The 138,491-nt window shown below is 39.8% G+C and overlaps 4 protein-coding genes and 1 long non-coding RNA gene across 9 annotated transcripts; all 5 read right to left on the bottom strand.

Annotated features, from left to right (window-relative positions):
* Nucleotides 1–26,403: 26,403 nt before the first annotated feature.
* Nucleotides 26,404–73,542, bottom strand: mrc2 (mannose receptor, C-type 2). The gene is made up of 28 exons (XM_077495456.1): nt 73,264–73,542; nt 57,241–57,654; nt 55,324–55,497; nt 54,973–55,137; nt 54,567–54,680; nt 53,215–53,358; nt 52,950–53,144; nt 51,062–51,216; nt 50,837–50,941; nt 40,116–40,231; nt 39,897–40,045; nt 39,608–39,831; nt 38,860–39,002; nt 38,682–38,778; nt 38,452–38,581; nt 37,641–37,673; nt 37,384–37,550; nt 37,121–37,289; nt 36,691–36,833; nt 33,989–34,100; nt 33,747–33,913; nt 33,564–33,672; nt 31,543–31,781; nt 31,182–31,344; nt 30,851–31,000; nt 30,654–30,767; nt 28,803–28,982; nt 26,404–28,732 (listed from the first exon to the last, which is right to left on the bottom strand). Exons 1-28 carry the CDS (start codon nt 73,406–73,408, stop codon nt 28,485–28,487), a joined length of 4,464 nt encoding a protein of 1,487 aa, XP_077351582.1. The 5' UTR covers nt 73,409–73,542; the 3' UTR covers nt 26,404–28,484.
* Nucleotides 73,543–74,825: 1,283 nt separating this feature from the next.
* Nucleotides 74,826–90,504, bottom strand: tlk2 (tousled-like kinase 2). Of its 4 annotated transcripts, none has more exons than XM_077495394.1 (21): nt 89,802–90,504; nt 88,737–88,819; nt 87,630–87,707; nt 87,468–87,537; nt 85,534–85,577; nt 85,333–85,431; nt 84,237–84,338; nt 84,048–84,140; nt 83,836–83,946; nt 83,616–83,752; nt 83,284–83,436; nt 83,134–83,200; nt 82,953–83,050; nt 82,781–82,862; nt 80,743–80,834; nt 80,565–80,654; nt 80,310–80,479; nt 79,133–79,271; nt 78,937–79,048; nt 75,852–75,959; nt 74,826–75,777 (listed from the first exon to the last, which is right to left on the bottom strand). In XM_077495394.1, exons 2-21 carry the CDS (start codon nt 88,815–88,817, stop codon nt 75,604–75,606), a joined length of 2,100 nt encoding a protein of 699 aa, XP_077351520.1. In that variant the 5' UTR covers nt 88,818–88,819; nt 89,802–90,504; the 3' UTR covers nt 74,826–75,603. The 4 variants fall into 4 exon arrangements, with proteins under 4 accessions (XP_077351520.1, XP_077351513.1, XP_077351502.1 ...); XM_077495387.1 differs by lacking the exon at nt 89,802–90,504 and adding an exon at nt 88,975–89,046 and having other exon boundaries at nt 84,237–84,332; XM_077495376.1 differs by lacking the exon at nt 89,802–90,504 and adding an exon at nt 88,975–89,045.
* A 145-nt stretch (nt 90,505–90,649) lies between these two features.
* On the bottom strand, nt 90,650–102,406 carry mettl2a (methyltransferase 2A, methylcytidine). 2 transcript variants are annotated; one of them, XM_077495415.1, is made up of 9 exons: nt 102,217–102,406; nt 101,975–102,063; nt 94,608–94,864; nt 94,421–94,470; nt 92,840–92,900; nt 92,617–92,756; nt 92,170–92,276; nt 91,780–91,845; nt 90,650–90,966 (listed from the first exon to the last, which is right to left on the bottom strand). In XM_077495415.1, exons 1-9 carry the CDS (start codon nt 102,357–102,359, stop codon nt 90,806–90,808), a joined length of 1,074 nt encoding a protein of 357 aa, XP_077351541.1. In that variant the 5' UTR covers nt 102,360–102,406; the 3' UTR covers nt 90,650–90,805. The 2 variants fall into 2 exon arrangements, with proteins under 2 accessions (XP_077351541.1, XP_077351550.1); XM_077495424.1 differs by lacking the exons at nt 101,975–102,063; nt 102,217–102,406 and adding an exon at nt 101,700–101,729 and having other exon boundaries at nt 94,608–94,889.
* A 1,251-nt stretch (nt 102,407–103,657) lies between these two features.
* LOC144001224 (integrin beta-3-like) lies at nt 103,658–128,761 on the bottom strand. Its single transcript, XM_077495360.1, has 15 exons — nt 128,486–128,761; nt 127,756–127,844; nt 126,801–127,005; nt 126,474–126,726; nt 126,230–126,392; nt 126,005–126,166; nt 125,007–125,102; nt 124,849–124,938; nt 124,649–124,783; nt 124,159–124,588; nt 107,540–107,762; nt 106,315–106,415; nt 105,512–105,631; nt 104,462–104,628; nt 103,658–104,217 (listed from the first exon to the last, which is right to left on the bottom strand). The coding sequence occupies exons 1-15, from the start codon at nt 128,541–128,543 to the stop codon at nt 104,143–104,145; spliced, it is 2,367 nt and encodes a 788-aa protein (XP_077351486.1). The 5' UTR covers nt 128,544–128,761; the 3' UTR covers nt 103,658–104,142.
* On the bottom strand, nt 112,062–116,565 carry LOC144001259 (uncharacterized). The gene is made up of 8 exons (XR_013278420.1): nt 115,583–116,565; nt 114,832–114,973; nt 114,629–114,706; nt 114,485–114,555; nt 114,319–114,370; nt 114,142–114,204; nt 113,534–113,713; nt 112,062–112,349 (listed from the first exon to the last, which is right to left on the bottom strand). It is a non-coding gene; the product is annotated as an uncharacterized LOC144001259 (long non-coding RNA).
* Nucleotides 128,762–138,491: the final 9,730 nt, after the last annotated feature.

Raw genomic sequence — 138,491 nt, 5'->3', positions numbered from 1 at the left:
CACAATTAGGATGGAAACTGATGAAAACAAAGAGAGGCTGGCTTCAAGCACAGCCCAAACTCCAATTCAGGCTCCAAGAAAGCCGAAAAAAAAAAAGTTTATTCGAGCGCCCATGCTTGCACATACACCAGTGCTGCACCATGCACTAGTTTGATCCTGAGGCTTCAGTTGCGCTTCAGGCCAGAGGTGGCTGTTGTGAGTAAAAAAAAAAGTGACAAACCGCAATACACCTTGAATATGAATTGAATTCATCCATCCATCCATTTTCTGAACTGCTTATTCCTCACAAGGGTCACAGGAGCCTATCCTAGTTGGCTTCAGGCAGTGAACTGGTTGCCAGCCAGTTCACGGCACACAGACGAACACACCATTCACACTCATTCAATTCAATTCAATTAACCCTCCATGCATGTCCTTGGAATGTGGGAGGAAACCAGAGTACCCGGAGAAAAGCCACGCAGGCACAGGGAGAACATACAAACTCCTCCCAGGAAGGCCAAAGCCCAGACTCGATCTCACGTCTTCTGCATTGGGAACGGACGTGCTAACCAGTCATCCACCGTGCCGTTAATTGGATTCAAGTTTTCATAATATTCACAATATTATCTGTGAACATAGATTTTTTTTTTTTTTTTTTTTACAAAAAGTTTCTGTGGAAAAAAAAATCTGCCTTTTTCTCACAAAAAATAACTCATCAGGAAAAAGTCATCTTAATAAAATTTTATCAAAAGCACAACTTTTCTTGTAATATTACAACTTTTTTTTTTTTTTTAAACAAGTTTTACACCTTTTTCATTAAAAATGTTCTTCTGTTTTAGATGTTTTTGCTTATGTTGAAAATGTTTTCTGGAAAAAGTAAAGAACTAAATATATATATATATATATATACATATATATATATATATATATATATATATATATATATATATATATATATATATATATATATATATATATATATATATATATATATATATATATATATATTAATCTAATTATCAAAATATTTTTTCTCTTAATATATCAAGTATTTAAAATAAGATGTGAAAGTTGACGTGAAAAATATTTTGTCATATCATATTTTACAACTTTTTTCATAGAATTACAACTAAGTATGCCTGTTGTAGCAAACTGTGCTATTTTTTGTTTTTTTTTTAATTCTCAAAATTAACACCATTTAACCACTGTTAACATTATAAGTTTTTCTCATGAAAATATATTTCTTATTTTTTTCCTTGTAATATTACAAATTTTCGCTATATTTAATCTTGAGTTAAGTATTGACAAAGTAATAAATAAATTAAAACTAGGGATGGGCAAGTATCATTACCTGGTATCGGGCCAATACCAAGCCTTATTTTTTACCCAAACATTGTGGTATTTTATAAATAGATTGGACATGTTTTATGTCTTTCTTTCTTTCTTTTTTTTAATGACCATGTAAGAAGAAACACATGCATAAAAAAAATCACACACTAAACACACCCTCCTGCAGCGGGTGTTGCCTTTAGCAGTGCATTAAATCTAACGACCTTTCCCTCGTTGACACTTCTCAGCTATTATTGCGTTCGACTGCTTTGTCTGGCTCCGCTGTATAGATTCATCAACCTACACACTTTTTTTAAGTGCTTCTCATTTGAATATGTGAGCAATTTACTTGATGCGGGACATTGCTTTTAAGTGTATTTTGAGGCAGCTTAACTGCTATGTAACTGATGCTGGTGTTTTTCCAGGTAGATGCATACGCACACGCGCACGCACACGCTTTCCCCGAAAGGATGCTAGGTTGTGTGATAAGAGGGGAAAGCGGCGGCACGTTTTGCCAGTTATATCAACTCTCCATGTTTCTGAAGTGCAGTCGTGAGAGTGATAGACAAGCTGGAAGGGGATGAAACAGCTGTTGGCGGGCTTGTCGGCATGTTCATTCGGCACGCTTCATGTCAAGGTCAAACTGATGCAGAACAGCGTCATAGAGGCGCAATTACGATGGCAGTAGTTATTTGATTGCTTCTTCCATTTGCCGAAATAGAAACATTCCGGAGAGACACTTCCTGCATGCAGGTTTGATGTGCAGAAGAATTTTCAAGTAATCATTGCTTACATACACCACACACTAGTAGTGGGATGACTTCAGTTTTTTTTTTTTTTTTTTTTTTTAAAGTTTTTTTTTACTATAGATTTGTCAGCTTAAAAGCTTTTTGTTCGTGTTTACGTCCTTGTGCCATCAGTCATGGCCCGAGTTCTGTTCCAATTGAAAGTACGCATAAAGCAAGAACGCACAGTTTTGTTTTGTTTTTGTTTTTTTTGCAAGTTTAAACCAAGGATATGCTTTGGTTGGATTTCTAGCTGCTGTCACAGAAATTATATCAGAGTCTGGGGGGGAGTTCACAAGTACACAGCAGCCATTCCAATTTACAAAGAGACATAAGCAATCCTAGGAAGTACATTCTCGAATACGTTCTTATGAAGACCGTATTTGGCGAGTTCATGAGACCGTACTCTGTGTTCTCGATATGAAGAAACGGCCGCTGATGGCTACAAGAAAAAGGTTGATGGTTGAGAGAATTGTTGTTCAGATGTTTTCTTTGGTTACATCAACTGCGTATACAAGAAAGTGGCTTTGATCGCCCACTTCTCGATTTCGTTTCATTTTCTATGCAGACTCAAGTTATATCGTTTGTCTTTTCATTGTTACGGAAGGTGAATTTCCTGAAGTGAGCGTTTGAGGTTTCTTGTCAACTAGCTTTAGCAGTTGCTGTTTTAGTTGAATGTGCATAGCACTTGTGCTGTGATCATCAAAATATTTCACAAATATCAATACGCAGTTGTACATTAAAAACTAAAAATTATCAAAGAGACTTTTGAACAAATAAAAAAGAAATAAACAGATAAATCATGATTACATTTGTTTTTATTAATTTGTAATTACAGTATTAAAGAACCAATAAAATATATTTTCTTTCCTGCAGTGGTAGACATTAGAAAACCTTTCCTAAAAAACAACAGCTTGGTGCAATACATGGTACACTGTCAAAAATTAAAAAAACAAACATACATTTCTTTGCAAGTCTTTATTTCCATTATTTTCTTTATAAAAATGTAATTGCCCAAACATAATTTCCAAGCAAGGAACAAGCATGAACTTTGCAGAAGTGTTCGGCTGACATCATTGACTTGCAAATAGAGACAGAAAAGACACATTCTGCTGCTTTTTTGATACCGTGCATTTAAAGACTGGATGCTCTTTCACACTAACAATTGAAACACTTAACATCACTGATGCGAAAATGGAACAAAATCTGTCTTTGTTTGTTTTGTTTTGTTTCTTTTCCCAAGCTAAGAAATGTGAAACGAAATGCTGTGCAGTGTGCCTTTGAAGCTTACATGCACCATGGCAAAGGAAGCGATGTATGTAGCTAATATAAGCTAATGCAGCATACCAGAAAATTCTGTTGAAGAGAAACAATACTGTGCATCACATCAGTAGCATAGCATGAGCCTTTGGAGCAAACAAAAACATAGCATGGCAATATTTTATGTACAATACATGACTTACCCTGGAGCAGACAGAAGGAATGCCTGTTGATTTTTGAGGGATTCAAATGACTACAAAGTCAACTGCATAGCTTTATCTATTAGCAAGCTAACATAGGTTAGCATTATTGTATGACCTATCCAACTAGTACAGAGGGGATGGATGGATGGATGGATGGATGGATGGATAGATGGATGGATGGATGGATGGATGGACGGACGGACGGATGGACTGATAGCCTTATTGGCCTAGCTTACTTGTGTTAACTTTATGTTAGTAGCATAAGGAAAGCATTTTGCCAATGTTGCCAATGCAACATACAAGTATGTTGCTTAACTTGGAGCTGATTTAAAAAAAAAAAAAAAAAAAAAAAAAATGTGACGTTCATTCTGAGGATCACCACCACATAGCTTTATCCGGATTTAGTTGGGTTAACAACAAAAATTCCCTCCAACCTCTGTGGAGTATTCCGCTAACACACCATCAATAGTAGCTGAACTAAGATTAGTAGCTTATTGTAATTATTTTTTGTTTTTGCAAGTAACATTGACCTGATTTTTTTTTTCTTGTTTTGTTTGTTTTACGAATAATGCAGTGCATTGCAAGGTGTCTGTTGACATATGATTGGTACAATTGACTATACAAACGTCCACATAGCTTTATTTTAGAGAGTATGATTTTGGAAAGAATTAAAAACTGCAGCCTGAGTTTTCTTGAGCATGTTGTTAGCTCCTTAGCAGCACAGACAGCAGATTCACATTAGTAGCATAACGTTACGTTTATTTGGTGTTTTGACAACAGAGCAGAAAATTGCTCTCGCCGACCTCTGGTGCTAGCCTTGTGAACTTCAAGGCCTAGATACACCAATCCGATGTCGCCTACCCTCTGTGGCGTCGGCGCAGACGTCGGCACGTCGGGTAGAAAAATGACGTATATACACACCGCACCGACCCCGACTATTACGTACTTTCAGCGCATGCACGAGAAGTAATTCCCCTCCCGACCATCGCTGGGATATAAAAACGTAAACAATGCATACCGGTTACTTTACTCTCACGATGTCCTACCACGTATGCACAGTATCGTATATAAAAGTAAATGCTACCTGCAATATCCAGTTGCATCACCATGTCATGCTATAGTTTGGCTTTCATACCTTTGTTGGCAAACCTTTTAACAGTAATATCATACAATGCCGGTCTCTCTTGAACCAAAGAGACAGTCATCTTCCCGGTCTTCTGTCCAGACAGACATTGTACGTCCCAGTGTTCGAGCATGTTTGTGAGAACATGTTGCCCCCGCTCCTGGCTGACATTCCGGCTGACCTCTTCATTCACGCGCTTCCTCCACGGTGGAAGCGGTGGCGCTGGGGTAAACACGGCGGCCAGTTGGTGGAGCAAAATCAGGCGCTGGAACAAGCTGCGTCCGGTGCTCGTTCCCGAGATCATGGATGTACTCCATTGCGGGGTATCCTGGACCCTGTCGACTCCTGGCTGCTACGGATCATCAGGTCACCTGAAAAGCTTCGGCCGTGCTGCCCTCCGGGTTTTGAACGCAGTGCAGATCTCCAGCTTCGGAAGGAGCTCCTCGAGACGGACGGAAGCGCCATGTACCCCTGCTGCTCCCACAAGCATCGCGCTGTTAAATGCGCGGTCATTGACAAACAAAACGTTTATTTTGAGGGCATTTTTCCTTTCCAACAACTTGGATTTCCCCTGCCTGACAGATCTGGACTGCCGCCGGTGAGTCCACCGCTATGATTGAATTACTACTGCCTGGCTGTGCTTACTTAGACACTCCAAGGATGTTGGGCCGAGGTGGAGGAACGGCGACTATTTTTAAAAACAAATTTAAATGTAAACTATGTCTATTTACCACATTGATCAACAACTTTGAAGCTTCCTTCTTTCAAGTCGGCCAAACTGTCTGTGCTGTGCTGTGTCATTTACCAACCTCCAAAATACAATACGGACTTTTTAAACGACATTGCAAATCCCAACGTATTCCAACTCGTTCCGACGGTAACTTATACACTGATCAGACGGTGCATGCCGTCGGCCCAACGATGTCATACTCCCGACGTCGGATTTGTGTATCTAGGCCTTTATAGTAACGTGGCCTCTACATTATCATTTTGAACTAACTACATATTATTGCATTACCGTACATTTATTGGCTCACCTTAGAACAGACAAAATGTGTGCCTGTAGACTGATTTAAATGACTATGACTAGGACTGTATAGCTACTAGCTAGCCTTGTTATATTGCCAGTAGCACAGGCCCTTCAGCAGAATCTAGTCTTATTTGACAGATAACACAAACATTTACATAGCTTTATGCAGAGCCTGCATGTATCTGGGTTTTGTCTACTTTTAGCTTGCTAGGGGCATGGATTTTAGCTTCACAATAATGTACATTTTGAGTTAAACACGGCATGGCGTTATTTTACAGAAAATACAACTATACAGCTTTGAGCAGTCATATGTCTGCATTGCTTTATTCTTTTTTTTTTTATGCAGATTAAACATGATTACCTTTTTAAAAAAGTGAAGACTAACTACTTGACATAACATTAGCTGTTGTAGCCCATAACAACAATGCATAATTGCTGTAATTGGAACTTGTGTAGACAACTAAGCCAATTATGTTGCTTTGCCACTCATATTGATGGCGGGATGCGCTTTATTATTGTGTATTGCGCCACTTCATGATTACGGCCTTGTTCTCCAGTCGGATGCCAGTCTCTGCGGAGGAGGAGATCATAAAAGCGTAATAAAAGTGCGCTCAGCTCTCTCTTGTGCTTTGTCAGCTTGACTAATGGGATGCAGGATTTCCCACTTGGTCTTCCTGCACTCCAAGCTAACGCTATAAGCCTGTTCTCTGCCGGCTGGACGGAGAAATCCAAGGCGCATAAGCAGACTGTGTGAATGAGCAGTCGCAAGAATGTGATTTCTCACCCCCACCTTCCCATCTCCAGTCCTGAATTAGTCACTGACGTCATGGCAACAGCAGTGGCAGCTGTGCTTCAGAATGCTAATGAGCTCCTGGTGGTCACTGAGACGTGTTGTCACTTACCTGCCACCACAATGAAAGAGGGTAGAGCCAGATACAGAGTATAATTTCCCTAATCCCACTGCGTAGCGCAATGGACTAGCGGTTGGCACATCTGCCTCATAGTGCTGAAGTTCAGCATTCAAATCTCAGCTCCAACGCATCCGTGACCCTAATGAGGAAAAGCGCTGTAGAAAATGGATGAATGGATAATCCAATTGTCTAAAATTCACCCGCTGCACACTTTCTACTGCAAGCAACTCAAATGCATTCACGCTGCTTCTTACAACACAGAAACTTTGAGATTCACCATGCCGTTCCGAACTGCTTGAAAGCCAAAATTGAGATCACAATTGTTATGTTTTGGTTCTGTGTAGTTTTTTTTTGTTGTCTTTTTTTTCTATAATTTTGGGGGTTATTGTTGTTGTTGTTTTTTTGTCTGTGGTTGGTGTTTTCATGTGGTCCTGATTTCTCCCCTCTCTCTTTATGGTTACTCTACGTTTGTGATTACTGTATGTATACGAGTAATTTACCACCTTAGGCTTCGATAAAATTTACCATTCCATTCAACCGGATTAGAAGGTTTTGTTGTTTTTGTTGTTTCACCTAAGATGGAGTGTGCCCATCGCCCATCCATCCATCCATCCATTTTGTTGACCGCTTATTCCTCGCAAGGGTCGTGTGGGGTGCTGGAGCCTATCTCAACTGGCTTTGGACAGTAGGACTGGACTGGTTGCCAGCCAATCGCAGGGCACACAGAGACGAACAACCGTCCACACTTACAAACACACTTAGGGACAATTCGGAGCACCCGATTAACCTGCCATGCATGTCTTTGGAATGTGGGAGGAGACCGGAGTACCTGGAGAAGACCCACGCAAGCACGGGGAGAACATGCAAACTCCACCCAGGAAGGCCGGAGCCTGGACTCGAATCCGAGTCCTCAGAACTGGGAGGCGGACGTGCTAACTACTCATCCACAGTGCTGCCCCCATTGCTCAATGATGTGATATATTTTTTTCCATGGTTATTTGCACCACTTGGTAAAATCAAGCTTCCAAGACTTTCCTGGCGACTAAGTCATCCTTTTGTGTTTTTTGTTCACATTTTGGTGCAGAAATTAGCAGTAGCTGGCATGGTTGATGACAGTAAATATGGGCTATATGCCATGTTTTTGTTCTGTGGGGTTGGGATTTTGTTTTCTTTTGGTGTTTTTGGGTGCGTTTGTCTGTGGTTGGTGTTTTTATCATGTGTTCCTCGTTTCTTCCCTTGTCTCATTATGTCAAACCATGTCCACCTGAGTGTGTCTTCTCTTCCCAGTGTGTGACCAATCACTGCCCTCAGCCACTTGTGTTTTCCCCCAGGTGTGTCTCCTTAGCTCATTAGTGTTGGTGTATTTAGCCTGTTGTGTTTGTCCAGTCAGTGTGCATTGATGGTGTTACTTGGGTCGTGCTGGGTGTATTGTCTACCAAGTTAAGTTCTGTCAAGTCCTGTTCGTTCACGTCAAGTCTAATTTTGGTTTTCTTGCCCTGTTGTGAATAAATCACCCTAAATTGCCCATTCCAGTCGTCTCATCTGTCTCCTTAATTTGGGTCCACATCATCTACAATCTCCTACATACCGTAACACTATTGGCTTGGTCGTGTTTTGATTCACTGGCAGTGCAATTGTAATAAACATCCTTGCCAATTTTAAAGAGGTGGATGTCAACATGACATCCTAAAGAAGTGCCTGCTTGGCTAGCAAACAAATCAACTTGCCGTCTGAAGGTCAACAAAAAAGATTCACCCAAAAAAGGAGAAAATTATGTGCGTACCTGGGATATGAACAAAGCAATTCGCATTCCGGGAACATATCGAGTGCAGCTGATGTCTTTTCTGCGTCCGGTGCCATCGTGTCATCCAAATAAATCCAAGCTGGCCTCCAGGCAGGCCTGCGGCAACGCTCAGGCTCTGGCACCTCAAGAGAGAGCCAGCTCGGTTCAGCAATGGCTCATCACAGAACTGAACACTCTGGCCAAAACAATACAAGTGGCTTCAAACTGGCTTCCATGTGGACGAATGGGACACATTTTTATAGCAGACGGACAGAGGTGGCAGAACTACTCTATACTTAAAGCTACTGAATGCAGAAAATTGAATTTCAAATCGCTGCTGCCATCTATACTAAATGAAACAGCATTTCCCTCCTTCACCTACACAACGCGCAAATGATGTCGCATCTGCAGACAGAGAGCGATTCAAATCCGAATCCTGTCTAGAAACTATTGGCCAGAGGCTTACAGGAGTTCCCATTATGAACAGCTAAGGTGTTAATAGGCTATATAAATTAAAAAAAATGTTCCAATCATAAATGGTCAAATTAAAAGGCTATTGTAAAGATATTTGGGCAAATTGTCACAAAGTCCAGCTTTAAGTAAAAGTACAGATATTTCAATTCCTGTTTTTACTGTCGGACATGTGGAGCCTTTAGCCAGAACAGGCCACATATTAGCTTGTGACTGTTATATTGTCTGTCTACAACTGTAAACATAAGAGGACATGTTGCTGTGTGTTTGTGTTCAGTATGTTGCCTAAAGGATTATAGCATAGCGTATTTTAGCATTAAACTAGCGAACTGAAAGGCTAAGCTTTGTGGTTGTTTTAAATACATGACGTGCAATTCTCTTTCGTTTGTTTAGTTTGGCGGGAAACTTCAACTGGAACAGGTGAAGCAGAAAACAGCATCGCTACACACAACATCAATTCATTGACTTTTTATCCGTGAGCTGTGAAAATGAAGCATTTTACAAAAATTGATCTTTTTTGCAGATGTTGTGGTGCTTTGCTCCGCCTCTGAGGCTGCACATAATCACAGTGTTCCTTGTCTGATGGCTGCAGACAAGGAAGGAAGTAAGGGTGTGGCGCAATCATCGGAGACGAGGGCTTAATTTTGTCCTCTGTGTAATTTCATTATTTTGGCTCTGGAGTTAGACACAAAGTATAACTCAACGTTGCTAAAAATCTGTGTATAAAGTTTCAGCTTTAAGGGTGTCACAACATAAGGGGAAAAAGGTATAATAATGTGTAATATACACTACTGTGCACCCACCAATGTTATTATTGTTAAAGAGACAGTGTGTAGATTTTTTTTTTTTTTTCAATAATATGCCCAAAAAAAAAATAAAAAATTCTATCGTAGCAATTTACCGTAATTGCCAGACTGTAAGCCACAACTTTTTTCACACGCTTTCAACCCTGCGTCTTTATACAATGATGCGGCTAATATATGAATTTTTCATCCTGAACCGTAACAAGCATTTGTAGTCATAAAATTAATTAAATTAACACTAGAAGTGAGAGAATATTTGATCTTTTTCTCTTTCTGTGTGGGAGGATTTCCCATCAACAAATTGATTTATTTTCACATTGCTATCTTTGGGGATCTATTTTTTACTGTGAATGAGGCCATCGGCGGAAGGATACATGAAAAGAAGTGGGGAACTTCTGCCATTAAGTTAAAGCGTGCAGGTTCAGTGAGCATGTGTCCTCTTTTTGTTTTTTTCCTTTTTTTGCTTGTTTTAGAGCTTAATGAGCCACTTAAAGTTAATTGTTTGATTGATACTATTATGCGAAGATGACGCGATCAGCGAGCGTGTGGAGGGAGAGAGAGAGGGGACGGTGACATTCAACGAGGAAGGAACTTCAACTACTGGACATCGGGAGCTCTGGACGACACATACAGCTATACATACAGATATACCCAAACTAGGAGGCAGTGCCGTGAGAGTTACGCCACAATTTATCAATGGATCGTGAATGCTTGGGCGAACGCAAAAGCCGGCATGATTTCCGAGGAACGCACGTCAACGAGACTGACTGACAATGAGATGAAGCCTGATGTGTTTGATGGAGAACTGCCCAGTTTGTTTTGGATACAGAATAGGAGGACTTTGAGGGATTTGTGATTGATCAAAAGCAACCTGAGTACATTGTTTTTGCTCTCGGCCTTAAAAACTAGCGCTAGCATGTGCTAGCGTAATTTTTAGCATACTGCTAATGGCATGCTACCATATGTAGCGTCTCTGAGAGCTTGGAGGCGCTCCCAGCATGCTTTGTGGCACTGGCAATTGAAAGGGTGTTTAAAATGCATGTTCTGTGATAATTATTCTGCTAGTTAGTGGTCTAGTTGTATTGGTTTTGGTAATGCTTTCTAGTTTGTTGCTACATTGTGATTTAATTTTTCCGTAACACCGTGATTGTACATGCCATGTGAGTTGAAAGTGGGTAAGCGAGATCTTCTGCTTACAATAATGAAAGTGGTCACTGGTCCTCACTTACATAGTACCGTCTTTCTTTGTAAATATCTCATTTTCAATGTAGGCACATGCGGCTTATAGTCAGATGCGGCTTATGTATGGACAAAATGCTTTTTCCTTTAGAAATGTAGTGGGTGCGGCTTATAGTCAGGCGCGCCCTATAGCCCAGCAATTACGGTATATTTGTAATACAATCAGAGGTATAGTAATCACTAGGGGTGTTAAAAAAAAAAATCGATTCGGCGATATATCGCGATACTACATCGCGCGATTCTCGAATCGATTTTTTTATTTTTTTTTTATTTTATTTTTTTTAAGAGCTCAGAATTGTTCATTCGGTAGTCTTACCGATTCAACGTCTTATCATCATTGCCTTTTTTGTGTGTGTGTGTGTGTGAATCGATTTTTAAACTTCCATTTTTAATGGAAAAATATTCAACAAAACGTCTGACTTCGGGTTAGGATTCACACCTTGAGCATGGAAGAATGTTATATGAACGGAACATTAAGCCTTAATATTTTATTTTAATGCTGTTCAAACATGAAACATATTACAACCTCTATAAGACTGAAATTTCAGATAAATAAATAATACATTTTCATATAAATCTTACACTCTACAAGCTTACTGATTAGTATTTTCTAAATTTGAATGAAAAAACATCTCAACAATCGACTTATAAATTCGTATCGGGATTAATCGGTATCGAATCGAATCGTGACCTGTGAATCGTGATACGAATCGAATCGTCAGGTACTAGGCAATTCACACCCCTAGTAATCACTAATTATAATACATGGGTCACGCCGCGCCTTACTGAGTGGCTGGCACGTTTCGCTGTGAGCTTTCTGCTACAGAAACCCGAAGGAGACAAACTTCGTGAATGTAGTAATTTACCTTACCGTTTCTCGCCCCTCCCCGCCCACTAAATGTGACAAGCATCAACCTCTGAAATTTACCAGTCGAGATGAGCTGAAGTGCATTCACAGTAATGCAAAAGTTTTCAAGTCGTCCTTGTGATATCTCGGTCAGGTATTTTCAGGATGCTGATGTTTCTCTTCCAAGCAAGCAAATTAAATTATTTTTTTTTTGTGCAGGGTGCCTTCACTCCCTTACCATGCAATCTTGCCCCAAAACGAAAGGAAATACGCATCGCTGTCTTCTGCAGTAGAAGTCAGGAAAAGACAAGAGTCGCCTCACTCACTTCGATCGATTGTCAGCAAAACTGAAGTTTGTGGCCATTGTTCCCGTCAAGCAGGGTAAGAATGAAATTATATTACCTCATCGTTTCAATGTTTTGTTGGCATTTATAGTCATTAGTAAGTCAACAAACGCGTGGACGGTTAGCTACCCAGGAGTTATCGTTAGCCTTTCGCTAAAAACAACAATAGAGAACATTACCTTAGTGCAGATGCAGTATTTTCTGGTGATTTTGGAGGGATTTAACTGGTTGTGTGTGTGGTCTTCCACAAAGTTTGATCCAGCACAGACATTTTTCGTAGTTGTTTGAGGGTTTAGGGCATGGTTTACGGTCAGGTCAATTGGTGGTAGGCTTGCGAAGTGTGGCCTCTGAGGCAATGTAGTGTGTGCTTCAAAATGCATGCACTACCAACTTAGGCTGTTGCATTCTATTAGTTCACCAAACATGGCAAACATTTTTACACACTCTCCCTTTAACGATTAATAGCAGCAGAACAGCTCAACGAATGGGACTCAACCATAGTTCAAAATGTGCGTCTGGTGCCATATGTAGGTGCTATGATATTTCCTAACCCAAATATGTATTGATTCCAAAATATCTGACTTTTGCTAACAGCTCAAAGATAATCAAAGCACATCTACTGTGAATGCCATGACGTCATTGTCGATACTGTTGACAGCCGCTAGGTGCTGTGTTGCAGTGAATGAATTGCCATTCCTATTCAAACCACTGCCAAGCTAAAGAAAAGCCAACATGGCGGTAGAACGTCACGCTGCCTGGCTGTGGTCGTCGTGGCGACACGAGCCAGAAGACTTCAAAGCCTCAGTGCGTCCATCTGTCTGTCCATATGTCTGTCTGTCTGTGAATCATGTGACTCCATTCCAGGTGCACCCTTGGAAGCGCTAGTGAGGTCACTGCCCACCTCAGGCCTCGGCCTCTCGGGACCAATTTGAAAGTAATTTGAAAATGTGAATATTGTTATATGACCAATTTACATGTTTTGTGCCTGTGTTCAAATACAAGCAATGGATGCTTGCATGCTGATGTCACCACAGCACAAATGCTATTCGTTAGCCTGTCTATAGAGTTTTGCATTGTGTGTTAGTACATGTTAATCACCATTGTATTTATAATTCATCTAATTATACAGTATATGGATCTGGTATAACACATCCAATATGCCCATCCGCTTCCTGCTGTGCCACAACAGGCCTCTTATTCACACACACACACACACACACACCCTGCCTTAATCTCCTCGTGCCAGGGCGCCAGGTGGGTTCAAACACATGCCTGCTGTCTTGCAAAGTGCCAGGAAGTGGCAGTGTTGCCTGCCGAGCTGCTAGGACGATGAAAGGATGCAATCAAACAAAAGGAGACAAGACGACAGTGCGGAAGCAGCTGGCGAGCAGGCACACCAATGGCATCAAGGAAAGACATCAGTGGTGGCTTTATTAGATGGTGGGCACCCAGCGCGACCACATACCAGGAACGCTTCTCCTCTTGTACTGCATCTGCCAGATCCTTTTTACAACCACTTTTCAATGTTGGTCACAGACAATAAATTCTTTTTCCTGATCACTTGTTACTAGGCAGAATGTAATCAAACAATTGGCACTCGACCGAGAAGAAAAAGGAAGAACTTTGACAAAACAGAAAAGCCCAATAGGAAAAGATAAGAGCCTGCCCTGCTCAAAAATAACCTGGCTCCATACACACACATTCCACTTCAACCAATCCAAACCAAGAAATAGCTTTTTCCCCCCCAATGGTTTGCTATTACTAAAATGCAGAGGTGGGTAGTAAGAAGTTACATTTACTCCGTTACATGTACTTGAGTAACCTTTTTTTTTTTTTTTTTTTTTTTTAAATGTACTTCTAAGAGTAGTTTTACCACACAATACTTTTTACTTTTACTTGAGTAGATGTGTGAAGAAGGATCGCTACTCTTACTCCACTATATTTGACCACACTAAAGTCGTTACTTTTTCTCCTTTTTTTATTCATTATCTTTACCAGAGCGCCAACAGCGATTCTGCCACATGCGTTTCACCAATCAGACGTAGCAACAATAATCACATGACGACTCCTTCTCTTAACATTCTACCAATCAGACGTAACAATGCAGTCACGTGACCACAGGCAGCGGAAACGCTGCCGCCATTTGGAACATGGCAGCGGGAGAGGACGAAGCCGAACACCCATGGCCTCATATAATAAGCTTATGTGTCTGCCGAAACAAACGGACATTTTCTCATATAAAAATTCCACGTCGAACCTGAGTTAACATGTCGCGGTAAGTTTGACCTAAATTCGCCTTTTGCTGTATTTAGGCAGGTATTTGTCTTAAGTGTTGAAAAGGACATTTACACTCTTTTGCAAACACTTTGTTTACTGTAAACGAAACAGATGACGATACATGTTATATGGAGGCATGAATTGGCGGTAGCCAAGTGTCACAAATTATTAACTGTAAAGAAGTTTTGGGAACAGATAAACATTTGACTCCATGTAATGCCAGAACCTGGTAAGAAAACATAGCAACGTTAAGCCATTCTTATTCAATGTAACATATTTAAACAAAAAAGATTTAGGCTAAAAAGTTTCTAATTGTTTCTAATCATCAGAAATCATACTCTAAGTAGTTAACTTAATTTAACTTTGCAAATTGAACTGAATGTTTGATTTCAATGGCTTACTCGCCTGTAAACTCACAGCCTGATATTTTTTATGTCAACAAAGGGTTCACCCCAACAGAATGAATGTTTTTGTCTGTCTGATTACATTGTTTTTAAAAAATAAATCAGACATTGTTCAAGCAGTTACTCAGTACTTGAGTATTCTTTTTAGAGAATACTTTTTTACTTCTACTTGAGTAATTTTTTTAATGACTACTTTTTACTTTTACTTGAGTAATATTATTTTGAAGTAGTGCTACTCTTAACTCGAGTACAATTTTTGGCTACTCTACCCACCTCTGTAAAAATGAATGACGTCACATCAGTAACCACTTCATTAAGTAGGTACACCTGCACAATCCAGTGAGAAACACTGCCAGGCTGCTGTTAATTAGGAATAAAAACAGAGGCACACGTTTGCTAATAGACTTGTTTGTTTTAAATGCAAATCCATTAGCAGCTCATTAGAATAGCAGGGAGGTTTATTTATTTATTTATTTTTGCCTGGGCTCATCCCTGGAGGCCCGCAATGCTCGTCAACATGAACGGCGATAAAAGGGCAACAAGCTTGATTATGAGGCTAATGACGTGTTTGACGATTCATTGTGATGAGCACTTGGGAGAATTTTTCATCCGTCGCGATAAGAGCTCCCTCCCTGTCTATATTTTGGTACTCTTGTCGCTTGTGTACGGGAGCAGGTCGCTTTTGGAGCCGGGCAAATGGTGTTCTGTTGTTGACTGGGAGCAGACACCCTGTTTGCTCTTTGTCTTTCACACACACAGACAAACAAACACACGCATACACACGCAAGCTCATTTCTGGAACGTCTGACATCGCCAATTTCCACCGCCTGGCTCCATCCATCCTTCCATCATTCTCCCTGGAGACCAGGGGAAGAGGGGAGAGAAAGACAGGTAAAATATTGGATGGTAGAAATATAATGGAAGAGATTGATTTTTTTTTTTTTACATGTTTATTTCAATTTCATTTAAATATACATTCATACAAATAAACATTTTCAGCACATTTTCATGTATACACATCTACAGCATATGTGCAAACAATATGTAGTTATATATATTAGAAAATGGTCTTGGCAAATGGCATTAGTGAGACCGTGGGAGCCCTCTGTGCAAACACATATTAAAACACGAAAGCATCTAAAGGAAACATTCTCACCACGTTTGAATAATTTGCTTTCATATTTATTCCTCACTGACTCCCATTGGCTGGTCACTAAATAGACTATTTATTTCACATTGTGTTACGGACACTAAAATAAAAGTGCACGTTCTTTAGTGCTGTTAGAAATTTTGTGCCACTATTGCGTGTGTGGGCAACTTATAATTTTAATGTTTTATATTACCATTAGAAGCATATATGCATGCAGATTAGAATCCCAATTACTGTCCCAGGGAAAGGCCCCTATGGACACCCACACACCTGGTAAATATTTACCTTACACCATGCGTGTTCGTTTTTCTTCAAAGAAAGAAAGTCTCTCAATAAATCAAACAAAAGCAGAATATTTGGTTCATCCGTTGTTAAAGCTCTGGAGTTTAGGAAAATACAGACAATCGGATCCGGGCTGCTTTTCTTATCTCGCGATTGCTCGCACCCGTAAACAGGTCGACAAGAAAAGGAGCGCGGTCTAAAATGCAGCCCTTACATTTATAGTGTTCAAGACCAAGAGCACCAAGTTCGTGTGCTGCACAATCCAAAACAGTCCTTATAAAAAAATACCTTAGCTTGTTGAAAAACACGTCTGATGCCTAAACTATGTGTTGAACCATGTGTATGGAGGTTACTGTGACCTTAGCTTGCTGAAGAACACGACTGGTACCTAAACTATGTGTTGGGCTATGCGTGTAGAGGCTAATGTGACCTTAGCTTGAAGGAAAACCCGACTGATAATATTCTCCTTGCCCAAAAACACCGGGTGCAGATATGCAGCCGTGTCAAATTAAAGTTAGTAACAATAGCATGAATACATACAGACATAAATAGAATAGATTTAAGTTAACCAAACTAATTATATATTCATGTCAAATCACTAACTTACATAATAAATATTCATGGCAATGTGAAACATAACTTCAAACCAAGATAGTTACCCTCTCAGTGCAAAAGCACAGATGTCAGACTCCACCATCCCCATTTGCTGCCTGTGATTTGACTCCTTTCTGATGCCGGCGTTTGTCTATTTCTATGTAAATGCTCTGCTCTGAGCAGCCGAGGATGCTTTCATCCTGCTGAATATAAATCATGACTTGGCAGAGAAAAGAGAAGAAATTATGACTGGAAAATTATTAATTTTTTTAAATCCTATTTTAAAAAACATTATTATAGAAATATACAGCTCTTAATACATGTATAGGATCAGCAAACAATAATACTTTTAAATATATATATTTTAAAAAGGTTAAAACAAAGTAAACATATTATTGTTTACTTATCAAAATACAGTTAAATTATACTTTACGATTTGAGACATACATGAATCCTGTACCAGATGTCGCTCGTTTGTCAACTAGCTTATTGCTAATGCTAAGACATTCTGGGAAACACCATACGCAACAATTAACATCTATGTGGTGGTGTCTCTGAATATATTTGAACATAAATGGTACAGAAAACCCAAAGATCCAAAATATAACATTATTCAGACATTTATTCTTTATCCTCTGCAAAGAATTACTGATTTTTACTGCTGAGGAGTGGTGTCTCCTCTGTCTCTGTGGATTTAATTTAGTTTACTTAATTTTGATCGTCATGATCAAAAGGAAAATATGTAATATTTAAAATCGTGTTAATTGTTATTTAGGCTCTTTTAAATAATCTTTATTATGGGGAAATTTTAGAAATAGTTTTAAATTGACTTTTTGATAAATTTCTATCAGGTTTCCAACCAAGTGCTAAATGCTATAAGACTGAACAGTGACTCAAGGAGTCACTTCTTATCTTAGCTCTGAGTGCGATGTTTGCTACTTTCAATCCTAATATATTTTTGAACAGTTTGCAAACTTGGGAATGACTAAATGGAACAATCGGTCATGCAGGTTTAAATCCTACTTGGAGTAAATGACTTATTCTGTGACCATCTGAAGTTTAATCTGATCGAATGGCCAAGACATTAAGGGGTCCCTCAAGGGTCAGTGCTTGGACCCCTTTTGTTCAATCTGTATATGTTGCGCTTTGGTCAAATTCTTCAGAACTCTTATGTTGGCTGTCATACAGCTACAGTGTCAATATCTTGTAATGTCCCCAAATGAAAAGAGTTCAATGACAATGTTGTGTGTCAAAAACAAACAACTGGATGAAGTGAAATTTCCTTCAACCACACTAGGGGTGGGACAAAAAACCGATTCGACCGAACCATTGGTCGTCAAGGGGAGCTAAACGACCGTATCGGTAGCAGACTTGTCAACCGATACAAAATCCGCCGGGAATCCTTAGATACATTGCTTGTAAAGCTGTGGACCGGATATCGCGTGGCTGTGAATCGGTTGCGAGTGAGGCTTTATGGTTTTCATAACAATAGCAAGAGTTCTGCGCCGTGCTCTACTTGTTTTGTTTACATTTCAGTAGCATCACTATTCAAGCTACTTCCCTGTTTACAGAGAGCGAGCAAAGTAGCGCTCAGAGACGCTTCATTCCCCGGATGTTGTAAACATAATGCAAAGACGTTACGCACCTTGGGGAGGAGCCTACCGTCAACGCCGTGCTCGCGACACGGCGCGCGCGCGCACAACGAGTGACAACATGCAACAGTTAGCAGAAGCCGGTGCCGTACATCTCGGTATTTCCCATTGCTATCGAGTCCTCTCGGTGCACTTGTATGTCCCGGGCCGGCGTTGGTACTGCGCGCGAGCCAAAAAGAATAACTCCCGTGACGATCCAATGCATGGATTCAAACGAAACAGGTATGTCCCACAGCCAACACACCAGCTAAGCTAAAAGCACACTGCAAGTATCTCATTTCTCAGTTTGTGGCTCCCTGTCAATGTACACAACTAGCATGAGCAGCAGATAGGAGAACTGAGACGTGCCCGCGATTACGTCATCAAACTCAAAATGAACGACAGCCCAAAAAAACAAAACATAAACAGTAGTGATTCCGTGGTCATCATCTTGTCTCAGATTAAAAAAAACAAAACAAAAAGATGTCATACATTAACCAAAAATGAATATGATGGCAAAAGAAAAACAAATATTGTTAAAAACAAAAAATTTTAATAAAAAGGGAAGGGCACTTTTGGAAATATTTTTGGATATATTAAGTGGTTAAAATGTGTTTGATAGATTTATTGTTCCATAAGGTGGCTTCATATTTCTTTTGGCTGGACGGTAGGTTTATTTCATGTCTTAAATTTATGTTTCTGAAATACTTCACAATGTGCACATATTCTGTTTAATTGTGTTGGTGTCTGTCTAAAGGTTAAATATTTATATTTCAAATTGAATTATCAGCCTTTTTTTCCTGATCCTTATTTTGAATTAAAAAAAACAAAAAAAACAACAATTATAACTCTCAATAACGACTAATAAGTATTTAACCTGATACATTTTTCAGTCTTTGTTGTTGTAGCCTTTGTTACGGTCTAATTAAACAATTGATTCAATATATAAAAATATAGAAGACATTTTTGTTGTTGTTTTTTTTTTTTTACAAATTTGTAGATACTGTAAAAATTTGTGGTGTTTTAAGATTAATGTTTACAAGCAACAAATGTCACTATAAGTTTTGAATATTGAAATGAATCGTATCGAATCGAAAATCGTATCGTTCCCAAACTTAATCGAACCGCATCGAACCGTTCTGTTCTGAAAGATAATCGTTTTTCAATCGAATCGCAACCTGTGTATCGAGATACATATCGAATCGGCCTCATGTCAGAGATTCCCACCCCTAAACCACACCAAAAGAAAAGTTGGCAGTAAGACAAGAAGATTGCTGTTAGTAAACACTTGAAGTCAATGCCTTTAAAAAACAACAAAAAACAAACAAACGAAGAGTAAGTCTGAAACTTGCTGTGCAGATAGATTCGGATCGGACTTTCTGGAAAGCAGCTATATCAAATCAGTCACTAAAATTGCCTTCTGTCAGCTGAAAAACATCTCCAGCCTTAAAGGTTGCATGCGCCAAGTAGATCAGGAGAAGCTTATCCTGCTTTTATCTCCAGTAGACTTGATATTTGTAACACTCTTCTGACGGGACTGACAGACTGTTGCAGTTCGGGTTCTGACCAAAACATAGAGTTCAAAACCTATTATGCCAGATCCAAGACTTATAACTCATTTTCCAGTATTGGATTAGGCATTGTGTACAACGAATAAAAGTGCAAATATATCTGGCATATTATTCCCTGAATTTTCTTTTAAACCCATTAAGTATCAAAATAAGAACGCACCGTGGTGAATGCCATTATCCTGGTCATGTGATTGTGATGACGTATCCTGTGCGTAAATGGAAGCCCCCCCTTTGCCCATTTCAATGGGAGTTTGCTGACGTAATGGGCAAGAAAAGACCGTGTTCGATCCCAAATACTGCACCAATTCTATTCAGTCAATTCCTCAATACGTAAGGTTGCATGTCATTCCATGTGGGGCTGGGGCGGTGGGGGGTGGCCGCTCCTAATGTGGGCTAAAGTGTGCTTTGCACACGACATGTCGCAGAGTGAAAGTCACCCCGATGTTTACTGTCCACTTCGACTCACCAGTTGGCTGGATCTGGCAGTTTCATCCGGCTGTCGGCTGCAAACAAATCCTTGGCGAGTCCTCCGTGTCTGTGCTGCTTTTGAAGAAGTGCTTCTTTGCTGTAAGCAGGCGTAATTCCACCTTTGATGTCCGCCACGAGTCATGATAATTCCTCGTGAGCAGTGTTTTAAGTGGGAAAAAAAAAAAGTGTCTGTACTTTCCTAATAAGTAAATAACACCCCCCCCACCACCACCACCACCACCACCACCACACACACACACACACACACACACACACAGAAAACATGGGATAATGAGCGCGAAGGAAGAACTTCATTGTTTGCATCAACCATTCAGTGTTATCTCAGTATTGTGGGTCGGGACTTTCAAAAGTTAGGTTTACATTACACAGTGATTGTTTTTTTTGTTTTGTTTGATTTTGATTTTTCTTAAGTGCTTTGCTTTCTATTTCATTGTTGATGTTTCTGATCACTGGTTCTGATGATGTAGACCAATCTGAGTAGCACTCGTAAAAATACAGTATGAGAGAAAATTTATATTCACATTCTTACAGACTACGATTGGCTAGCAACCAGTCCAGGGTGTCCCCCGCCTAATGCCCAGAGCCAGCTGAAATGGGCGCCAGCACCCCGCGCGACCCTTGTGAGGAATAAGCGGTCAAGAAAATGGATGGATGAATGGACATTCTTACAGATGAAATCTGCGATTAGAGCTTCTCCCACACTTATTTTATACTTATTGGTACAACCGTACGCCACACACAGTGATATTTTCCTTATAATGGGAAGAACATAACATGAAAAGTACGCAGCGGAAAAGTCACTAACGTGTTCAACTTACACTAGGTCAGATAGGTGTGGCAACGCAAGATGACCGCGTTGGCCATCTTGCGTTGCCACACCTATCTGACCTACTGTATGGCTTCACTTCTCGCTACAGCATGAGCAGCCGTTTATTTTTACGTCTGTGCTGTATCAGCTTGCGAATCCCCCTTTTGACCGTAGTCTTTTTGAAGATTTGAGCTGGGACAGCATGGTAGCGTTTTTATTTCATTTTTTTAACTCAAGAAGGTTCAACACATGCATTCGGGTTCGCAAGCATCACATTTACAGCGGCCGACTTGAATGATGTAAGCGCGCTTGTCTCACACACCAGAGATCTGTAAAAGTTATGGAGTATGCGTGCGCATGTTAATGTGATGAGTGCAGGACTTCCATACTATATGCAAATCCGCGGATGAGCGGCACTCGCTGGACCAGCTTCTGAGGATAAAAACATGCATTGTCCAGCCTACCGGAACGCTGATAGTAGTACATTCTTTGTATGTTGAGAAGTACCTGAACGCTCAAGTGAGACTTTTAGAAGTGCCGGCGGTCCGTACCGATGCGTTCCGGCCCACTTAATACACTGCTCGTGAGTCTTTTTGTTGTCACTGGCAGCCATGTCATTCAATGGGATATTTTACGCACACGATAGGTCACGATGATCACATGACTGTCCAGAATGGCCTATACAAGACTTTATGCAAAAATATTCATAGAAAGTGCTATGAGCATACTCGCTCAACATGAATTGACATATTTTTTCAGGAAAGAGTTGATAATTAACCATTTTACAGACTAGCTGGTTAGTTTTTTATTTTTATTTTTTTTAAGTATTGTGTTCTTTGAAGGCTTTACACTGGCTCCCAGTCAACTGTAAAATAGACTAAAAAGTTCTGCTTCTGGCTCTTGAATGCTGAAAGGGACAATGAATTTAGCACTGCTGCACATTGCAAGAAAACAAAAGTAATAATGTTTGGAAGTTCTTGTGAGAAAATATTGGTGATAAAATGTATATTATTTGTAATCACAAGTATACAGCTAACCTGGTAGGCTAACCCATTTGATGGTATATTTAACTCATTAGAATGAGTGGTGGGCGGCACGGTATGTGAGTGGTTAGCACATCCGCCTCCCAGTACTGAGGACTCGGGTTCGAGTCCAGGCACACATTCCAAAGACATGCATGGCAGGTCAATTGGGCGCTCCGAATTGTCCCTTGGTGTGCTTGTGTGTGTGGATGGTTGTTCGTTTCTGTGTGCCCTGCGATTGGCTGGCAACCAGTCCAGGGTTTACCCCGCCTACTGCCCAAAGCTAAATAAGATAGGCTCCAGCAACCCTTGTGAGGAATAAGTGGTCAAGAAAATGGATGGATGGATGGATGGATGGATGGATGGAGAATGAGTGGTTTTTCAAATCTGGTCACTACGTCCTGGGTCAAATCCTCCAACCAATGCACTAAATAACGTCGGCTCGGTCCTTTTTGGACCAAGCGCTGAATTTCATGCAACTTTAAACCAGTAGTGTTTGAGTGTATGTCAAAGTAACAACAATCCCATCATGCAATGTGCCGTAAACAACACAACACCATTTTAGTCAACATGCCGCCGCTGTCATCCAGTCCGGAAAAATCAGAAAAGCGAGCACCAGCATTGCTGAGTGACCTCCCCCGCCCCTCGCGTCTCCCTAAAAAACAGCCACCCGCCCGCCGGACCCTCACTCGTTCCCAAACACAGAGAAACTCATTACGGGCGAGGATTACATCGATCGCTGTGAGGCGGAGATGCCCGCTGGAGAGGCTGCTGCATGCCTTCCTGGCCCAGCCAATTTGTGCCAACAATGGAGCTCATCTGTGTGTGCATGTGTGTGGAGTGTGTGTGACACAAGAGCTTCACACACACACATACACGGCAACTATTACGACTCATAATCAGAAGAGGCGTTCCATAATGTGTCCGTAAGGGGGATGTTATCATTTTGAAATAAATGCACACGCACACTCTCACTAAGGGGGCTTTGCCGCCTGTCGTTGCCATGGAAACGGGAGAGTAAACAGTAACACACTGAAATTGGCTTGTTTCTGAGCCATGCACACACACATACACACATCAGGCCTATCTTTATTTCCCAGCAGGCTTGATGTTGTTGAAGAGTGATGATCGTCAGCTCTTCAAGGTGTATCTGCAAGTTTGGGCTTGAAGCGGCGGGGGGTGAGTTAGGGAGGGTGGGGTGTTAATAAAGGATTAAGCATCAAAGCAGTGAGCGCAGCAGCAGTCGAGCTTTCCATAAATTAGGTTTCTTTTTTGGTCCGCATGGCCTTGTCCTTATTGTTGTGTTTAAACGTGGTCAGTGCACGCGTGTCAAATTGAGCCCCTGGTGAGGTGTGATAAAGAATCCTTTTATGATTTTGTTGGGATTAGCATGAGGAACACTTGTCGTGGGATGTGCTCATATTTCATGATTAAGATTTGTTTGAATTTCAAAAGGTACAAATATGATGTTTTCCATGCAAAAGAGTTGTCAGCAAATTTGCATTGTTTATTGATGACATTGAATATGGCCACCCCAGAATTTCTGTATTCTTGCAGTATTATTGAACAATATATATTTAAAGATTTGCAATAAAATTGATTTTACTGTTGTAGGTTGTTTGAAAATGTCAACCATTGTAATTGAAAATGCACTGTATAGTATTTTCTTTTACACTTTATTTTGAAGCAATATGTCTCCAAGATAAACAAGCATTCCTACATTTGCTCCAAGGTAAGAGCCTGTAAAATAGCTACCAATGACTGCGGTCTTGGTAAAGCATTATCGCTAACTAGCAACCAGACGAGCGCTGTTGTCAAATTCACTTTAGCTCTAGAGGAAAGATCATCCACAATACTGGGCATCAGTTATACTTTTTTTTTTTTTTTTAATGTTGTTATAGTTTTAATATTGTTATTAAACATGACAATTATTTTGTGGTATTACAATTTCTATGCAGAGAGAACGATGCTATTGTTGTTTACTTCAGACTTTTCATGAGACCTGCGCTTTAGCCTTGATAGTTGTGAAGTCCGCTTTTCTGTATTATATTATGAATACATACTTTAACTGTATACTGTAGACCAGGGATGGGCAAACTCGGTCCGAGAGGGCCGGAGTCCTGCAGGTTTTGGAGGTGTCCCTCTGCCAATACAAGCTGATTCCAATCAACAGGATCGTTATCAGGTTTAAGCCCTGTTTACACAGAAGTAAAACCGGCTTCGTTCCTCAAACAAATCTTGTACAGGCAGAACCGTCTCCAGATATGCGAGTGTCCAAAAGAAGATGCCTTGGCCGTTTTACGGCTGTAATATATATGGTAAGTCTGGAGTGGCGCTGTAGCACTGCCATAGGGAGTTAACGGAAAGCGCAGAAGAAGAATCAGTGAAGAATAGCTGATTTTGAAGCCACAAGGCCGCCATATTACTCCTCCCAAGAAACGTTTCTCGGCATACGATCCTATATCGAAACTAGAGAACATTTGAGACAGTACTTAGTGGAAACAACAGGGGTCTAGCAACTGAGCGATAAAAGAAAAGGGGTCATCAAAGTAGTATAAACATCAGTCTGCTCGCGAGATGGGAGGACTAAGATGGCTGCCCAGTCGCTTTAACGGCTTGCACAGACGGGCATATGTGGCTTTATCTGGGATTTATCTGGTTCCAGTAGTATATACAGACCAGTGAGACGAATACAACACAGGAGAAGTGACACTGCCGGGTAATTCAAGTAGAAAATCACGCAAAACATTTTGCTGTAAAAGAATAAACAAGCTAAGGAGGTTGCACAAAATGAGGAAGACACAGCTATCCGCCATTGTTGTTGACAGAGTGATGGTTCGTGCGCGTGAAGTTACTTATTTTGAATAACTAAATTAATGGCAAAATGGAGATAGTCTTTGTCGCTGGGTCGCCATTGTCTTTGGTGATGTCAGGGTCCTTTTTTTTTTTTTTCTTTTTCTGACTTTGAAACTCGGATCTCAGACTTCATGGGGGAACTAAGTTGTTGACCTACTCCAACTTTTACTTGTCCTGGAATCGTAATTGTTCCCAAGGTGGAAATATAGCCCCAAGTGTCCCAATACTTTTGGCCAGAGTGATCACACAAATTGACTTTCCTCCCGTGTCCGCAGCCAACATGTGTTTCTCCTCTGGACTGTGTCCACTTAAATGACTGATGAGGATGAATCGCTTTTTAATTTCACTTGTTTAGCGCCTGCCAGCCGACACGGACCAAACAGCCGCTAGATGAGGAAGCCATTCGTTTCAAAGTAGGGCTTTAAGCCTAGACCAGGGTTTTAACTAAAGATTTATCGGATTCCAAACCAGGATTAGGGATTAAAATATGGTTTCAAGGCTGGGTTCAGGTTTCAACTGACACTTTATAGTTAAGTTTTGGACATTGTTAGGGCGTCAAACAAAGCTTATGGTTAAAAAATAGGGTTACAAGACAGAGTTATGGTTTCAAATTAGGGGTTCAAGACAGGATTAGAGTTTCCAAGTAGGATTTGAAATCAGGGTTAAAGTTAAGTAAACCTATTTTAATCTTTAAAGTTACCTTTGGGGTTTGAAGTGAAAATTTTAAGCCTGGGTTCAGGTGGCAAAGTAGAGTTTCATTTTAGGGGACAGCAGGTTTTTTAAACAAGGATTAGGGTTTCAAGTCAGTGTTTGGGTTCCACTGGAGGTTTGTGTCTAGGTTTTGGAGGTTCAGACATTGTAATGTTATCAAAATGTGACTTCAAGCCTGAATTAGGTTTAAAAGTAAGGTTTAAAGGCAGGTGTTTTAAAGTGGATTTTCAAACAAATTGAGTTTCAAAGTAAGGTTTAAAGGGTGGGAAATTATTTCAAACAAAGGTTTAGAAGGTAGGGTTTTAAGACAAGGCTTGAGTTTCGAGGAAGGTGTCAGGGCTTCAAATTAGAGAAGGAATATACGACAGGTGAGTGACTCCATCTACTGGAAAAATCTGAGCATTACCATTGCAGTCTGTCACCTCGCAACATTCAAGCAATGTGAACTGTTTCTTCTGTAGAAAACTATTTTCAAAAGTTATCAACAATGGAAACCAAATCTCAGAGAACATATATACCTTTTTATTCATCATTTCATTAAAAAAAAAAAAAAAAAAAAAAAGAAAGAAAGAAAAAAAGAAACAGACAACACTTTTGCCCACATTGGGACTTCCGGTCTTATTCACATGGCCTGATTGACAGACTTAATGGCGGGAAGAGGATTGTCACGCGCACACAAAAGTCCACTCACACGCGACATGATTGCGTAACATTTTGATTGACGGCTCACAATGGAAGTGCAGTACAACGAACGGCCACCAGAGGGCGGACGATCTCTTCCAACTTCTTACATCCTGGACTCTTCACCCCCCTCCTCTTCTTCCCTCTTTTGTTCCCTTCTTCACCTCCACTGCTTTGCCTCCTTTTTTCACCCCCTCACGTCCCTGATCCCCAGCTATCCTCCCCACCCGGCCCCACCGATTCCACTTAACTCTTTTCTCTTCTCTGATTGGTTCCAGACGTGCCACTGGGCTCTTCTTGCCGACTCAACATTCCACAGCTGGAGACAGCGCGCGCGCGCGCACACTCAGACACACACGCACGCAGCACGCACACACCTTCTCTTCCCTCCCCTTTCCATATAAGTCCAAATCCATGCAGCAGCACAAAAAAAAAACAAAAAAAACATTCCTGCAGGCGGGGGGAAGACGGGGAAATGATCCTAAATCTGCTTTGGGGGGTAAAAACAGCACTCTTGTATTTACATTGGTGTCGGGAGGGGGAACACGGTTGTTGGCGAAAGTCCCAAAACAAACAAACACACACACAAAAGAAAAGAAGCGGGAAAAAAAAAGTCTCCAAACATCATGAAGCAAAAAAGAAAGAAAGAAAGCCACGAAGACAGAGAAAGAAAATAATGACAAATTAGAGTCATTAGGTTTCAAAGTTGGGTTTACAATAGAAATAAAGGTTCCAAGTATGGTTAAGGGTTCAAGTAAGGTTTCAAGATAGTGTCAGGGTTTACAATTACAGTCTGGGTTAGACTTTCAAAGTAGGCTTTCAGTCTTAAGTCTGGTTTAGGTGTTCAAAGTAGGGTTTCAAATCAGGGTTTGTGTGCCAAACAACTAGTTTTACGGTTTCAAAGTAGGTCTCAAGCCTGGGTTAGACTTGCAAAGTAGGATTTCAAGTCAGGGTTAATGTTTTTAGAGTTTATAGCTTCCAAATGAGGGTTTAAGTACTGGGTTAGGATTTCAAGCCACAGTGGGAAGAAAATGAGAAAATCATCCGAAAGCTTTTGTGTGTGGAACAAACACCAGTCTTGTCTTCAATGTTTGAAGAAGTGTGAAAGTCTCAAAATCTGTTACCTAAGCCACATAGGAAGCGAGGAAAACATAACCAGCCGTGACGAAGTGTGGGGCTGGGGCGCTGTGTAAAAAGAGGAAAAATTGCTGACTCAGCTCCAGGTGGGGGCACGGGGGTGCCAAAACACACAACACTGCAACACTTGGAAGCAAAGGAAAGTGCAAGAACTGAGCAGGAGGTCACGTCACTGGAAATTTGGACACCTCCTCCTTCTTTGGATGCTGACGTGTCCAACGGGAAGGAGGCGGGATCATGATGATGACATCACGGTTGTGGTTGACTTGCCTTGGTTTTAAGCGAGAAGAAAAAGGGAATTTGGCAGCAGAGGAGTAAGTGGCTCTGGTATTTCAGGACTTAAAGGGGACATATTATGCAAAATTGCACTTGTGTACAAATCGTTTACAGCTATGTCATTAAACAAGCAAGTCACTCTTTCATGGTCTTCCTATTTTTTGTGTCTGTGAGCAAGGTATTGTAATTCACATAATCTCACCCCCTTGCACCGAGTTTAGCTGTGGCTCATTTGCATGAAAAAACAGGCTGATTTCATTTGTTCTGTTAAAAGTGTGCTGTAATTGTTAATCCGTTGTGTATTTTGACGAAAGCATGTCACAGACACACTTGAGAACAGTTGTGGGGCGTGAAGAATGCATAATATGTGGCCTTTAAATTGAGATGCTGCTGCGCTCTACACAGCCTTTCACTTTTGAGGGGATTCTTTTTTCTCAGGATGATTTTGGTTCGGCTGCAGTCTGGCCCAAGTCTGAAGTGTCGCGGGACTACTCGGGCTGCTCGTTGAGCTCCATGTCCGACACCAGGATGTTCTTCTCCACCTGTTCGCCGTGGCCCGAGTGTGTGCGGCTGTAGCGGGCGCCGTCGTAGGACCCGCGCGCACCCACCCCGCCGCGCCGCCGGTACAGGTAGATGACGCCCACGATGAGAACCACCAGCACCACACCCGTCACCAGGACCACGATCAGCGTGGGCAGGTGGTCGCCGCTCAGCAACTCGGTGGAGGACTCCATGACTGCAAAAAATTATTCAAAGATGTCAAACCGAATTGAATCATTCCACTTCCAAAAAAGGCCAGCGCTTACTTCTGGGCCGCTTGCAGATGACGCCGTGTGTTCGATTCCGGCACGATCCGGGCTTCCAGAGGCCGCTGTTGCTCTGGATCCAGAAGCAGGAGTTGGGCGACAGCACGGAGAAGGCCACGTCGTGAGACTCCCAGTTGGTGTACGACATCTCCGTCTCCTCGCTCCACACCAGACCTCGACCTAAATCACACGCACACAAGCAAAACTGTATTTAAATAAATGTTCATAAATAGATATGGAGAATTAAATGTATAAACATTGTACCGTACTTATAAAATGTAGCTTAAAAAAAAAAAATGGATTAGGCCCCGACCAATAGACCCTTCTAGCTGACGTCACTGCTTAGCTATTGCTCCGCCTCCCGGGGCCCCCCCCCTAACAAATTAATGGAAAGAGCTTGATTTTCTGTGAGCGTTTTTGTTAAAAGGTGGGAAATATGTCAAGTGTCACAAAAACCGTTTGGATCTGCTAACAAAAAAATTGAGTTTGTTGGAGAGCAAAGTGGAAGTGGAAGCCTAAGGTATGATGTTATTGGTTGAAACAGTATGTCGAGCACTACTTCCATGGTGTAAATTGTCATTCATGAAATCATTTGTGTCCGGATATACTCGTCTTGCTGTATATCAAAGTCTTCGAGCTATCTTAGCTTGCTAGCTGCTAACAAACAGAGCGCACGTTTACAACACATTCCTCAGCAGAGATCAAACCTGAGTTAAAGTGTTAGTTGTGAAATCGTGTTAATTTGTTAGCTCTTTGTTCAAAATTACTTGAATACTTATGCAAAAAAGTATGATGTTTCAGTAAAGATAATATAGCACATTCATCACATCTGCCTCGAATTTACAATCAGAGGTTAATGTTATGACCAACTGTATATAAACAAGGCCAATGTTGTTTCTGATACTTTACACAATAAAATTCAGATAACTGATTAATGTAAACAAAAATATATATAATAAATAAAAGAATGCCAACAACAATACAGAGATGAATTAAAGGCAGAAACTTCGACTGCTTTATAAAACTTTGTCCTTGAGCATTTGTTGAATTTTACAACAGAAAGATTAGCAAACATTGGCCGATTTATTTAGTTTTTATTTTTTGTATTTTTATTTTTTTTAATTTAAATGTCGTTATATTTGTCTTATATTGTAAAGTGTTAATGTGTAAAAAATATATCAGCCGATTTTTGCTGAATATAAAGGGCTATTTAATCAATTGGTCGTTAATCGGTCAGACCCTAGAATATAAGTACAAAAAAAGCAAGCTTTTATTGTAATATGCTTGATTATAATGAATGTTATAAATATTGTCAATTCATTTGTATTTAATTCAGTGATTCTATCGCATACCACTAGCAGGAGCCCGAGTACCACTAGTTGTAGGCCTACTCATACCACACTTTGAGAATCATGGATCATGGATGAGTGGCTACTTCTGCATTGAGGACAGCTTGAGCAATACCCTAAAATGTAGAATACCGATTCAATATGAAAATGATAGTCCTATCAATGATTCTTATAAAGAGGACTTCCTTACGTTAGTTAGTGAGGTAGTGAGTTAGTTAGTTAGTTAGCTAGTTAGTTAGTTAGTTAGTTAGTTCCCCATAATAAACTTGATAAACTGTCACAAAAAAAAAAAAAAAAAAAAAAAAACATTTCTCTCCAGTAAATAGATTCAAAGATTGATATTTTGGTGGAAAATGGATTTAAAATCAAAAGTCAATGAGCTATTGATATCTGAAAATAATTTTGCAGACATCTTCTTATGTAAGAAAACTGTAATGAAAGCAGAGCGACACTGATCCGCAGCAAGCTAGAGGAAGAAAAGGAGGAAAAAGAGATTTGGGACCTTTGACGCTGACTCCCAGCCAAGCTCCGTGGGCCTGCTCGGCCGAACTCTGGATGTGCTCCCACACAAACGAGTTCTCAGTCTCGTCCAAGATGGACAGAAGCTCGGCTCCGACTAGCAAAAAAACAAAAGAAGGCCATACGTTATGTCAGGGAAGCCTTCACGACATTCGGTATCAGACAAAAAGGGGTCCCGACCTTTCTGGCAGGACACGCGTGCGTCTTGCTGCAGTTTGAGTCTTTGCAGGTTGAAGGCGTAACAGTGGTTCCTGAAGGACACCCAGGCCCAGTCGCCCACAGAGCGGGGGCAACTTCCCGGGTACAGCCACTGGTGAGTGTCTGGCGCATCTGCTTGACAAACAGCAGCATTTGATGCAACGATCAACTAATCTTGTGTGCTACACAGTGGAGGTGTCCCGAATGAAGTGGCTCCAAGTGTATAGAATACAAATAATGGCAAATTTGCATTTATGATGTGCTCTTTGCATTGAACTAACTTAATCAACGCACCGTACATGGTGATACCCACCACTAATTTGACAGATGGCAGCCTCCAGTTTGGCATCGCAGGGGGTCATGGTCCACAGGCCGCTGGTGGTCATGTGACCACAGCCTGACAGCTGACTGGGCTGCCCGTCCACCCAGTTGGAATAGGGCAAATCTTCTTCGCCAAGCCAGGTGAAGCTTCGGTCCTGAGGGGTTAAAATGAAGCACTCCACTTACGACAACTTTCGATTTTTTTGTTATAACTCATTCAGTGCCATTGACAACTCTAGAAGTCAAATAAACTGTACATTTTAAGTGGTAGTGCTATATTATTACAAATGACACAATATTCGGTGCATATTCTACAATAGATTCCAGTTTGCAAAGAGAGTGAGTGGACTCACCCCATACTTGTAGAGTGCGATCCACGCCGGCTTCCGCAAGCTGTTGATGAGCAACGTTAGGTATGCCTGCTGGACGGCATCTTTGGGCGCTGCCAAGGTCCCGTTTAAGGAGTTACACAGGTGGAGGGCGCCGGTCCAGTCCAGTTTTTTCTGCACCACCTGGTATGTGATACCACCCAGTTCCAAGCGCTTGGACAGCGAGGCGGGAATCAGGGTAGGTGCCACGGGCATGCCTGGATCTGAACAACAGGTGGCGTGACGTCACTAGATTAAAGATGTTGTGTACAGTGGTACCTTGAGTACATTGTATTTGATATTTGATATTGGGTGACATGTTACAAATGAAGACAATGGTAAAATGATCCTACTCAAACATTGTGAAATCTCACCTGCAGTGCCACATTGGGTAGGTTGGGTTTAGACTAGGGGTGTGAATTGCCTAATACCTGACGATTCGATTCGTATCACGATTCACAGGTCACGATTCGATTCGATACCGATTAATCCCGGTACGAATTTATAAGTCGATTGTTGCGATTTTTTTCATTCAAATTTAGAAAATACTAATCAGTAAGCTTGTAGAGTGTAAGATTTATATGAAAATGTATTATTTATTTATCTGAAATTTCAGTCTTATAGAGGTTGTAATCTGTTTCATGTTTGAACAGCATTAAAATAAAATATTAAGGCTTAATGTTCCGTTCATATAACATTCTTCCATGCTCAAGGTGTGAATCCTAACCCGAAGTCAGACGTATTGTTGAATATTTTTCCATTAAAAATGGAAGTTTAAAAATCGATTCACACACACACACACACACACACAAAAAAAAAGGCAATGATGATAAGACGTTGAATCGGTAAGACTACCGAATGAACAATTCTGAGCTCTTTAAAAAAAATAAAAAATAAAAAAATCGATTCAGCCGCCTATTGAATCGATTCGAGAATTGCGCGATGTAGTATCGCGATATATTGCCGAATCGATTTTTTTTTAACACCCCTAGTTTAGACTGTTCAATAAATGTGACCCGCCAGGGCAAAAATAAGTCATTCAGGTAGGTTTCCAAATATGAACCAATAATGATTCAGTAGGTCAAACCCCTACGCCTCTTGTTGATTATTTCAAAGTTTCATTTTCATGAAATAAACATCTCCATTTGTCCAAAAATCTCATTATGTAAAAGCTACTCAACAAACAAGTCAATAATGATGTCAAAATGTAGCAAAACAATCACTTATTACCTTGTTGTTGTCGTAGATACCCACGCGGAGAATTCCCAATATGGTTCCCTTGTGCTAATTCAGTACTCATTTGAATAATTCTACATTATTATGAGCTAAAATTAGGCCTGGAACCACCATGAACTCAAGCATAGCAATAGTTGCTATACTAGAGTTCATGACCCCAAAATCCTGGCCTCTTATTGGATTATTGCTGATTATTATTTGAGTTATAATCACAGCCTGCTAATGGCGGCCATGTTGGCAGGGGCAACTTCCCCTTCGAAGGCAATGCACGGCAATTGAAAATAAGTCAGAACTTTATGATTTTGCAACTGATAATCATGATGTTTACGTTTTATAAGTCCCAAAGTATGAGCTAACTATTTGGTAAAAACAGCCCCCCAAATATTTTGACCTTTGAAAGGTAGAGTTTCCTTGTAGTAATTGTACACAACTGTATGTAGCACACAGCCATACACATGCATGCGTGCCTCTCCGAGCTTCGTGTCACTATGGACGGCGCATGTGGTGTTGATGTACTGAGTAGTGTATGACATATTATTGGAAAGCTGACATCATCTTTTTGATTATGCTAGAACCTCATTTTTGAAATACACTGTGGCTCTTTTTTACCCATTTAACTGAAGTGGCGTCATAGATTGCTGGTAAATACAATTTTAGCTTGTCACACAAAGCCAACCAAAAAAAAAAAAAAGAAAGATTCATTGTAACTGTAAAAACTGGCAGCTTGGGGTATTCACAAGTTAAGCTAGCTGTAATTTGGAATTGCACACCTTGTTGTCTCTGGCAGAGGTAGCCGATGCTTTCCGTCTCGCAAGCTCGTGAGGCCCACATGCCTTTATTCTTCTGTGGGTTTCCATGAATCGTGGCCACGCAGTTTCCCTGGTAGGACATAGTGAGACCATCAAAACTGGGAGGAAAAAAAGGGGTGAACGTGTATCGAATGCGGTCAGTACCGGGTTTTTGTCATGATGTGGCCCGTTGTTGTCGACCGGCTGTCCTGGAGCCCAGTTGGTGTAGCTGAGCAGGCCCGGCTGCGCCCACTGGAAGTGACCTTTGGCGTCAGAGCTGAGGCCGAGCCAAAGGTCGACGGTGGCGTTAGACAGAAGGGTGGTGACGAAGGCTGCGAGGAGGAGAGCCGACGCCGCAATTAAATGTTGCACGTTTGTAAAATGAAATGATAACACAATTGGATTACCTTGCTCTAAATAATTGGACAGCACGGCCAGGACGCCTCCTTGCAGCTCACATTTTATTTTGGCCGCGGACCACGTGGCCCTCTGGGACTGCAGCTCAAATACTCGAAAACACTAGCAAAAAAGCAAAAGAACAGACATTTCACACATATACTCAATACTTAGTAGACCGGACTGGTTTGGAAGCTAAACCTGCAAATACTCTTGGAAGAATTAAGAAGAAAATTATATAAATTTATAACCCCCCCCCAAAAAAAAAATGTTTTCCACAGTAATATTACAAAAACATTCTATCTATCTATCTATCTATCTATCTATTGATCCATCCATCCAGTATAATATATATTTGATAACAAATCAAATGTGTGTGGATTTTTTTTAATATTAATTCCTGGAAAATTCTCATGAGGCCATAACAAACTGAATGTAATAAAATTCAGTTTAATTCAATTCAGTTTTATACAGTGACCCAAATGTAGGCATGTATGTAACTAATTACAGTGCGGATTTTTTTGTTTCTTATAAAATTGAAAAAAAAAAAAAAAAGTTTCTAATTACAGTGTGATACATTTTGTACAAAAGCTCTCAAAAATTATTTTATTTAATTAGTTAATTAATTTGTTAAAATTTATTTTGGTTGTTTTTTTTTAGATAAAAAAAAGTCAATATTAACTCTTTGACCGCCATAAACGTTTAAAGACGTTCAGTATAAACCTAGAATTGGCCGCCATAGACGTTAATTGACGTCTACTATGTTTTTTTATGGAAACGGGTGGAGGAAAGCCTTGGGCAGCTGTGCTCCAAGTATCAAGCCGATCGGGTTACTATAATGAGTATTCCTGGCCACTAGATGGCTGTGATGAGTCTTTTGGACAAGATCGGGTAGGAGACAACAGTAGAAGAATAGAGGCGGAGCTAGAGTGTTGAGGGGGAGCGAATGGCTAACTTGGCTAAGGGAGTCAAAAAGGCTACAGATGGCAATCAGCTCACGCTTGATCCTTATTTTCAAAGCTCAAAAGCATTGACCAGTGCTCAAGAGCACAGTGATGACGGAGTTAAGTCATAGTTGAAGCGGTGACGCGGCCGTTTCGACCACGTCCTAAGGCCCCACCGGCTAGCGATGCTAATAACGTCCTAAGGCCCCACCGGCTAGCGATGCTAACACCGGAGAAAAGTGGTGCACAACCGAGCACGTCTGCACAGATGACGTTTCATCGGACGATGACGACTACTATGGGTCCGATGCAAGACAGTCTTGGACAGTCTTCCAAAGAACGTGAAGGTAAGCGCTAACATGCTAAGAGATTGCTAGTAAGATTACTTTTCTAACTTTTCGGGCGATCTGCTAGCAGCGTGTGTAAATGTGCTGATATACACTAAAACATCTATTACCTATACAAACGTGAATGTATATTTTATAGATCGTGCTCACAGCAACGTCCGACCACTGGTTCTACGACAAAGAAAGGCAATCAAAAAACATTTTTTATTGTTGGGGTAGTGTTTTATAGAAGTTTAGGTGTTTGTAGAATCACTCATGCAAAAAAAAAAGTGCCAAATTCACTAGAGTGCATGAAATAACATCGTTTCACAAAAAGCTTGATTTCTCCGTATTTTGGAAGAAAATAGAGGATTTGGGTGAAACGAAGGTGTTTTCTATTGTTGATTACTGAAGATCCGAATAAGGTAGAAACAAACTTTTTTTTAGATGAAAGATGAGACTTCAATCTTTCATTTGGTAGTATCCGCGTTTCCATAGTCCTAACACAACATTTTCTGTGGAGCTTGAAAGATCGGTAAAATTCTGTAAATCAGCTGGCAGTATAGGGTTACCTTTTCCGAAACTGGCTGGCAGTCAAATGATTACAGGGCATGCATTTTCACAAAATCTTGTTTTAAGTTTTTAAGAACAATTTATTTTGATTTTAGGAAAACATTTTTCAGTGACTCCAAAAAATAATAATAATTAAGAATTCTACTAATTCCAACAGTGAACCAGCGTTATTTGCGTGAAATCACGAAAATTTGTAAATTGCAGTACGGAAAAAAATGATACAGGCCTATACATTTTTTAAACCCAAAAGTACTTGAATAGGCAAAGCTATATATATATATATATATATATATATATATATATATATATATATATATATATATATGTATATAATTTTTTTTTCTACAAAATGTCATAATGTAAAGAAAACAAGATTTTTGCAAAATACTGTGTGTCAGGCAAATAATTCAATGCCAGAAAATCCAATAATTTTCCACAGAATAATATTAGGTGGCGTGAAACTACAAAATTATACCATATAATTTCATGTCTTGCCACAATTGCTCAATATTCTGCCACAAAATGTTGCATATAAAATCACAAAACTGTTATATTTGCCATGAAAACTGAAATTTAAAACCATAGATGTGATAATCAGCCTGACAAACATAATTTCATACTACTATATATATATATATATATATATATATATATATATATATATATATATATATATATATATATATATATATATATACATAATGATGCAGGTTGGCTCCTTCCTCTCTCCAAAAAGTCAAAACATCCCGTGAATAGGTGATTCAAGGGGTATGTAGGAGTCTACTATACAGCATTTTTGCAGAATATCCTACAGAACAACAAGCTTTCAAAAAGCGCAAAATCGTCCCACAATTAAGGCCTCTTGTGTACCTTGCGCTGATACGAGGCCCAACCTTCGGGACAGCCTGACGGCGGGTGCGGGGATGATGGCGTCGGGGGGGCGGTGCCAGTAACGTTGACCCTCTTGCAGATGTACGGCAGGTCAGAGTGGCACTTCTGCTCAGCCCATTCGGCTGACGAACAACCACAAATACAAATGTTTTGCAGTACAGCAAACACTTGCCAACATTTGAACACGCATAACACAAAAGGATACATTTTCTTTCGAAAACTTACAAATGTCACAATATCTTGAAAATGTAAACGTAAAGTCATGTAGTTCAAGTCTCATGGATACCAAGTAAACTCAATTGGCAACTCAATTGGATGAGTATTAGCCAAACAAGTCCCAAGAGGAGTCATTTGAATCAACTTCACTGTACATAATGATACAAGACCTCGACAGTGTGACTCGTCTCACCTTTGCTCGCAGTCAAGTGCACACATCTGCGGTCACGACTGAGGGGGCGTGGCCTTCCGGCAGCCCAGGACACGTAATTGAGCACAGAGTGGTCGGACCAGCGGAAGCGTCCGTCGCTGTCGAAAGTATGAAGTCCCATCCACCAGTTATCGCCCTCAACCTTTGTCATCTAGAATATGTTAAAGAACAAACAAACAAACAAAAATCAGAATCTTGGGACGTGATGACACCCCCAACAAACTTTTTAGTGGTGTTTTCTTTGCCTGGTTGAGTGTGCCGGCCAGGAATTTCTCCTCCTGCGCCGAGTGGACGGAAGCCAGAAATGAATCAAACCATGAGCAAATTCTCTGGGCCTGATCCCACGTGGTGCGGTGGTCGAAAAACTTGTACTCGGCCTCCTGAAAGCCGATCCATTCCGGTGAAGTGGTGCCTAACAAGCGAACACGATTGCGTTATATTATCAGACTGATGACTTTCATGTGCTGCGAGGTCACATAAAAGCTAATGCAATAACACCGACCTTCAGCGGCTTCTGGTTCCTTCTCCACCCTGCCTAAAATGATAGAAAATCAAAGAAGTGAACATCAGTTCTGTTTAGTATGGTTTGACCATTTATTATATAGTAGCAGGACCAACAGTCTTAAAAATGTGCTAATCAATCATAGGAAATTATGTGATGGAATATGCTGTTCTACTCCAGTCCTGTAGGTGGCGGTAATGAGCATGGGAAAAGTAGGTTATTTCCCCTCCTTGGCCTCAATGCAAGCAAGCATACTGCAAACCTTAAAATCCACTGACAGTAATGACATACTAAAAATGATGCTCCCTCAGTCTTGTGGCAGCAATGCACATTATGAACGTGGGAGTTACATCAGTACTACTAATGCTCTTGCATGTGGGCAATGAAAGCCACAGTTTCAACCATTTGTTGAATGTGACAATCAGTCTAACTCACAAATACAAAATGAGAACACTCGCTAGGAGAAGATGCGAGCATTGAATTAGCTGGCCAAGCCAAATTAATCCAGCTCCTGATGTCACTCGCTAGGCCACGCCCCTTAAAGGCACACATGCAACACATTAATACTACAGTGACCAAAAAGTTTTGTTTTTTTCAGGGCATTAAAAATAATAATAATAATAATAAATGAAAACTAGTATTGGCCAATTAAATCAGCCAGCCGATTAATAGTGGCCCAATTAATATCATTTTAATTCATGTCAATGGGAAAAATTGATTTGCTATATGTGAAGTACAGTAAATAGATTTTTTCCCCAGAAAACTTGTAAGTGAAGGTAGAACTTCCTAAAAATATGTGATGTGCTTGTACCTCGAGGGATCTTGCATATCCAGTCCAGTTGAGAGTCACAATGCATGGCCAGCCAGGTCATGGAGCCCAAGTCTGCTGCAGCGCACTGACGGACGTTATAGTAGTAGCGGCCAAAATTCTGGTACGTGACCTAGTGATCAGATTTCAGCATGAGCAACACATTATTATTATTATTATTATTATTATTATTATTTCTTATTATTATTTTTTAAATAAGTGTCAGCACGCACAGCCAACCCGTCACTCCACTTCCAGCTGCCGTTATCCATCGGGTTCCTGCGGTTCAGACCGATCCAAAACCAGTGCTGCTCGTGGTCCTCAGACTCCCTGTGGGTCACATTGCCATCACTACCACCGTCATCATCATCATCATCGTTGTCATCATCATCATCATCATGGTTCACAAACCCAAAGGCCTCGTGCAAGACTTGGAGTACAAAGTGCTCCTCTTCCGGGCTGCCGATGCTCAGCAGGTCGGCGCCGTGTTTGCGGCAGAACAAGTGAGCCTGCAGCCAGCTCAGCTTCTGATCCAGTTGCGACCAATGAAACACCTGCACATACAACACCGTCACTTATGTGTGACGGACTAGAATGGAGGATGGTATGTCTGATGGGGAGTTGGGCATGTTGGGGCAACAGCTGTGTTGGTGTGTTGGCCATTTTGGATTGGGAACTGTTCTGGGGAACTACAGCATCGACCATTTTGGGGCATTTGCTATCTTGGAGTTTTGGTCGTGGAAAGGAGCAAACCAATTGTAGGCATAGGCCATGTTAGCTTGTCGGCCATATTGATACAACGGCCGCAGTGGCCATTTTGGAGTGCCAACCATTTTTGGACATTGACCATTTTGTGTTATTGAGTATTATTGGAAATGTTGAAAAGGTTCACCATTTTGGGAATTTGGTCACTTTGGGACATTATGGGTTATGTTGGGGCATTGTCAGGCATGGGTCATGATGACTCATTGGCTATGTTGGGACGTTTGACCATTTATCAATATTGGGGTGCTGACACATTGGGGGCAATGGCCATGTTGGGGTATAAGGTCCATTGGGGCACATTGGAATGCAAAGAACATCCATCATAAATAAAAGGCCAAGCTGACTCAAAACAGTGTAAAGGCAGATAAACAGCCCTGGTTTAACGAGCCGCTACCTTGTAACAGTGGCGCAGGTTGCTGTCGCTCTTCCAGCCGTTGGGGCAGGAACCACTGAGGCTGGGCGTGGGCTGGGCGGCAGGTACGGAAGGCTCAGGGTTCAGGGTGGCATCCTGCTTCTGGCGGCAGATGTATTTGGCCTTGGACGTTGCACATTCTCTCACCTCCCACAGGCCGGTTGCCGAGCCGGTCGCCATAGAGACGCAGCCTCCTCGGACGCTGACTGAAAGACAGTAAGTTTACTGTGAGAGGTGGACGCTTGACCTGCGCCACCCACATGTGACCCACCTGGCTGGTCTCGGTTCCAGTTGGTGTAGGACACTTGGTCCCCGCTCTGCCAGTGGAACGAGCCGGGGCTGCCCTGGTCGTGCAAGCCGATCCAGAAGAAATCATCGGAACGACCAAACACCAGACTGTTGGCGAAGGCCTGCTCAAACCTTGCGGGGGCAATTTCAAAGAACATTAGGGGGCAATTCAGGGGAAATTCCTAGATTTAGTGGCTGCTACCTGTTGGTGATGGTTAGGAGCGACGCCTTGTTTTCCTCGCATGACTTCCTGGCCTCGTCAAATGTCAACAGATCCTCCGACACCCAGAAGCATGACGGACTGTGCCACTTCCAGCCCTAATGGGTGGGGGGAACACATACCACTGTCAATACATCAGTCTGATATGATTTGTATATGTTATAAAGCGTTCTTTTACTCTTTGCGAGGGATAGAGACTGAGTCCAGTCGCAAATAACAAACATCAACAGGTCCACCACTTTCGTCTAAATGAAGCTCTTCTTCTTATTTCAACATAGTTCTTTGGCACCTGTGACCACTGTGATTGGCTAATATATGAAGAGGCAAATCTTAGTTTTATGTCGATTCTACCTAATTCTTGTAAGCAATGAACAATGGGGAAGAGCACTATCAGTGCTTACTTTTCTTCCTAACATATGAGTCAAATCTTGATAATGAAAAAAGGCTGGAAATCCTACTAATTCAAAGAACTGCAAAATCTGCTGTTGATACAAACAACCTGTGAGGAGCATAACATTTGCTGATAAACATTAACTTGTTTACGTTTTTTAGTATTTTTATTTTAATTTGCAAGCCAATTTACAGTATCTGCCAACAAAGTGCACTTTCAAGTTAGCAAGTTTGAACCTCCTCATTAAAAACAAAAAACAAAAAAACAAAAAAAAAACAGTCTGGAGCCTTGTTTAATTTGGTACTCTGTTAGATCCAACATGGAATCCAATTATGGAATTAATTTACCCATGTTTATCACATCAAGCTCAGAACTGTTTCTATTATTCTGACCCTCTCATTTAGAGCTTACTAAAATATAAAGAGTCCGAACATTGGACTGAAACCGTAAGCGATAAATAAAATTGAGAAGATAAAAGGCACCACAGTAAATTAAATTCCATTTTGGGTCTTTAACACAGGATTTACCTGCCCAGACCTTAGAGGGCACAGTTCTGGGTATAACAGATAGTGTATATGAGACTTTTCTTTTTTTTTTTTTTTTTTTTTTTTAAATACCCACAAAATATGAATTGTTTAAAAAAAAATAATTTAAACTATATTTTACATTTATAAAACTAACAATAATTATTGCAAAAATTTCCTTCATTTTCATCTTTGTCATCTTAAATGGATTAATTTAGGTATTTCTGTACAGAAGAATAATATATATATATATATATATATATATATATATATATATATATATATATATATATATATATATATATATATATATAAACAATTTTTCAAAAACATAAAAATGAATAAAACAACCTCACATTACCAATTAATTGAAACTAACAAAAAAAAAAAGACTAAATAAATATTCACTATGATATAATGAAAAATCCAAAACTATTATAATCCTGGTTGAGGCAAACTATACTGTATAAGGTAAATGTAGTAGTACCATCACCACAAGGTACAAGAAAAAAAGTGACCAGAAATAAACTCTCCTACCATCCTAAACAATATGAATTGTAATGCTACAAAAATAAAGAAAGAATGCATATTCAAAACTATGCCCCAAAACACGCAACACAAAAGCGAGCACGTGTGTACAGAAATGAGTAGGGTTGCTGGCGTGTATGCGCGCAGGCGCAGCATCCAGCCAGTGACGGGGGGTCATCGGGGGTGAGACAAACGACGCTTCTTCACGCCAGAGCGAAAAATCCAAAAAGCAAAAACCACCACCTCCTTTTAGCATGTGCACGCAAACCTCAAACCTTCAAGCTATGACAATGCATTCTTTGTGTCTCTTGCACTACCCTTGCACTTGAGGCTGTGACGTGCTCAGTGAAATGTAACACCCGTTTTCACCGCCAGCTGAACAATAACATCATGCAAATGCGGCGCTAGCTAGTGACTGTAGAACTGAAAACACATGTACAGGTTATCAACACAAAATTAAAAAGAAACTCTTTGAATAAAAAAATGTATTCAAGTGTATGTTTTTAAAATAATAAAAAAATTAAAAGACAGATGAAATATGCTATAACTTTATATACAGTACGACCACTGCAAAGTCATAATTTCCCCTGATGTAGCTATTTGACAGGTACAGTGGTACCCCAAAAACCTTTGTAGTGTGTATTTTAATGAGGAAAAATAGCACTCTATAATGTAGTATTTTATAAAAATATACAGTAATGACACAATTAAACTCTTTTTATCACACTTTTTTTTTTGCTGCAATACAATTAACATTAGGCTGTTCCTTCAGGTGTTCATGCTTTGCTAATGGGGTCAGTATAATAAAGACAGAGATATGCATAGAGCTCGTCAAAATGACATTTGTTTTAAGTTTAGTTTGTCAGTAAAGCTCATCTTGGAGTGGCATTACAGAGCTTGAAGCCTTTTTTTTTTGTTTACACGAAGCTTGTTCTTGAATGCTCATATTGGAAAAAAAAAAAAAGTCACAAGCCAAGTCACTCATATCGCAAGGCACCACGTGTTTGAGTAAACTGAACATTTTTGTTTTATTCTATAGTCTAACCAATAATATATCTACAAAATTCCAAATACTGTATTAAAAAAAAAATCAGAGCATTTATTAACAACAAATGAAAAATGGCCCAAAAAACAAAAAAAAGGTCAAATGTTATGTTTTCTCTTATCTTATGTTGTCAAGCTATGTTATGCTATGCTGTGCTGTGCTGTCAACGGTATGTTATAGTGTTGATTCGATTTTGATTTCATTGCATTATCAATTACACTAAAACAGAACAAAGTAAAAGTAAACTGTAAAATATTAACTATGAAATATGAATGACAAAATGGTTACAAATTCATGAATATTTGTACACGAAATCCAGGAGTGAAACTTTACTGTTTAATAAACTAATACTTTTATTAGGATAAGGGTTCAGGAATCCAACAGGAAGTCCTCCAAATTTGTTTCAAATGTCAAATGTTTCTTCCAGACGACACAGATCACGTTCACGCCGCATGAGGGATGCGTCTTGGAAAGTCATCAGCTCTTTTTACTTCTCCTCGGATCCCTGAAAACCTTCTGTTTCCACGTGAGGCTTTATTATTATTTTTTATTTACAACAGGAAGTGTTGAAGAGGAAGCAGCGTAATGTTACAGTACTCACAGCACCACCGTCACGCAACTAAATGTGTTGAGGGGAAAAGAACTTGAGAGTCCAATACAGCCTTTTGGGGAATTTAATTACAGAATAAAAATTATATAATTTCTGGTCATCTATAAGGACATTTCAAGTCACTTTTATTTAATTAGTATCAAATTTGAAGCACAAATCCTCTTTATTTGTGTCATGCTGCTGCTCCCTGAACAGCAACAAACACTGAAAACAGCTTTGTTAGCTTAACCATCACGTGGCACTTTCATTTGTTGATTCACATGTTGAGCTCAGTTGGAGACAAACTAGGCCGCGGGGTGAACCCCTGTCACATGACCACCCGTGATGCCCACCACCATCAAACAAACAAACCATCCGCAACTTGTGAACCACGGGTGAGACAGTGATAAAGAGCCACATTTGATTTTTAAAATGGATATAAATGGGCCACATTAATAGATGAGGTAAAAAAAAAAAAAAAAAATCTCAGATGAGGTATTTTTATTTTAGCAAAAGAATGCAGTTTATATACAAATTGTATCTGAATGCTGAATTGAAGTGAACTGAAATGAATTGATTGAAATATATATTTACCTCATCAAATTAATTATAATTACTTAAATAATCAATTCTGAAATGTTATAAATATTAATTTTATTATTAAAGTTTTTAAAATGTATTAATAGCCATCCATCCATTAGCAAGCGGTTAACCGCTTGCTCCTAAACAAGGGTTGCAGGGGGTGCTGGAGCCTATCCCAGCTGGCTTTGGGCAATAGGCGGGGTACACCCTGAACTGGTTGCCAGCCAATTGCAGAATGTATTAGTAATTAGGTTATATTTATTTAACAATTACTTTCAAAAACTGTGTTTTTTTCTTGTTTTCGCTTGTATTTAAAATAAATCAGTTAACCCATTCTATGATATGTGAGTAAAGAAAATAAATACAAAATTAATAAATACACAAATTCAGGTGGAAACAAACGGATAAGTTAATGACAGACTCTTCATAATGTGAATACACGGTGAGCCGGATTAGAGAACAAACTTCCAAATGATTACTTTGTCCACGCATGCCTTAATTAAACAGTAACCTTTTGCAACTTACAAATCATGCTTACACGTTTCCGAGAAATGCGCCTGAGTTGGACTATTTCGGGCCCGTCAAGTCAGCAATGGGAGCGTTTTGTATGGGTCGCACATGTGGACGTGATTACGGGGATGCGAAATCAAAGACAGATGTCTGTGCGAATTCCGCCCACGTGGGATTTGATTCACACACTGTATTCACGCTGTCCTCACTGACTGTGTATAAGGATCACTTTTAAAAAGATACCGTAAAGGTTTGACGGGGCTGGTGATATAGGGGGGAGGGGACGTTTGCAGGGGAAAATGAGGTCCAAGGTGAACGAACAGCTGGAACATGTGTAACAATATTCTGGCTCCCAACAGGCCTGCAGCCTGTCAGTAGCTGCACACGGCAATAAAAGGCTCAATTGGGACTTAATAGACATGGACACAGCTATGCTGAACATACACACTGAACCCACTGTGTGCCGTGAACAATTTTTTCCAAAAAGTGTCTGTTTATTGCTACTCCCAGTTGAAGTTTACTGCTAATCTAAAAACCAAAGAGAATTACACCTTCTGCATCTAAAACAACCACACAACTTTGCCTTCTGCTACAACTTGATAGATTCATGTTAACACAAAAACTAAATGCCAGAAACCGGCAAACAAATAGCATCGATAGTCACAGTGCTATAATTCAACAGCAAGCGGCATTTGAACACAAACGGTGCACTAACACATGCAGACAGATTATTACATTACTCACAGGCATATATTATTTATCCCCTGCAAAAAATAACAAACATTACAGCTACTTGCTGAGTCACTTATAGCAGTTGTTGAAACTATTCTTCTTCATTTATTTCTCTGCTATACTGCCCCTTGAGGCCAATTTGTGCACACAACTGGAAGCCATAATGAATTAATTATGATGCACAAAGTGTTTAATTCTTCACATAATTTTAAGGGAAGTCAACCCCAAAACTTTTTTTTATATGTCAATGCAGCCCCATTAGTCGAAACATGGTATTCTTATTAATATTATGTTTGTGGAATATAAATAAAGAAGCAAATTCCACCCGTTTTCCTCCATCTCAAGGGGTGGCCATTTTGCAACTTGCTGTTGACTGAAAATGACATCACAGGTGCTCAGGGCTCAGGTAACAGCCAATCACGGATCAGCTGAAGCTGGTTATTATTTGAGCCCTGAGCAACTGTGATTTCATTTTCAATTTCATTTTCAGTGACAAAATGGCTGCCTCCTGAGTTGGATAAAAACAGGTGGATTTTTTGTGGAACTCATATTCTACAAATGCGATACTAATTAGAATGTGGCCTTTAGAATAGTAGGGGGCCATATATTATTAATTATAAATAACATGTTTGAGTTGACTTCTCCTTTAATTATGATATTATTATATGTATGTATTATAGAGTACCAAAAAAATGAAAACAAAATGAATCAATTCATGTGCGTTTATGCATATTGCTACTGTACATTTTCAATGGCTCAACACTTTCTAGGGCATTTATTTAAAAAATGAAAATGTGATATTACAAAATAAATGTAATACAAAGTAATACAGAAAACAAAGATAAAATGTAAGTATAATTGTATTGTTTTAATTCATTGGTTTATTTGTATATGATTATACTTGATTGGGGGAATTGAATTCACACTACTATATTACTAATTCCCTTTTTGTTGAAAAATAGACAATTTTCATTTTTATTATGACTATTATTCTTATTTTTATTAATATTAACAGCTTTATTAATCCAATTGTGATTTTTATTCCGCAATTGCCTTTACTGCCTTCTTCAGGTACATATCAATGAATTAGACTATCGTAGAAAATTTTAACCATTTCAGACAAAATGTGAATGATTTATTAAACATGTAGGAATGCCAATTCTTACCCATTTTTATATAATACTGTAATCGCTTGAGATGTTGAATTTTGTGTTTTCATTAGCTATAAGTTAATTAAATCCAGTTTTCCCCAAAATTCTTTTTTTTTTTTGTGTGTGTGTATGTGTGCGTGCGTTTGCGTGCGTTTGCGTGTGTGCGTTTGCGTGTGTGCGTTTGCGTGCGTGCGTGCGCGTGTGTGCGCGTGCAAATACGTATAAAGTTCACGTAAACATTACTTTCCCACGGTAAACAGTCTTTTTCGTCTCACTTTAGTGGCCGCGCAAATTTTCCCTACCACTCTTCGTTTGCAGAGATGTAGAGAAAAACGAAACCGGCCCCTTTCTCTTCGTTGCGTTTTTTTTTCTCTTTGTGTAACCTACAGAAGTTGTGCGAAAAAAGTTAAGTCCGAAATCGCCAAGGAGGCCTTGGGAGGGCGACAAGGGAAAAGGGACCGGGAGGCAGAGGAGGATGGGCGGGGGGAGGCGAGGAGGGAGAGGCGACGGGGGGGAGGAAGGGGGAGGGGAGAGGGAACCACGGGGCACACCAGAGGCCCACCCGCCCCGAACCGCGTCGCCGGGCACGGAGCAGCGGACCGCGCCGGGACGGCACCGCCCCGGGCACCAGGGAAAGCACCCCAACACCGCACCCCACAGGGGGCCCAGGGAGCGGCCAAGACGCAACCGCTACCGAGCAGACAACGGGGGGGGGGCAGAGCTACCCCCGTCCGACCACGGGGGACGGCGTCAAGAAAATTGACTAATTAGCATGCAGTAACACCAAGTGTTGATGCTTAGTGCCCACTAGAAATAAATCTTAAGGAGTTAGTGAGTATAGTGTCGCATAGTGTGGTGTGCTCGAGCCCACTAGCAGCAACTAGGTTCCTGACTATATAAAAATAAAAACAATCAGATACAAAATACCAAATACAGAAGCAGCGAAAACAGAAGTTGAAACGATGTGGTGGCTCTCGTTAACAGGCAGAATCTTGGCAGGATTAAGTTGCCAAATTAAGATGAAAATATTCTATGTACATAGACCATATTTGTTTAAATCTTGATACTTGATTTTTATTTAAGGCAGAGATTTTTTCCATTGAGATATAATTTATTAGTAAGTTTAACCAGTGGTCGATATTTAGAGATTGTTTATTTTTCCAATTGACAAGGATTATTTTTTTAGCAATAGTAAGGGCTATAAATATAGATTGGGATTGTTTACATGGTAGCTCAGTTATTGTTAAGTCACCTAGTAAACACAATCTTGGAGATAAAGGAAGCCTACAGTTTAATATATCAGCGAGCTTTTCCAAGATTTTAGTCCAGAAATGCAGCACTGGAGTACATGACCATAAAGCATGAAGATAAGTATCGGCAGTGTTTTGTGAGCACTGGAGACAAATGTCGGAGTCAGAGAGTCCCATTTTTTTCATCATATATTGTGTAATATATGTTCTATGAAGTATCTTATATTGGATAAGTTGCAAATTTGTCTGTTTGGTCATTTTAAATACATTCTCACAGATTTGGGTCCAAAAGTCTGGTTCCGGAACTATAGACAAGTCTTTTTCCCATTTTAAAGTCAGTAAATACGTTTTATTTGTGTATAAAAAATAACTTATATATTTTTGATATTTTCTTTATTGTTGTTGGAGAAAGCTTTATAATATCTTTAGCTAAGACAGGCAGTTGGAACGTATCCTGAAGTGTTGGGATTTGTTTCTTAACCATATTTTTAACTTGCAGATAATGTAAGAAATTTCCATTTTTTATTTCATATTTCTGGACCAAGTTTGTATACGATATAAACTTATTATCTGAGAAAAGATGATGAAGGTGTGTAATTCCTTTCTGCTCCCATAAGCTTAAATGGAACGACTGATTATTAAGTTGAAAGTCGGGGTTATGCCAAATGGGAGAGAGCCCACAGGGCGCCAATTGGGAGTTTGTAATTTCTAATGCCTTCCACCAGGCAGTCAGGGTGGCGGCTATCATTGGGTTTTTAAAACAATTATGTCGTTTTATTGATTTTGTAATAAAGAGTAAATCTAACAGTCTAAGATTATTACAATCCTTCTGCTCCAATTCCAACCAACAGTTAGTATCTCTGTTGGGTTGTGTCCATAGCACAAGATATTGTAGTTGATTAGCTATATAATAGTACATAAAGTTTGGTGCCTCTAGACCTCCTTTAGATTTACTTTCCTGAAGAGTAGATAGACTAATTTTGGCTTTTTTTTTATTCCAATAGAATTTTATGATAGCAGAGTCCAGCGATTGGAACCAGTTAGACGTAGGTTTAAATGGAATCATTGAAAATAAATCATTAATCTTTGGTAAAACTTTCATTTTTATAGTAGCTATCCGTCCTATTAAAGAGATCGGAAGATTATTCCAGCGCTCCAGGTCACTACGGATACTATCCAATAATGGTGAAAAATTTAAAGAAGTTAATTCAGTTAACTTCGGTGAAATTTTAACACCTAAGTATTTTAAATTACCTGTAGGAAAGGAGTAGTGTGGATCCTGACTTGTAGGATTCCATGAATTTTCTGTAATAGGTAATAATGTTGATTTTGTCCAGTTAATAGAGTAATCTGATAAGTGAGAGAATTTAGTTATTAATTTAAATGCTTCCCCTAGCGAGATAGCAGGTTCTTCTAAATAGAGTAATATATCATCGGCATATAGATTAATTTTATGTTCTATTGTCCCGGAGTGGATTCCTTGGATCCGTCTATCCTGACGTATAGCTAATGCAAGCGGCTCAATAAATATAGCAAATAATAAAGGAGAAATTGGGCACCCTTGTCTTGTTCCCCTTTGTAAAGTAAAACTCTGTGATGTAATCCCATTAGTAGTAACTGTAGCTTTAGGAGAATCATATAATATTGAGACCCATTGAATGAATGACTCCCCGAAGCCGAATTTATTTAAGACAGCAAAGAGGAAGGACCAGTTAACTTTATCGAATGCTTTTTCTGCATCCAGCGAAATAACAACTGCCTTTTTATCATACCGCTGTGACATACTAATCAAGTTAAAGAGTCTCCTAATATTATTAGTAGAATGACGACCTTTAATAAAACCTGTTTGATCACTATGAATAATTGTCGAGATTACCGTCTCTAATCGAGATGCCAAGGCCTTAGCGATACTTTTAATATCGGTATTAATTAGTGATATCGGTCGGTAACTTGACGGGAGGGTAGGGTCTTTTTCTGGCTTTAATAAAAGTTTAATTGCTGCTATATTCATATCTTGACGTATATCACCCTTAGTTTTAATTTCAATTACTACTCTTAGAAATAATGGAGCAAACATTAACCAGAAATGTTTAAAAAATATAGCCGGATAGCCATCTGGACCAGGTGCTCTGCCATTAGGCATACTGTCTAAAGCACGATACAACTCATCTATAGTAAGCGGGGCATCTAGAATATCTTTATGTTCAGTAGATAACGGAGGTATATTTAAGCTATTTAGGAATACCTCAATATGTTCAGGGTTAGGTCTATTAATTTCTGAGTATAGATTTCGATAATAGTTATAAAAAATATGGTTAATTTCTTCTGGTGATTGTGTGCATTCACCATTTATATCTTTAATAGCCGTTATAAGAGATTTTTCCCGATTCCGTTGAAGTTGATTTGCCAGAAATTTACCTGATTTATTATTATGTTCAAAATTATTATATCTCAACTGTTGTATTATAAACTCTGTCTTTTTAGATAACATGTTATCTAACTGTATTTTTATATTCTGTAGTTCTGTCCATATTTGATTATTTGGGTTTATTGCATATTCATCCGTTAGTTGTTTAATTTTATCTTCCAGGTATTTTTCTAATTTTTGATCCTGTTTCTTTTTATAAGTTGAATATGATATAATTTTCCCTCTAATTACCGCTTTCCCTGCTTCCCGGAGAAGAGATGGAGATATTCACCTAAAACCTAATAAAAATCATTTCACTTCACTTGCTTCACTTTAACCGGATACTTCAGTCTCGCCAGAGTCGTGAAGTTCAGAAGGTCAGGAGACCAGAGGAAAGGTCAAAGAAAAGAAAGATAAATCAAAGTGAAATCCAGTACCAACCAAACACTTCCTGCCTTCCCCATGGTTAGAAAATCAAAGTCTTACGCCAACCCCAGAAGCCTCTAAATTCCAACAAATTAAGGAGATCTCAAGAGACCAGAGGAAGAACTAAAGAGAGGAAGGAGGGAAGGATAGATGAGGCAGAGTGAGATCCACAGAAACCAGCACATCCAGTCCATCAAAGTGAAATCCAGCACCAACCAAAAACTTCCTGCCATCCACATAGTTACAAAACCAGACTCTTACGCAAACCCCAGAAGCCTCTAAATTCCAACAAATTAAGGAGATCTCAAGAGACCAGAGGAAAAACTAAAGAGAGGAAGGAGGGAAGGATAGATAAAGCAGAGTGAGATCCACAGACGCCAGCACCCACTGACTCAACGAGCAGTGGGAGGGAGAGGCGAATTCTGTTTAAATTTGAATTTGAATTTCCCCCAAATTCTAATGTATTGATATGCATATCTGTACTACTTGAAAGTCTGAGATACCAAATATGGTCAGTTGTCCTAAAAAGTGTTTGAATTTAAAGTGGAAATAACAACAAGTATCATACTTGTTTGCAGTCTTGATGCTGAGGTTTGCCTTCACGCTTGGTAGCGGCCTTCTTGCAGATGGCGGGCAGAGTCAGATTACATGGGTTGTCGTCCCAGCGGCCCTCCTGCACGTGGAAGCGACACACACACACACACACACACACACACATAGCTGCTGAGTGTGTACAAACAAACACACACGTGAAGACTGGAATCAGCGGGCGATCGTGGTTCGGGTCACTCACGGCTCCCCACATGGACACGCAGTCCTCCTGAGTGTTGCGGAAGTTGTTGGGTTCGAATGGGTGCCAGTAGGTGAAGATGACGGGCGTGTGGTCGCTCCAGTGGAAGTCCATCTGCAAGGCAATGTCGTGGAGGCCCAGCCACAGCTGCTCCGTGTCTGAACACCCACACACATCATCGTTAGGAACACACACATACACAAACAGCAATGTGGCGCTCGGAGGGAATGTTAATGAAACGCAGAAAGTTTGGACGGCGGATGTTTGAGTTCAAGAGAAATGGAACGGAGGATGACGGGAAATGTGGGGGATGTGTGGTTACCGCAGCAACCAGAATGGAATGACCTGCAGTCTTCTCAAGTGACAATGAAACTGACAATCATGTTTGGAAATACATTTGACGCAAATGGCTCAAAACATTTGCACCAGTGTTCTGAATTCTCCATCCCTGGTTATGTTCTCGTTCAGTGGTCGCTCATTCTATCTTTTTTGTCCGAGCAATATACATGCATGGACCACGAACCGACGTGAACCATGATGAAACGTAATATGAATGGAGCCACATGCCGGTCTGCGGTCCACATGCAAGTGCAAAGCCTTCTGCGGACGAGCAATGCTGAAACTAGGGAAGAGCCTCGAGCATGTGTGCCTGTCCCCGTGGCTTTCTGGTGTTCTGCGACAACACCTAAATATGAGTTCCCCATCCAGCTTCCTGTGGATTACGGAGCATTACATTACAGGTCATGGCCCCAAACAGCAAACCCCTTACCATTTGTCAAAGACTGGACATTATGTACTTTTAGCAAATTTTTGTGGGAAAATATGCTTTGAAAAGTCAACTAAGTTTGATCTTTTATTATAACTGTGGTTAACATCGAGAGGCGTAGAACAAACTTGACTCGACGAGAAACAATAAGAAACAATGAGAATGTATCGAGAATCATGAGATGCCAAGACCCTTGGGCTGTGGAAATGCACAGAGGAACAGAGGCAATAATCCGACAAAACACAAATTTCTCAGACAGTTTATATAGACAGTGAATCGATATGATTGGTTGTGGCTAGACATGTGGGTAACAGTACTGACTAGGGCTGGGAATCTTTGACTGTCTCACGATTCGATTCGATTACGATTTTTGGGTCTTCGATTCGATTCAGAATCGATTTTCGATTCTCGATTCCACCGATTTTCGATTCAAAATGATTTGATTGACAAATGATTTCTGCTTCAATTTACAGATATGCACAACATTGTCATGATCTACTCCAGTCTGCTTTGCAAGACAAAATGAAAAATAGAGACATTAAAGTGTCTTTTTTTGTTTTTGTTTAAACATTTATTAATTTTATATTATAAGTGCCTTTTTCCACAAAAATAGCATGTGGGCTACAACTACCTTTTCCCCTTCTTCTTCATTTCAAATTTAAATAAAATTGATTTTTGGATATTAAATATCAATTCGATTCGATTAATAAATGAGAATCTCGATTCTTTTATGAATTGATTTTTTGGCACACCCCTAGTATGACATGGAATTATATGGTTGGCTGTTGCCCAGATACAGAGATGGAAGATTCTTGACATCACATAGCGTATCACCAGTTGAAACCAGATGCTGTTACATCAGTTCAAAACAGACACTTGACCACACAGTCATGACCCAAACATTACCCTTGCATGACCCAAGTCATGAGTCAAGACCCAAACATTACCCCTGCATGACCCTAGCCATGACAAATACAAGTGTAAAAGTTTTATGATGCTGAAACTTGAAACAACACAATTGATATAATTTCCTATTGGAAAAAATGAAGATGAAAATATGACAAAAATGAAAAATAATGAAAATAAACAGAGTCAAAAAAAGAAGGCTGGTGGAAAGCACCTGACCTTTCTTGATGTTGCGCAGGATGAACTCCATCTCGGGCAACGTGTGAATGCTGACCAAGTTGGACTCCATCTTCTGGCAAGCCCTCAGCCCTGCGTCCCAGTCGCCTTTTTCCGGCACCAGCTTGTAGCAGCCCGCCTGGAAGGACTGCCAGCCCACTTCGCACTCGTACTTGCCGTCGTCCGCCCACGAGTCTGCTGAGACACCAGAGATGCGATTACATTCGGGTTCCTGAGACTCTTATAGTCACCCTGATAGTGGGCTCACCGGTAGTAAAAGGATCCAGAGTGGCGTTGGGTCTCTTCTCGCAGACATAAGGACGACCGTCGGAACAATCGCGATTTTGCCAACGACCCGCCGTCTCGGTCCTGATCACAACGCAGTTCTCCTCGTCTTCGTGGTTCGGTTGGTCTGCAGAAGGAAAAGATGACGCTAACCCAGGTTGGACTTTCGGGATAGACCTTTTCACCATGACGTCACACATTCTTCAAGGCTGATAGCATTACTAGTAAACAAACCCTTCCACGTCATTTGACCAAAGCAGATTGATTGACAAAAAATATATAGCCACGCCCCTCCTACTTGCTCACATGAGCAGGGACCAGACAAAATTTGTCAATTCAAAATCATTGCACATACATTGCTATAAATTTCCAAAACTCACAAACATTTAAGTGGTCAAAGAATCCCTGTAAGAAGCTAGCCAGTAAGAAGTTGATTTCTCCTGCTAACATCGTTAGCAGCCAAATGCAAATTGCTGACTCAAACAGCTGTGTGTTGTTAGCAAGGAGAGCTAGCTTCTTGCCGGCCTACATGGCTAACAAAACTTTAGCTTTTTGCTGCATCTCTAAAATGGGTCTAAAATGGCACCAAAATTCATACGCACATTCCTACTCTCGTCCACGTCAACCTGTAGAAGTAAAAAAATAAAAATACAAAAAAATAATAATAATAAAAAACAACAGCAACAATCTACACAATATTTTCAACTTCGTGGAGCTCATAGGAGCTCACATTATGTCAATAAAATGACAAATACTGTACCAATCACTTTATATTATTACAGGTTGAGGTGGACAAGAGTAGAAATATGCATATTTTTGTGACGATTGATCACTGCTTTCAGGCAACAGAACAGGTGACAACAGAGCATGACCAAACAAGCCAGGAAACAATACAATGCTTGCCTCCTTCCAGCGATGATGTTGACAGGTTGAGATGGGGTGATTTGGGGGAAGCAGGCCATAAGATGTATGAAATGTAGTCATATAAAACGCATTACATCACTACTGAGTTTTTCAGAGGGTGAATTTTAGTGTTGACATCATTTTTTACATACAGATATAGGTGCCAATGTTCATTCCAGTCCAATGTCCCCTGAATTTCTATTTATTTATTTATTTATTTATTTATTTATTTCAAGAAATCTAAAAAAAAAATGTAAAAAAAATTGGGGGACTCTGTTGGCGCAATCCCAAACAAAAAAAATTTTTCATCGATTTCATTTTCAGTTCATTTCAGTGATATTCACTTGTTTTTCCAACACACAGAAGTACAGTATCCTGCTGCCTATCCTGTTGACAAACATCCTGACAAAGTCTGCTTTTCAACAAGCTAACCTTGCTCCCAGTTAAGGTAATTCAGCGGCGATGAGTCAGCCCACTGCCAGCCACCGTTGATATCCAGATCGTTGAGGCCGATCCACAAAGAGGCACTGTAGCCGCTCAACAGGCCTTTCAAAATAAGCACAAGAACAACTTTAGGACCAAGGAGCATAAATCCCAAATACGTTTTTATTTTGAATACAGTACAGTAAAATGAAATGAAATATCAATGCACGTAGACTGTGGGTGGCTGGAATTTCACTAGCGCTCATGATTTCTGTCATAAATGGGTGGGTGGAGGTGTGGAGACTCTGAGTCATCTGAGTGGCGTCAGTAGGAGTCAGGGAAGACGCAGGGGTAGGTGTTATCCTCCTTCCTAAATGTTATTTGTGCGTAAAAATGTCAAAGCTTGTCAACAAACCATTGATGTAGGTCTGCTCGTGCAGCTTGGTGATGCTGAGCAGGTCGGCTCCCTGCTGCTGACAACTGATGCGGGCCTCGCTCCACGACAGCGAGGCCTGGAAGTTGAATTGGTAGCAGCTGTCCGTCAATGGGTCCGTGTCCCAGAAAGTCTCGCAGCCACCGTCTACCCCGACAAAACATACCGATTAAGTGACAGAAAATTGGACATGCAAGATAAAAAAAGAATTGAACAAGAGTTGGAACACTTTGGTGCTCAAAGGGTCTCAAGGGGGATCCCTCCTTCTACAATACTTCTCAAGGCTTCCTCATTGGTTTCTTATGAAGTGGGTTTTCTCCGTGTTTAACTCACTGTTGACAGGACAGAAGCCCCAGCGCTCATCTTGGGCGTAGTCGTACGTGGTGGCGCACCACAGGTGGCCGTCCTCGCGCCCGATGCTGGTGCAGTTGTGAAACCACTGGCCGTCGTACAGGAAGGGCAGGTAGCATGGCCGCCCGTTGGAGTTGCCCTGGATAGTGTAGATATCTGAGGAGCACACGATCAAGAGAACGACAGGTCGGTTAAAGGTGGAGTTTGCCGTTTTCAAGTTGCGATTTGAATGTAGACTCACTTCACTCCGAGCCACAGATGCTACTTTGATCACTTAGCTTATTCATGTTGCAAAGTTGCCAAAGTTAAGGACTCTAATTTCGTGACGGAGAAAATGCTGCAACTCTGCGCAGAGGCGGGTTCGACTCAATGTTGGTAATTTTGCAAATGCGCTCAGGCCGGCAGATCTGCAAGTGGGAGCGCTGCACCTCTGTGGGAGTGGTCACAGCTGATTTCAGTCATGACCAATTAATGTACATCATTTTATTGCCTTTAAATACAGTCACCCACTAGACTCTAGAGAGAAGCAAAGCTACATTATGAAGGGGAAACTTGGAGCACAAACAAAATAGGGTTTTTAATACATTAATTTTAATTAGATGTATATCATTAAACTTTCAATCACAAGATTGATAACTGAAACCTGTGGCCACAACTGTAATGAATACAGTGTATCATTTCAACAGAAGTTTTCCTTGTGCACACATTTTTCTGCGCAGTGTGAGGAAAAGGGCACGAGAGGGAGAACGCACTTGAAAGACCAAAAAGTAGGGCAGACATATTTAGCGAGAGCGAGTGAGAGCAAAGATTTCCTCTGGGCTCCGACACTGACTGGCATTCTTCCTCGTCTGACTAACATCCCGCGTGACCTTGCTCAAGTCTGACACTTCCAATTGTCTACGTAAACACGGAGGAAAGGAGAACACGCGTGTGGCTCGAACTGAACGAAAGAAAACAAATAAATTGAACTCTGCAGGTGTAACCAACGTTAAAGCCCACCACAGATGATTTTGAATTGTGGCATATATACTGCATATTGACACTTTCTTAAAATAATCGCCAAAGTCATTTTTTCGGATTTTTCAGGTAACACAAAAAAATTTAACCATTTGCATCATGAGGAGATGATTTAGGCAAAATAATATATTTTTGCAAAAAAATGACTTAAGCAATTATTTTACCTCATTTGCGCCCAAAAACGTATAAATACGTTCTATTTTAAATGTTTTAAGCATCCCAAAGACGCATTTATTCGTTTTTTATGTTTTTTTTATGCTAGAGCATACAGAAGGCTTTGATGCAGCCTCTCAACTGCTAAGAACGGTTGAAAAAAACAAAACAAACGGTAAATATTACACAAACGGCCACCAGGTGGTAGCAGAGCAAAGGAGATCAACCAAGGTCATATTGAAAAAAGCTCAATTGCTCAAAATTCTAAATAGATTTGTGAATAATTATGAAACTTAGCTATATTCTAATGCTAATGGCAATTTCTGCAAAATGGAAAAAGATAGAAATGTACTTTTTTCTTGGTGAAAGAAGAGAATTTTCTTTTGGTAAGTTCCATAATTTTATAGCAATAGAACACAATATTCTGTGGGCCGTGCCAAATTGGTCAAAATCCAGTAAAACAGCTGGGAGTGAAGGGGGTTGCTTCTGTGAAAATGTGTGGGAGTAAATTAAAAGGGTGACAATATATTTTTTAGCATGAATTATTTTTCAAAATAAAGATAACAATTCCAATGGCAAAAAACTGTTTTGAAATCCCTGCATTAAATAAAAGAACGGAAGGTCAACCAAGATGGGAATAAAAAATGCAGTACAATATTTGTATTCGTTTTTTTCTTTTTTTTCCCTTTTCCAATTTGTGTTGCACCTTCGAGTCTGTATCGTACTCACCACGATACGTTTTGGCGCACAGGTCCTGTTTTTGGCCATGCACACTCCATTTGGAGCTCGACGTGGAGGGCGTGGACGCGTTGGAGAACGACGGCCAGGGCAGGTATTTGCTGAGGTCTTCCAGCACTTGGCTGCAGCTCCACGTCCAGCGCACCTTGGGGGGCTGCCGGTCGCACGTGTACACGCTCAGAGGGGTGCGCCCCGGCCCTGAGGTGACAGAGGCGGTGTCGTTGCCGGCGGTCACACCCAGACACAGCGAGGAGTCCAGGTTGAAGAGACGACCGCGGGTCACCCACTTCCAGCGCTGGCCGGCTTCCTGGCAGGACGTGGAGAGCACCAGGGAGCGGGCGCGCACCCCCAGGCAACCTCTGGTGCCCTCGTGGAAGAGGGCAAAGTCATCGGAGTCCAGCGGCTCTGTGGAGGGAAGCCACAAGTCAATATGGCAGATGAGAACATTCCATGGGAGCTGCCGGAAGGATCAATTCATCCGATAAAGGACACAGGACGCTGTCATGCAGTAGTGGGAAGCAACAAACAAATATGCTATCATACTTTAATAGAAAGAAATACTTTGTTACAGTCTGTAATGTAGAGTAGTAACTTTTTACAGCAAAGTTACATAACTTTTACTAAAGTACAGAAATGGATTCCATATTTCTTTTAACAGTCTCTCTCTTTTTTTTCCCTTTTTTTTCCCCCACACAAGTATCTTCTCTCGTCTTAAGTATAGAATGTGGGTACTTTTGCAATCTCCGCAGAGACGAAGAAGTGATAAAGTGTCAAGTGGAAGCACATGTTGATTCCCCCCCCCCCCAAACTCAACCTGGAATTTCTCTGTTTGTCTCCGTCAGCCCAAGGATGTTGGAGGGGTCAAAATGCTTGTCTTTTATACACAACCAAAATCCAAACTTTTCCATTCAGATGGAATACACAAACACACATACACTAAATATACACATATACACGACATATAATATACAATACATACAGACTTGACATACTAGCACAGCCACATCCATTCTAATGTCTCCTCCTACAGGCCATTACACAGAATGCAACTGTTGAACTGAATGCCCTTTGATTTGCTGGCTCTAAACAAAGCTTTTCTCTCGTTTTTTTTCTCTTTACAATTTTGGTTTTGGCAGAGTCGAGGCCACCGTGACTACACGACTGTGTGTTTGTGTGGGCAACACAGACAATACAGAAGAGGGGGGTGCATAAAATGCTTAAATATCATACACGTATTCCAAAATATGCTCAAAATACAGCATGCAGGCGTCGAAGCTGAAAAAAACGACCAAAGTGTGACCCTCAGCATTCCGAGCCAGCAGGCTCCTGCGAGAGGCCAGGAAGTTAGGAAGCATGGGAACCATCGCGGCCGAGCCAGTTACTCGGTTGTAACACATTCTCGTCTGAAGCCCCTCAATTAGACTCCTCTCGAGACAATAAAGTGGCACCGTAAAGGCAGCCTGCAAGCTCTGTGGGAAACAAGCAACATGCACCGTCTAATAGGCCCACTTTCCTTTCATCTTTTGTACTTCTTTTGAATTTGCACGGCAAATCACTTCAGGACATGACCTAAACGGGATCCTCACTGCTGGGTGGAAATGAATTACAATTTGGCAGTCGACAGCAAAGCCCCATCTTTGCCGTCATGCCACATCCACCGTGTGTGCTAAAAATTCAAATACTTGGCAATTCCACATCATTCAAGTGTCGAGTCTGGCCAACTAATTACCTGTTTGTTTTCCTTCATATAAATCAGATTTTAACAACTTTTTTTTTTTCGTAAAACAAGACAATCATTTGCATAATATGATTTCATTGAAAAAACATCCCAACTTGTGAATTTGAATCGTTCTGGCAATTTTTCTGTGTGCTGAATGGGGGCGGTGAACTGAACTCATTTCACAACAAGCAGCAGTTTGGCAGATTCTTCCAAAAAGAGACCTCAAGCTCGTTTTGGCACTCCCAAGTTTACTGTCAAAGTAAACGTACTTCGCTGTGTGTTTTAAAGCAACCCTACAGATCAGTGCTTGCACTCGTGTTTTAAGGCGAATCCTTCAACTTTTGCCATCAGGCTCAGTCCACATCCTATGGTGGAAAATCTCAACTTTCACAATGAAGTGTCACATATCCATCTAGTAGGCCTTTATCGGTTTAAAATCTGGTGGTGATGCTTGATTCTCTACTTGGAGTTTCTCTATGTCCAAAAAATACTATTCATAAAATAGACAGGTACAAAAAAGTAGGTAACAGGTGAGTATAACAAATAGGCACTGTAAACCAACTACTGTATGTTGCTTGCACTGCATTCATCAGGAAAGATAGAACATATTAATGAACTGAATAATCACAGTATATTGCTGGCGTGGGGTGGGATCCTTATACCTCCAAAATCATCACTTTTCATAAGAAACCCCCAAAAGCAAGCATTGACATTACATCATCAAAGCACGCAAGCCACTTTTAACAATTTAGATTGGTCAAAAATTTGTAAAAACAACACCCACATATGTACATGGACACATGTGGATTGACCAATAGGATAGATTTGTGTAAAAATAACAAATTTACCATATTGTGACAAATAAGGTTTCAGACGCAATGCCAGTCATTAAAAAATCGTTTCCCCCAACCCCCCCAATGCATTTCAATGTGTGTCAATTATATATGAATTTTTGCTATTCGTGTGCCAGCATGGTCCCGATCGTCTGACAACAGTTTTCCAGTTACAAACCAATGCTTGCTTTATTGTTTGCTTCATGTTGCAAGACAAATTTTAGTCATGCCACTGCTTAAGTGAAGGAAAAAAAGGGGAGCAAATAAGGTAAGCTGCACATATTTTCTAGAAGTGGGCGTTTTGTGTTTTATGTTTTTAAACTTTGTCCTATGCCCCTCCTACACCTGTGTTGCGTTCAATGAACCAGACATGAATGGGACAGGCAAGCGCTTGTCAAAAGAAGCTGTCGCAGCTGACAAAGCAATTTAGAGCAAAAACCTCAAAAGACAGCAATGTGGTAAAAGCGCACATAATTGCGAAACACTTAATCCTGCCGAGAGCAGTGTAAGCTTTTCAAATTCCTCAATGGCAGAAGTTTGGGACGACTCATCTGAGAGCTGGCCAACGAGCTGGGGGGGATTCGAGGGGAGGCGAGAGCAGGAAAACAATAATAAAAAAAAAAAGGCAAACGGATGATGAAATACTGAGCAACAGAATAAGAACTTTCAAATGCCTTATAAAAAGACAAAAATATAATTCAAACTGTTCAATGACTGCTTGTGACACAAAAATAAATAAATACAGTACATGCAACATTATTTTCATGTTACAAGACTCTCCTCTCTGAGCTTTCATTAGAAAATATGACTTCATCATCATAAAAATATAATATTCTTGCCTGTGCCACAAAAACGTTTCTTGTAAGAATACAACTTTAAAATATTGGTTTCATAAATAAGTAATACACTTAAAAAACATTATATTCCTCAAATTATTGCATATCTAAATAAGGAAATCTAACTTTATTCTAATAATACTGCTGCATTTTCCCCTACAATAAGTATTGTCTTAAAAAAAAATACACCTTTATTTCTGTTATTTATATATATATATATATATATATATATATATATATATATATATATATATATATATATATATATATATATATATATATATATATATATATATATATGGGGGCTGCACAATATATCGAAAAAATATCGATATCACGATATTGGCCCTTGCAATATGCATATTGCAAAGGTATGCAATAAGTTTTATATGGAATTTTATGCTTTTTATATGAATTTGACCAGTCAAATGCGAACTAAAATGTGCATCGCCATTCAATAATTGAAAATTATCAAGACATAATAAGATTACATCAAGGTTGCTTATTTTGCCACATGAAAAATGTTTTTCTTTCATTAGGTAATAAAAATGTAATTTCTTTAGGTACATGTTAAATATCGCAATAATATCGATATCGCTATGTTCAGCAAGTATATCGCATGTTTTTCCAATATCGTGCAGCCCTAATATACACACACACATATATACATATATATATATATATATATATATATTTTTTTTTTTTTTTCTTGGGGAAAAAAATCCCTTGATATCAAACCAACTAGTATTAAAAATTATTAGACAAAACATTTTAATGAACAAAATTTGACCCCGTAACGTCGCCAATTACCAGTAATGAACTTTTTTTTTTTTTTTTCTAAAATAGATATGATTATGGGATTATCTTTTTCATAATATTATGGCCTTCTATATGACTTTATTTTTCTTATAGTGTCTAATAGTGACCTCACCAAGAGCCTTTTTTCCTATAAAATACAGATAATACAATCATGTAATATAAAAACATAAAGAAAATAATATCCATCCATCCATTTTCTTGACCTCTTGCTCCCCACAAGGGTCGCGGCGAGTGCTGGAGCCTATCTCAGCTGGCTTTGGGCAGTAGGCAGGGTACACCCTGGACTGGTTGCCAGCCAATCGCAGAAGAAAATAATTTATTAAAAAAAAAAGGTTTGTCCCCCTAATAAAACCTTTTCTTAAATTGTTTTTGTTTTGTTTAATGTTTTTGACTTGTAACTATATAATGTTTTTTTAATTGTTTTCTTGAATAAAAACAACTCTCTTTGCGTAAAATAGATTCAACAGCATAAATCTGATTTTTTTTTTTTCCTTTGCAAAAGTATAATCCTGTAGCGTGATTTCAACATATTATCAGTGTGGCTCTTGCTGCAAGCATGACTGACCGCCTGCAAGTATTCCTTTTGTTTTATTCTAAACTTTTATTGCATCTTGAGTGAACAACAAAGCCATGTTGTCATCTTTTGGTGTGCAGATGAAAAAAAAAAAATCTGCCTTGTTAGTTAGCCGTTGAATTAAAAAGCAGAAAGCAGCTGCAATGAGTCACGCCACACGTCCCGTTTGTCACACAACATCTCAAATGTTGTCCGCCATCCAAGCGTCTGCGAGGCTTCCGAGAACGTCGGCCTCTCTTGGCGTGGGCCGAGCAAAGGAATGGTGACGCGGCCAATCTTTGACTCAGACTTGATCTGAATTGGCCCCTTCTAGGATGGGATGAGCACCACCTCCCCCCAAATGCCCCACCCCTTCCGATGTCAGCCTCACATCCAGGGGTGAACTGGCCATCAGGGTAGATGCCCGGTGGGCTGGAGCCTTTTGGAGTTCATGTGGTGCTATTGAATTATTATTTACCCCAACAGACCGGCCCACAATCGAGAGGGTGCAGCCCATTCATCCATTTACAATATAGATAGCAAATTGAACCAATAAACATTAGTAGCAGTGCTACGTGGTAACCAGAGTTGGTCAGGAGTGGGCTGGGCCAGCGACCCTAAATCAAAATGCTGGGGCCTATTTTTTTTGTGCCAGTCCCGCCCTGCTCACATCGTATCACGCTTCCCGCACGGATGCATCAACGGGGTCGGCCATGTCATTCGCAAGCATCCCCGCGATGGCGGGGAGCGTTACCACAGGAGCCCAAAATGGGCCTTTTGTGAGGATGGCATGTGGTTAAGTGTGGCGCCTGGCCATTGCGGTTTTAGCTCCCAGTGACAATTAGCACTCAGAGACAAAGCCTTCTTTCAGCCACAAGAACATGTCGCTTCATTTTTGGTTTCTGTACGTTTTTATTCTCCCCATTGTCAAAAGTTTACGAAGGGTACCAAAATAGTTTATTCATAACAACCCTAACACTTTTTGTTAGCTATGTTAGCTAACTAAAGTTACAGCAATACAGTATATCGCAAGATTTAAAATAATGTCTTTTTCATTTTTTAAAGGTATTTTCTCATGGCATTTTAAGCTCTTCCACAGTTAACTATAGACATATAATAATTCAATTTTACCTTTGACACCATGGTGATGTAATTTTTTGTGAAATATTAAGTATTTTGCTGGCTATTTTTCTAACCCGGAAGTAAAACGCCCGGTTCAGAATAACCCCGCCTCTCCCCATGCGGTTGTGCCGTGTCCCTCTCACCCTAAGCAGGCTCCTGCGTGGGTCGCCCACAAAACTCTGGAGCGCTGCATTCGAGCACTCCTCTGCCACGCAAGACCGGCCAGCCCTTGCAGCACAATCGCGCATTATTTAAATGTGGAAATTGGATGGATGTTCAAGAAATCGTAGTGGAGGAGGTGGGGAGGAGAGAGGGGGGGTTGAGTACCCTGAGAGGGACGCCAACCTGGGTCCTTCTGCTGAGATGGTGTGTCAACCACGGAACCTTTCTGGGAATTTAAAAGAACACAAGACTTGTGAAAAACTAACCAGCTATTCTGTGAAATGGTTTATGTTATACTCTTCACTGAAAAAAATTGTCAATTTATGTTGAGCGATTATGGTTTTATAGCACTTTTAATTAATATTTGTGCATTAAGTGCAGTATCGGCCATTTTGGATAGTCACATGATCATCGTGACGTATCACGTGCAAAAAATACACATTCATGGCTGCCAGTGACAGCAAGCAAAGAGACTCACGAGGAATTATCGCGTCCCACAGTGGACATCAAAGGTGGAATTATGCCTTATAGAAAAAAGGACTTATTCAAAAGCAGTACAGCCACGGCCGACTCGCCAAAGATTTGTGTCCAGTCGGAAGTGGGGATGAAACCGGCCGATAAGGAGGACACATTCAGCCAGTCGGCTCATAGCGAATACAAGTTAGGGACCGTCTGCAAGTTGCGTGTTCCAGAGGCTCAAGTTAACAGTCAAGTCACCATTGTCATTCTTCACTCTGGAAATGTAAGTTGTGTGGGTCCCTAACCTGGACCGTACACATCCGGCTGACTCTCTCTGCTTGGCCAGCTATGTTGTGTGCTCAACGCACTTTAGCCCACATTAAGACAGGCCACCCCCACTGCCCCACCCTCACACGTAAGGACATGAAACCTGACGTGCTGAGGCGCAGTATTTGGGAATAGAGGACGCCATTTTTCTTGCCCATTACGTCAACAAACTATCTATAAAAATCTGAAAAAAATGACTTAAGCGATTATTTTAAGAAGGTGTTGATATTGAAAGTTCATCGGTGTTCTCTTGAAGAATTTTGAGGGTTATTCATTCATTCATTCATTCATTCATTCATTCCCTCAATGAATTTTCAATGGATTTTCATTATTTTTCTGGCCAAATCTTGTTATAACATTGCTGTTTTCTATTTATACTCATAATTGTATACATTGAATTGAATTGAATACAGTACTTTTTTCAAGAAAATAAATCAATTTCATTTTTGTAATAATTTGAAGACATTTTGTTCTAGAAAGAAATTTACTTTAATTAATTTCAAAACTTGAAATTTGACTAATCCCATATTATGATTACATAACATTTTCTTTAAAAAAAAACAAAAAAAACAACAACTTCATTTTCATAACATATTCACTTTTTTTTCTTAAAATGCATTTTTTTTTGTAAAGCAACACCTTTTATCTGGAGAAAAATTAAGACTTTGCAGAAGGGGTGTCAATGTAATTTTTGTTCAGGCCACATCGTAACAATATTTTTTTTCCTTGGTGGGCCATTGTGATTGTGAACCTATAAAAATGTATGATTACCTCATAGTACCTACCACATACTGTATACTAGGGGTGTGCCAAAAAATCGATTCATAAAAGAATCGAGATTCTCATTTATTAATCGAATCGAATCGATATTAATATTCAAAAATCAATTTTATTTAAATTAAAAATGAAGAAGAGGGGGGGGGAAGGCAGTTGTAGCCCACATGCTGTTTTTGTGGAAAAAGGCACTTACAATACAAAATTCATAAATGTTTAAAAAAAAAAAAAAAAAAAAGACACTTTAATGTCTCTATTTGTCATTTTGTCTTGCAAAGCAGACTGGAGTAGATCATGACAATGTTGTGCATATCTGGAAATTGAAGTACAAATCATTTGTCAATCAAATAATTTTGAATCGAAAATCATTTGAATCGAGAATCGAAAATCGATTCTGAATCGAATCGTAGACCAAAAAGTCGTAATCGAATCGAATCTTGAGACAGTCAAAGATTCCCAGCCCTACTGTATACATAATAAATTGACGACTATAGTTTTGAAATGAGAAGCTAGGTTAAAAAAAACAACAACATTTACAAAACTATTACATCTTTTAAAAGGGAGACTGTAATTTAAGAAAAACACTTGCAATACATCAACATTAAAAGTGACGATAATTTGCAATTTTGGGCCACATAAAATGATGTGGGCAGAATCTGTCGGCCGGGTTTTGAGTTTCACACCTGTACTTTGCAGCATTCTCATTATAGCACAGCTTTATTTTCAGACAAAAAAAACATATTTATTCTCATGATACAATTTTTCTTTTGCATAAAAAAAAACAAGCAACCTGATATTGGGGAAAAAAAAAAAACTTTCTTACAGACATTCTTCACCACAATATACAAGTGGTATCTGTATTTAAGTAAGTGGTGTTTTGCAAGAGGTTTAGAATACACGTTGTTCATCCATAGCAGGACACATAGATAAGCAATAAAAATTCACACTCACATTCACACATAACCTGAGCAATTCCCCACAGGAACCTGGATTCAAATCCAGAACCCCACCACTGTGAGACAGGCGTGCTAACCACAGCATTACCGTGCTGCATGATACACCCATCATTTTGAGTTTGGGGCCTGTAACGAGTTCATGAAATGATTGATTTCGTGCCCCACTAAAGCAGTCAATCACATACATGAGGGGGCTGTTAATGTAACCGGAAGTGAAGGTCACATCTGGCCGCAGGGGATTTTAGACATGAAGAGTCACTCCACCATGTCACACTCAAATCAGACCTAAAAAAGCAACATACACACAATATTGGTATTCCAATTACTTTTCAAAGTAATACACTGTATCTAATTTCCTTCGGAGAGAAAGCCATGCTAATAAAACTAGCTAAGCTATAAAAGTGCTGTCGTGTAATATTTGCTCGTGTTGAATACTGCACTTGTTACATATCGGTCTCAACTCAACTCAACTTTATTTATAAAGCACTTTAAAAACAGGCATTGCTGTATACAAAGTGCTGTCCATGAAACAGAAATCGGTTGTGCAGTCAAGAACAAGGTAACAAAAAAGAACAAAACAAACATTTTGAAGTAATATACAAGTTGTTTTTGTTTTGTTTTTTTGCAAGTAAATAAATTACATTACATTAAATTACATCGGCAAGTAACTAACTGTGAATAGCAAAATCTCCAATAACTTAATAAGTAACTGGAGAGAAAATGATATCAAATATCGTAGACGGCCACTGAAGACCATAAATGACGAACTGACGAACATCACTGCATATGTCAGCTGAGAGAATGGAGGGGGCATGAAGGGATAAATAAAGTTAAAAGTATATTAGTTATAAATATTTCAAATATAAGAACCTGGAGCAAGCGAATACATTTTTACAATATCTATATGGCACAAAATATTCATATGGGCTCTGCATTAACTGTCCAACCAGCAACATTTAGTGTTTTTTTTTGTTTTGTTTTTTTAATTGCTGCTTGTTAATTTTAATGTTTGAGATCTGAAAAATCTAATTTAATTGACTTGCTTTCTTTCCTACAGAATCTGTAAAGGTAAGTAATCCATGGGCACAGTCATTTGAATGAATTCTAGAAAACTAAACTGAAAGTCAGTTGAACTGATTTCATTTAAATATCAGCAGTACTATTTCTGTTTGCACTATTTTGCACTACGGAGTGCTTACATTTAATTCTTACTTGAGATTTTCACAATAAATGTTTTGCTAAACGTGTTTGTTTTATCACTTTTTATTTGATCAATTTAGCTTCTGTAATAGAGTGTATAAACAGATTCAGAAAGTCTTCATTTATTAAATGATTAATTAAAAATATTTTACCCTTAATTTTACATATATACCGTGAAGAGATGCAATTGATATTATAATATGGATTTAGGCCATATCACCCAGCCCAACCCAGCATCACCTTTAGTGGGGAAATGGCAGAGGTGGGAGAAAAAATGATAATGAGTTCTTGTGGGATTTTTCAAATGTAAATATTGACAATTCCGAGATGACGTCACAAGTCAAAATGGCGGTCAATTCGGTTAAAGAAATCTCTCCGCTCATTGAAAAGAATTGGACTTTGGACCGCTGTAATTTTATCTGTGAGGATTATTTTTCTTTCTAAGTGTTATGAAATTTAGTTTTGCTACTATAACAATTTGTGTGGTTTGTATGATAGTCAAAGGCAAAAGCAATGCAATACGCCATTTGTTTTCACCGTTTACAAGAAGCATTATATTGTGTTGCATTGGGGAATTATCAGAAATGTATGTTTGGAATTGTCAATAATTGTAATAATAATTTTTTTTAAAGCAACTGTAATGTAATTACAAATGTTATCGTAGTAATATAACAGATTACAGTTACATAGTTTGTGATTACTAGGGGTGTCACGATTCGCCAACTCCACGATTCGATTTAAATATCGATTTTGGGGTCACGATTCGATTTTTTTTTCGATTTTTTTTTTTTTTTTTTTCGCTCCCCCACTTTATAACACAGAGGCATATGCTTCTGTAGGCTAAGGCTAGTCTATGATCATTGGTTCTATTCATTGTACAGTAAATCTTATTTCAAAAGATCGGCTACATATAGGTGATGCAATTTCCATATTATTTTTGTGTAAATTTATGTAATATATGATAATTGACATTAGGCAGGAATGATCAAATTCAAAGAATTTATTTACAATATAAAGTTAACCGTCTTGTTCTTACTGAAGTGTAAAATAAAAAATAAAAAAACAAAAACAAAAAGTCACAGTGGGTGCCTGCCATCTATTGACTGTTTTTGGTTACAACAGTGTGCTGTGCGTTCCTCTTAAAATAATGTGCAATGTGCAACAACAACAAAAAATATATTGTATCCAAAGTCATGGAACAAATACAGCCTGAACAAACTATATCCCAACATTTACAGTTGCTGGGCATACTGTAGCGTGGTTCAAGTACACTAATTAAATGTTTGAATCCAGCGTTTTCCAAGGCTGCAGGTCTGCTGCTATAAATAGACCTATGGATCTGGCGTTTCGCGCGAGCTGAAGTGTGTGGAAGTTTCACTGTAAATGAGGATGAAATAGTTGGTTGGACCGTTGTTTTCCCACTTCTAGTTGAATTTGATAAATCTAAATCTTTGTGATGCCTGCGTAAATGTCCCGTCATGTTTGTCGTGTTTCCCGTTGTGACGGCTGGCGGCTCGGGCCCGCCGCCGGCTCCGCTCCCCTAGTATGTATGTGTGTGTTTGTGTCGGCTGGTGCCCGTATAATGGTACTTCAGTTTGAATGCGCCAGCGCGACACTCTGATTGGAGGACTGTGCCAGCGCGACACTCCGATTGGACGACTGTGCCAGCGCGACACTCCGATTGGACGACTGTGCCAGCGCGACGCTATTGTGTATCCGTGTATTATACCCCTATTGGTTATTGTTGTTTCTCCTCCGTTCTGTCAGTTCTGTCAAATGCGGTTATTATTTGTTCACCTTCCACTTTCACTCCCTTGTCAAACCCCTGCCTGAAATTTCAATTAAAACTACTCAGATGTTAAAGTCGACCCGTGTTTATCTACTCTATATTTTCTGTTATTGTGTTACTTCCCTTCCCCTTGACGAGCCGGGCGTAACACCGTGGCCAAGTAAAGTACGCGCACATAGCATATCTTGCAACTGTGGTCTTTTTATCGACAACGTGAACGTTGTCGACATAACTCACCGGGAACGCAAAATGTTTCCAAACTGGTGACGAGAGAAGCGGGAGCGGCTTGAAGCACCATTGCTGTGTCTGTCCGCGCTTGCCATCATGACTGCAGGAGAAGTCAGCTAACAAGTGCCGTTAGCTAGTAGCTGAATGGCTGCGTCTCATTTGCTTTCCTGGGAGGTGGCGGTGGCGGCGGTGGCGGCGGGCGCGGGGGGGGGGGGGGCATCGAATCGTGTGTCCTCTCTTCTATTTCGATGCTCGAAATCGTGACGTAATTTCGATCGATTTCGATAAAAAATCGAAATCGTGACACCCTTAGTGATTACACAGCAAAATCGCCAGGGTTAGATTAACACTGAGAGTGTTAAATCTAGAAAAGATTTTATGTGTCCACACCAATGAGCGTAAACCTGATACTATTTAAAGTCTTTTTTTCACACTTAACCGGTGTTACTCCAACACTGGTATAGTGTTAAAATTCTAAGACTGGTAAATTCTGAGTAGTGTTGGAAGTACTCTACACTAGTGTCAGTGTTAAACATTTAATTCAAACTACACTTTACACGGGTAAATGGTACTTTACTTATATAGCCTTTTTCCCTCCTTATAAGGCCCTCAAAGCACTTTTGGACAACTGATGACACGGCAACAAGAGAAACTGGGGTTCAGCATTTTGCTCAAGGATTACTGAACAGAGTCACACTGGTATGGTAGCAAACCCACGCTCTCAGGGTTGCGAGATGACCACTCTACCACTGATCCACACCGCCCCAACAACTGGATTGAAATCTATTGAATCTATTGAAAATCTCGACAGCACACTGGAAAATTGGAATGTTTCACCTTCACCGGTCAATTTAACACTCAAGGTGGTGCTATTCAGGTTACACCCAACATCCACACTCAAGGAAATTTACTTTGACAGTGTTAAAATAACACTGCTTAGCCTACTGCATATTTGATCGAACACTGGAAATTTAACACTGACCTATTTGCTGTGTACATATCATAAATCGTGTTACATGCAATTTGTTACCCCCAACCATGGTCATGGGTATGTTGGAGTCTATGGAGGTTGAGTGTGAGCATGAAGCAGTGTACACCAATCGCAGGGCACATATAGATAAACAATTATTCACACTCACATCAACAACGGGCACTATACAGTCTTCAATTAAGTCTAATAAATGTATTGAGGAAGCCTGAGTTTAAAAAGCCACACAAACAAAGGGTGAACACATCCTCACACAAAGGCCTAAAGTAAGATTCAAACCCGGAACCTCTTGCAAGCTAACCAGTAACCACTGGGCTGAATCACTGTAAGTGGCTGTGAACTCAACTCAACTCACAACAAGGCAGATAGAAACAGTAAATATTCTTCCAAAAAGAGTTGATTGCCACTCCCAGTTGATGTTTATTGTCAAATTAAACATAAAACCATGAGAATGACACTTTGTGTACTTGTTTTAATTAAAACAGCCACATAACTGCCTTCTGCTAGCTTAATGCTAACATAATGGGAAACACCATAGACTGGCTAGCAATAGCATCAATAGTCACAGTGTTATTATAACCTTTTAAGCAGCAGATGTCTGAACACAAATCGTGCAACATTTGTAGTCACACATTATAATAATACACACAGGCATACTGTATATTCCTTATCATCAATGAAAAACAACTGATATTAGTGCCGCTTACTAAGACAATTAGTTAAACTATACTTCTGTATTATACTCCCACCTGGTGCCTAGGTCAGCACACCAGGAGAATCCGTTGTTCACCTAACCAATATTGAATATCCATCCATTATCTGAACTGCTTGCTTATCTTCACGGGGGTGGCGGGCTTGCTGGAGCCTATCCCACCTGTCTTTGGGCAGTTGTCGTGTTAGACCATGCCAATATTGTTTTGTTTTATATAAAATAACATATTAATTAGCTGAATGAATACAAAATAAATTACAACATTAAATGAAATACAATTTTTAATAACCAAATCCTGGGCAGCAAGGCTAGATTAATGCACCAACGTGACTCTTGATAATATGCTCATGTTTCATACAGTGGCAAGGCAGTTTTATTTCTATAACACACTTCCTACAAATGGTAATTCTATGTGCCTACACAAGCAAAGACACAATACCTACAAGTACAAGCACCAACAAACTCAAAGTTTCCGAAGCAAAGCAGATAAACAAAAGTAAAATTGATAAAATAACTATATACACTGACTAGGGGCGACCGGTGCTAGTTGTCACATTGGCTAAGTTGTCACATTGCAATTTTCTTCTCCACCAGAGGGCGCAAAGAAAAAGTGGAATACTAGTTTTTCTTCATATAAATGGTCAGGGGTTGTGTTCTGTCTAAGAAGAGAATAGCACATTGTGAGCTGAGATGTGTGCCAGTTATCTGTTTTGCACAACCCAAAGTAAAGTTTTTCACCTTCATATATTTTGAAACAGGCGTCATACATAGACAAATTCTAGCATCAAATCATGTGGACTCGTGAGAGGAGAGATTCAGGCATCTTGTCATGCCTCAGTCACTGCTGTTTTAAGCCAACTTTAAACTAGAGCAACAATTAGCCAACATGGTAGTTCGGGGCAAATTGTCTCAGTCATTTTGGGTTTTATTGTCACATATGCAAAGAATGGGCCAATGAAAAATGCACCTCTGGCAACTCTGTTTACGTATGCCAGAATTATTCTTGAGATGATGAGTCAAACAGGGAGGGAAATTAGTTTGTCAGGTTTTGTTTCATTGTTTAAAAATGGATTTTCCAGTTGTTGGAACCACAGTATGGCCACGTCAGGACTGGTTTCAGTTTCATGATGAAGCATCCATCCATTCACCAAAATTATTAATTTTAAAAATAAAAATTCAATTTAATCTCAAATTTCCTGTTTAAGGGAAGCAAAACGGGCATTTGAGGCTGAAAGCTATGAGGACCCACATGCCAGCAGTTCCGAAGGACTTTCATCTATTTCATCATATTTGAAGTTTGTTCAATGACTATGGCAAATTTTAATGATAAACAATTTCTCTGGCTGTAAACCAAACAAACAAACAAAAACAAAAAAACACAGGAGAAGAAGGATAATTTTGTCCTTGTTTTATTAGTTACAAAATGCAGTGTGACAACTTACCCATTGGTGGGGCAACATGTCACATGTTCATTCCCTCTATTTGATGACATATAACTCTGCACTGACGCAAGGTATGCAAATGAAATGAATACAAAAATATACCTAAGACTTTGGTCTTTCATCTGGTATACATTTGGTTTATATGTGATGTATTGATTCCAAGAAATATATCAAAGTACAGTATAAAAAGTGATACAACTAGCCCCGGTCAACACTTGAAGAGAAAACTTTAAAAACATTTAAGAGTAAAGTATAGAAATAGGAGTAATTTTCCAAAATATTAAAAGAAAAAAAACATGATTTACAAATGCTTACATTAGAATACCTTTGGACAAAAGCAAAGTTTTTAACCTGGATTGGTGCTGACTTCACTTCTGTTGTCAATTTATCCAATGCAGCTTCACTATTACTTGTACTATGACATCTGGGTTCCACTAATTGACCCATCTGCAGATGCTATAGTCCTTCTGGGTTTATAACAATCAGCATTTATTGGATATATTCAGGGCCCAAATCATTCTGCGATTTATAGACCAGTAGCTGAATTTCAAAATCTATTCGACGGTGGCAGATTTTTAAATATATAATGTAGTGTTATTCGTGGGCCGTACTCACTGTGGCATAATCATTAAATAAAACACAGCAACGAAAATAAAATAAAATAAAATAAAATAAAATAAAATAAAATAAAATAAAATAAAATGCTGTGTTCAAGTATCATTTCCTCTACTGTACATTATTTCGTAAATTCGCCCAGGGACTACTGTATAAAATGCTCGGTGGACTAAAGAACGGCCATACTTTGCCCACCATGGAGCTAAAAACACTAACACATCCATACACCTCCTCCTCCGCCTCCTCCTCCTCTTTTCTTTCTTTTTTTCCCTCTCCGACTTTCATGCACATCTGGTTCCACTCACTCTCGCACTTTTTGGTTCGTGGCACTGCTGCAATAGCAGCAAATTAAAAGAAAAAAAAAGAAAAAAAGAAAAAACAACCGACACATTTTCAGACAATAAAACCCCGTCAACGTGCACTTTTTCTTAAAGATATCATGAATGACACGTGGAGCAAATAAGAAGTAAAAAGCTCACCCGTGGCGCTCCACGTCACATCCACGCCGAGCAGCAACAGCAGCAGCAGTGAATACAAAGTGCATCGTTGGAGTAAGTGGTGCCGACCGGTCCATTTTGTTGCCGTCGTTGTTGAATCTCGGTGCCGCTCGTCGTCGCCGTGCATGCTCTCAGCTGCAGCCCTCACACACGCGCACGCGCTCACGCACGCAGACCAAAGAAATAGTGCGGGAACGCGCACGCACACACAAAGTGAAAAAGTAACACAAATGTTCCACTCAAAAGAGTTTGAACCGTCTGCTGCCCTTACACGAGCAAATGAATGGAGCCGCGTCAATAGTGTTTTAGTGTGTGTGTGTGTGTGTGTGTGTGTGTGTGTTTCCCAAAATAAGGCCTGAGGACCCCCAGTGGCCGCCCAGAGAAGCCGCAACTTGCCGGACAAATCATTAGGTACACTGTCCTGTACACGACCTTACATCCGATCACTGAACTACTCTGCCTTTATAAAGATATATTCAAGCTTATTTTGGTACAATGTTTACAGTTGTATTTAGCTGTAGCATTGTAACTCACTAATAATTTGACCGACTTGCCTTGTCCAGGGTGTAGACTGGTCGCATTCATGTTACTGGAGCTGTCTGTAGATTTTTTTTTTTTTTTTTTTTAGCTCAATAAAATGACCTTTTTCAGAAATATCCCCCTCTCCCCCTAATAAAACAACTTTAGTCTTGTACAAGTTTATGGTCAAAATATAACATTTTTTTTTCTCACCCCCAAAATTCAACACAACACAAACTTTTTGTTTTTAAACTTTCTTCCCAAAAAATACAGCTGCCGACTCTTTTTTTTTTTTTGTAAAATGAAACACAAAAACTAACACTACTTGCAAATTACATTTTCCTGTTTAATAAGTACACCTACATTATATACTGTATAACTGCAGTAGAACTGTTCTTCAAAATACTCCCTACTTAAATGAATGGAAATTAATTAAACAAGTTGTGGATCAGGATTAACTGCTCCTGGTATGGCCGCCAGGACCAGACATTTTTCACTTTTCACTTTCATTTTTCAAGTGACTAAACAGCACTTATATTAGTTTTTCATGAGGGTAAAGCACACATGCCTGTGAGCATTGAACTATTGTCTTTCTACATGTATTGCTGCACCATATGTGTTCAAATATCCATTGCTGGAAGTGTTTTTAACACCACATGGATGTTATTCATAAGCATGTTTCCCATTACGTGCTAGCATCAAGCTAGCTAACTGGTGCTTGGTGTGATGTCGCTTTGCGTTGACTGCCAACATACAGCGCTCGTATTTCTCTCTTTTTTCTCTCAAGTTAAAGAAAAAGAAGACAAAAACAGAACTAGTAACCATGGGTAGAGGTCTTTAGCAGTCCTCTCTGTAAAGTGACATCTCACTTCTGACATTAACCTACTCTTGGAAACCCAACTTCTGGGCGGACCTTTAAAACTCATTGCATACAGTTTTTAATGATAGCTTTTCACATGCATCCTCTGAGTTATAAGGGCAATTTTTATTATTTTTTTAAATCAGACTAATAAAGTCAGAGCACATGTTTGAAACAATAGTTTTTAATGGTTTATGCAACGTCCTGCTAAGGCCCAAACTCTCCCCCCGAAAAAGTACTAGAAGGTCAATCTGTCCCTTGAATTTTAAAATGGCTGAAAGTTGAATTCAAACATACCTAAATAAATATATGTGTTTGTGGTAGGAGGTGAGGAGAGGAGAAAGGGGGGTAACATGGCGGGAGGGGTCAACAAAAACACATAGTTCTAATTGAAGGCAACTTGAGAGAGATAGAGAAAAAAAGGTTTTCTCCATAGAAATGGTTTTGCTCTTCTGAAAAAATGTAAAAGAAGAAGATGATGAGGTGCTGTTTTAAAATTGGGGGGGTCCCTCGGTCCTTCCGCACCATGTCAAGCATTTTTGTAGAGAACTGGATATGAACTGGTTAAAAGCTTTGGTCACAGGGCTGACGGGGGAGATGGCGGTGAGAGGGCGCATGTGTGTGATGGCCTCCTCTCACAGCACACACAAACTCTTCTATGCTGTGTAAGGGGGGGGCTGACTTGTAACGCAAAAAACGTCCACCAGAGGGGGCTCAAGCATGGGTTTGCGAGCAAAGGGAGGGGACAAAGCAGTCTCATCCTTATGGCCAAGCTGAAGCATTTCTAGACTTTTTTTTTTTTTTCTTTCAAAGCAGAAAACCCTCAAATATCAAAGCCCTCCTTTACTCCTGGGCTTTGAAACCAACCACCAGCAGTGGACAGGTGAGGCTATGTCCTCCTCAAGATGGATGCGATGAGTAGGTGTGTGTGTGATTGTGGGGTCTCAGTTGGAGGCGCTGCTGTTGGAGGAACTGGACGTGGAGGCCACCGCCATGGCCGAGTTGCCCGAGGAGGCCACTGACTTGCGGATGTGCGGCATGAGGAAGGGATCGTTGGACAGCTGGTGCACGTCGATGCGGTCCTCCTTCCGGTAAACTAAACAGCGTCGGATGAACGCCTGCGGGAGAGCGGACGTCAAAATATGAAGATAAATTAGCAAAGTAAAAAGCCAGGAGAGGAAGCGTTCCATACCTTGGCTTCCGGTGTGACGACTGGTTTGGGCGGGAACTGCACGTCGGTGGCCTTCAGGATAGTGTTCTCCTGCAGGATGTCCTGCTGAGACTGGTTGTGGCCGAAAGGCTTCACGGAAAAGCAAAGGAAAAGTGCGGTCTCACTATTGGGCTAGGAGCAAACGTAATCTTTACGTTAAATTGTCCATCCTGTAGCCAGCATGAGTTGCTGCTGTTAATGACTGGCCATAAGGGAGACTTACTTGAATTCATTTAGTATTGTACTGAATTTAAGTTAAACCTGTTCTATGTTACAATTTCACAATGGGTACTCCTGCAAGCCTCTGGCCAATAGTTTTCAGACTGGATTCGGGTTCAAATTTCCCACCCTCTGTCTGTGGATGTGGCGTCAAGTACAGCTGTGTATGTGAAGAAGTGTGGATGGATGCAGTTTTATTTGTCATCAACAGGTGGCAGTAGAGGTTTGAAATGGAATATTCTGCTCGGTGCATTTAATGCTGAAGTATTACCATACTCTTTCAAAGAGAGGAAATCACAGCATATTCTGAAATAAAAACCTGCAATACTTCGGCCAGCGATATAGCTTGGGCTGGATAATTTTGAAAAATAATGTAATTGTGATTCAATATTGTGATTGCAATTTAATGTGATTATTTTTTTCTAAGTCCTTTTTTTCATGTATTTTTTAATAAACACACAAAATAAAGTAATATGTAACAATATCTGATTTATTATAAATATTTTGGTTTTATAGGGTAGGCTTACTCTAGAGTTGTTACCTTCCTAAAACCTTTGACTTCAAGCCATTTAAAGTGTTCACTATGACAACTTCACAAAATTCTACTAAACAAGTAGGGCTTAAACACAAGTCACTAAAGCCTGGTTCACATGGCAGGAGAATTGGCCCGATTTTAGCCCCGAATTTCCCCTCCCGACAATCGTAAGGACGTGCCGAGACGCAAGCGATAATCTTCACAGATAATCCTGCCGTGTGTCTTCTCACCACACACGGCGCCTCCCGATATCGGCGCTCGGAAGGACCCCCGACTTGAAATCGGGCATATCCAACATGTTGGATTTTTTGGCCCAATTTCGCTCCGCGCAGCAGATTGACAGTGACGTGCAGCCAATCAGAAAGCGAGCCAGCAAGGAAGCCGGTGGGAATCCAAAATCAAAACAATGACGCAGCAGAAAGTCCGCGCTCGTGCTATTACACTTTTTATTACACTTTTTTTTATTTATTTATTTATTTTATTTATTTATTTTTTATTTTTTTATACACGCACACACATTCTCCACAAATAAATGTGGTCTCCGGGTGGGACGCCAACACGCGGCGCCATCACCGAGCCGAGGGCAAGCGATGTCTCGCCAGTGCCCATTTACGCTCCTTTAAACAACACCTTTCCTTTTTATGCCGCTTTTTGGCTGAAAACCAGGATCGACTCATGTTGACGACTCGGAAGCCACGTTTAATCTCGAGAGGTTTTGCGAGACTTCCCGTCACATTCTTGAATGAACTCGGCTCGTGTGTTGATTGTGCAGTGTGGCCGCACACCACGCACGGTACGTTCAAAACTGGAACTCCCGTGATTTTTTCTCTTCACGTGTGGTGTCTGTCAAAGATTGGAAATCAGCCGACAATTTTAAAATCTTGCCGTGTGAACCAGGCTTTAGTCTCAAACCAGATTGCTGTACAACAACAATGTAACACACAATTCACACTGACTTCAGAACAGACGCGGAGCAGCATCCATACGGACGTGGCGAGGAATATAAAGCATTTGAGTCTGTGTGTCAATTCACACCAACTGCAGTGCAGGTGCGTGTCGGATGCGGAGCTGCGGAAGGTTTCCGCAAGGTTTCTATTTTTCCGGATTCCGCATGCGGATTTTCATGAAGCTGAAGAAATTAAACGATCCGGACAGGAAGTCAGGCGTCGGCATCAAGGTAGATCCAGTATATTCAAAATAAAAATGTTTGCACACTAGATTTTTGGGGTGGGAAGCTAGCTAGCAACTAGGTAGCTTGACATGAGTCGGACATTTTAAAGACAAAAAACAAGCTCAAAATCAATTAAACATGACAAAATAACACTAAACAAAACGTATTTACCCATGGTAGAAGTTCCAGAAATGTCCAAAAAGTAAAGCTGTAAAACGATTAAATTTCTTGATCAGGGTAATCACATCTTAGAATTTTGATTAATCAGATTATTATTATTTTTTAAATCAGATTAATCACATTTTAGAATTCTGATTAAACTGCTTAATTAAAAAAGCTTTTTATCAACATTTTTTTGCCAACCAAATTTAAAAAGCACTTATGTGTTAATTCTTTCGACATTTAATGTTATGAGGACATCTTCAACATTTTTCATGCACACGCAAATAGTTCTCTTTTTCTAATCACTTAATTACTAGCATAATTTAAAACGGGGGAAAAAAAATACCCCAATAGTTTGACATGAACAAATATTCTGAATGTCATACACAAACATTTATTAAGTGCTTTACTTTAATTCATGTACTTATGTTTATTACTCAAACACAACCTGTGCTACCTTTAACGTAACTCTCCGCTGTCAGCTGAAGGATCATCTGCGGTCAAAACTGATAGTAGGATTAATTTGCGTTAATACATGATTAATGCGCTATGTTTTTTGTGATTAATTAACACTAACTTTGACAGCCCTACCAAAAAGCATATTGATGTGATGACAGGCAAGCGTGGCTATTGTTTACCAGTTGGACTTGATATACACGATTGTTATCACATGAACTTCTATGATCTTGTGGTCTCGTAGGTGCAGATTTCATAGCAGTCCATACAGATGCCGTACAGAAACCGCTCCGCAGTTGGTGTGAATTGGGTGCAAGTCTGTGACTACCATTTTGTCATGTTTTAGAGAAAAAAATGTTATGCAACTACCTGAACTGCACTTCTTAAGCACTGACCTTATATAGACTCTAATAAGGGCTACCAACATAAAACAATTGTTGATCCCAGGATATGGCAGATTTGTGCTAATCATAAAGTCAATTTGAAAAAGAAAACCAAGGTTGGGTGTGAATTGTGTGCCCTACCTTACGCCCATACAAGCACTGGTAGAAAATAACACCCACGGACCACACGTCCACTTTGTTGGAGATTTTGGGCGGCTCTTTTCCGACTACGAAACACTCGGGTGGCAGGTACCTGAAAGTGAAGATGGCATGAAAAGGGAATTTTAAAAATAAATGAATACAAGCCCACTTTCATGTCCTTGAGCTTTCATCTCACCAGTACGTGCCGGCTCCCTGCGACGTGAGTTCCATGCCGTCTACGGCGTTGTAGCTGTCGTCGTCCATGATCTTGGACAGGCCGAAGTCTGTGATCTTGATCTCACCGCAGGCCGTGCCGTTTACAAGCAGGATGTTGCCTGAATAGAGTATTTGACATGTTAACCCTGATAATAATAACTTCGTTTATAGTACCTTTGTGGAAGCCAATGGTGTTTAACAAGGGGTAAAGGACTCTTTGCGCATCATCTTCGGTATTGGCGAAAATAGTACCGCACTTTTCAAAAAATGGTTAGAGGGAAGGGAACTCCCTCCGGTCCTTGTTGTTTTAGACGTCTCCGTCATCTAACACACCTGATTCAATAATCACATCATCAGTAAGCAGTAAGGTTGATAATGATACTGATCATCATCAGGTACTCTTGTTGTAAGGGAACGGCTCAACGCGGTGTTTACAGGACTTGCCAAACTAACCAGTTCTCCCCAAAAGCAACACAAATAACACTATGAACCTTGTTATGTTCCAATGTGCACGGCATTACAAATTCAACAGTGCTTTAAAATGTCACAGATATTCCAGTGATGTTGAACTCACTCTTCATTAGGTGTAAATAGATAAAACACACAATTTTAATGTATCACATGCACTCGAATCAACACATTTAAGTCAAATTCAAAATTCTTCTAAAATTAAATTATAAATAATTATTAACACATAGATGAATAGGTGGCTTATTGACATGGGACCTGTGGTGATGAGGTGAGGCACAATGGCACAACACACTGACCAGCAAGAACTTCACAACAAATACTCACTTGCCCCTGCTTAAAATGTTCAATTTGGTTAATGATGTGCACAGTGAAACAGCAATGTCCACCTTATGGTCTGTTTTACTGTAGCAAGATGAGAATTTTAAGGCTCATACTCAGTTGTTTTTGCCTGACGATGAAAACACACGCCCGTGATACTACTGTACATCAAACAGCAAAAGGATACTCCAAATATGCAACGGAAATGGAGACAGGAGACAGTCCCACACCTCGGAAACTCTCACAATACTAAAATTTGTTATGCTGCTTCTATTGCCCCCCCCCCACAAAAAAAAAGGACTACACTAATACTCCAGCACTGATGGCATGGATGAGAATGCAGGTCACAAGGCAGAAGGAATGCCTACCAGGTTTAAGGTCGTAGTGGATGATGGGCGGCCGGATCTCGTTGAGGTACTTGAGGGCGTTGACAATCTGCATGATGATGGAGCGACCTTCCTTCTCGGACATCAGCTTGTGCTGTTTCAAGTAGAAGTCCAGGTCGTTGCCCTCGCAGTACTCCAGGACTGTGCAAAACCTGCGAGAAAACAGCAGGGGCTGGATGAAGAGAAATGTCCTCAAAATGAACAGTTGCATCTTTGGAAGCAAAACGAATGACTTACGAGTCTGTGTCGAGAGAGAAGTAGTCGTAGAGTTTAACTATACGCGGGTGGTCCAGCTCTTTGTGGATTCTGTATTCTCTGCATGCGTGTCTGAAATGCAACACATACAACATAAATGACTTGATACTTAGGAAGGTATGTTGACGGTAAAATTGGTGGTGGGCTGCCTGTCACTCACTTGTGGTAGTTTTCTTTTTTCTCGTCCCTCCAATTTTTGTTAAGCTGGTGGATTTTGACTGCCACGTACCTTTGCTCTGTTAAATCAAAGGCCTGAAAGAGGAAGTTCAATTAGGAGAGATCTTCATTTGTACTTAAAACAAGGAGGAATTTTATTAACAGTTCTTCCAGTAGAACCTTAGTCAGAAAAAAAAAAAAAAAAAGATTTGCACGAGACATCAGCTGTCAACACAAGAACTTTGTTTAATTCAGCTCATTAATTAATTGAAGACTAAATTGTAAAGATGTGTCTTGCAATTGGTTGGCAACCAGGCCAGGGTTTAACCAGACTTTCATCACCTGGGATAGGCTCCATCTCTTCTGACACTAATGGTGGCATTTTCCATTTGTGCAATTCCACTGCACTATAATAATGACACTCGGCTATAAGTGTGGTTTATCTTCTTTTTACACAACTGTTGTCTTCTGTAACAAGACTTGCATTCCTATTATTCCTTTGTCATTGTCAAGCTAAGACTGAGGGGCCTGATTTACTAATATCTCAAATGCTGGCGCTAAATTGTGTGTTCACATTAACAAGATTGCACGCACTGTTGGTGTGTGTGTGTTGCATGTAATTTACTTAGATTGTGATTTATTTATTTTTTTACAAAGATCGTAAAAAGCAGGTGCTAAAATGTGTGTAAACTCATTAAGCTCTTCATCGCAATGCGGCCCAAACTAAGTTGGACTGCGCCATCACAAAAAAAAAAAAAAAAAAAATGCCAGTTGATGTCTCACACCAGCACACTGAGCATTTTAATCTATGGCAGCCCTGTGGCATTAAAACAATGACCCTGTATAGGCTTTTGATATGCACATACAGTTGTAATTTATCACTATCTTCAAAGCTGGAAAAGCTGTTTGCTAGAGAGATAGAACTTGAGCAATAACAATAGAGAAGAATGGAACTATACTTAGAGGAAATGACATCACAGTTGCTCAGGTAACAACTAGTAAGGCTGAATCTGCAAATGTCACATGATCAAACACAGACAACAGGTGAGCTGTGATTGGTCATAACTGAGCAACTGTGATGTAATTTTCAGTTGACAAGTGGCAAAATGGCCACCACGAGATGGATAAATATGGGTGGATTTTACTGCTCAACTCCACAATTGCACTATTAATCACAATGCCATGTTAAACTTAGTGGGGCTGGATAGAGCATCATATTGTAAAGAAAAATTTGGGGTTAACTTCTCAAAGGAACACGTGACTCAACTTCACTTTCCTTCACTTTATGACGGAGGGTGTATGAAAATTAAAAGTGTGAATATAAATGGCATCTGATTCCCTCAAAAAAGGTTTAAGCCGATTAAGTATCAAAAATAATGACATAACCTGTATGCTGCCATAATTGGACATTTTTGTCCAGTCCACCTGCGATTGGCTAGCAACCAGTCCAGTGTCCCCCACCTACTGCCCAAAGCTAGGCTAGGCTCCAGCACCCCCGCAACCCTTGTGAGGAATAAGCGGTCAAGAAAATGTATGGATGGATGTCACAGTCCACGTGACACTGTGACATAGCCTATTGTGTGCATAAACATGGCAAAGTACATCTTGGACTTGTTTCCTGGTCTATTGTGTTATAAAAATGCCATATGGCATCATAATTTTAGCACCAGATTTACGAAAACGTGACTGGTTGTCCTCAAAATATATGGCTACGTGTGCACATAGCATGGTCTGGAAATATTTTGAACTGTGATTTTTTCATTTTATTTTTTTTAAATAATTATTTTGATACTTGATCGGCTTTAACCTTTTGCATTTTTAATGTTCTTACACGCTGTTTCATAGAATAAAGAAAAGGAACATTGAGTTATGTGTTCCTTTAACTCCTTTCTACACTTGCACGGCAGTTGACTTAAATTTGTATCCATGACAACATACAAGAAAGCAGTGCTTGATAATGTGGTTTGCCTCTAGTTTAAAAAACATGACAAGTTAAGAATGTAAAACATTACCTGTTATCTTATAACGAAGTTCTCTCTCACCTTGTAAACTTCGCTGAACCCCCCGCGTCCGAGTAAATGGAGAAGCAGGTATCGGTCGTTTAGCGTCGGGTGATCTTTGAATCTGCACGCAGGAGAGGAAGGTGAGTATCCTAGTAACATACGAGGCTGATACCGATTTAAAAACAAACAACAACACAAAGAGGAATCCTACTGGGAGTTATCCTCGTTGTGGATTCTTTTTAGCTCGCGAATGTGCAGGTTTCGGACTCGCTCCAACCTCTCTAGCTCTGCCTGGATCTCGGCCTCCTCCTGCAAAAGATGACAAAGATGTCTTGCTGTGGCCTCGCCCTTGCCAGCTCTGTTCACTAGGACGTAACACAAGTGAACATTACCTTCTTTAGATGGCCCAATCTTAACTTGAAGATTTCCTCTTGCTCATGGTACTCGGCCTGTGATAACCTACAATAAGAAAATGAGCCAGAAAAAGTTACAAAAATAAAAGATGGATGATACACCATTTATAGGAAAGTGCATTTCCGTACGCTTCACTCTCTGTGCCGTTAGCTTTGCTCTTGCGTTTGTTCTGTTCCAAGTTGGGCATCGGCGTCTGGGCCATGGAGGGCGGCTTGCGCTTGGCCAGCAGCTTCCGTTGCCTCTCGATGTCTTCTCGCTGCGAATTGATGCGCTCCTGTTGCCTGGGAAGGGAAGCCAGACAAAGACCCGTTAAAAAGGGACATATTGTGAGAAAAGGGATTATTTGTGCCTTGGCATCTATGCATCTTCCATTCAGCTTATTAGCGCATTTTGGCTGGCGATCCCTTAATCATATTCTCCTCACACATTATCCAAGCGTGGCTTGCAAGGTGCCGCTTACTTGATGAGGTTCTGGAAGGCGTAGCCATCCGTCCACTGCTCGGTGAAAGACGCTCCGTGTCGGACCGTGGTGAAGTGGCCCAGCCGAAGCCGGTCCTGCATGCTTTTGTCGCGGCATGCCATCTTCTCCTGCTTGGACTGCGGCGGGAGACAAACACCAATCGATCAACCGCAGGGAAGCCGTCGGGGGAAGAGAGGGCTTCAGATAAGCAGCGACGTACTTTTTCAATCAGCAGCTTCTTGGACATGGTGACGCACTTATTTAAGCGCTCCTTATATCGCTCGAGCATCCTCTGCTGCTCGTCGATTTGTCTCCGCAGGTCACAGTTAGCCTGGAGCACACAAGCGAAGTGAGCTTTAAAAAGGAATGTCTGAGTTGTCTTCAGTGGTGGTGGTGGTGGTGGTAGTGGGGGGCTGATGATATTATTTGTACCCGCAGCAAATCGTCTATGCGTCCCTCCTTCTTCTCCAGGTCGGAGTTCTTGTTGTTCTCCATCGCGATTAGCCGCTCGATGGTAAGATCAGACTACATGCGGGGTAAAAATAAATAAATAAATAATTCATTGATGCTTTGGTTAATAGATAGTAGGAATTAAACTAAAGTGGGGGTCTTAGGAAGCACCTGTGTGGCTTTGTGGAGCAGGTAAAGGGCGACAGGTTTTAGAGAACACGACGAGTGCTCTGTGTTGGCTGAGCCCACTGACGACGGGCTTCCCTGCTGCACCTGGCAAATAGCGGGGGAAAAAACACTTTTTATTAGGCTTTTTTGTGAAGCACTTATTCCAGGAATGACACTCAGGCATTGACATACACATTGACACACAGACTGAGGAGTGAGGACTATAGTTTTATTAACAAAAGTGGGTTGGACTTAATTTTTACACTTGGACAACAGCTTGGAATGTTGAAATGTTGCTTTAAAAAGTACATGTAACACTAAATAAGAGGTGACATTTGGACTTTTTTCACTGATTTCCTGTGGAAAGAATATGTCCTACAACAGCATTGCGCAACATCTGCTTTTTAATACTGGCGGATGGTCCAGTCATTTATAGATGAGGTCAAATAAAAAAGATAAAAGTAAAAATAAAATAGCTTTACTTTTATAGCCAGATATATTGTAAATGTAACATTCACAGTTAGTTTAATTATAAATTAAACATTGAAAACTAATAAAGAAAAAAATGCACATAAAATTATTTACTTGTAATTTTTTTGTATTTCTATTGCACACTGCATCAATTATCTATTTAATGAGATAACTGATGAAAAAAGAAATGTAAAATACATATTACATAATTAACCAGTTTTGGGGGGAAATTTGACAAAATTGAGGCAACAAATTCTTTGTAATGAAGTACTCAGTAGGTCGGATTTAAGCGGAATGGGCCTTATGTGGCACACAGACCATCATTTGCCTACCCCTGCTTTATCTCTACAATTTGACCTGGGAACAGATTATTTCCATTTGCCATTGCAAAGTTGTTCAAAGGATCAACCTGCATCCCACGAGATCTCATGTTTATTTGAGTAAAAGCGGGGTTGAAATGTTGAACTGAATCCCAGAAGCTAACCAGCGGGATACTTTTTTTTTTCATCTACAACCATGCAATTGTAGTAGAGAAAATGTCAAAGGAACCCTGTGAGAGTTAATAAGTGTGGAAGAACAGAAACGGCAGGTGAGAAAGAAAAGCGTTAAAGAGTGCACAGACGCTCACCGTGACCGGCGGGTTGGAGAGGGAGTGCTGCGGGGAAGAGCGGACCACTGACGGGATCCCCCTGGCAGGGCTGGCACCAGGACCGCTACCTCCCGCAAACTTGACAGCGAGAAGGAAAAGAGAAGAAGAGAGACAGGAAAGCGGTTGAGCTGGAAAAGGATGAAAGTGGGCAAAACACAGGGAGAGGTTTTTGACACTCACCTCAAAATAATCGCTAATTTTATGTCCCCTTGTTCCCGCTTTGCCTGAGGAAGAAGATGCAGGGAGTTAGAAGACAGTTACACATTCAGCCAGTTGAGCCCACCCCGAAAAAAAAACAACAACTTCCTGTTGTTTCTCCGTGTGTCTTGCTTCAATTTCTGAAAGAATACCGTATCAGCATTGTGTTCAACTAAACATGGCCCAATTTCACATTGAGTAAGTACATATGTGAGTAAAAAGAGGCAAGGTAATCCTTAATACAATCTACAGTGGAACCTTAACCTACAAGTGCACCAGTTTTGTGAGGTACGAGGCAATGCTTGGTACACCTGTTACAATAGCACTTTTTTTTTTTTTTTTGATTATATATTTTTGCAGAAACTATCACGATAAAAACAGTTTTTTTTTTGTTTTTTGTTTTTTTAAATGGCACTCCAATAATGAAATTAGAGCATAACCTAAATACATTTTTAATCCTTAGCTACATTTCAATGCCAAACTTCAATATTGTTGCGATCTGAGAGGTGTCACAGTGTATGGAATTAGCTGTCAGGAAACTGATGGCCCTCCCTTTTTTTTGTTCTCAGCTGAAGAAATTGGGCTGGATGTATGTTTTAAAGCGATGCACCACTTATTAATCATTTTCCAGTATTGGGTTAGGCATTGTGTACAAAGAATAAAAGTGAAAATATCTCTGGCATCTTATTCCATGAATTTTATTTTAAACCCATTAAATATCAAGTTTTTAACGCGCTATGAGGGACGTCATGTTCCTGGTCATGTGATCGTGATAATGTATCCCGTGCGTAACCGGAAGCCGTTTTCATTTATTTCAATGGGAAGTTGCCGACATAATGTGCAAGAAAAAGACGTCTTCGATCCCAAATACTGTGCAAATTCTGTTACGAGTAAAGTCCTCAACACGTCCAGTTGTGGCTGCTCCTAATTTGGGCCAAAGCGTGCTTAGCACACGACATGTAGTTTAGCCTAGCAGAGTGAAAGTAACTCAGATGTTTACCGTCATGTCGACTCGCCGGCGGCTGGATCTGTTTTATCCTACTTTCGATGTCCACCGACTGCTTTTTAAGAAGCTCTTCTTTGTTGTAAGACGTAATTCCACCTTTGATGTCCGCCGTGGGATGCAATAATTCCTCGTGAGTCTCTTTAATGCCACTGGCAGCCATGTCATTGAATGTGTATTTTACGCACGCGATATGTCACGATGATCGCGTGACTGTCCAAAATACCCGATACAGTACTTAACTCAAAAATATTCATAAGAAGTGCTATAAAATCACAATTGCTCAACACATTGGCCATTTTTTCAGGGAAGAGTTAAAATGAACCATTTCACGGAATCGCTGGTTAGTTTTTCATAAGTCTTGTCTTCCTTTAAATGGACTTTTGAGGGGGTTTTTTTTGTGTGTGGTGACATTTTTTGTACAATTGTGACATACTGGCTCAGTGATAGTGGGCTCTGGGCGTTTTCATCTCGCTTAGAGCTAAACTGTTCCTACATCGCTGCACATTACGCTTTTAGAACTAACTCCATTCGCTCAAGAATAAAAAAATGCAAATGATTGAGCTACTTAAAAGAAAAAGCCTTGGAAGATGTGTCAGTTCCAGCGGCGTCCATTGGGTTTCCAAGGTCCCATTTTTTTGTGAAATGACCTTTCAGCACAGTGTCGATAACAAAATGAGAGCCCAGGACTAAATCCAACTGAAAAACGGTGGGCTTGACCAGAAGGTGGACAGTGCACAGGAGACAACAATCATAATTAGGCACACTTAGAGCATTTTGTTAGAAGGCAATTATTGTCAAGTGTTGATAGACCATTTTAGCGTGTGCAGCCTTTTTAAATTAATTTTAAGTTTTGAACTGATTTCTTAGGTTGACATCAGACACTTTCTGTGTGATGGAGGCGCCATCTCACCTGTGCTGCAATCAAAGTGGTCCGCTTTCCGTTTTCGGACCCTCTGGTCATTTGCCTTTTTTTCTGGAGTCTGGGGGGAGTGAAGTGAGTCCATTACAGTCATGCATTCAGTACATACAGTATGCCCATAACAAGAAAAACAAAAACAAAAAACTTACTAACCTCAAGCTCTTTGTCGCTGAGCGAACCAACGCTGCACAGACTCTGGTTGGACGACTCATTCTGACTCTGGCCCGAGCCCTGGGAAGAGAAGCCATTTTATCACTCTGGGTTCATTTGAATGTAACACATTGTGGACTGGATGCTGTGAGCAAAAACTGGCAGAAAGTAAAAAGCTGAGGCTGCCTTGTTGCTATGGGAGACCGTGTGATGCCTCTGCTCTTCCCCGGCTTGTCACTCAAACAAATCACATCAGAATTCCGCAGGCGCTGCCCGATGTTGGAGGAGAGCGACTTTGTCATTCAGAGCACACGAGCGCTCTCTCACTGAACCCTCCCTAAAATGGCTCCCTCAACATTAGGCATGCTGCCGAGGATGTATTCCAGTGTCACCTTTTAAAAAAAAAAAATACCTGTCAGCCATTTTTGCTTGTAATTACTGGGCATTTCATCAGATTTCTTGCGACATTTAAAGGTGCTCAGCGTTTGTAACTTTTTTTTTTTTTAAATCCCGCTAAATTTCAAATGTATCTTTCATGACCCGAGTGAACAAGATCAAGGGCAAGAATCATAAAGCGTTATTGTGACATCAGACTTTTTTTTGGAAAGAACTCCAAAACGTATAATTTTTTTGCTTAGTTGACGCCTCAACACATAGCACCTCTCATCAAGTAGGGTGGCAGCAGGCCGCCATTTTCTCTGCGGCGCCAGCAGCCATGCCATGCTCCGGGCTCAATCTCTGCCTATGGTTGGCACGCGGCCCACTGCTGGCACCGAGTCTCCTTCCCGAAACCGTTCCAAGATCACCTTCCGCAAAGACGGGGCAACAACACCACCTCATTCGCACCTGGTGAAGAACTATTTCAGCATTCCTCCTTGGCCTTCATCTCTACTCCCCTCCCCCCTTTGCAATCCCATCCCGTCTGTGGCCTTCTTGGCAGGCACCACCACTTGTATATGCAGGCACTACATCATGAGTAAGAGGGGGGAGATATCATGTCACGCCAACCAAAAAAACACACTTATATGAGGCGCACACAAAGGAACGCCACTGAGAGAAAAGGTATGTCAGGGCAAAAATCCGAAGGAGCAAGCAGAGGCCTCCACCAACCTTAGCCACTCCGACCCCGGTGAAGCGAGCCTCCAGCAGCTCCTGCCGCCGGGGGTCCAAGCTGTGCAGTTCTTCCATCATGGCTGCGGAGACAAGAGAGCACAGATGAAGAAGTGGCCGCCGTCGCCGGGGTCCCGAACGATCAAGCGGCAAGCGACGGATCATTATTTCACAACAGATAGGTTGCGATGAGTCACAGCACAGCTGTGGATACCAAATAATCCTTCATCTGACTCACCCCAAAATATTTCCATATCTTCTGTGCAAACACTATAACATATAGGCTATGTATCGGCGATGGAGGCTCAATGTGTAGAATCACTGCCTTTGAAATTAAAAAAATAAATAAAAGATGGATGGCATCATCATGTGATAACTGCCTGACATTAAAATTAGAGGCCCAACTTACATGCAGCTGGAGCTTCCTATCAAAGGTCACACAGCTGGAGGACAGCTGGCATACTAATGTACAGAATTTGATGTACAATGTTCATATATGACTATTTTTGCCATTTAAGAAAAATCAGTAACACGACGATAAAGATCTGAGTTTGTTGTATAACCTATTATCTTTGACATATAACATCACATATAGCTTGCACACATTTAATTAAACAACATTAAACACACAGGTCTATTCTTGGGCGATTTTAATTGTTTGATGCGAGGGGGATAAATTGACTCAGTAAGTGAGCAGATAGTAATGTTGACGATTGGAATGATTAGCAAGATAGTTAGCCGGTTTCATAAACGAGCCCCCAAATTAGCATAGCAACCCCTGACGCTAACAGTAATTATAAATGACATTCAAACTTGAGATTTCATAGCGTTACATACCCACATGCGTGACAAACAGAGGTGATAAGAAACCAATATCTGGATATGTGTAAATGTTTAATGGAGACGCGTGAGACCGATTGAGGCAGCCGGCTAGCGTTAGCTAGTCTGTCATAAAAGAAACATCTTTCTAAGTGTTGTCAAGATGTTGGTGCCACGACGCTCAAATCAATGTAGCATCTTCCACCTCCATTTTTTTCACTCGACAACCTCGGGTGAGATACTCACTGCACTCGAGCGTTTTGTCGCTCCTCAGGGCCTGCCTTAATCCCCGGGTGGCGTCCCCGTTGTTTCCCCCCGGTGCTCGTCAGTCCCTCCCGGGGTAGGCCGCATCCACAGCCTCGGGCCTCGCCTGACGCTTGTGAGCGAGAGTCGGGCGCTAAGTTCGGGGTAACGACGACGGCCGGATTCCGACAGAGGATTCCGACGGAGGATTCCCCCCCTCCGCTCGGGAGGCCTCGGCAGCTGAGGGTATCCCGGACCCGCCTTTGAGCGCTCCTTAGGCGGGGAGCCCCTTCAGGTGTCCGTCGCCGAGCACCATAACTGTTAAAATATCGCGTCTCCTCGTCCACACAATGGCGACCCTGGAGTTATTTCCCCCCCACCTCTCTCCAGCAGGTATAAATGATGTCTTTAAAGATGCCGTCAGTTAACCCCTACTTTTTTCCTCCCCCTGTGGCGGGGATGCTTTTCTGGTCCAGTGCGATCAAAACAAAGTTGGGCCCAGCACGTTTTCTTCCTTCTTTCTTCGTATAAAATTCAATTTCTGTCTTCCAGAAAAGTTGGCGTTTCAGTTGAATCCGGATCGATTCGGTTCGGTTCTCATGGCGTTTTTTTTTTTTTTTGCAATGTAAACAATAATCACCCAAATCTCAAAATGTCTCGTGAGATTGTGTCAACTAGTTAGCGGCTGCTCACGCAAATCTCGTGCGGACTCAAGGCAGATCTGCGCACAATACAACCAAAGCACGCCACCAGTCCACATAATGATGTGTAAGTTGCCTTTCCCCTCAAAACGCGTGTTTTTCTGATGCAATTAGAAATGTTGAAAAAGCAAACCAAACAACAAACAAACAAACATTTACTGACATGTTTTATTGATTTTGTACGTACAAAAGATTAAATTAGATTTCAAAATACTGATAAAAACAAAAACAAAAAAAAAACGCCTTGTTGAGTTTATACAACAAAGAACAACACATGATGGCAGTTAATGCAGCAATGACTCGCTATCAAGTTGAAGTGTGTTCCTCCTCTTTGTTCCGCCGGTACTTGCACTGGATCCACACCCTGTACATGGTGAGCTGCTTGCCGCGGTTCACTTGAAGCCTCCGATCCACCAAGTTCTCCATCTTCCCCAGCCCAGCCTCAGTGAATATATCGTGCAGCTCATCTAGAACCAAGAAACATCAATTTAATCATACACTGTATGCAGAGTAGAGGTGACCCCTGAATGGACAAGCCTTAAAGGGATAGTTTGGATTTTTTAACATGAATCTCAATTTGATCCTCACCTCCAGTGTGTGCGATCAGCACTGACTTACCCCTGACAGCGTTCGGTGACACCAGTTCTGGTCCGGCGTTGGACGAGAGGAAAATAGTCCAGCAAGCTGGCTGGGGTCTCGGAAATAAAGCGTTTTTCTTCTAAAAACTATTTGTTTTCAAAAGTGTGATACATTTCCATCACAATACTCTTTTCCGAATAAAATCAGACACCATTACCGCCAGCCACTACTTTTCTGTTCGTTCGTATCACTGCGCGGCGCCCTGTAGACAGCGAATTGACGCACTGCTACCAGCTGATCCTTCCGCCTGAAGTTGTTTGCCTTTTCGGCGGAAGTATCAGCTAGCTGGCTGCAGTGCGTCGGTTAGCGCTCTACAGGGCGCCGCGCAGTGATACGAACGAACAGAAAAGTAGTGGCTGGCGGTAATGGCGTCTGATTTTATTCGGAAAAGAGTATTGTGATGGAAATGTATCACGCTTTTGAAAACAAATAGTTTTTAGAAGAAAAACGCTTTATTTCCGAGACCCCAGCCAGCTTGCTGGACTATTTTCCTCTCGTCCAACATCGAACCAGAACTGGTGTCACAGAACGCTGTCAGGGGTAAGTCAGTGCTGATCGCACACACGGGAGGTGAGGATGAAATTGAGATTCATGTTAAAAAAGCCGAACGATCCCTTTAAGTTGCAATTACAACAACTAACCTTGCGTAAAAAAGTACACTCTGGTTCCATCTCCACGGACATAAAAGTTCTCTGACAGACACCTTCCTGAAAATAAATTTTTGAAAAATCATAAAACATATACTCGATCTTTTACGTATCATTGATTACAGTGCATTTTTTTGTCTGTTATTGGGGAAATTATCTGATGCAGTCAACTGTCTTTACATTATAATTGTACAGGCAATGTTTATCGTAACATTTTCAAATTTTTTTTTTTTTTTTACTGTCACTCAAGTGCAGTACTGTAGCCTACAGGGCTCATTAGCGCATTTCTTTGTTCATAATGACGTCATTTGAGTGCCGTTCTATTGCACCGGAAGTTAGTTTCCATTTCCAAGTCTCCTGCAATGCAGCATCAGGCCGACTCACCTTTCTTAAAACGCAACTGTGCCATATCGTAGCGTCCGTAGTCCCGCAGCAGCATCACCCCGCCGGGCTTAAGCAACCGTGCCAATCTGCCCACAGATGCCCGCATCCTGAGATAAAGAAGCAGCAATTTATGTGCATTAATTTCCTAAGAAACGACTATAATGGGGAAAACTTTCAGACTCAGGGGGCACATATGATTTTTAATGGATAGGTGGGGTTAGTCATCTGTAGGCGAGGTACAAAAAACTTTTCCTGAGTCAAATAATTTTTCAATGAAATAAATCACTTAAAAAATACATTTTATTACACAATTTTAATGGGAAATGGGTATGCAACAAATAGAAAAACTATTAGAAAACTATTGACAATGTAAACGCATGGTGAGCCGGATTAAAGAACAGAGCCCATATCTTTCTTCGCCCTGGATTGATTAACAGGCATCCATACTTGTCGGGATGCAACGCTGACAGCACGAAGATGAGCACCACCACATCAAGGCTTCCATCTGGGATGGGGTAGGCAGCACCGTCGTCACTCAGGTCGTGCACGAAGGGGAAGCAGCGTCTGGCGTCGTACTCCGGGTTAGCCTTGACACCAAGAAAAAGAGAGAGAGAGAGAGAGAGAGAGATGTTATTGACGCGATAATGAAATTTTATTGACACGCTCTCACCTTGACTAGCTCCACAGCAGTGCTGGAGAAATCGCAGCAGTACACAAATAGTCCCGGATCGCTGTAGGAACAAATATAACAGTTGCTTTGACTTTTGTTTAATTTCAATTCATTAACTTGAAAACCTCTGACATTAATTACACTTTTTTTCAACCAGTCCATTTCTATTAGGGCTGCTCGATTATGAAGAATATGTTAATTATGAATCACGATTAATTTGGTAATAACTGAAATCACGATCATTTGATTTTTGCCGTAAAACAAGAAAATGTTTAAACGTAAAAAATATTAAGACATATAAATTGCGTTGAAACACTGTAATTATGCAGGTTTCTTTTGGACCAAACAAGATTTGTATTAAATTAGTTATTTTTAAAATAAAGAAATGTTTAAATATACAGTATACATTTAAACAACTCAAAATTAGTATTAATATTTTATTTTTGTTTACGATTATGCCAATTTTGTAGTTGTTAAGTGTAATACTGTATTGAAATTGTAATAGAATTTCAATTAATTGCTCACCCCTAATTTCCATGTATTCTTTGTTTTTATTAAGTTTTTAAACAATTCAGTGATTTCCTTCACTTGCAACTCCATGTAAAAAAATGCAAAAAAAGACACTTTTTTTTGCACAGCTGGAACAGATACATGGCAATTTTAGCTGATTTCAGTGGGAAGAATGGATTTAAATAGTTTACGAAATAAGCTGAGGTACAGGCTTGGTCACAGAATGAACTAGCAAGTTAAGGTAGCACTGTATGTTGTCCGCTCTCACTTGTTCAATCCAATCCACTTTATTTCTACAGAACATTTTATAAAAAAGCGTTTACAAAGTGCTGCACATTGAGATTCACACACTATCATACAAATAAAATATAGTAAAACAACTATAAAAAAAAAAAAAAGTCAATAAAATGCAAAATACAGTAAGTACAATAAAAACAAACAAACATACATTTAAAAAAAAAGTTAAAAAAAATACACACAAAAAGACCCTTCGGACCACACAATTCACGCTGAACTAAAAGCCAAAGAATAAAAGTGGGTCTTAAGACAAGACTTAAAACACTCCACTGTGTGAGCAGTTTGAACATAAAGAGGCAGATTGTTCCACAGCTTAGAGCCAACCACAGAGAAGGACCTATCCCACCCCCTAGTTTTAAGTCTCGTCTTAGGCACCACGAGCTGGAACTGGCCCTCAGACCTCAGTGCGTGCTCTGGAGTGTACTTCTGGAAGAGATCTGAAATGTACGGAGGGGCCAGCCCATTCAAAGCTTTGAAAACAAACAATATGATCTTAAAATCAATTCTAAAATTAGATGCAAGGATTGGCAAAATGTTCAAATGTTTAGGTTCCCGTTAAAAGTTGTGCTGCAGTGGCTTGAACTAACAGCAACCGATAAAGCGCATTGTGGCTAATTCCTGTGCAAAGTGCATTGCAGGCGAGTGGGGGGGAAAAAAAAAAAAAAAGTGTGCACAACTTAGTTTTTAAAAGATAAAAAAAGATTTCACTTTCAATAAAAGACGGAGGTGATAAATACTAGATTTATCAACTGTGCCGACCTGCTGATTGCTTACTTATTTGTCTTCAGGATGGGAAAAACCGTGTTACCAACACCACAGCCGACCTGTCAAAACAGAGCATTACTTCTATTAACGTCACAATCAGGCCACATCACTAGGTACACCCACTGCGGCTCTATAACGTTGTTACATGGCTAATGGAGACAATGCAATACGTACACAGCTCAGACAAACAGCTCACCTCGAGAATACGATACGTTGCAGAAGAACCAGGGAAGTCAGTCGGATTTAAGCGCGTGACATCCCCACTTGCATCCAAACTGAACTGAGGACTGTGATGGTTTCCCGAATCATCGGGATGGGAACGTTGGTCGTGGAGGCATGCCGGTGCCAACTCGGGGAACTCAGTGAAGAGCCAGTGGCGGTCTTTGAAGAAGCGGTTTTCGTGGATTGTGTAGAAGTCGTTCCAGTACTCATTGGCCCGGCTGTCAAAGTCCTCTAGGAGGGTGGGGGGACAGACAAGCTGAGTGGAGGAGTTATGACAACAGTCTGTTTGAGATACTTCATTAGCAGTGTTGCCACAGATACCTTGAAAAGGTAACTTTAGTTACTTTACTGATTATTTGATTTTTAAAAGTAATTAAGTTAGATTACATGTTCCTTTATTAGTTATATTAAACTGCTTAACATGAGGTCTCTCTCTTATATATATATATATATATATATATATATATATATATATATATATATACACACACACACACACACACACACACACACACACACACACACGCACACACACACACACAGTGTTATCACAGATTACTTGAAAAAGTAATGTGATCACTGATTACTCTTCAAAAAAGTAAACTAGTTACTTTACTGATTATGTTATTGTGTCAAAGTAACTAAGTTACTCAAAAAGTACCTAATAAGTAGGGCTGTCAAAGTTAAAGCGTTAATAGATTAATTAATCACAGAAAAAAAGTTAAATTAATCACATATTAACACATATTAATTGCACTATTTTTTGGACCGCACCTGAGCCTTGAACGTAACCGCGGATGTTTACATTGAAGGCTGCGCAGGTCAGTGATTAGGTCAATGCACGGCATTTCCTACGCCTGTTGTTCCAAAATGAGCGGGGTGACTCCAGTTGGTGTGCTCGCTGGTAAATTTCGCTATAAAAAACAAACAAACAAAAAAACACCCCGACGGGACTTTAGATAAAACAAAATTAATTTGCGTTTAATTAATTGCTGAATTGCACCCAATTGATATGATGCTGTTACGTTTCGAGCAAATACACGCATGCATGCAATTGCGTACATGCATTTAATCAATGTTTGCAAATGACATTCAGATAATAAAATGCATTAATGTCAAAATATTACGGTATTTTGTATTTAGTTTATATTACGCAAATACGTGAGTAATTTAGCTGATTAATCAAAATTTAAAAGTGTGATTAATCAGATTAAAAAAATTTTATCGTTTGACAGCACTACTAATAAAGTTACTTTTTAGTACCAATTTCCCCCCTTTGCTGCCTTAACGTAAAAATGACAACCGGTTACTTAAATAATACTTGTGAAAATGCATGAACTTGAAACATGAACATGTTTCTTTGTTTGTTTCTCTGGTTTTACAATACATAAATTGTTGTAGTATAACACATTACACCTGCAGGATAGTTACAAACTGTAACATTACATGTAGGCTGGTTGCAACCAGTGTTGTCACAGATTAGTTGAAAAAGTAATGTGATCACTGATTACTCCTCAAAAAGTAATCTAGTTACTTTACTGATTACGTTATTGACAAAGTAACTAAGTTACTCAAAAAGTAACTTATCAATTACATTTTAGTACCAATTTCCGCCCTTTGCTGCCTTAACATAAAAATGATAACCGGTTACTTAAATAATACTTATGAAAATGCATGAACCTCAAACATGAACATGTTTCTTTGTTTCTGTTTCTCTGGTTTTACAATACATTACATAAATTGTTGTAGTATAACACATTACACCTGCAGGCTGGTTACAAACTGTAACTATAACATTTACATATAGGCTGGTTACAACTGTAACATTTTCTATTTTCTCAAGTACCAGAGCTGAACTACAGTCATGCAGATAGGCTGTATTATTATTATTATTTGATGTATTTTTTTTTATTTTATTTTTTTTACGTAACCAAACCTCCTCCGTTATTTTGCAGTGAATGTCTTTGATTGGTCAATCAGAAGAGCGACAAAATGCCGCTTGTAGACTTTACTCGCGGGTATGAATAACCCAAATGTGCATGTTTACTCCGCTGCTCTCGAGAGATGAGACGCGCACGCCGTGTCATTTGTTAGCTTCGCGGCCAGTTAGCATCACAAACTCAAGCCAACTAGATGGTGAATTACCGGTCACGGTAAAACACAGTCTTTTTCCATGTCTTCGCGTATATCTGTGCATCCTCTCAACTTTAACGGCAACAGTTTTCCTGCACAATTTGCAAACAACTGTATGTTTTTGCATCATATCTGACAGACAGTTTTCTCATCAAACAATCTACTGCGGTCAGGCCAGCCGCCACTCGAAAAGACGAAGTCAAGCCAGTCGCCCCAACGATTGTTAATACTGTGCATTACGGTAACGTGCCGACGTGCCCCTGCGTTGGCCACCTTCAAAATAAAAGCTGGGTAACACCTGGTTTATGGTTTAAAATAAAGAATCATAAAAAAATAACGGTTTGTTATTCCAGAACCAGACCAATTCTGAGGGACACTACACCACCCCAGGTATCCAACCAAAGTACTTTCAACAAAATCTGATGTTGCATTTCAAAATAAAACTCATTTGAAAAATTTATTTTCCGACATTAATCCCTGATTTCAAAAAATCATTAAAAATTCATGGTTTGTTATCCCAGGACCAGACCAGTTCTGAGGGACACTACACCATCCCAGGTATCCATCCAAACTACTTTGAAAAAAATCTGATGTTGCATTTCAAAATAAAACTCATTTGAAAATTTAAATCTCAACTATTATTGCTGATTTCAAAAAATCATTAAAAATTCATGGTTTGTTATCCCAGGACCAGACCAGTTCTAAGGGACACTACAGCACCCCAGGTATCCAGCCAAACTACTTTGAACAAAATCTGATGTTGCATTTCAAAATCAAACTCTTGAAAAATTAAATCTCGACTATTATTGCTAATTTAAAAAAATCATTAAAAATTCATGGTTTGTTATCCCAGGACCAGACCAGTTCTAAGGGACACTACACCACCCCAGGTATCCAGCCAAAGTACTTTGAACAAAATCTGATGTTGCATTTCAAAATAAAATTCATCTGAAAATTAGATTTTCAGACATTAATCCCTGATTTCAAATAATCATAAAAAATTCATGGTTTGTTATCCCAGGACCAGACCAGTTCTAAGGGACACTCCAGCACCCCAGGTATCCAGCCAATCTACTTTGAACAAAATCTGATGTTGCATTTCAAAATAAAACCCATTTGAAAATTTAAATCTCGACTATAATCCCTGATTTCAAAAAATCATTAAAAATTAATGGTTTGTTATCCCAGGACCAGACCAGTTCTGAGGGACACTACACCATCCCAGGTATCCAACCAAAAGACTTTAAACAAAATCTGATGTTGCATTTCAAAATAAAACTCATTTGAAAATTTAAATCTCGACTATTATTGCTGATTTCAAAAAATCATTAAAAATTCATGGTTTGTTATCCCAGGACCAGACCAGTTCTAAGGGACACTACACCACCCCAGGTATCCAGCCAAAGTACTTTGAACAAAATCTGATGTTGCATTTCAAAATAAAATTCATCTGAAAATTAGATTTTCAGACATTAATCCCTGATTTCAAATAATCATTAAAAATTCATGGTTTGTTATCCCAGGACCAGACCAGTTCTAAGGGACACTCCAGCACCCCAGGTATCCAGCCAATCTACTTTGAACAAAATCTGATGTTGCATTTCAAAATAAAACCCATTTGAAAATTTAAATCTCGACTATAATCCCTGATTTCAAAAAATCATTAAAAATTAATGGTTTGTTATCCCAGGACCAGACCAGTTCTGAGGGACACTACACCATCCCAGGTATCCAACCAAAAGACTTTAAACAAAATCTGATGTTGCATTTCAAAATAAAACTCATTTGAAAATTTAAATCTCGACTATAATCCCTGATTTCAAAAAATCATTAAAAATTCATGGTTTGTTATCCCAGGACCAGACCAGTTCTGAGGGACAGTACACCACCCCAGGTATCCAACCAAACTACTTTGAACAAAATCTGATGTTGCATTTCAAAATAAAACTCATTTGAAAATTTAAATCTCGACTATTATTGCTGATTCAAAAATTTTGAAATGCAACATCAGATTTTGTTCAAAGTACTTTGGTTGGATACCTGGGGTGGTGTAGTGTCCCTCAGAACTGGTCTGGTCCTGGGATAACAAACCATGAATTTTTAATGATTTTTTGAAATCAGCAATAATAGTCGAGATTTAAATTTTCAAATGGGTTTTATTTTGAAATGCAACATCAGATTTTGTTCAAAGTAGTTTGGCTGGATACCTGGGGTGCTGTAGTGTCCATCAGAACTGGTCTGGTCCTGGGATAACAAACCATGAATTTTTAATGATTTTTTGAAATCTGGGATTATAGTTGAGATTAAAATTTTCAAATGAGTTTTATTTTGAAATGCAACATCAGATTTTGTTCAAAGTAGTTTGGCTGGATACCTGGGGTGCTGTAGTGTACATCAGAACTGGTCTGGTCCTGGGATAACAAACCATGAATTTTTAATGATTTTTTTAAATCAGCAATAATAGTCTATATTTTATTTTTCAAATGAGTTTTATTTTGAAATGCAACATCAGATTTTGTTCAAAGTACTTTGGCTGGATACCTGGGATGGTGTCGTGTCCCTTAGAACTGGTCTGGTCCTGGGATAACAAACCATGAATTTTTTATGATTTTTTGAAATCAGGGATTATAGTCGAGATTGCAATGTTCAAATGAGTTTTATTTTGAAATTCAACATCAGATTTTGTTCAAAGTACTTTGGCTGGATACCTGGGATGGTGTCGTGTCCCTTAGAACTGGTCTGGTCCTGGGATAACAAACCATGAATTTTTAATGTTTTTTTTTAAATCAGGGATTATAGTCGAGATTGCAATGTTCAAATGAGTTTTATTTTGAAATGCAACATCAGATTTTGTTCAAAGTACTTTGGCTGGATACCTGGGATGGTGTCGTGTCCCTTAGAACTGGTCTGGTCCTGGGATAACAAACCATGAATTTGTAATGATTTTTTGAAATCAGGGATTATAGTCGAGATGTAACTTTTCAAATGAGTTTTATTTTGAAATGCAACATCAGATTTTGTTCAAAGTACTTTGGCTGGATACCTGGGATGGTGTAGTGTCCCTTAGAACTGGTTTGTTCCTGGGATAACAAACCATGAATTTTTAATGATTTTTTGAAATCAACAATAATAGTCGAGATTTAAATTTTCAAATGGGTTTTATTTTGAAATGCAACATCAGATTTTGTTCAAAGTAGTTTGGCTGGATACCTGGGGTGCTGTAGTGTCCATCAGAACTGGTCTGGTCCTGGGATAACAAACCATGAATTTGTAATGATTTTTTTAAATCAGCAATAATAGTCTATATTTTATTTTTCAAATGAGTTTTATTTTGAAATGCAACATCAGATTTTGTTCAAAGTACTTTGGCTGGATACCTGGGATGGTGTCGTGTCCCTTAGAACTGGTCTGGTCCTGGGATAACAAACCATGAATTTTTAATGATTTTTTTAAATCAGGGATTATAGTCGAGATTGCAATGTTCAAATGAGTTTTATTTTGAAATGCAACATCAGATTTTGTTGAAAGTACTTTGGCTGGATACCTGGGGTGGTGTAGTGTCCCTTAGAACTGGTCTGGTTCTGGAATAACAAACCGTTATTTTTTTATTATTCTTTATTTTAAACCCTAAACCAGGTGTTGAGCAGCTTTTATTTTGAAGGTGGCCAGCGCAGGGGCACGTCGGCATGTTACCGTAATGCACAGTATTAACAATCGTTGGGGCGGCTGGCTTGACTTCGTCTTTTCGAGTGGCGGCTGGCTTGACCGCAGTAACAATCTCCACACGACGAATGTAGCTCACTTTGCCGACAGAACTGGCTGCAGCTCACATGTTTTTTATGAAGGAAATGTAGAACTGCTAGCTGTATGCCTACCTGTCTGTTGTGTCGCCTTTGCTTGGAGCTGTATCGCGTTGTGCTGTGATGTAAATTGGATCTGGACTTTTTGTAATCTTTACTGGACACAAATGCGAAGTAATGGCTGTATTTCCAATGAGCAAATACATCCGTTTGTGGAAGTCCAGCTGCTGCTTCCATTGTTTACGTCGTGACGAATTAGGAAGTGTCAATTGTTTTGGCCAGACTGCTAGCGCTGCGGCTCACACATGTTGGTTGGTACAAGTGACCCGTTGTGTCTTTCAGCTGAGAAAACGTGACATGCGATGTGACGTCACTCCCAAAGGCAAGAGAAACATTTTCTCCTCGAAATTATCTTCGAAATGGACAACAAAATTTTGCATTCTACATACATTACGAGATAAAAAAAAAAAAGAAAAAGTAACGTACAGCCCCTTAGGAAAGTAATTTTAATCAGATTACTGGTTTGGAAAAATGAACGCGTTAGATTGCTCGTTATTGAAAGAAACTAATCAGATTAAAGTAACGTGTTAATGACAACACCGGCGACTAATCAATATCAAATCGACTTTAGTCACAGTGAGTGTTCACTTAAAAAAATAAAATAAAATAAAAAAAAAGAAGCTGTGCAACCACTACTAACTACAACCAATGTTAATCTTCTTCTTCTTAATGATAATATTTATTACGCAGTGGTTATTTTGCTCTGATCGGCAACTCGCCACCTAGAGTTATGTTGCCGTTAATCACGCAAGAACTACAAGTACAAATTCTGTGGCGGTGAATGTGTATATATGAGCTTGTGGTGTATGCGCGAGAGTGATACCATATTTGCCACATTTGACTGTTAACGCTGGAGTTAAATTTGCTCTGTGTTGATGAAGTTTTCACACTTAAAGTAGAAGACGACGCGATTACTGCATTTGAAAATGCACAAAGTGTGTCCCACTGCCTGCTAACCCTGCTCTGAGGGTTAGGCTAGTATTGCCAAACAGCCTACTTTTCGGTGGCAAAATAAAATGAAATGAAAGAGACAGAACGGGGTGAAGCAAGGTAGGAACCAAATAAAAGCTTACCAGCAGTCCAGACATCATGCTAAAATTTGCATTCACGACCAGCCTACTGTAATTACGGTATATAGTAGCCGATTCACGCCAGGCCAAGTGTATATCACCCGGCGATTGATCAACCACGGCAAAATAACGCTAGCAGGAGAGGTGCCGGTCACGGCAAATAAATAAGCTCATACCGAGAGGTGGACCCAATAATTTGACAAGTCAAAAACGTAACAAATGCCTCAACTAAACATCCATCCATCCATCATCTGGTGGTTGAAATTAAAATTTAAAACCTTGCTGCTCCGGAGGCAACGGCTGATTATTCTCTTGTACTTTCCTCTTTGCAGCGGCTTCTTGCTCCTCAGTCCACTCCACGTTGTCCCTGTTGACACATTAACGGTCTTTAAATCGCATTACATGACATGTTTATGTTAAATAATAGTTGGTGGTACAGTAGTTTCCAAGGCAAGTGGTTCATCTAAAATACGACCGTTTCGCGGCCAAACTAAGTCCATTCCGGGTACAATTCACCCACCACGCGTTGTGTTGGAAAACCTGCCGGGGGTCAGTCAGAAAACGAGTCCCGAACTGAGGTCGCTTCTCTTCGGGAGCGGACGACTGTAACAGAACATGACTTGATCCGCAGACACCGTCTGCCACCGTGCAGGGCGCCGCCATGTTGGAAAACGACGCACGTCGTTTTCCGGATGTGGCTGCTGGAGACGTTCAAAGACGATCGGAAATTATTAGACTACAATTATTTCGGAAACGTACTACTACAATTTACACTGAACAAAAACTAAAACAAAGTCTCTTCGTGCATTTACACTTGTTTCAATCTTACTTTAAAGTAATACCTGATGTGCTATTACAACAAACATATAGGAGTCGTTTTTTTATGTGTAATTCTAATTTATTTCTCATCACGACTTGTACAGACGATTAGTCGGAAGTTTGCAATGTATCCACTAGAGGGAGACATTTCCCACAATTACTCAGACTCCGCAGAGATTTATTTATTTTTTTTTCCTTAAATAATCCTAACCCGAGCTAGCCAAATGGTGGGCAAACTCGGTCCTCGGGGGCCGGAATTATCATGCAGGTTAATGACGGGTACAAATGGAAAAGAATTGGAACGGAACACATTTTGGAGTATCACTGTAATCTTTTTTTTTTTTTTTTTTTACTGTCAATATACAATAAATTATTGGATACGTTTTGCATTACTTTCACAGTAAAGATGACGTGATGATGTACTCCAGACCTTTGTTGTGATATAACAGGATTTTCTTTATTGCGGGATTTTACTGTAAAATCACAGTTAAATGCTGTAAACTCAAAGGATGCTGTAGTTTATACTGGTGTTTATTGTGATATTACAGGGGAAGTTAATTACAACAAATTACCGTAAAATATTACTGTTAATTACTGTGAAATGCTAGTAATTTTTTACAGTATATAGTCAGATCGCCATTAAAGAGATTCTTTACTCCTTGAGTCAGCTGATTCCAATCAACATGATCGTTATCAGGCTTGTGCAGAGATTGCTGATGCTCTGATCATATATCAGCTGTGTTGGGGGAAACATCCAAAACCTGCAGGACTGCAGCCCTCGGGGACCAAGTTTGCCCACCCCTGCCCTAGCCCCAACCCCCAAAAATCCGCCACTATAAACTCAAGCACCTTTGTTGACGTAAATTACCATCAGGCATTGGGTTAATTTTTCATGACTGTGAAGCTTTTTTTTTTTTTTTTTTAAATAAACTTTGCTTTTGTTTTTGAATTCAAATTTGGCAGGATTGTTAACACTCTTATCTGTGGTGTATCAAATGTCAAAGGCATTCTTTGATTCACATGGACTTTATGTGTCATTATGCAAACTTAACATGTACGACATAATAAAAAATAAAAAAATAAAAATATTACTAACAGTCTGCACCTGTTTCTATAAAGGTAATGATAAAACTGGGAACAAATTATTGGGCATCATCTGTCATTTATTGGCATTTTCACGCACAACATCCTACAATAAGCCTACTGCATTTATAGCTAAAAAAAATATATATAATAAAAATAAAAAAACTAGCATGAATGATTGCAGTGGTCATTCAAAAATAACTTACTCTAAGTGTATTTATTAAACCCATTTACAAGGTTTCTGACAGGTTTTAAATGTACAAACACAGCTGATGCAGTAGTAAGAAAAAAGTGGCCACCTATAAAAAAAACAAAAAAAAATTTTAAACAAACAAGTGCAAACTTTATGCGCAACAGTAGGCGTGACAAGATACAAAAGGAAAAAAAAAGTGTGTCTTCAGCTGTACAAATCCCCCGTACAACTTATAGCTCCTTGTAGACAGCAATAAATATGGTTTGGCTGCAGCGGCTGGTCGCATGTGGTAAGTGGTTCACTGGAAGGCGAGCACATTTGGCATGTGTGGTACAAGCTAGAGAGCTGCAATCAGCTGGAGGAGGCGCCTTTGTACGCCACATTGGTGAAGGTGGACGTCGCTCCTTTGTACAGTGGATTGTTGGCCTGAGAAATAAGAGGCATGTTAATTCTCCCAAACAAAACAAAGAAACTGAGGAGCTTCATTCAGACAATAGTAAAACCTTCCTTGCCATTTTGTGGCATAGGTAGGCAATTATTCAAAGATTTTCGCTATTCAGGTCAGCGCTTAGTACCTGTGCATCCTATATTGTGACTAAAAATTGTTCCCTGTAGATGGCGTTAATGATAGTGACTGTTTGACTCTGAAACGGATTATTTCTATCCTCACCGTGTTCCACCTGGCTTTGGCTCGCTCCTTCTCAAACCTGTCGTACTCCCTCCGGTCGTGAATAGTAACCAGCAGCTTCCAGATAAGCAGGCCCACCAGGCCCAGGAGCAGGATGGCTCCTGCCACAGCCGACAGCACCACCAGGGTGTCAGGACCCTGAGGACATTCTGAGCAAGACACAGTATGTGTGAGTTCTGCTTGGATAAACCCTAGCAAGAAAAAAAACATGTTCTATCCTAGTCTTTCAAGGAGACATATTGTGCAAATTTTCCCAACAGTTCCCAAGTGTCTCAATTAAAAGTTTCTGACATTCTTCTGTCCAAATACACAAAAGATGAAAAGAAAAAAGAAAGTACAGTACACGAAATATCCCCTTGTTACACTCTGATTCAAATCACTTGACTTTAGAGGGGTGGTTCTCAAGGGCTGTTGCCAACTTTTCTGACCCGTTGAACTATTTTAAAACAAAAGCGACGAGCAACAAATCTCACAATTTTTTGTGGTGCTTTTGGAAACTTTTGGAGATTCTGAGACTCGCTATATAACAACAGGTCCTTTGCGTTCCAACTACAAATGCTTGTGCGAAGCCACCACTGATCAATTTACCTTATATCCCCCCCGTTAATGAATTAAAACCCCTTATCATTAGGGCAATTTTTGGAAAATGCATAAAAAGGTACACCCAAAGTATCAGCATATATATATATATATATATTTTTTTTTTTGCAGAGAACAATATGATTTTTTGCCACCGGTGGGACGTCCACACTTTAAGGGTTAAGCAACCACCCTACAGATTCAATTGTATTTTCACTTCTGAGGGCAGCATTTTATCTCCAAGCTGCTATGTGATGAAATTTGGCAAAATTCAAATCAGCTCACTTAGACACATTTTCAGGCAGCCAACAGATTTCCTTGGTTGATGGGAAGGCAGGCACTGCAACGACCCAACTATTTGTATACCAACACATTAAAAATAAATCTATTCTCCATAATATATCTACTAAAAACATATCACTCACTGCCACACAATAAAAACGGGACAGTTACCTGGTTCTTCTATCACAAACAAGATGGATTGGCCACTTTCGTCTTCATAATACTGGAAGTGCACCACACAGTCGTTCTCGTCCTTGTACGAGCAGTTCATGGCATTGTTTGAGAGGAATTCTGCGTAACAATGACAAACAGGTCGAGATCGTCAGGTAAGCGCTCATTAAAGTAGCACTAAGGAACTTTTCAACCTTAGCCCGTGGACAGTATTTTACTTTGAAATGGCTGGGTCAGAACCATCAAAAAGCCCAAAACGGGTCACAATACTGCCTACGGGTTAATCAAATATTTTCATAACTCTTCTGATGAAACATCGACTTAAAACTAGTTGAATGGTACCTTTGCCATGGCCTGAGGGTGTCTGTATCATTTTTACTGGCACTAAATAACTTTGAGGATGATGCCACACAAAAACTTACAAATGTACTGACTGCTTTATGGCATACATCGCTTCCTCCTTTCCCCATTCATTACAAAGACAGGTCAATTTGAATGCCGACACACAAAATGCTTTCCTCGCAGAAGCTGTAAAACAACTGAAAAGTTTTGTCTGAGGACACAAAAAAAGAAAAAGGGAAGCTACCCGGATAAAAGGACAGTCAAGGATCAACATTGGTCAGGATTTCATTCACTGGCGTGATCTGAAAAATGACGCTATGTGCTTGGACTCATGGGAAATGTGGTCTACATTTAGGCATAACATTACCACTTTTGTCCATATGGCGTCACCTTAATCAACGTAAATTGAAAGTTCCTTTGTGTTCCTTTAAAGAAAACATTCAAGATGGTGGCATTCTCACCGAGTTGGGTCACAACTTTAATATTGTCTTTGCAGATGCGACTGCAGCTGTTGTCTTCAGTGTACTGGCCTCTCTTGAAGTGCTGGCACTCCACACACTCCCTGCAAGAAGATGAAAATGTGAACTTTTTTTTAGTACATGATGCCTGAATGCACCATGACAGATTTATACCATATCACATGTACAGCGCGTGTATGTGTTTACTGTTAAAAGATGTTTTTCTTATTATTTAACATACTGTAAATGGTGATGCTGCATGTTAGACAGAAGAACCACATCATGTGATACAGTTAAAAGTCAAACAACAACAAATGTACAGTGAAATATATGGAATGTACAGAATATATATATATATATATATATATATATATATATATATATATATATATATATATATATATATATATATACATACATACAATGATGAAATATTTAAAGTCACAAATGCTCGAAATTTTAATTTGTACATAAACTAAATATTATAAATATTATTATTATTATTATTATTATTATTAATAATAATAATAATAATAATAATTTATCAAAAGTAATGTGGTTCAATAATATAGTATTATGTGATTAATTTAAGACAATTACATTATTAATCATTAATAATAATTAATGATGATAATAATAATGATTCATTATTATTATCATCATCATCATCATCATCATCATCAGTAGTAGTAGTTGTAGTATGGTTGTAGCAACAAATGATGTCAGAATGTAAAATATTTCTCATCATCATCATCATTACAATTTTCTACGTATTATGTTAAACATATTGGCTTATAGTTTAATTACAAAAAATAAAGGTTCATTACAGTATTATTACATTACCAAATATAATAATGAGTTCATATAGTAATGAAAAATATGCAAAAATAATTTAAAATAACTGTTTCAAATTAAAGCACTTTTTACATCCAAAACAAAATACAATCTTAGTCATAAAAATAACAAAAATGTTTTCTGCTTGACTTCTACCTGGATTAGTCTTCCTACATTTCAATAGATAAAAAAATAAAATAAAAATAGAAATATAAAAATTGTAAATGAAAACAGCAAGAAGTGTGATTATTTTACAATATCATTGCTCTGCTTATCCTTTTTCCCCCCCTTTTTTCAAAATACAACTATCATATGGTCCGTTGTATGAAAGGTTTGCTAGTAGTTCAGGGTTACTTTATTTACAATAGGCCTACTAAATAACTTCATATTTTACTTTTTGATGGTGCACGAGTCAGGACAGGTGGGACACTTTTCGCAAGTGGCTCCATAGGCCCCGGGCTGCGTACACTGGCACACTCCACATTCGCAGCTGCCGCGGCCGCTGCACAGGAGGCCGATGCTGGACATGCACGTGTCGATACGTGTGCTGCAGTTGCAGTTGTCGCCCACCCAGCCGGCATCACACTGACAGAAGCCACAGCTGCACTTGCCGTGGCCTGTGAGAGACAGATACCTTGTTTAACCTTTCACATCCATGACAATGATAAGATCAAAACATTGATTCATTTTGTTCTACCTTGGGTTAGGGGCTAAATTGTCAAATTTAGTTTAGTTTATTCATTTTTTCCTTTTGGACACATTACAGCTTACATCGATCACATCACATCCTTTGCAACATTGACATCCGAAAGAAGGGCTGACGGGTATAAGCCAATGGCTTATTAGAGACCCGTCCCCATCGATCCATTACTGTAACGCATCAATCATATACATTATTTAGAATAGTCATTAATTTTTAGCGTTATCCATCCCATACTATCCCAGACACTGCTCGCTCAGTTCATCTTGAATGTCCGTGTGTAGATTGTGGCTAGTCTCGGTCATTAGGAACTGGGGAATCGGTCCCCAGACACCACCAGCAGGCCCACCCCGCCAGGCGAGCAGCCAAGGCCAGCGCATTTCTTCCCTTTCACCAGTAGCGTCTTCGCTGACCTCGGATCAGCTTTCACACATGTGGGTTCCAGAAGAGTAGATCGTCTTGCATTCGACCCATTCCTTTCAAGCAATTTTGCCTCGATTCTAGTCAGCTCATCCACCACTGTTGCTACTTGTAGTTGTTGATAGACGCCTGAGCCCTACCAAGACCAGCTCACCCAGCAGAGCGGCCCACGCCAGCCGCACTCCAGGCACCAGACCACCAACCCCATTTTGCGTATTGACAGCAGATTAATTGGAGCCACAATACAGCCTTATCATGTAGCCTTGACTGTTACAACAAATGTCCAAACAGACAATCTTTAGATTCATCCGGAAATAACAGTACAAGTTATCAATGGAGGTGTATAAACAAGAGTTAGCCTTGGCAATGTCAGCAAGTAATCATATACAACTCCAGTTTTGGGTAATTAGAGATGTAAGTTACTGTTGTTGATGTTTCTCATGCTCCGCCAATTCCTCTACTCTTTTCACGATTCATGTTTTTTGTTGATCAGAGTTATCTTTAGTTTGAATAAAAATTCGGCAGTCTTTTGTCCACGTGCTTTCGATATGTCAATTCTTTCTCATTTGTCGCGCCTTTTTTCGTTGATGTAGACATGTTTCCCACGAAGCTAAGAGCAAGCTTATTCTTTCTGTCAGCAAACCTGATCAGAACTGCCGGTGGTCGTGTCCCTCCAGTTGGAAGCGAAAAGCACATCTGAATGTGCGCAGGATCTATAGTTAATCCCAAATCTCTGAGTTGAAGTGTCATTTGCTGTTCCACAGTCTCGTTCACTGAAGATTGGTCAGAAACTTCCATGCTTGTGCTAGCCGCAGCTCTCACCGAAGGGCAGCGGCGCAGCTTGATCTTGATACCTGTGACTATCACATTGTTGATAGGATGATTCTGTTCCAAATCATCCACTTTTTGTTCCAAGGTAACAATATGTCGATCTTTTTCTTGTGTCTCTGTCTTCAATTGCTGTATTTCCTGAAGATGTGGCTCAATGCTCTTCTTCATTTCAAATAATTCGGCGACCATTCCACTGTTTTTTAAGAGATTTTATCTCCTTATTCTCGTCAGCTCTTCTTCCACCAGGCATTCTTCAACAATGTAGTTAAAAATCCCAATGCAAATATCAACAAGTAGTTAGAAATCACGAGCGAGTGCAGGAGCAAGTACAGATGTGTCCTTCCTCAACAGATGCGTCCTTGAGTGATTTAGGGTCAGGGGTTAGGATTAAAGTTAGGGGGTTGATGTTATTGGGATTAAAAGTAAGGAGTTAGGTTATAGTGCAATTGGCTGGCAACCAGTCCAGGGTGTACCCCGCCTACGGCCCAAAGCCAGCTGAGATAGGCTCCAGTTCCCCCTGCGACCCTTGTGAGGAATAAGCGGTCAAGAAAATGGATGGATGGATGGATGTAGTTAGGTTATAGAGCTAAACTAAATTTAGGATTAGTAATATGGCAAATGGTTATGGTTAGCATTTGGGGTTAGTGTGTAAGGAGCACAGGAATGTATACAGTGCAGTACGTATTCATATGATGATGGGTTTTACGTTGCTATGTTCACAGTCGTAATAATCCTCTGAGGAAAATACTAACTATGATGTTGCCCACAATTAAAATAAACTCGTCACAACTGGTTTAATAATGTTACACAGCTCCCATAATGTAGGATTTAAAGCGCCACTCAACACCAAATCAACTTTTTTTTTTCTTTCTGATAACTATATAAACATATATAAAATATTAATGCTGTCTACATGCTCTGGTTATTATTTTGACATTTTAGTGCATGTTTGTTGAAAGTTTGAATTTGGGGCGAAAACTGTCTTTGTGGCGCCATCTTCAGGTGAAACACTGAGATAAGGACAATCTGGCTGTCCTGTCATTCTTGGGTGATTGGATGAGCTCTGACAACCACAGGATCAGTCTCAACACGCCTCCTTAGCGAGTTGAAGTTGGAACAGTAGCATTGGCTAACATCTTTAATATAAATTTTCAGGTTAGTTCAATTCAATTCAATTTTATTCAATAAAATTTGATTCCAGACTCAGGGTCCACTCTTAAAAAACAAACAAACAAAACAAAAAAACATACAAAGGTTAAGAAAAATACAGTTAGACATTAAGAAGACAGGCATACCAGTGTTTCCATATGTTTGACTGGTAGCGAATTTCACTCCATTCAATATTCGTGAGTGACACTAAAATTTCATTTTGAGACTTTTTCAGTCTACCAATAAACCTATACATTAAAGTTCTTAGTACAACTTGCAAAGCGTTCACTCGCGCAGAGACAAACACCTCAGTTGCACTAGTCCAACGAGGCCTTCTCAAGAGCACTCGCAGAGCATTATTATGGGCCACCTGAAGCCTATACAGTGGTACCTCTACTTACGAAATTAATTGGTTCTGCAAGAAAGTTCTTAAGTAGAAAATTTTGTAAGTAGAGACGCATTTTCCATGTAAATGCCCTAATCCGTTCTAAGCCTCCCAAAATTCAGACATAAATGTTTTATAAAGCATAAAAATGCATCAAAACATGTAACAAATACGTTACAATTAGATTATTGCACAATAAATGAGAGTTGTGCATAATGTAAAAACAAAGAATAGAGTAAAGAATAAAAATGATGGTCATTTACCTTTTTAACTGCTGCCCTCATCGTTTTTTGCCCTCTTTGGTTCATGTTCTCCTCTCTCAGGAGTGTTTTTTTTTTTTTTTTTTTTTTTTGCCTGGTGTTTTCTAAAGAACTGATCCATGGATGTTTGCTTTTTTTTTTTTTTTAAACAATCCTTCGTTAATGTCCAATGCAAACATCATCTTAGTGAGCAAACGCCCGACTGGTGAACACTTTTTCTGGGCGATTCTTTTAAACAAATTCTGAAACTTCATGGAAACTTCGGGTATGGCGACCCAGATAGCAAAATGTGGTTGAATCAACGTTGAAATATAGTTCGGCTTAAGTGTTGAATCTACGTTGAGATCTAACGTTTAAATTATACAGAAAGCGCAAGGTTGATAAAATGTTGAGTCAACGTTTGCTTTCCAACCATATATCACTCAATATCAATGTCGTTTCAACCATAATCTAAATGAGAATCTACATGCATCTTTGGTTGATTTTACATTGAATTCTAACGTTTAAATTAAACAGAAAGCGCAGGGTTGATAAAATGTTGAGTCAACGTTTGCTTTTCAACCATAAATCACACAATATCAATGTCGTTTCAACCATCATCTAAATCAGAATCTACATGTATCTTTGGTTGATTTTACATTGAATTCTAACATTTAAATTATACAGAAAGTGCAAGCTTGATAAAATGTTGAGTCAACGTTTGCTTTGTAACCATATATCACACAATATCAATGTCGTTTCAACTATCATCTAAATCAGAACCTACATGCATTTTTATAGTGAATTAATGTGAGGAATAAATGTTTTAAGTTAATCATCATTTACATTGGAATTTACATCTAAATGTACATTATTATTATTACTATTATTATGCACATTAATATAGAACTACTTTTTTAAACTAACAAAAAATATTGGGTTAGTCCACTAGAAAAAAAAAAGTTACCGTATGTTTTTCACCTAGTGTTTCAGCAGATGTCTTACAACTTACTTGGATGTATTATTAGCTTGTTGATTTCCTTAACCATACTTACCCATATGTATGAAAATCTTAGGACAGAAAATATGTTTAATATTCAAACATTTATTAGAAATCAAAACACAGTACTTTGTAACTGAATTCTGGGGAGAATGGAGGCAAAGAAAATAACACCCGTTTGGTTTCTGCCTCAAAGAATGTTTGTTTTTATTGTATTATTCTTTTTCTTGACAAAGGAATGAAATAAACATGAAATGAACTGTAGGAACATCAGTGTATAAAGCGGTAACCATTTCACTTTGACTGTACGTCAGTCCATAAAAAGACACACTAAATTTTGACTTGCGTTCGCAGTTGCGTCCAAGGCACTAGCATTGCTTGGGATGCCACCGTTACGCTCATGAGCAAAACGCAGCCAATGCTTGACAGTAACACCAAAGTCCTGCTGAGTCAGTGTACGGTCAAGCTGTCGAGCAGCAACTGAAAGACAAGATTACAAAAGAGAAGAGAGTTAGTATCCAATACAATTTATTGTTTTAGAAAAAAAGCTGTTCTGTTGTTACAGTAACTATCAGTAAGTATTAAGTAACACTTTTTTGTTGAATTTGACAATGTTGGTAAATACATGCGATGTCAATATAAAAACCACTGTAGATTTATTTTAGTTAATTAGGACAATTACAGAATGTTGAATGTGCAATGTAACTAGCTACTAGCATGAAAGTGTGTCGTGTATAGTTAGGTACATTGTTTATTTTATTTTCTAGTTTTACTACGACTTAAAGAGGGTAATGGTCAGAGGCCATTGTTCAAATTAATAGCACAAAAGGAAAATGAAGTCTGGTTATTTGGAACGTCGTTAACTCGCTGTCTAGCTGGTGAAATTTAGAAGCTTCGGAGCGAGGACAGCATAAAGATGAAAAGGTAAGGGGAGTAGCGGTGAAGAAAAAAAAAATACTGATTTTTACTGAGCTAAAGAAAATAATGTTGACATAATTTATTAGAAATGATTGACTTGTTTTGATAGCCACTGCTGTTGCAGGCAAACCTCGTGTTCCAATAAAATATTTTGCAAATATATCGAGTTGCGTATGCCTAAGCCAGGTCATGCTGCACCTCCACAAATAATGGTGCGACTAAATCCTGTGCTGTGCGAGCAACCAAAAATGTTACTCGCACCAGTGCTAGTAGTGGAAAAGTTAGTGTAGAGCCCTGGCCTGATGGAGTCCATCTTGACTGCAATATATTAATGAAAAGACAAAGATACATATACTAATTGCTGTTTTTGTGAAGTATCAATGATGTTTTTTTGTTTTTTTTTTTCATTGATTTCGGAATTGACCATTCTCTAATTAATAGATAAATGTCTATGTGGAGCCGCACTTTTAAAATGTGTCTTTTCTTAGTGTTTTTTTTTTTTAAAGCTTTTTCTGGGAATTTTCAGTCATTCAAAAATATTTTTGGACAATTCAAAACAATTTTTCAGTTATACAAAAATGTTTTCGGAGAGTCAAACCCTTATTACGAGGTTTCGGGTATTGGAAGGATTCTGACTCCATACCCCAGGTGGAGTGATTTTACACAACAAAAGAAAGCAGCTCAGAACATTCTGCTCAAAAACAACTCTGTCTTGTAATAAGTAGTTTACATAGGCGATAACTCACCAAACATACAGTCTTGCATCACTGTCTCCTTGAATGCCTTCTTGCCAATGCAACACTTGTCTTGCTTCCCTGCCCAGTTGTATTCATTTAACAGCCCAGGGCATTTGTCATCACAGTTGCCATCATCCGTCTGATTAGGTTGTCCGAATTGGTGCCTTCAACGACAGCCAGGTGATTAATCTATGAGAGACGACATTATTATTATTATTAATTTAATTTTTGCACTCAACTTTTGTTGATAGAATTCTCCCGATGCCTGAAGATTTTACTTTTAAGTAAATTACATAATCTTTACTAAATTTTGCAATATTCATATACATCACCCCCTCTCCACCCCCCAGATGACTAACTAAATAACTAAATGACTAAAACTGAAAATAAAAATAATACATTTGTATTTCATTTTTGAATTGTATATTTTTCATCCGTTTTTACTTTCACTTTTAGTAATTTATTTATTTAGTCATTTATTTATTTTGAATTTTGGCAGTTTTGGTCCTCCATAATTATGCCTTACAAATTGGTAAAAAAAATTAAAATAAAATAAAAAAAGTGTGCTAAGATTTATGATGATTTGGTTCTACAACAGTGACCTTTGAAAAACTTACCAACTACGAATACAGTATTTCCCTTTCTTCCGGTTGGTCCCCAAGCACCGCAAAAAGGGTTGCCTGAAACAAACAGAAGACCCTGTTCAACATTTTTTTTCACAATGTGATTGTGTTCTTTCATAATCATAGTAGTTATTATTACTCACAACTTAAATTAACAATGGGTCTAGGTACCTGTTGTAGAGCTGTAATTGTGTTTGTAGTCTTGAAAAAGTGAGTTGTGCACCTAAACAATATCAACAACACAGCATGTAAGTTTCAAACTTACTGTACAAGTCAGCAATGTGTTACCGCAATAATATCATCACAATCATGTAGTACAGTGCGCAGAATCATTTACCTGTCTTGCGCTACTCCTCAGAATGGATTTTGTGGACAGAACATTTTGAAGAAACACTCAGAGCCTGAAACCTGAGCACAACCGATATTCTATTAATTATTATGTTATCTTATATTATGAATTCTGAAAACATACCAACATTACCTTAAAAAAATTTGCACTTTGCCTTCTTCCTCCTTATAGGTAAGACAGACCTCTGCATGTTCTCCTTCCCCATTAAACCTGTGCCAAGTTATATTCTCTGTCACTAATTTCAACATTTGGATGTGGTGAAAGGTAGTTCACCTAAGCTTTCTTCAGATTCTTAGAAATGAATATTTTGAGTGTTTGTTCACTTGTTTACTTACCAAAGAGGTTCACCAAGCTCTGGCCAAGGTACAACATGCCTTCTTAGTTTGAATAAGTAGTAAATTACTAATTAGCCATCTGGTTTCGAAGACGCTGGCACCACCTGTACGCCATGTGACTCGTCAAAACAGCACAAGTAACCTGTACATCAACAGACAACAAATGATATTAAAAGCAACAAAGTACAACATTTACACCTTTGTTTTATTACAGTGTGAAAAAAATGTGTTCATTATAGGCTCAATAATTAGTAATTACAAAAAAATACTTTTACTTCCCTCAACAACTAAATATCCTGAAGCATGATTCGACTAGATTTCGTGATGAATTAAGTTATATACAGAAGTTAAACAAATTACAGATAAACCTTACATTACTATACAAGTGGACTTAATTTACTTTAAAAACTAAACCTAAAAGAAAACGCTATTCAATGTTCTATCTTCAACTGTTAAACCAGCCTGTTAAAAACGACTGAAAAAAAGATACATTCTTCATGTAAACGCTCCTGTAGCGCTTCAGTGTAGTTCGTTAGCTTACTAGCATATCAGCAACATAGCACACAGATAGGCTTGTAGTAACTCTCATTGTTAAGAGGCCGTCGGAATTAGCAACTTAGCTTCAACGTTTAGGATCATTCGAAACAATTTCTTCACTAAAACCACCTCTAAAGACCAATATGCTTAGCGACCCAACTGACAATGGACATGGTGATACATATTTGTTTTATTTAATGTAACTTTTACCGACCTGAAACACAGAACGTCGACGTTTGGATTCCCGCTCTTAGCACGGCTGTCGGCAATTTGAAATTCTTCTTCTTCTACGCTGTGTATGACTGTGTGTGTCAGTCTGGTTAGTAGCATGTCCCGCCATCTAGTGGCGTATTGTGGAACAGCGATCCAATAACGTTAGAAAGTACAGTAGATATTTAAATCAACTCGATGAAATTAAAATTGTATGAGATATATAATAGATTTTTAAAACATAACCTGGGAAATGTGTGTAACGCATAAGTCATTCCTCTTTTGTATTTTTTTAATATAATATTATGCACACAATGTACATATCACACAGCACTATAAAAAATACATAATTCAAGCTCTGCATATTTTACAATACAAGCTGAATATTATCCCAGAACAATGTAATATTTGGTGCTAGTGATAATTTGGTACCTTTTTATATGATTATACTCGCAGAGTTGCGTCTCAATAAAATAGCTTCATTACAATATTGCCCCCTAAAAGCTTTACCTCTGAATCAGATTTCCACTAAATGTAAATAATTATCTCTTTCATATGAATATTCATAGTTGTTTTTATTTTAGAATTGTTAGACTTAAAGTTTATGCGTTGCAGGTTGAAACAAAACTGGTCAGATAAAATGAGATTTTCTCTGATCAGCCAGTGAGTGCACCTAACTAAATATTATGGCATTGAAACTATTAACGGGAAAATTTAGATAACCACACACGCACGCACGCACACACCAATGTCTGTGAAGTCAATTCAGTAGTTGTGTCAATATGAAGCCATAAAATATCAAATGTAAAACATAGGAAATTTAAATACTTACCCTTGAATCGCTACAAAGAAATGGTGAACGCACGTTCGAAGAACTTCTCTCTGGAAGCTTCATGAAAGTTCGTTCACAGAATTCACACACAAACTTTGATTGTTTGACCAGAAACATATTGAAATGTCTGTGTGATGATGTACTAAAATTCTTCTTAACATCTGTTATGCAAATAAGTATGTGTAAAAAAATGTGTGTAGAAAAAATAAATAAATCTGAAACTGCATTTAAGAGTGGGACAAGACTGGCAATACATATGTGGCCCAGAGTTGTAAATTGATAGCTGGGCCAGATGCGTCACACAGCAACTGGCCCACATCCTGTTTGCCAGAGTCAAGCCAGTGCCACCTTTGCTGCTCCTGGGCCATGTTCGGCCCACATGCCTTATGCCAGTGTCGACTGAATGCCACCTGTGCCGGACTTATGCCGGATGTGGGCACATATTTTTGATGACTGGGCTGAAATGCACAAACTAGAAACTCTAACGTGTACAGTTTATTTGGTGGAAATGCCAGGTGTTTCGAGTACATTCAAATAATTTACAAGTTTTGCAAATACAGTGTTCCCTCGTTTTCCGCTGGGGTTAGGTACCAAAAAATACCCGCAATAAATGAAATCCGCAAAGTAGTTAGCTTTATGTTTTATATTTATTATAAATGTTTAAAGACTCTAACACCCCCCACCCACCAACCTGTCCCCAAAATACTTCCCCTCCCCCTCTCCTAGTCAATTTCTCAGCTGAAGGGAAAAAAAAACAAGAAGGGCAAACATAGATTCAACGTTAATTAAACCTTGACCTTTCAAACGTTTTAATTCAACCAAAATACAACGTTGATTCAATGTTATCTTTTAAACACAAACTTCAATGTTAACATAATGCTGTTGAATCAATGTTGATTGACCAATCAATCTTCAACCGTAACCAAAAATCATCCATTTTAACCCTAATTCAACGTTGAATAAACATCTTTTGCTATCTGGGCGAGGCATCTTTTTCAAAAAAAAAAAAAAAAAGGCCCGTCTCGTCGCAATTAAAAACTTACTGTGCCTTTATCAATCACCAATTGTTTGAAGTTTTGCACAAATTCGTTGGCCGTTAGTTCATACTTTTACGAAAAACTATCGGAACACCTCACGGGCCGCGGGATGAATGATGAGGACGCTGTACAGACGCCGATCTAGTATCTAGGCTCATAGATACCTATGGTAAAGGTTCCTCTTAGCCAATGGGATGCCAGACACATGCACAAACACAGATCTAGTATACGCTCATACCTATGGTATAGTTTCCTCTTAGCCAATGGGATGCCAGAACGATGCACAAACACCGATCTAGTATTTACGCTCATAGGTACCTATGGTAGGAAATAGCCATAGCCGAAAGTATGTTGCGTTCGGTAATGTATCTTTACCTTTCGTATCTAGAAATTTCTTTCGTAACAAGAGGCAATATTTTCCCGTTGGGGCGTTTCGTAACTCGAAAATTTCTTATGAAGAGACGTTCGTAAGTAGAGGTTCCACTGTACATACTTGCTTTTTTTTTTTTTTTTACATCATCAGAGCATGAACCAAACTTGAGCAGCAGCGTATTAGCTTGGGCATACAGGATAATTCATGTACTTGTCCTCCTTAGTTCTACAAATCATAATAACACTCTGGGTCGTGTTGTACTTGATGTCAAACAGCTCACCATAATCTGCACAGATGTTAATAAGATGCTGTAGGCCAGCAGAACTCGGGCTAAACACAACTAAATCGTCAGCATACAGTAGATGATTCAACAAGCAAATTTCCAGCAAAACAACCAGTTGTACATGTCCTAAGCCTTGTTGAGAGTTCATCCAGATACAGGTTAAATAAAATTGGGGACAAAATACCACCCTGCCTGACTCCATTGCTAACCCTAAATGGGGCAGACACAGCATTCCCCCACTTAGGCTACATAGTTTGCTTACTGTACCAGTAAATCAACAAGCGCACAATATATTTGGGAACACCTTTATGTATCAGCTTCATGAACAGCTTTCGGTGATTCACCCTATCAAATGCTTTAGAAGCATCCAAGAAACACTTGCCGTTTATATTTTTGAACAATCTCTTTTAAAGAATACACACACATGTCTGTGCCCATCATAGCCTTAAACCCAAACTGATTATCTGTAGATTAAATCAATACTGATATCCTGTGCGAAAGGATTGTTTCCAAAACTTTTGACACAATGCTGGCCAGAGCTATTGGTCTATAACTGTCAGAATTACCAACCTTCCCAGTTTTATCTTTTATGACAGGAACCAATAATACAGTCAACATAGGGTCAGGTAAGAACCCATGTAAGAGGAAAGCTGTAAGGCAGATGGAGAGCATAGGTGCTAATCTAGCACTAGCGAACTAGTGATTTTTTAACATAGCGTTTGGTTAGTTTAGTTAGCATAGCTTGCGGTATTGTAGAAAATATTTTCAATGGTGGTTTTCACTGTTGCAGTCAATCACAGCCAGACCACGCCCAACCCTCATCCCCCTCGCAAGCCCAACGGTCCTCCAGGCACAATAGCATTAGCACAGCTCAGTGACTGCAGCTGTCAGAAAATAAATCCAGTAAATGTGTAGCAGGGAAGTACTATAACCTGGCAATAGCCAGATGGATATTATATATCCATCTGATACCGCTCCACAGTAATTTCGTCAGGAAAAGGCGGGACATTCTGTGCAATAATTCAAGATGATTGGACGATGCGACATTCTACACGTTTGTTTTAACCAATCACGGCCGCGGGTAAAATTTTCATCTTCGTTCATGTCGAAGGGGGGTGCGGGGGCGGGGGAGCACAAACATCTTACCAGCTAGAAATGCACAAAGCGCCTCTTGCTGTTCAACATTCAACAAGGAAACGTTGAGTAATCCTGCGAGAACAGAATTAGCAGCATCCAATCGTCCATGTTCGGTATGTTTTTAGCCCCTGCGTCGGCGCTGGCTTCCTGGTTTTATCTCAGTTGCATATCCTGCCCCTAAACATAATGTCGCTTTGTGATTGGTCCGAACCACTGCGGTTATCTGCGGGAGAGGTACAAGATATCTCTCCGGAGTTTGTGAACTCACAAATACCACGAGAATTCATCTTGCGAGAGCAAGGTTAGACGTACTATTATTGAGATCTAAACTAACTGAAACACAATTGACCTTACCGTAAACCACACCCGCATGACATAGTAAACCAATCAAGACGCAAGATGTCATGTCTGCGACGGCACGTGTATTTTGCTGCAGACAAACAAAAGCAATCCAGCTCCCGGTAGTGCATTGCGTGGTTGTCCAAAGCCAAGAAAAAAATAAATAAAATGGTTAAACGCTATAGTCACGGCTTGTGTAAGAGTGACACGAGAGAGACAGTGTCCGGTTTATTCCCTTCCCTAAACCTTCAAACAACTACGAAAAATGTCTGCGCTAGATCAAACTTTGTGAAAGGCCACACACACGACCAGTCGAATCCCTCCAAAATGACCAGAAACTACTACGTCTGCGCAAATGTTCTCCCTCCTTTGTTGTTTTTAGCCAAAGTTTAACGATAGCTCCGGGTAGCTAACCGTCCACACGTTTGATGACTTACTATTTACTATAAATTCCAACAGAACAAACTTTACACACACGACCAGTTGAAACCCTCCAAAATGACCAGAAACCACTTCGTCTGCGCTAAGGTAATGTTCTCCTTTGTTGTTTTTAGCCAAAGGCTAACGATAGCTCCGGGTAGCTAATCGTCCACACATTTGTTGATTTACTATTTACTATAAAAGCCAACAAAACATTGAAACTATGACTGTAAGGTCAATTATTCATAGTAGCCTACAAGCTGGGAACATTTGGTAGAGCAAAAAGTGGAGATAGTGTTCATTTCCGCTAGAGTCATCACAGAATCCTTATCTCTGTCTGTGAGCGTTTGCGCGTGTGTGTGTGTGGGGGCGTGCGGGTGCGTGCGGGGTGTGTGTGTGTGTGGGGGGGGGGGGGGGGGTGTATGGGTGTGTAGAAGGACTGTTTCACATTTAAATATGCTGCTAACGGCTCGTCTTGATACTTAAATATTTCGACACATCATTTAAGGTCCATTGTGACAACATTCCTGTTGAATCTGATAACATATGAGCTGCTAAGGCCTTTCAAGCCACGCCTGCCCTTTCAGCTCAGTGTGGTCAAGAGAACAGACGAGAGAAAACTTACATCCACGCCAAAGGTGGGGATTTCACAAAAGCTCGTTGTTTATTCTCACAAAAAAAAAAGAACAATAAGCAACCGGCAGAACGTCCGCCCGGTCACAGGCTGAACCGTGGAACCAACCACACTTCACTTTGCGCCACCAAATGAAAGTGATTTGAGTCGACCAGGGATTGCACTGGTCTTTGAAGTCCTTGTAACGTGACAATAAAGGTCTTAAATTTGACCCTACACAGAGGAGTGTTGTTAACAACCATTTTAATGATTAAAAACAATTGCCTAGTAGTGTATAAAACAAGGCTTCAAAAACATGAAAAAGCAAGCCATTCTCTCCCCTCTATAATGCTGTGGGCATGTCCGCAGCCCATATGTCCCCCTCAAATGTCCACTGTCAATCAAATAGCACGACTACAACCTGGAAAAATGGATGCTACTTCATCTCGCATCTTTCTTATACCTACAAATTACTACATGTTCGAGCCACAAAAATATAACCTTTAAAGACTCCGGTGGCCAGCCCATAGGGATTTTTCTTGCGCTCTAAAGCAGCCACGCCAGTCCAGACCCCAGAAAACACACACAGGCTGACAAGTTGGACTTTTTGAAAAGAAAATGTTCTCTTCCTCATTCTTTCACCATCCTTTGCGAGATGTGCACACTCATGACCGACAACAGCTGGGCGCTCTAAAATGGCCAGCCCAGCGGGCTAACCGAAGGGAAGATGCACTTTCAGAGAGTGGGCAAAGCTAGATAGCTAATTGAAATTGCAACCTGTTGTAGCTATGTCCCCCCAAAAATCAGGAAAACTGAAATGGTGAAAAACAGTTTAATGCTACATCTCTAAAACTGACGACCACATAGTTCTCAGTCTTTACATGTTTCCAGCAATTATATGTATTCAGAAACAAATCTTGTAATTCACTTAACAGGCTCTTTAAAAAAGCAGAAAAAAAAAAAACATTTCAGTTGTAAGCAAGGGAGGTCTGAATGACCAATGGGAAGCATGTGGAATCAAAGAGCTACTTTGCAACGTGCAAATCGACGTACTGACAAAGAGAGGAAGAGCGCTATTGTGAAAGTGAGCATCGACGGCTTCCCCGTCTCCTTGTCACAGTGGGCATGCATGAGAACACTTCCTGAGATGCCAGTCAACTGAGAGAAAAGGAAGAAGATATAGTGGTGGAACATCTGAAGTCCAATGTAAGCCATTCCAGGACACATGGGAAATAATGGAGATACAATGTTTATTTTATTATCCATGTAGCCATTGGTAATCTTCTATATCTTTTTCAATTTCTTTTACGTCTTCCGCAATGCTGCTTCTTTGCATCTATCTATCTATCTATCTATCTATCTATCTATCTATATGCACCACTTTGGACAATAGAAATAAATGCAATGATTTGACATAATCCACAAGGTAAAAGGTTACTTGAACTGCACATGGTGGCATGCAAAACATGCAATGCAATTATTGCGATCACTCCTCTGAGTTAAAACAGCCAACTTGTACAAAATTGTCATACCGAATGATGAGAAATTATATACATAAAAGTCCAGTACACACAAATCCACTACACAGTAAATTGTGTAGAGTAAATTTGACTCAATTTAGAATGGGACCAAATAGACTAGAGTAATATTTACGCTGGGAAGAGAGGAAAATAAAGAATGGAAAAAAGAAAATAAAAGTCACTTAAGGGTTGAGGAACAAACTCACGACCTTCAGTTTCAGCCAAATTCACTCCCTGAGTCACGCAGCTCCTGCTTATGTGTTAGTATATCGCTGGTGTCAGCTGGATTCTTCGTAACGCCAAGAGCAAAAATAATGTGCTTGTTCTCTTCTTGGTCATAAACAAACAGTAGGAGCGGCATAGCTCAGGTATTAGTGTGGCAGTCTCCCAAGCTGTAAGTCATTAGTTCGTTCCTCAACCCTTGAGTGACTTTTTTTTTCTCTTCAATTCTTTATTATACTCTCTTCCAAGTGTAAATATGACTAAAACCGAGTCTTATTTGGTCCCACTCTAAATAGAGCCAAATTTACTCTAAATAGAGTCAAATTTACTCTACAGAATTTACTGTGTACATATGTGTCCAGGAACTGCCACCATGCACAGCAGTTAAAAAAAACAAAAAAAACAAAAACAAAACAAAACTAGAATGACTAGAAATAATCTAAAAAGTCAATAAGACTCAGATTGCACATGCTCACCCACAATGTAGACGTGACTTAAACTGTTTACTGTTACTCAATTGTTCCTTACCAGCTAGTTATGATCAATGCCACATTGCACAACAGAAAGAAAAATGTTGAAATAATTTACTGCACTCTTGATCCTGTTTTTTTTTTGTGTGTTTGTAGGCTACTTTTTGTAGTCGATGATAGCTGAATTTTGCTGCTAGGAAACTTATGTCCACCTTCATCTAGGGCACAAGAAATTGACTCAGGTTTTGGAAATGAATGACTCTGCAGCAGCAAAATGCAGGCCATCTGGACCAGGCTTTCCAACAACACATCACAGAACAGCCAGGGTTAATGACACCATACAGCTTTTCTCTAGTGCGGAACTGGCAAGAGTGAAAACAAATGTTGAGGGAGTTTTAGATGGACATCATTTCACATCCGGCTCATAAAACAGGCAAGCAGGCTTGAGAGGGGCCTACAAAAGTTGATAAAGGACCATTAAAAAAAACAATGTGAGAGTTTGCGCTCTTTTCCTGTGGAGGAATGCAAACGTTCTTGTTCTCTCTCTCGCTCCCCTTCACATTTATGGGCCCCGAGGCTGGGCTTGCTGGCTCTTGCTGCTTGCAACTCATACAGCCTAAAAGAAAAAACACTGCAGGGAAGGAAAATGCCCTGGCAGGCTTCACACACACCTATCGTTGTACTAAATAAGCCCTTCTGTGATTCTGCATGGGCCATATCTAATACTGTGTAATAAGAATCTGATGAAAGGAAAATTTTACGAGTGTCAAAAGGCCTGGAGTAAGTAATCTGGACAACGGGGTAAGTTCCCAGTGGGCCGGGTAATACTTGTATACTTACTTAAAATGTTTGTTTTGTTCTTGTTTTTCTTATGTTCAGCTATTCTAGATCGATACACTAAAAATATAACTACATTAGCAACAAAAGTTGACCCAGTCTGGGCTATGAAACTCCAGGGCTGAAAATGGGACCCCCTCCGCCCCTGTGTGTCGACACAGTGTGACAGGTGGAGAAAGTTTCATGATCGAGAAGAGGAAGAGAAAGCGCCTCTTTTCCTGATAGTTTTGGCATGAGTTTGTGTACTGGGATCAGGGAAACTGCAGAAACCGCACCTTGTTGAATGCATCTGTCAGAATGCAACACGTTAGTAAGTAACAACAACAGAGGAGAACAAGGGTCCAGGGTGGCTGTTGGTAAGTAGACAACCTTTGGTCCAAATGAGACTCAGGGTGATAAGAGAACGGATCATTGGATCCAAATGGAGACAGTGGAGTATAATACTGCAACATCCCAAGCTAGCACATATTTTTGTCTCTCTAAGCGTACGCACTCACCCGAGCACAGCGCCCCCTTGAAGCGCAGGCAGTTGAAGTCGTCACACTCGCAGTGTTTGCCCCACACTTGCCCGAAGTCGCTGTTGTGACACGAGCACTGTCCGCACAGGCAGTCGCCGCGCCCGTTGCAGATGGGGCTCCCGGGCTTGGGGATGCACTTGCCGTCGTCAGAAGGGCTGTAGTCCTCCAGGGAGCACTCGCAGTGAGGGCCCAGCCGCCCGGCGTGGCACTGGCACACGCCGCACTCGTAAGTGCCATTGCCATTGCTGCAAAACGGGCTGTCGGCCTCGGCATCAGCCTCGCAGTCGCACGTGCACGCAAAATCCATCGTGACCTCCAGAGAGTCCTTGAATCCTAAAGGTTTGATGGTGAACTTCTGGGTCCTCTCCTTCGGGCAGCTTCGCAGTTGGGCCTCCACACTGAAAGACACCTGAAGGGGAGAGTTGCTTTGAGTTGAAAACATTCTATTTGTATCAGCATTTCAACATACCGTATCTCCGATCTTTAGGCCAGAGCAAGACTTGAGACCGGGGATGACTTCGCCGTTCAGGCAAGTGGCATTGAAAGACAGGTTCAACTCCTCCGGAACCCCCAGAAGTTCCAGCTGCACTTTAGAGCGAATTTTCTGCATCCAGATGATCATTAATCACAATTTGGACTATTTCGGGGAATGCTACGGGAAGTCCTTACTGCGTACGCTGCCTCAATGAGCTCAATCACATTCCCAGAGTCACCAGACAACTTTCCCACGGTGGTGCCTGGAATGAGCTGACTGTATTCCTGGGAAAAGAGAGCATTGACAAGGTGACCCGTGTTCCCGTGTTGTCAAAGTCAAACGGCGCTTTTACCTTGTAGAGCGGCACCACAGTGCTTGTCACCGCAAAAATCAAATTGATGTTGTTTACGGACATTTTCTCAGTCAGAAGCGCCAAGGAAGGATAATCCTGGAAAACACGAAACCATCAGAAACCATTAGAAATCGACTGGCTGTTACAGTATATAAAGCAGTATCAGGCATGGTGACCAAGTGGTGGAAAGGTGTTGGTCTCGTAAAAGCCTAAAATCGCGGGTCCTAACCCCATCTGTGCCTCTCCTAATGGGGCAAAGATTATCTCAGTTGATTATATCCTCTTTCTTCATATAGAGGTCCTAAAGTAATTCAAGGTTCACCAATTCCAGGCCTCGAGGTCCGGAGTCCTGCAGGCTTGACATGTTTCCGCCCACTAGCACACCTGATTCCTATAATCAGCTCATCAGCAGGCCTGATAATGATCCTGATCTTTAATATCAGGTGTGTTGGTAGGCAGAAACATCTAAAACCTGCAGGACTCCGGAATTGGTGAACCCTGTTCTAAAGTGTGTCTAAGGTGGCACATGGTCTCCCACAATCATATATACACAGTGGCATGAAAAATAATATGGCAGTTCAGTCAGGTGGAACTTAGACTTTCACACAGCTATCTTGTAAATTCAACCTGCAACTGAAAATTAGACTAATATGCATAATGACGTATCAAATACCCTGAAGGGTGACTTCTGAAGCCCAAGTCTGATGAAATGCATAAAATTCTTCTTGGACAGTGGAGAATCAAGGGTCAGGTGGTAAACTTAACACCACATTGCAATAATTTTCTAATTATCAGAGCTGCAATAGAGGCTCTGACATTGGCCCCTATTCCATGGCTGTGCTATTTATGCAGAAAAACAACAAGCAATAAAATGTGTGAAAATTCCAGATTGAACTCTAGCTAGTAAAACAACACACCACGGATGCATCCATGGTCAACAATGCACTAAGAGCAAACAAGATGGGCTGTTTGTAGAAAAACGGCGAGGGTTCCTTTACCAACACAGTGGATTTGTTGTAGACATTGTCAATACCCAGGTGACATTGTCCATCATTGGGCTGCACGATGCCGCTGATTCGTCCGTCAAGGGCAATATGCGTGTTGGCATCAGTGGTGAATACCAGAAGATGCGAAGCGTCGGGACGCCAACCGATTTTGTCCTTAAAAATGGTTCAACAGAGGTAAGGCAAGGAGCAGTGGAAACATGCCAATTATAGTCCTACCTTGCATACTACCGCCTGCATGACGGCATCAAATCCGCCCTCAGGGGAGTCTATGTTTCGGGACACCTGCTGCTTCCCCACTTCCTCTGTGAAACGAGCCACCTTGTCCGTGAGGGACAGCACATGCTTGAAGCCAAACTGGGCCTGACATTCATCATGAATGCTTTGGGGATTTAGCCGGAAAGACATCAGATAATGGTAAAGCCTCTTCCTTTCAGATCAAAAGATTTTTGGTGTCACTTACCCATAGCAGGGGTTCTCGATTGCCTCGGGGGGAGCCAGGTACATGTAGGGTGACACAGTCTTATCTACAAAGGCTCCAAAACCCATGCGCAGGTTACTGGTGGTCTTTCCCATGGTCTTGGCCAGCTCGTTGCCCAGAGTATGCAAGCGAGCCAAGTCATCCTTCATGGAGTAAGAAAGATCCATCAGGTAGTAGAGGTCCACCGGGTAGTCCTCCACTTGTTTCACGCTGACAATGAACCTCTTGGAATCACCTGTGAAGAAGTGAGTTTATAGAATGGAAGGGACTCCGGTTCAAGGCTCTAGGCTTTGGTCGTGTTTGGTCCACCTGGCCTGAGCACCATGTGGATTTTCTGGGGTTGTATCTGGGTAACGGCTTCAGCCGAGCCTGAGGCTTTGTCGCTTAGTGCCGTGTCCTCCAGGACCGTCATCGTGCTGACAGGTGACTCCAAATCCGCCTCGGAACAGCCGCCGTCCAGCAGGTTCTGTTTTAGATCGCAGCGGGAAACGCCGGACCCTCCCATTCCAAAGGTCTGGAACACAAGACGCTTGGTCAAGCTGTGACGGGTTGTGCTGTGTTCATTTTGAAATGTATGAAATATATGCAAAATGTCACTCATCCATCGAGCATATGTCATTTGGCAAGTAGCCTAATGTGACAAATTTACGTCCAAAAATGGCAGACTTCCTGTTTTGGGCCGTCTTGAATTTATAAGACTGTCTCTCTCAAATTTGAGGTCGCTGATAGAAACGGTCTTCAAGGGAATATATTCCTCTGACCTTGTGGACTTGAGTTACTAGAGTTCCGTGTTTTATTGCCAATCATAAAACTTCACAACCATGCTCCCCTTAAGAGCAATTATGAAAACCAAAACAATTCGTAATTTAGTACTGCCAATCTGTACAGTATAGACTTCAGATTTGGTAGTCAATATACCTAATCTCTCATAGGAATTTGACTTCGAAGGACCCCCAGAAATGTCCAAACTGACCATAAAATAGCCGCTTCGAACCAAGATGCCAGAAATTTGTCTTTGAGTTTGAACAAGTCTTATGTTATAACTGCTTATCGTCATCATGTACCAGAGTCAAATGCCATATTGATTAGGGCAGCCATTCCCAAATTTAGGGGTCCACCATCTTGGGGTGCACAGAAATTGCCAACATTCATGAAAAATTTCAAAATTGCAGTGATATTTATACATTATATCTACTAAAAAAACACATTTCAACCCAATGAAGTGAAATTAGATCATTTCGGCACAGTGGTTGGTTTACCATACCTCTTGCGAGCACCACGCACAACTGGGGTCAACTGTCAAACACTGCTGACATGTTGTGGCTCCTCGCGACGTGCACACGTTGGAGGACCCTGTTGTGACAACCACAAAAAGTGACACGTTCCGGCGCATTTCCCGCCACGGACTATCATTTACATTTCCTGAATGATTCAGTCCCGAAGAGCGTGTGTGAGCGAGATAGCGCTCGCTCGTCACGCACAAGGTGCCCTCCAGGAGAGTGCTGAGCAAACATGCCCATGGAGGAATGACTAATGGATCCTTACACACTAGAACTTCGTGCATGACAGGAGAATGGACTTTTTGGTTTTGCAAAAAGTCATACACTGCTTTTTTTTAATTAATTTATTTTTTAAAATAAAACCTTTATTGACTATAGAAGAAAATTTTCCATCTGCATTGATGAATCCCCTTTCCCATACACAAGGCCATTACAGTAAGTAGTAAAATGTAAGTACAGTATAATAAATGTATTGCAAAAAAAAAAAAAAGACAAAATGTATGTGTTATTTTATTTCCAATGGTGTGCAAATCTGTGTTACTGTTCATCTTTGATTTGAATATACAATGGAATAATTGATTTTAAACAGATTCGATAGGGACAGCCTTTGTCTGGAGTATATCCCTGGCGATAAACAGAGGTACAGTTAAATTAAACTGGACATTAATTTTGAAAAGACAAGGGAAAAAGCAATAAAAACAAAACAAAACTCACCATTAAGTGAAGAAGTGGACATGAAAAGGAGGCACAAGACTGGCAACAGCGTCCTCATGGTGAATGCAGTTTACTCACTGGGACAACTTTTCCTCATTCTTCCTGAACTTGTGAGCACACACACAAGATTCTCCTTCCACACCACGTCCACTTCCTCCGTCCTGCCCTACTCAGCATCCAACCGTCAACACCCCTTTTTTTTCCCCACTCACTCACCTTATTTGCACATAAAGACATTAAGTCCTTAGTTCATAACAAAGAAACAAACTCACACAAGCGACCAGTGAATCACTGACAGGGTAGTAAATACCGTAGGGGGCTGCGGCAAGTAAACAATACCATATAAGGACATACAGATTGGGTTGGCTCTACAGGGTTGTTTCTTTCGGACCATTTGCAGTGTGCTGCATTAAAGTTATGTAATGAGACAATCCTTAATCCAATTCTTAAGTTAATAATTTGTTGCTTAAAATACTCAATGTGTAATTCTTTTTGTTTTATGTTTACCGTCGCCGTAAACAATTTCGAGTGGCATTAAAGATCAAAGCCTCTTTTTGAATGAATTGTTCAATATTTATTGAACTTTAGAGTTTCTGAATTCTGAGTTCAGTTGGCCAACGCCTAACTGCTGATATGTCAAATCACTCGTATCTGAAGGTTAACACTACATTTCATTACTGTTTAGTTTTGTGGTATTTTGTAAAGCAGGGGTGGCGAGATCCGGTCCTCGAGGGCCGCAGTCCTGCTGGTTTTGGATATTTCCCTTCTTCAACACAGCTGATTCATGATCAGCTCATCAGCAAGCTCTGCAGAAACCTGATAACGAGCCTGTTAATTGGAATCAGCTGCACTTCGAGTAGGGAAATCTGCAAAACCTGCAGGACACCGGCCCTCGAGGACCGCAGTTTGCCACCCCTGTTGTAAAGTGATGCAACACGAGATTTTTCTAATGTAAAGTATTTGTTAAAAAAAATAAATGAAAAAAAAAACACTGCTCTACACTGTTTATACACAGTATTGTCAACTTTTGAATGTTGGTTTGATCTGTTCAATTTGCACTTGGAAGTTGTAATAGGGCTACCCCTAGTGGCGAGATCAATAAACACAAGTGACATCTTCAATGAGACAGTATTGGAATCTGTCAATTAGAGTGCTGTGTATTGCAAAACAAACAAATACTATCTTCCTCACACCTGTCAGCTTTAGTTTTAGAATTAAAACAGACATAAAACCACTTCCTGTTGGCATTTAAACATGCCGTCCAAAGACGCGGCTGCTTCTTGTCTGTCCATATATTTAATGATTCATGTCGCCCACCCCCCATCGGCACCCCTCAAGCTTTGCGGATGGTTGCTAAGCTACCGCCGCCTAGAGAAAAAGAAGAGACGACAGAAATAGAGGAGTAAGTCAAGCAATAATAGTTGTGCTTGCTTTCAGTCATTGTGTGCACGCCCTTGTGCGTGCGTGGGGGAGTGCGTGTGTGTGTGTGAGTATGTGTGTGTATTGAATTGATGGGCCCGGATGTATCGGCACCCTTTTGTTGGCCACCTCGCCCACAGATGAGTGGCCTTTCCGGAAGAGCGCAGCAATGAATGAAGGCGCTTGACTGGGTCAGATGGCAGCCAATTAAGACTGAACAAGACAAGTGGAGGGAAAAGTGCGTGTGTGTGTGTGTGTGTTATAGACAGGAAGTACAGGGGTCTTGGCCTGTGTGTTGCATATCTCCACGGAGGCCTTTAAGCATTGCACTTACAGCCAATCACTGCCATAACAGTGAAGCTTTAATCAGAAGACAGGTGGGGAGTGAAGAGCTGGGTCAAGAAGAAAGTGGCACTGATGAAACGTGGACCCCCAGACGGCAACAATTGTTTTCCACACAACAGGTTACGAAATTGAGTCGGGTGACACATCAAGTACCTGTTCCCTTTCATACAAGTACTGTCCCACCAGCTGACAGATATATAAATGATCAAAAAATGATTACAATTTATGTATGGAGCGTGGAAGTCCGCAGGGGTCCCCAATATGCTTGGGGGCTCCCAGAAACTCTGCAACACTGAATTAGCACCCATCTTACTACACGCTTGCTGAGCATGCTCACTCCCATCCACGCAGACCACCTGTAGCACCCAAAGTGACGTGAGGAGCTCGTTGCTAAGGGCATCGTCGCTTCATTTGCGTTGCTAGGCTGCCGAGTCCTTCGCATTAAGCGCAAACACCCCCACTAAACCCCCGCATTCCCCCCTAGTCGGCCCGAGAACCTCTGTTGGCCTCCCAAGTCCCCCTCCCCGCAGTGCCACCCCTCCACTCAGTCTCAAAATAACTTCACCAACCATCTGTCACCGATCTCCCAGGTCCGCCGTTGCTTGGAAACACGTCTCACATCGGCGCCAGAATGCATCCGCAATATGTCTTCATGAAGTTTGGACTGATTGTGGAAAGTTTGGGCAACAGGTCGCTTCAATGTTGCGGATCATTTTCATTAAAAAGGATTTAATGAATAATGTGGGGCTTAATTTGAAGCTCAAAAGGAGGATTTACATGAAGTATACGCTGCTTTCCATAAACTCACTGTGACTGTTAGTAGACACACAATTAGACTTTGTTGATTTGCATGCGGCAAATTAATTATCTGTCGGTTAATCCACCAACTAATAAGATTATTTCATTTTCCAGAACGTAAAAAAAACTGCCACACAATGCCACAAAAAAAAAGAATGCCACACAATGTTACATTATATATATTATGGTAAAATAATGGTACATTATATATATTACTTACCATTACATTCTTATATTGTGCCGCATAAACATAAATCTTTTGCCAGAAAATACTGTTGTGCCATGACAACACAGTATTCCCATACAGTAGGAAAGCACACCACAAATAGTAATATTCTGCACAATAAGTCTCATTATTTTGCCAAAAGGTCACATGGCATGAGGACACCACCATATTATGTCACAAAAAGCTGTACTATACCCCAAAACATCAATATGCCACTGAATTTCCATATTATACCATGAAAACAATACTCAGTAATATAAATGCTGTATTGCACTGGGGAAAATATTACGCCACAAAAGAGGCATACAGTGTTACAAAAACAATCTCATACCACAAAAATTCGATATTTTACCACAGGATATCACCATGTGTCACAAAAGTGTCATAGAAATGACATATTCTGCCTCAAAAGTGCTGTATTTTACCAGAAGTTCTAGTATTCTGACACAGACGTTCTATAGTATGCCATAGTACTGTTAATGTATCATAACATGAAATGTAACACAAAATAATATGTACTGCAATGAAAACCATCTTAAACCAAAAGTGTGATATTCTGCCATAAAAACACAGGATTTTTCCATAAATATTAATATGTAGTGCAAAGAAAACATAATATTATCCACAAATACGCAGCCATAAAAATTTATTTTGCCACAAAGTGCTACTTAAACCTTGGCACAAATGGGAGAGGGCGTTTATGTATTTTCTGTCATTTCTTTAAAGCAGCAGTCAAATAATAATAAAAAAATACAATAATATATTTTATGTAAGTACAATAAGTAATTTGAGTTTATTCAGGGCTACAGTAATCGCGATTGTTAATCGTTTAGCATAGGCTAATTTTGTGTTTGTGTAATATGTGCATATGCGTGCAGAAGATAAGGAACAATGAGTATTTATATTCACTAAATTCCAGAGGCGGGTAATCCAGGTCAGTCCAGAAAGTAAAAACACTGCCACAGTTTGGCTTTAGTCACAGGAGGTTCTCCTTGACCGATTGGTAAGTAACTTGTTTACCTGCTGGTTGATTCGATGCACCTGTGGCTAAAGCCAAACTGTGGCAGGGTTTTTACTTTCTGGACCTGGATTACCCACCTCTGCTAAATTCAACTCACATTCAACCTTAGTGGACTTAAAAAAAAATGAACATGGGGCTATTAGTAGATTAATCAATGGAATCATTGATAGGTGACTCAATTTTTTTTTTTAAGAAAGTCATTAGTGAAAGCACTAATGGAGATACAGACCAAATGGCAAACTAGAATTTACAAGATTTTCAACAGGTATTTGTTTTTATTCATTGATACTTTATTTTAAATATTTGACATGGTTTCACGTGAATTGGACTGACTACGTTAAGCAGCATAACGAACAATTTATTGGAATCAGCCATATTTGTTGTTTACATTCGTCTCAAACATGCTGACGTAGGAACTGGGACAATCCAAGTGGGATTAATCCAACTTCCCACCTTCCTCGAATGCAGCAAAAGGGCTCAACTTGTGAATGTCACATGACCAAGCCCAGAAATGGCCACGCCCTTGGATGGATAAAAAAAAAACGAGTGGATTTTGCTGCTTAATTGTTGTTATTGAAACTTTTTTTTTTTTTTTTTTTTTTTATCGTGGGGTAAGCCCCTTGAAATGCAACATCCTTGCAAGGGGGGGCCACTAATCATAGTCCACAAAGGTAATATTAATAAGAATACTGTGTTTAGACTAGTGGGGTATGGAGCCACAACACTGACAATAAGATTTGGTATTGGAAAAAAAAAATGTCATTGTGGAAAAAGCTGCATTGACATTGAAACAAGTATTGGTATTGTAAAAGGATGTATTGAAAAATAAAATGCAGACATGGGGAAAAAAAACAATTTTATTTTGTTTTGTATTATGATGTCTTTTTCAATGCCAATCTGCAGGTTTTGACACTCTCTTTTTATCGAGTGTCACAGGTTTTCAGCTTCAACTCTCTGCTTTTCAGTGTCAGCTCTTTTTTTTTTTTCAGTTTCAACTTAACTCATTCACTGCCATTGACGGAAAAAGACGATGCAAATGATGCATTTTTTGCTGGTCTGGCAATGAATGTGTTAATGGCAGCGTTTTAACGTGGAGGGGTGGAGGGGCGGGGCTTTGAGCGCTAGAATGCCTTCCAGCTTTTCAGGAGAGGAGAGAGGAGCCCATGTCTCTGTCCGCTAAAGGCAATACCTGAGTTCCCTGTGGCAGATAGTCAGAGACTCATGGCTACAAGTTCACCAGGAACTCCTAAACCGCCTGTAAGCCATAAGGTTATATGTGGTTATATACAGGACTGTCTCAGAAAATTTGAATATTGTGATAAAGTCCTTTATTTTCTGTAATGCAATTAAAAAAAATTAAAATGTCATACATTCTGGATTCATTACAAATCAACTGAAATACTGCAAGCCTTTTATTATTTTACAAAACAAGAAAATGTTTAAAGGGATACTTGACTCATTGAGGTTATTTTCAGCAAGTGGAAAAAATGTATTTTTTTTTTTTAAAGGTATTAATTGTACATTAAAAATAATGATATCACATTAATTCTGGACAAAATATTCACTTTTTATTGCTGAAAATGGCTCAATGAGTAAAATATCCTGTTAAACATTTAAAAATATTAAGACAAAAAAAAAAGAAACATTCTAATTAAGTAAGTTCATTTTGGACCAAAGATTGTGTAATAATGTACATTTATAACTTATATTTATTTATTTATGTTGGCAAAAACCTGTTGGCGTGCAGCATGTGCACTGTGCAGTAGGATGATCATTTATTTTTTGGTATAAAATAAAACTATTTTTAAACATAAAAAAACGAAAACAAAAATATTAATTTAAGACAAATAAAATTATTTGAAACACTATAATTATGGAAGTTCCTTTTGTAGGAAAAAAAAAAAATTAAATTAGTTAATTTAAAATTTTAAAAAGGTGCAAATCTAAACATTTAAAGAACTCAAAAATTAGTATTAATAATCTTGCTTTTTTTTTTTACGATCATACAGATTTTGTAAATGTGGAGTGTAATAATTGAAATTGTAAATGAATTTCGATTAATTGCACAGCCCTACCTTCTCGCTGTTTCTGGTCTAGTCGTGAGTACGTTCCAAGTAAACAAGATTTGTAATGCGAATAAACTGTTTAAACTCTTATTTGTGTCTGCGTTTTTGGGATCCAACTCCAACACATAACAATATATGTTACTTGTGTCGTTAAAACCACCATGTTTGAAATGACTTTATGTATCATGTCATGCTAATTTAGCTAACGTGCTAAGTGGTTTACTACAAAAACATTAACACTGACGACACAAGGTTATAAGTAGAAAAAACAGACTTACAAGGCGGTTTAGGAGTTCCTGGTGAACTTGTATTCATGAGTCTCTCTGACTATCTGCCACAGGGAATTCAGGTATTGCCTTTAGTCGACAGAGGCCGCGCTCTCTTCTCCCCTCTCCTGAAATGCTGGAAGGTGAAACTGGAAAAAAAGAGAACTGATCTGAAAACCAGAGTTGAAGCTGAAAAAAAAAGTGTGAAAAAGAAAAACCTGCAGATTGGCATTAAAAAAGACATAATTGAAAAAATATATATGCTTAAAGAAAATTGTGCTCTTTAAAATGTATTTTGTTTTTCAATACAACCTTTTACATTGCCAATACTTATTTCAATGTCAATGCAGCTTTTTCCACAATGACTTTTTTTTTTTTCAATACCACATTTTATTGTCAGTGTTGTGGCTCCACAGTATGGGTGCATAGAACATGTTCTTGTCAAGAAAATATTTTGACTTGACTCCCTCTTCTCTTACTACAGCAAATGTTAATGAAAACCACATACAAACAATGAGTTTACTCGCCAGTGGCTCAATTTTCTTTGCAGATCCACTCAAAAGGGAATTTATCTGAAGGACCTGTTACTTTACATAAACACACTTTGATTTATTAATACACACAATTACACATCCCTGATTTGCATGTGGAAAATTAATGAGCTGCAGTTGAATTCGCGGACTAATGAGATTCTCTTCATGTAAAAGCAAGGCAAAGCATGAGAGGTGTTTGTACACAACTCAGCCTCCTCTGAGCCGATTCCTAATCCAGAGTTTCACAAATTGAGGGTGGTGGCCTTTTGCTGATTACCATGACAGCCACTCATCATCATTGCAACAAGGGTTTATTTATTGCTGAGTTAATCTATAAAGGTCGTCCAGCTTTAAAAAGACATTTGTGCGTCATTACCAAAGTATAAAAGCTCTCAAGAGAATTTGGTCATCAATAAGAAATTTAATACTAAAATGATAGTTTCATTCAAGTGGGACAAACAGATCAATGAAGGAAAAGGCATAATCTGGCTATGTATGAAGGTCTAATTATGTTTGTCGTGGATGACGTCACAATGTAAAAAAGATGTCCATTAGAGTAAGAAGAGGGAGGTAAGTCTTGACAATATTTTGCCACTAAAATATTCTGGAAAAACATCATATTTTGTATAGAAAAAAACACTACAAGGCAACAAAATGTTAATATTTTCTACAAAATGTCATAATGCAAAGAAAACAATATTTTTGCAAATGCTGTGTGTCAGGCAAATAATTCAATGCCAGAAAATGCAATAATTTTCGACTGAGTAATATTAGGTGGCGTGAAACTACAAAATTATACCATATAATTTCATGTCTTGCCACAAATGCTCAATATTTTGCCACAAAATGTTGCATATAAAACCACAAAACTGTTATATGTGCCATGAAAACTGAAATTTAAAACCATAGATGTGATAATCAGCCTGAGAAACATACTTTCATACTACTATATATATATGTATATATATATATATATATATATATATATATATATATATATATATATATATATATATATATATATATATATATATATATATATATATGTATATATATATATACTGTATATAGTTCAAGAAAATGTAATATTTACTCACAAAATTGCTACATTTTTCCAGAGAATGCAGCATTGTTCAAGGAAAACACAATTAAATGCTATCAAAATGGTACACTGTGATACAAACAGAATATTCAAACACAAAAATGTTATATATTTCCACAAAATGCTGGAATGTAGAACAAAAACGTTATTCTTTTATTAACCATTGCAATGGCATAACACATAAAAACGCGGTTTTCCTTGCTCGTCGGCAGCTCACGTTTCCTACAGATCAGATTTCAAGTCTACTGTTTACAAATCACGTGACTGCATAAACAAGTTTGATTTTTTTTCTTCATTTTAATAAATTTGGATTTATTTTGAGCCTCAGCTTGGCAGAGGAGCAGCAGGTGAAGTGGGGTGAAAAAGCCCAGCCAATAACCGCAATAAATATTTGCCACAGCTCAATCATGCTTTATTAATTCATGTCTTCCTTTCTGAGTGATAACTCGCCGGGTCCCAAGTGGTGGCGTGTCTCCGCAGCAACCAATGTTAAACTCAATACGTATAGGAAATTCCGCCTTACTCAAACTTTACACATGGACAAAATTGTTAGTAACCTTTGAACAACTCACAGTGGTCACAGAAATAAATAGAATCTGACAAAAGTGTTGTTCAATAAACATTTTATGAAAACTTCACTTGTATTTCAATGGAATTATTTTTAGAAACAAACTTACGAAAAATGATTACAGAACCTGTTTTGTTGCTCATCCTATTTGAGGCAATCACGAAAATCCTACTTGATACCTTTTTCTCAAAGGAACTCCAACAAAAAGCACATTTATCTCTTGGATAACTTGCAATTTCTTTGTACCCTGCACAGATTCAAGACATCTTTGTGCCAGATGAAGCAAATCAGCCCCAGAGCATGACCGAGTCTCCTCCACGTTTCATAGCAGGAACAGCTTTCTTTTCTTGGTAGTCTTCACTTTTGTGTCTGTGAAAATAACGCTGAAGCGCCTTGCCCAAAAGTTCCATTTTTTTCTGTCATCTGTCCCATCCAAGAAGCTTTGTGACTTGTCAACATGCAATTTAGAAAATTCCAGTCTCGCTTTTTTATGATTCATTTTCAACAGTGGGGGCCTCCTTGGTCGTCTACTTTGGCACAAAAACAGACGGGCGGTGCAATCTGACACTGATATGCCTTAAACTTTGATTTCACCTTTATTTATTTTTTAGGGTGTTCATATGGCTCTTTTGTTGCCATTAGCATTATGTCACTTCAATTTGTCATCTATTGTTCTCCTGTGGCCACATCCAGGATAGATAGTGGAGCTTCAATGAACGAGTAATATGTGCAACTCTATAGTCAAGCTGCATTGGAGATTGTCTTTTTTTTTTTTTTTTTTTTAAATCTCATTGGAGATTGTCTTATAGCCTAACATTCTTGTCTACAATTTTTTTCCTAATTTACTGAGACAACTCTCTCCTTCCTCTGGTCCATGTTAAGTGTGGAACAGTCACAAACATCACTTTACAGATAAAAAATATTTCATAATGTATTAGGCCATTGGCATGGTAAATGACTGGTTAGCGCGTCCGCTTCCCAGTTCTGAGGACTCGGGTTCGAGTCCGGGCCTCGCCCTTCCTGGGTGGAGTTTGCATGTTCTCCCCGTGCCCGCGTGGGTCTTCTCCGGGTACTCCGGTCTCCTCCCACATTCCAAAGACATGCATGGCAGGTTAATTGGGCGCTCCGAATTGTCCCTAGGTGTGCGTGTGAGTGTGGATGGTTGTTCGTCTCTGTGTGCCCTGCGATTGGCTGGCAACCAGTCCAGGGTGTCCCCCGCCTACTGCCCAGAGCCAGCTGAGATAGGCTCCAGCACACCCCAGTGATAGGGTGGTCGTCTCCCAAACCCCGAGAGAGTGGGTTTTAATCCCAGGCCCATGTGACTATATGTCAAAGTATCCTTGAGCAAGATACTGAACACCGAGTTGCTCCTGATCCGTGTCATCAGTAATCAAAATGTAATGCGCTTTGAGGGCCTTGTAATGAAAATAGCTCTATGAATGAAGTACCATTTTCCAGAGTAAAGTGTAGTTCAAATTTTAACACATTTTCAACTCATGCAATACACTCATGCGTGTTCAAACACCTGAGTTAAGTGTGGTTTGGCAGAATTAAATGTTTAACAATGACACTAGTGTAGAGTAGGCTACTTTCAACACTACTCATTGTTTACCACTTACTAGTGTAGATTTTTAACACTACAGTGTTGGAGTAAACAAGTAA

The sequence above is a fragment of the Festucalex cinctus genome, chromosome 1 (assembly GCF_051991245.1).
Source record: "Festucalex cinctus isolate MCC-2025b chromosome 1, RoL_Fcin_1.0, whole genome shotgun sequence".
In the NCBI taxonomy this organism is placed as follows: Eukaryota; Metazoa; Chordata; class Actinopteri; order Syngnathiformes; family Syngnathidae; genus Festucalex; species Festucalex cinctus.
This window is presented reverse-complemented; position numbering and strand designations above follow the sequence as displayed.

Coding starts and splice junctions, on each gene's coding strand:
- mrc2 (XM_077495456.1), bottom strand. CDS start 73,408: ATGCACGGCGACGACGAGCGGCACCGAGATTCAACAACGACGGCAACA. Junction 51,217..52,949: donor CCTGCGCAACATCAAGAAAG/GTCAGGTGCTTT, acceptor GTGGGTGTTCAG/ACACGGAGCAGCTGTGGCTG. Junction 28,983..30,653: donor GCTGGGAGTCAGCGTCAAAG/GTCCCAAATCTC, acceptor CGTGTGATTTAG/GTCGAGGTCTGGTGTGGAGC.
- tlk2 (XM_077495376.1), bottom strand. Junction 85,432..85,533: donor AAATTAGCGATTATTTTGAG/GTGAGTGTCAAA, acceptor CTCGCTGTCAAG/TTTGCGGGAGGTAGCGGTCC. Junction 84,141..84,236: donor TGCTCCACAAAGCCACACAG/GTGCTTCCTAAG, acceptor CCCCGCATGTAG/TCTGATCTTACCATCGAGCG.
- mettl2a (XM_077495415.1), bottom strand. CDS start 102,359: ATGGCGGCGCCCTGCACGGTGGCAGACGGTGTCTGCGGATCAAGTCAT. Junction 94,471..94,607: donor CAACGTATCGTATTCTCGAG/GTGAGCTGTTTG, acceptor CTGTTTTGACAG/GTCGGCTGTGGTGTTGGTAA. Junction 92,757..92,839: donor CTGCTGTGGAGCTAGTCAAG/GTGAGAGCGTGT, acceptor CTTGGTGTCAAG/GCTAACCCGGAGTACGACGC.
- LOC144001224 (XM_077495360.1), bottom strand. CDS start 128,543: ATGAGGACGCTGTTGCCAGTCTTGTGCCTCCTTTTCATGTCCACTTCT. Junction 124,589..124,648: donor GCCTAAAGATCGGAGATACG/GTATGTTGAAAT, acceptor TCTCCCCTTCAG/GTGTCTTTCAGTGTGGAGGC. Junction 105,632..106,314: donor TAAAGTTGTGACCCAACTCG/GTGAGAATGCCA, acceptor ATTGTTACGCAG/AATTCCTCTCAAACAATGCC.